Raw genomic sequence first — 117,873 nt, 5'->3', positions numbered from 1 at the left:
TTGACCCTTGACCGTGATATTTTATTCGAGACAGTGGAAACCATACTTAACAAAGCTTTCGCTTGTATAACTAGGTTCAAACCACGTTGAACCCCAGCCCCCGGATTGCGCCGGAGCACCCTCCGGGGGGTGCACGTCAGGAACCTAGAATCTTCTATGTACTATCGCTTCACTAAAGTCCCGGGTAGAGGCCGTATAACGGCTTTCGCCGTAAAATCCAGGCGTTCATATTGCTGTGCTAATAGCGACATACAGCTGACAGCCAGCACGGCAATACTAAAACGATCAACGACAGCAAGCGCAATCGAAGTGAATATCGTGTTACATAGTGAATCTCGTGTTACATAGTCGTAACCATCGTGTGACTTTTTTCTTGACATTTTATTTATTTACATATGCGATAAATCCTCCAGTACACGGCTAAACAGCCGCAAATCGGCTTACTTGAAGACGTTTGGCTGAGGTTGTGTTACAAATGCAAGAACACGCAGTATTGGGTGCATCTTTGTCGGTCGCTGTACCTGCTACACTCCAAACAGAAAAGACTAAAACGGGATTAAGTTATCCTCCTTCGAACACCCTTTCATAAAAGGGTGTGTGCTAGAGGACAGCTCACTCTCTTTTCACTCCCATTTAGGTGTTTTCGAGTCTAGCGTAAGCGCCAGCTGCTTCATTTCATGCCAACGGCAACCAAAAAATAAAATGTGAAACTTTTGGCTTATGTATGCAATCTCCCACAATGTGCTGCTGTCGTAGTTACGACTGCCATAAGAAACCAATGGGGAACATTTTTGGCGGGAGCAAAAACATGAATAGGAAAAAAAATTAAGCGTGCAGAGGGGAGATCTGCGGATATGTTGATTGTTATATTGAAATCGTACACTATATAAAACGTTTGCGTTCATAAACTCTTTCTCTTCTAAGAATGCTTCTATCTTTAATTGCTGGGCATCAATACAACGTTTACACTCCGTTTCATACATCAGGTGCAACGCTGAGAAAGGTACAGAAGTAGCCCGCGTGCAAAAATAAAGGGAGGCGTGTTACTCCGCGCTTATTCTGTCGCCGATTGGTCTATGGCACGAGAAAGCGACAGCGTGTTGTCAGCAATAAGAGTGCATTTAATTAAGATCATGGCAAATGTGTCATGTAGTAAGGCTGCAGGCAAAGCATTCACCACGTTTCGCTCACCACAATGAATGCACTACTTTTTGGTCACGGATGCAGGCAGCGTAAACAAGAGCGCTAGCTTTGACAGCGTTGCACGTGATGTATGAAACGGAGTATAGGATTGTGTGCGTGACCGGGGAAGTTTCTGTGACTGCTTTGGCTGCATATAAGCTGCCTCATGTTTGCTTAATTTTGCTTCCACATCGGCTCCATTGGCTGAAGAATGACGCTAAATTTATTGCGTAGAACTTTTTTTACATTCGCATACCAAGCGTAGAAATAGAAAGCCAGGCTGCGCCTCGACTCTGTGCGTTAAATTTGAAAACAAATTATAAGAACATTTATGAGCAGCGGAGCTACAGCATACGAGTTCACGGGAACTGAGACAAGAAGGTTAATCGCGCTGAATATAGTTGAGAACACGACCGGAATTCGACGGTATGTTTCAGCGCAGAAAAACTCACAGGACGGTTACCTCTGCGTGACGCGCTATTATGCGACAGCTTTTGAACATTTTCATTTCACGCCATACCCTCTTCCTTCCACAGCAACCGCCCTCTTGTTGGGCATTCTTACGCTCTAACCATACCCACCTCCTTCCACAGTGACCCTACCTCTGGGTTGTTCCCGTGGAATCCAGCCTCCGGTAGCGCTCTCCTCACAATGTCCGGACCCCGTAGAGTATCTGTTGCGGGTCCAATTGGACTCATTTTTGGAAATGTGGCGGAGAGTTTGAAGGATGGTTCACTCCCGCCACCGGTTGGCCCGGTATTGCACTATCTCCGGGAACGGCCTTGTCTTTAGCGCGTCTTTACTATCCTGTCTTTCTATCCCATCTTTCAACTCTCCTACTATCTGCACATGGTAGCGATTGTGGCCCGGCTTGAGCCAGTGAGCAGGCCTGTGCAGTTTCCTCATCCTTCTTCCTTGCAACCACAGACAGACAGACGCCTCACAATGTCCTCCTCAAACAGTTTCCACATGAACCTTTAGCGGTGGCTCAGGGGTTAGGGCGCTCGACTACTGATCCGGAGCTCCCGGGTTCGAACCCGACCGCGGCGGCTGCGTTTTTATGGAGGAAAAACGCTAAGGCGCCCGTGTGCTGTGGGATGTCAGTGCACGTTAAAGATCCCCAGGTGGTCGAAATTATTCCGGAGCCCTCCACTACGGCACCTAATTCTTCCTTTCTTCTTTCACTCCCTCTCTTATCCCTTCCCTTACGGCGCGGTTCAGGTGTCCAACGATATTTGAGACAGATACTGTGCCATTTCCTTTCCCCAAAAAACCAATTATTATTATATTCCTTTCTTCTTTCACTCCCTCCTTTATCCCTACCCTTACGGCGCGGTGCAGATGTCCAACCATATATGAGATAGATACTGCGTCATTTTCTTTAATAAAAAAACAATTTTTATTAGGCACTTTTCACATCCCGAGCAGTCGGTCAATAAATATTTTAAGCGGGACCCTTTTCGTGAACCTCCACATTTCTGCCCTGTAGGTGAGCGCGAGTAATATACGGCTGTTATACAATTTTCTTATGAGGGATATTGGTAAACTGAAAATTGGTTTTTGGGGAAAGGAGACGACGCAGAACCTGCCTCACATTACGGAGGACACCTGAACCACGCGGTAAGAGAAGGGATAAAGGAGGGACTAAGAAGAGAGGATGAAGTATATTCCGTAGTGGAGGGGTCTGGAATAATTTCGACCACCTGGGGTTCTTTAATGTGCACTGACATCACACAGCACATGGGCGCCTCAGCGTTTTCCCTCCATCGAAACGCGGCCGCCGCGGTCGGGTTCGATACCGGGTACTCCGGATCAGTAGCCGAGCGCTCTAACCACTGAGACATCGCGGCGGGTTTTGGTCAACTGCCATTCTTGATCTGAGAGAACCGGCCAAGTGAAATTGAAAATTGGTTTTTGGGGAGAGGACACCCCGCCGCGGTGGCTCAGTGGTTAGGGCGCTCGACTACTGATCCGGAGTTCCCGGGTTCGAACCCGACCGCGGCGGCTGCGTTTTTATGGAGGAAAAACGCTGAGGCGCCCGTGTGCTGTGCGATGTCAGTGCACGTTAAAGATCCCCAGGTGGTCGATATTATTCCGGAGCCCTCCACTACGGCACCTATTCTTCCTTTCTTTCACTCCCTCCTTTATCCCTTCCCTTACGGCGCGGTTCAAATGTCCAAAGATATATGAGACAGATACTGCGCCATTTCCTTTCCCCAAAAACCAATTATTATTATTATTGGGGAGAGGACATGGCGCAGTAGGTATGTCACATATCGGCGGAAACCTGAACCGCGCCGTAGGGAAAGGGATGAAGGACGCAGTGAAAAAAGAAAAGAATAAAGAGGTGCCTTAGTATAGGGCTCCGGCAAAATTTCAATCACCTGGGCATCTTTAACCTCCACTAACAAGGCACAACACACGGGCGCCTTTTTGCGTTTCGCCTCCATCGAAACACGGCCGCGTTCGAGCCCGGGTGCATTTTGCGTTAAGGAAGTTTGCGCAAGGCACCGGCAGAGTGCATGGGTGTTGGCGCCTCTCACCTTGCATCTCGTGGATTCCAGAGAGCTTCGGTGGTGGTGGCGAAAAACCGCTATAAACCATTAACTGGTTGCGGGGAGGAGATTGGGTTTATGCCCTATTGGCCCCTTCCCCTCACAATACTAGGTGGTGTCTCAACTCTGGGGCCCCATTGACAAGCAACGCCGCCCGCGTCCGTTATACCAAGGCCCTTGGGGTGTTGAGGTCTTAACAGCTGAGCAGGACCACCTCCCAATCCTTTCTGGTGGGGTTGTGGTTGGGGGTAGATGGGTTTGTTTGGAACGCCCAAACCATGTGGAAGGTGTCAGCCACCCCCATAGAACAGGCGCGCGCCATCAAAGGATGGGTTGAATTGCTTATGCACTGCTGGGCACAGTGCAGTGTTGGGGAGAATTTTTATGAGAAGGCGCTCGTCAGCGCGATCCAGTCACGTACAAAGGGCGCGGTAGCGCCGGTGCTCCTCCTTGTAGTAATCGATGATGTGTTTGAATGTAAGGGCCAGATTGTCTGATTGGGAGTGGGCTTCCAAGAACAGAGATAGCCCGGGGAGAGAGTGCGAGGGCTGCCCGATCGGCCTGTTCATTTTCCTGGACTCCCTGGTTACAGGTGGCCCAAATCAGGTGGCTCGCTGTGCAAGGGTGTGCTCCAAATATTTGGCAGTGGTGTGAAAAAGAACGTGAAAAAGTACTAAGTGGGGTTTTGTCTCTTATACAGCTACGCTTGTAAATTGAGCAAAATTAACACAAAAGGCGCCCGTGTACTGAGGTATCTCAGTGCACTTTAAATATCCTCTTAATCCTTAGCCCTCCACTACGGCCTCCCTTAAAGCTCATGTCACTCTTCACGCCACAATTTACTTTGCATTTTCTTATATATTGAATAAACGGAGACAAGAAGGTGTCTTTAGAAGAGCTCTGGATTTCGGTTATCTTGGGTTCGTAACGCATCAGAGAGCATCGGCGTTTATCCATGGCGCCTCTATCAAAAGTCCGCCATCAAAGCCAGAATTTGTTTACGCTATCACGTGCCCTGAGGCCGGATGCTGTACAAGTTCATTAAAGCCTAGGCAGGGATGCCTCTAGTAGTTCGTTTATTGTGTTATTGATGAAGCCTTTACTTTTAGCAATCACAGTAGAAATGATTGCGAATCAAACGGCTTGGAGTCCTTGAGTCCGACGGCGTCCGCGGCACAGGCGACTCTACCACCGCTTGAACGGCAGGGCTGGAGCTGCGCATCATTGCGTCTCTCTGCTCCCTGGCGCAGATAATAAATCATGGGGCTGATATTTGCGGACACACCCGCACAATGCCGGTTTGGTTTCTTGGTTCGTTGCTAAGTTTTCACGCATTGTATAAACGGTCAGCACAGATGTGGGCGTAGAGAGTACCAGGTAGGTGGGCATGTGTTGGTCTACAGGCAGCGCCAGGATCACTCTCGAGCCTTGGAAAAGCGTCTTGAGAGTTAAAGGAACGCCTCCTTGGGCGAGTTGGCCACAATTCATCTTAGGTACTAGGCGCGAACACACAGACACACGGACTATTGGTCCCGTACCTTTCCTTGTGTGTGTATGTGTTCGCGCCTAGTACCTAAGATATCTTGAGAGTCAACCAACCCTCCGCACTGGCTCAGTGGTTAAGGCGCTCGTCTACTGAGCTGGGGTACCCGGGTTCGAACCCAACCGCGGCGGCCGCGTTTCGATGAAGGCGAAACGCAAAAGGCACCTGTGTCCTGTGCGATGTCAGCCCCCGTAAAAAATCCCCGGGTGGACGAAATTATTCCGGAGACCTCCACTACGGCTCCTCTTTCTTCATTTCTTCTTTCACTGTCTCTCTTTCTCCTTTTCCTCACGGCGCTGTCCGGATGTCCCACGAGATATGTGAGACAGTTACTGCGTCGTCATTTCCTTTCCTCAAAAAACAAATTTTGGTCTCAACCTTCGTTTTGTGGCGCAAAGCTTAGTTTGCCTAGGCATTTCGAGCTCGAGCAAGGTCGAAGGATCTTTACTGGTAAGGTGAACAATAAGAGTGGTTTGTAATCAGAGCAAGTAAATTAAATTCCGCCCAATACACTGCTGCTGCACGCTGGAAGAACGATTAAATTGAATAAGTTTACATACTTCCGCGGTGCAACTTCGAGTGTTTCTGAAGGCAACGATGTGGACAACGTGATGCCTTGGTGGTTTCTTCAGCGTTACCAGAGTACAGAGTTCTGCATAAACTCCAACCAAGAAAAAGAACGGTTTTCGGACATGTTATTCGCACTGTATAAATCGAATATTGCTTTTGAGGAAAACTAATGGCGGAGTAACTCATCTTTCTTCTTAGTGGGGGTGTATTCGTCACCCACCCCCACCAGAATTCCTCAATATTATTTGAAAAAAGCAGTGGGAGGCCCCTACCCAGCCCAGCGAATGGATACGCGCGACGTGCTTCTCACGTACCATGATATTGCCTTGCACTACCGCCTCTCTCTTGGCTCACTTTCCACTTCTACACAAATCTCTTTCCCAACACCACCAACACTTGTGGCGCCACCTTCAGGCTACTCTTTTCTTACTGCCGCACGTCTTGCCCTCCTCCACTACTCGCCGGCCTGCCGCTTATGTGACAGCCCCAAGAGCCGGCTACGCTGATATCCTATTTACGCGAAAGCGTTAAGGAGCTTGTGTCAGAAAAGCCTGTGTCGCCGGCGTCTTTCGCCGTGAGTGATAAATGGCGCATCTCGGTGGACACCTGAACCGCGCCTTAAGGGAAGGGATTTTTCTTCCTTACGGCGCGGTACGGATGTCCACCGAGATATGTGAGACAGGCGTCTTTTTCTTTAAAAGTTTTTTTTTCATTTTCCTTGCCTTACGGCGCGGCTCGGGTGCCCACAAAGATGCGTTTCATTTCCTTAGATTTCATATCACACCGAAGGACGATGGCGTTCTGTGGATTCCTTGGAAATGCTGCAACACGCTGTTGCGTCCTGCTCTCAAGAGGCGAACCCTAAGCTTCCTCCAAGTTTTTTGGGGGAAAGGAAATGGCGCCCTAAGTCACATCTCGGCGGACACCTGAACCGCGCCGTAAGGAAACGGTTGAAGGAGTGACTGACAGAAGAAAGGAGGAAATAGGTGCGGTAGTGGAGGGCTCCGGAATAATTCCGACCATCTTTGGATCTTTAACGTGCACTGACATCACACAGCACACGGGCGCCTTTGAGTATCGCCTCCATTGAAACGCGGCCGGCGCGGTCGGGTTCGAACGTGGGTACTCGATGAGGTATACCGGAGACCTCCACCCCGGCACCTCTTTCTTCCTTTCTCCTTCCACTCCCTCCTTTATTCCTTCCCTTACGACGTGGTTCGGGTGTCTACCGAGATAAGTCAGACAGTTACTGCATCATTTCCTTTCCTCAAAACCAATTTTCAATTTTTTTTTTCGCAAAGGGTTGCACATACGCTCCCAGCTGCTGGGGAGAAACCATCGTGTTATCACAACGCTCCACGTTCGGACCAATTGATGTCTTCGAAAGTTTCGTCTGCCGGTCCTGCAAATTCAGATCCATAACCCCTGTGCGATGTCAGTGCACGTTAAAGAATCTCAGGTCGCCGAAATTACTGAAGCCCTCCACTACGGCGTCCCTAACAGCCTCAGTCGCTTTGGTACATAGAACTCTATAAATCGAAACTCAAACCGAACACGGTCATAACACCACCTATCATACCTCAGCGCAAGCTATTAGCATTAACCTTCATCTCTACACTATAGTTGGCGCGGCATTGCCGCAGCTCATGACAGTGAATTGAAATGCTTTATAGAGTAGAAAGCGATTGATATCGTGTCCCGTTTCAGAATTCGCATACTTACTCATGTACGCATCAGTACACAAAAACATTTCATGAAGTCGCCGGCGCGGTGGCTCAGTGGTTATGGCGCTCGGCTGTTGATCCCGAAAGACACGTGCGAGTTCGATGCTGAACGCGGCGGTCGAATTTCAATAGAGGCGAAATTCTTGAGGCCCGTGTACTGTGCAATGTCAGTGCACGTTAAAGAACCCCAGGTGGTCGAAATTTCCGCAGCCCTCCAATACGGCGTCCATAATAGCCTGTGTCGCATTGGTACGTTAGGCCCCCATTAACCACAAACCAAACCACTTCGCGAACTGAAAGACCACCATGTATTCACTAGGTCCACTTTTATTCAGTTCGAACCAACGAGCCTTCGTAGCATGTTCTGCGCGCGCTCGCCTCACAGTCTGAAAAACCTGGGTCTCACTCTGCATATCTCCAATAGATCTTCCCGTCCTCCAGAGCAGAGTAGCAGGCCAGATATTTATTTTTCAGGCCAACCTCTCTGCCTTTCCTATCAATAAACCCTCTCTCTCTCTTGTTTGTCCCCGCAGGGGGGCGTCTGCAGCTTGCAGGCGTTGATGAGTGGCTACGCCACGGGTTTCCGAGCATCCGCAGGGACGTCCCCGCAAAGGGATGACGGTGAACAGTGGATCATCACGGACCCGACCGAGCACCCGCGCCTAGCCAAGTCAAGTTTATTTCAGCTTTTGTCGTTCAAAAACCGTGGGTTACGAAAAAAAGCGGTTCGCAATGAGCGCTTGACAAGCTTCGTCACCCGTGCGTGGCATCGCCGTGTCCGGGGAAAAGGGGGTCCTGGTGGTTGAGCTTATGCCGAGCGTTTGGACCTTTAAGGCCTCTCGGCGGAGGCAACACACCACTTTGGCCCCAGCTTCCGGTAGACGGCACCTCCGGCCTGACCCGACCGGGGGAAATCGGCAGTCGCCTTTTCCTATTCTCCCCTCTATCTTTCATTTCCCTACCCCTTTCTCACTACTCTCCTGTTCCCTACTCACTTCTAGTTTCTTTTTTTCCTGCCGGCGAAGGTTAACCTTATGCGGCCAACCACCCTGAGTTGCGTCATATTAGGTTATATTTGGGGTGTGCAGCTGGCGTGGGCAGGACTTGCTTCCCCAAGATGGGCTCCATGGTGGTTGGCTGGCACCGTAGCCGAAAAACACACATACCTAATGGCTAACCTTCTCTTAGCAAATGATCGCCATCATAAACGAGGGCGGACCGAGGTCACTACGCAGCTTCTGCAAAAAAAAAAGAAATCTTACCCATATACCACGTCGTACACAGTGAGGTACCTGAAAAGCAAGCCAGAATCATCGCCCCTTTCTAGTTTCAGAATCTCTCACGGAATCATTAGGCCTTGGCTACAAGGTAAGGAAGTTGGCCAGTGGCGATCTACTCCTCCAGATCATAGACAAAGCACAGCACTCTAAGCTCTCAAACATAGCAACCTTTAGAGAAATACCTGTTTCTATTAGGGCACATAGATCCCTCAACACTGTCAAATGGGTGATTTCAGAACAAGACTTCCTCACTCTGACAGAGGCAGAAATGCTAGACGGTCTCTAGGACCAGAATGTAACTGGAGCACAGCGCATAAAAATCAGTAAAGAAGACAAGGAAATTCCAACAAAGCACTTATTTCTGACTTTTGCCTGCAGCCAATTCCCTGATACCATAGAAGTAGGTTACAAGAAAATCTCAGTCCGGGCATACATTCCTAATCCTCGCCGGTGTTTCAAGTGCCAAAGGTTTGGCCATCGATCGCAGAGTTGTCGTGGCCGCCAAGCCTGTGCCAAATGTGCATCTAATGAACACGAATCCGATGTCTGCAACGCAGCGCCAAAGTGCGCTAACTGTCAAGGGGACCACTCCGCATATTCTAGGTCTTGCCCATCCTGGAAGAAAGAAAAGGAAATTATTACTATTCTCACAAATAGGTTGCAGAACCAAAAGGGCTAGGCACAGGCCGCAAGCAGTCAATCAGCGTTGTTGTTGCTGCTGTCGTCGTTGTCGTTGTCGTTCTTGTTGTCGTTGTCGTCGTATTCGTCGTTTGTTGTTGTTGTTGTTGTTGTTGTTGTTGTTGTTACAACAGCGTACATTACAGCAGCGAGGTTCCGGCGACAAAATTTGTTAATGACTGAAGAGAAAGCTGGCTCTAGTTTGCGAAGAGCAAGCACCACCGCCAGACTCCGCTTGGAAAATTGGGATGTAGTCGGGCAGCCGCAAAGAAAAAATCTAGAAGCGGGCAATATATTCCCGCCCCTGCCTTTTCATCACATTGGGAGGCGTCAGTAGCTATCGTTAAGCTAATAGTGTTCCCTCTTGATGTACGTACCAAAAATTCGGAATTCTTTCGACATTCCTCAATGGCCAAGCATATGCCTTTTTCTGTATGTTTTTCAGCAGAATTAACCGCTGAAGCAAGAGTGCAGCGTAAAGAGGACTGAAACTGGTCATAGTTTATATATGACCTCAGCTGAGAGCACGCCGGAGTTAAGCGGCAATTAACATAAAAATACTATAGGTATGTGATCGCTAGATGTTCCACAATCCACAGTCGACCAATTGAGCACAGGAACACTAGGGCTGGTGTGTGAAATCTAACACAGATTGAATTTGGGCGCGGAGAATTGTGGCCGAACCTTAATTCATACACGAAAGGTTGTTATCAGTAACCCAATCCCAAAGGCGCTTACCACAGAAATCTGTCCTAAAGCTCCCGACACATGATGAGAATTAAAGTCACCGGTCAAGAGAATTGACTTCTGGCAATTAAGGAGCAGGAGATCTAGCAGCCTGGTATCCTCCACACCGCAAGGAAAATAAACATTTACTAATGAAAACGGATGGCATCCTGGAATTTCAGTCTAAAGCCAATAGCTCACAGTCCATAGTAGAGGACTGAAAAGTAATCTTAGCCCTGTGACCAAATTTAGAAGAAACTAGTATGAGTAAGCCTGCTCCTCTTGACTGATGATCTTGTTGAAATGAAGAATAATTTTGCAAATGGAAGTGTTTTGCCGATGTAAGCCAAGTTTCTTGTAAAAGAATTGTGTCTGGATTATGTTGAGGTATAAGGTACAGCAAGTCTGTTGAAGCTGAAAGAAGTGACCGACAGTTCCGCTGGAGAGAAAGAGAGAGAGAGGGTTTATTGATAAGAAAGGCAGAGAGGTTGGCCTGAAAAATAAATATCTGGCCTGCTACTCTGCTCTGGGGGACGGGAAGAGGAGATAAAAGAAGGTCACGATGGGGGATGATGATGATGGGAGGAGGCAGATGAAAAACTACTTTAAAAATAAAATATATATATATATATATATATATATATATATATATATATATATATATATATATATATATATATAATATATATATATATATATATATATAAAGAAGAAAAAGAAAAAAGGCACACTTTCTGACATCACAAACGCGAGACAAGGTCCGTGTCGATCAAAAAGCGTGAGAGCACTCGCGTTGCCTTTAAGTTCTAAAACTACCTGGCCAAGCGCCGAGGATCAAATCCTCACAGAGGAGCGATGTGTCCATAGGCTTCAGAGCAGATGCGAGTATGAGTCTTTCACATGCATATGCTGGACACGCCACTAAAACATGTTCTATAGTCTCTAGCACGCCACATGTGGTACATTCCGGGGAGTCCGCTTGCCCTATTAAGTGCAAGTATTTGCGCGTGAATGCCACATTTAAACGTAGTAAACACCCCTATGGTTGAGAAATCCGGGCAGCAGCAACTGCCTGCCCTAAAATAGTTTCTTTCGGCTTATAGCCAATCTGTTGCTTCTTTGATTTCGGCTGAGGATGTGAAGAAGCAGGGTTAGACATGGGGGATCCGCTGCGTTTGAGGATTTGCGTTTCCGAATCCACCATCTCTGCACCATGAATAATTTGAGCATTATCTGAATTAGTGGACCGAGGAAGTGGAGAAACAGCATTAACTTGTTCTTGGGGCTGAGACTGCTCAGGCAAGGAGTGTTGGGTCATTAACGAAGGCATGGCTGACATGGCCGAAGTCATCCCAATTTGCATGGCCTGGGTAATCTGCGTTGCCAGAGCATTAGATATGCACTCTGTGACAGTGGACACTATCCTGTCAACCATCTTAGCCATAGAGGCTTCCACAGCAGTCACTACTGCCTGAGAGATTGACGAATCTAGTGTCACTCCTGAACGGGATGGCACACCTGCTTAGCTGTGAGCTCTCTCTTTAATTTCTGATATTTCCTCGCGTCGCGAACAGCGTTTGCAGTCGGTTATGTCTAGAATTTGCAATTCATGATCCCGAGAAGGACAATTCACGGAATTTGCAGCGCGAGAGCCTCCACAAAGGCAACACTTCTCGTTTTGATCAGAGCATAAATTTGCTGGAGGGGGTCATTGCCACGTTTGCAACAGCGCAAGGTGGACTTGCAGCCACGAGCCCTATGCCCATATCGCCAGAAATTGCAGCACTGCAGTGGCTTAGACAGAAGGGGATCTACACGGAAGATTAGGGGCTATGCTTTTCTTTCTGAGAGGCAGGCAGTACCCGCAAAAGTGGCAATAACCGTTTCCGTTCGCACCCGTTCATAGTTCACCTCCCGGCTACAGCGATACACAGCAAAACACCCGCTGCAGAGAGAAGGTCGAGGGTCTCAACTGGAGACAAGCAAGAGTCCACACTGCGAACCAAACCTTTTGTGCAGGCCAGATGAGACGGAATGAAGCTGTTTACCGAAAGAGACCCAAAAGATGAGCGGTTTAGAAGATCCTTTACGCACGACAGGTCTGGTGAACGGCACAGAATCCCGCCACGTCCAAACTGCCTTACCTCGGTGATTGCCCCATAAACGGAAGTGGCCGCCTGGAGAGCAGCTCGAACAGGCCCTGGATTATTAAGTTTGATAGAACCACCATCCTTTGGCACCAGCGCCACAGGAATGCTGCGGACGCCGGAGCGTTGAAAAGCTTCTAGAGGCATCTCATGAGGTGGTAGGAAAGCCGACCAAGGGGACCTACCCTGGCCGGGAGACTGCGTAGACATTACCTGTGATTTAGAAACTCACCGCGTGCGTTATCCACACAAGAAAAAAGGTGCAAAGGCACAGGGGGAAAGTAAGAAAAGGACCAGCCGCCCAATACTAAGCCAATCCCCCGTCTTCCTCAATTGGTCGACTGTGGATTGTGGAACATCTAGCGATTGTGGAACAGAATGCAGCGGCTCCGGTCGAAAGCTCCTTCTTCTTCACTGTACGCGTCTCTTATTATTTCAAGTGGCATGAAATTCCTGGCTGAATAAAATACCAATTGAGCGTTTTTTTTACAGAGCCACAAACTAACAACGACCAGCAGGCAAAGTGAAGTTTAAAAAATTTCTTAAGCTGCTTTCTCGATTTCGCCTCTTCACCATCGCTTTCGTCGTAGTTTTCAGCAAGAAATTCGTCAGTCACCTTCCAGATATCCTCTGTTTACGCAAGTTTGTTCCCGCTGCGAGATGTCATTTTCAGTAAAACGTAAATAATGACACGACGGCGATGCGTTGACGCGTAGGCTGCTCCATTCTACGTAGGTTAAATGAATTAAGAAGTGAGATAAAGTTACGCGTGCACTGAGAGTGCAAGGAATTGTAGATTAAATTACTGTTAAACATGAGAAATATGGAGTTCAGGGAGGCAGAATTCGAAGGCAATTTTCCCCGCAATGTATTAAAGCATATCACGGGAGAAATACATATATACCGTATTTACTGGATTCTCACGCGCACCTTTTATTTCCAGAAAAGGTCTCCAAAAAATTACATCATCAGAGCCAGACTACGCCTCCTGCTGGGCAAAGGCCCCTCCCATGTCTCTCCAATTAACCCTGTCCATTGCCATGTGCGGCCACCGTATCCCCGCAAACTTCTTAATCTGACCCGCCCACTTAACTTTCTGTCGCTCCCTGCTACGCTTGCCTTCTCTTGGAAAAATTACATGAGCATTGAAATAGAGTACGAAAATTTAACTACGCCAGCAACACCGTATACTGTCACCGGCATCGCCAAAATAGCGGTTTGGTAATACTTGCGAATCGCCGTTCCATAATAGTCCATAAAAATAGATATGTTAAAGCTGGTCGAAGACCTACCTTGGTATAGAGTTCCGCCCTTACACATCACAAGGTCAACTGGTCAACTGTGGCCAGGAGCATGCAGGGACTCGGGCGTATTTATAGATTGAGCTAGTCTGCCGGAACAGTGTAGGCGTGACTAGCAAAATAACTTAAAAACTGAAAAGAGGAAATAGCCTTTGTTATGCATTGCGCTTAAACTATTTCTCAATAGTAAGAATGATCATGGTGCCTACAGATATTTATTGCCATGTCCTGCGGTACAAAAGGCTACCTCAGAAATACCCACTGTTATCAGCGGGACGCGTCCATAAACCTTTAATATCTTTATTGACTTGTTTGCGCCCAATATACCACTCCGAAGTAAGAGATCAATATATCAGTCCTGCATAGTAGTAGTGCTGTTATACAACCGGCAGATGCTAAAGCAGCCAGGTTATTAAACCGCGAGCACTACATATGTTGAACACATGTCACGGGAAAGAAAAAGAAAGTACACAGAAGCAATCAGTGATATTAATAAGCACTGTCAAGGTCTACATCGTGACAAGCAAAATGAAGTTAATGCTATAAGATACAAAACATCGAGTATAGTGACGGAAATAAACTGCACATACCGCAAAAACACTGCGCGTTGTGCATGCATCATGACATTTTGAATATTACGTGACCACCCCCAATGGGCAATGAAACTCCTTTGGACGTCCCATGGACATCCTAACCCATGGACATCCTAAACGTCCACAAGACGTCCAAAGAATTTATATGCCCATTGGGCCCTCTCACCATTATGCCTACACACCGCGAGGCTACCAGAAGTCGCACTTTTGCGCTGGGTTCATTGTGTCCCCGCGTTGGCAGGCGAACGCCTCTGCAAACTCAGGCATGTTTTGCAGGGGCACTATGCAACGGGAGCGGCTGTGCCAGTACCGGTCGTTCTGCGATCGGCTCTTTCTAGCCTTTTCCGATTCGCACCACTTAATGCAGTGCGCCACAAAGAAAGTCTGGTCGTTGGTGAGCCCCACGAATGGCACGGTTCTTGCGCGCCGTCCTTCCGGAAGCTGTTGGTAGGCGTGGTGCGCTAGCGCGATTCCTGCGAAGTCGGCAAAGCCTTCCGAGTCCGTAGCGTCGTTCAATATTCTTGCCCGGTCTTCCGATTCCGCCTGCACGCACAAATGAGATTGTGCTCGCATTCACAGTTGGGGCATTTTAAAGTAACGCGGCAAACAACTGCAAAAAAACTGATGGTTTGCCTTTTTGTAGCTACAGTGATTGCTGGTACAGTTTTATAGCTATATTGCACATCGATATGGAGTGTCGATGCAGTCAGCATTAACCTTTTCATTATTAAAGGTACACTGAGGATCACTCCATCCAAATCTTGTTATTGAAGAACACAATCGTTTTAAGAGCTCCCTCTGGCTATGTTGATGTCCGCTCGGCAGGAAAAGACGCATTTATTTCGGAAAAAAATGTGTGTCAAGACCTTCCTGCCATGCGAACTTCGATTAAGTTTTAAATGTGATGATCACTGCTGAATAATTTTCACTATACAAGTATGAATTCGAAAACTTGGATTTCACTACTTGTAATGTGATGAAATTCTTTATTTTCGCGGCTAATAGTTATTGCTATGAAATATTTTAAAACATGAAATGCTTTCAGCTCCCTTTGTCGGGGCGTCGCGGGTGGCCTAGCGAGTATTTATTTATTTGTTAAGATATTTACGGCTTCCGGAAACGGGCATTATTGTAGGGGGAAAACTGAAAATAGAAAATTGGTTTTTAGGGAAAGGAAATGGCGCAGTATCTGTCTTACATATCGGCGGACACCTGAACCGCGCCGTAAGGGAAGGGATGAAGGAGGAACTGGGAGAAGAAAGGAAGAAAGAGGTGCCATAGTAGAGAGCTCCGGAATAATTTCGACCACCTGGGGATATTTGACGTGCACTGACATCGCACAGCCCACGGGCGCCTTAGCGTTTCGCCTCCATGGAAACGCAGCCACCGCGGTCGAGTTCGAACCCGGGAACTCCGGATCAGTAGCCGAGCGCCCTAACCACTGAGCCACCGCGACGGGTATTAAAACTGAATTGTGCTACCTGTGCCATTTTTCTATGTATTATAGGTGGGAAAACAGAAAAATGGCACAGGTAGCACAATTCAGCAACAAAAAATTCAACGCTAGGCTCAAAAGATAACGCAAGATACCAAACGTATTCAAAGAAAGTGGATGCAAATGCTAAAAAAAAGAAAAAACACGATGTTCAAAACAACGTATATACAAGAACTGGAAACAAAAACTGCAGCTGTGTATACAAAGCACACAAAGAAAATGTTACATGATACCTATATAAATAAAAATTCGGCAAGAGCACCGTCAACACGGCGCATCACAAAAGGGAGAACATGGAGACGAACCTAAGCGAACTTTGGCGAAACGTTTCACCCCCTGGCACCCACTGGCTGCGTTGACTTGTAAACAATGGCGTTTCTAGAATGTGCTACGGCACTATTTCTGCGTATGCGCGGGCAGCGCTGCTCGTGGCAGCAACCACATGCGCCCAGAGAATTCCTGCAGCAACATGCACCCCAAATTTTGCCTGTATAAAAAAACAACTGATATTGAACGGGTCATGGACTTGAGGATGCACATCTTTGTCGCGGGAAAAATTGCTGCGAACTTCTATTAAATTACAGACCTACACCGAAGAGTTAGAAGCCTGGCACCTGCGCCTCGCGAACTTCGCTGTGCCATTCAAATCTGGCGCACAGGATGCGAGGTCACGGGGCAGAACGGAGCTCCATTCCCCATAGATTTACTGCGTAGATTTCCCTGTATATTTATACCACCCCAGACCTTTCGGCCTATAATTCAGATCAGCTACAGAGGATTAAGTTTCGCTGCGGTTCTTTACCTCTCATTTGTTCACTGTGCTGCGAGAAACTGGTTTTGAGCAAAAGAAAGCCGCCGCATGCAGCTATCTTCGTTTTCGGTGGACACCTCAACACCGCCGTGAGAGAGATGAGCATGTATCTAAGAAAAGGAGGAGATGGCGCCAGCACGCGCTGCTAAGCTGAGAAGAAGGTCCTAGAGCTCTGGTCCGAGGCAAAGGTCCTGTATTTCTGGTCCGAGGCGAAGGTCCTAGAGTTCTGGAGTGAGGCGAAGGTCCGAAAGTTATGGTCCGAGGTGAAGGTCCTGGAGTTCTGGTCCAAGGCGAAGCTCCTAGAGTCCCGGCGTTAAAAAACCTAACGGGCAAATGAGGCCGAGCGCGTTGTTGAACTAGGAAAAGCGGCTGGAAGGCTCATATGAATGGCTGGACCTCAGCTATGAGCCGCCTTGAAACGCGGCAAGACATTCCTGCAATACATTTCATGTTTACGCCTAATGTCAAGGACGAGATCGGAAAAAAGTTGCTTTTGGTAAATGTATGAGAATTATTTGGTGCATAACTCCTTTAACACCCCTCCCTTCATAAATAAATATAAAAACATGCTGGATTACAGGAGATAGCACATAAAACATTGGACGGAACTTGCGCAGCTACTCCGTTCGCTGTCTGTGGAGATTGCTCACCTTCTGATACGACGCACGAAGGCAGAGCACCTTCTTTGCATAAGTTTGCATCGTTTCCGTAGCCATGTAGTAGACCGGACGTTCAAGGTAGTCCACCTCGATGCCTTTGACGTCGAAACCGTGCATTATTTCGTGGCCGACAATCTGCAAACATCGTGGAGAAGGGCAAGTTGGCCTTGTCAGGAAAGGGAAATATTTTTACACGGCTGAAATAGGTCGCACTCTTTGCAATCTGTAATTGAAATAGAGACGTTGTGAAATAGGACTAACATCAAAAAGAAAATGCACTTCTGTAGTCTGCAAAATGAAGAGACATTCTCTAATAAGGCTGACGACTCAATCGCACAATATTGCCAAGCAAGGAGCCATCATCCTTCGATCCGATACTGCAAATTTCGAGTATCTTAGTGCTCTGATCTCTATGGTTTAATGTTGCCTCGATGGTTAGATCAACCGGTCCTCGAGAGCTCAGCCGAAAGTGCATGATACACAGTAAGAACAACTGCACACCTTTTTTTTAATTTTTGAAAAAGTTGCTATGATTACGTCACCGCAGTTAGCGCACCAGTGAACACTTGAGGGCGCACAGGGGCACAGCTTTCTAAAGGTGTACGAGTGCGCTTAGACCTTGTGAACAACGGTGCGATTGTTTATAACGCGTGCATCTTATGATATTTGATCTTAAGGCAAATAATTATTATAGGTTTGATGCCGGCTTCTATGATTGCGATTTTCGCCGGCGCAATATGACACCTAACACAAGTTTCCTAATTGAACTGCCAAGCGCTACTCTCTCCAATTAAGGGTTTGATCAAATGGGGTATGTAGGCCTCTGGGGTAAAGTACACACGTCATGAAAAGGTGCGTGGCGCACTGCAATGATTTGCTTTTGCGTTGAACCCTATAATTTCAGTGCCATTTAACGACTCAATCCAACTGCTCACTAGTGTGTTAGTTCCTCTGGTCTATGCGGCACATGGTAGCATCTTGATAGTGTGTTAGGAGGTTTTCTTGAAAGTTGGTCGCTTTGGGTTGCCTCGTTTTTGTGTGACCCCACTGCAAAAAAGTGCAGCCTCGTCGGCAAAGACACATCTCTGAAGGATAATACCAGTCAGGGATATCGCATTTTCATTGTGCGTTGATTTTTGTAGGGGTAGTCCACTGTGTCCTTATCGTTCTTGCCTATTTCTAGCCTCTCCGACGAGATAAAGTGTGAGTTCCGCTGGTAGTTTTGGGGTCTAACACCGCACCAATGCTGTCTCTCTTGATCTATGAAGCAGAGGCGGATCTAGCCAAAACTCCCAAGAGTGCTGTGTCTTTACTTCCGGAACAGCCACGTAGAGTTTTCTTTTTTGAACGAGGTTTGAGGCATCGCCGGTCGTATGGAAAATTAGTTTGAGACCCTTGCCCTAACATCATGCTATTCTACAGCACAATAATATTGGTGTGTCTTGACGAACGGCCATTTTACAATGCTAGAGAAACAACCTTCTATGCTGAATGACAAACAGTAAGACAAGAACAATGATCTGAAGTACAGTATGATAGTGCGTTATTAAGTAGACCGTAGCCTATTAGTAATCCTTGGAGGTCATTCTTCAACAAGGTAACCATGTGGGCTAGTTGGTGTATTTCAGACATAACTTCACCAGCGAAAGCACGACACACCAGGGGAAGAAGAACACAGGACAACGCTGGGCGTTGTCCTGTGTTCTTCTTCCCCTGGTGTGTCGTGCTTTCGCTGGTGAAGTTAGGTCATTCTTCCCCTAGCTGCAGAATTCGTTTTCCCAGAAATGTTTGGGTTTGTTGACAACACCCATCCAACAGCAGCAATACTTGATATTGTCTCTAGTTCCTTGCGGTTCCGACATCATCCGAGGTCACAAAGATTCAAGCCTGACTCGTACCTGGCCGAGACCTCCGTAGTTGAAAACATCCGGAGCTCCGCTGATGAAGACCGGTGGCTGCAGAATTCCGGCCCGTATGACAGCAGTGTTCGACTGGGAATTGAAGTAAGCGTTGGCAGCAACGGCCATGAAGTTCCCAGCGGACTTTCCCCTAATGGCGCGATGCGTCTGGAGGCGCAGCGACGCCATATACGGATAGAAGAAATCCTTGCCAACTTCCGGGAAGTCCGCTGCATGAACGTCAAAGACAAGAGAAAAAAAAAACGTTCTCCTGTACATTCGACTGGATTTTGGTAGAGATGGTTAACCCAGTTTTCCAAAGCAGGACGAAGCTATGGTATGGTAATAAGGGATTTTAAATCCTAAGCGACAGTTGCTATCCGGGACACCGTAGTCGGTATAATTTCGACCGGCATAATTTTGGTATAATTTCAACCGACTTCGGCACACTTTCGACCACGAGTGCTTCTCTAACGGGAACTGAAATCGCATATTACATGGGCCCCTTTCAAATGGCCTCCATCAAAACACGGCCCCGGCAGCTGGGATCGAACCCGCGCCCTTGGGCTCACATAGCTAGGGCCCCACCAGCGATCCAGCGCGGCTGGACAAAAGTAGGACAAAGGTATCTCCCATGCAATATTTTCATTTTTTATCGTAATTTACACCTTTTCACCCGGCCTGGGGATACTAACAGAGAGGACTTGCTTTCTTTCTCTCATTTGGAGCAGGCGCAGGCATTCCTCTGCTGAGCTCATATTTTTTTCTAAGTAGTCTTATCCAAGATATTTGACCACAAACAGCATCCACAGCTCCATGTAAACAAGGCAACAGTGATCTACGTAGAAGAAGAATAGCAACCATTCATCATCCTCATCACCATATACCTGACTACGTGCGCCTACTGCAGGGCAAAGGCCTCTAGCATATATCTCTAATTAAACCTGCCCTGTCCCCCTGCGGCCACCCTATCCACGCAAACTTCTAAATCTCGTCCGCCCATTTAATTTTCTGCCGCCCCCTGCTACACTTCGCTTCTTTTGGAATCCAGTCCGTTACTCTTAAGGACCGCCGGCTATCTTGCCTTTGTATTACATGCCCTGCCCAAGCACCTTTCTTTTCTTGATATCGACCAGGATGTCAATAACCCGCGTTTGTTCCCTCACCCACTCTGCCCTTTTCCTATCTCTTAACGTTACACCCATCAACTCCCTTTTGCGTAGCACGCCGCGTTGTCCTAACTTAGGTACAGCCCTTTCCTTATTCTCCATATTTCTACCCCACAGCTGAGCACCGGTAAGATACAGCTGTTCTACGCTTTTTTCTTGAGGGATATTGGTAAACTGCCATTCATGACCTGAGAGAATCTGGCAATTGCGCTCCACCCCATTCTTATTCTTTTAGTTATTTTCCCCTCATGATCTGGATATGCGGCCGCTACATGCCCTAAGTATTACTTTAGCACTTCCAGCACCTGGCTTCCAATTGTAAACTGCTGTTTCCTTCCCAGGTTGTCGAAATTACTTTGGTTTCCTGCATATTAACTTTTGACCCACAGTTCAGCTCGTCCTGCCTAACCCATTGATCATGATTTGCAGTTCATCTCCTGAGTAACTTAGCACGGCAACGCATCAGTGAATCGCAGATCACTAAGGTATTCACCATTAATTCTTATCCCCAACTGTTCTCAATCTAGGCCTCTGAATACCTCCTGCAAGCAGGCGCTGAATATAATTGACGAGATCGTGTCTCTCTGCCTGACGCCCTTCCTTATTAATATAGCATAGTACGTCGGTCGCAATATGGCTCAAACCACACAACCGATTCAGCAGCGAATGTACAGTAGTCAGTTTTTTTTAGAGCCCTGGAGCGGCCCTCTGCGAGGCGAACCAATTGAAATGTTTTGCCAGGAGCTTGGCTTGAGAGGCTTTACTCAAGCGAAGGCGCAAAGATATACCAGCGATAAGGGCCGCGGACGCACCGCTAAGGACGCAGCTGCAATGATATTTCACTCTAATAGTGCGCTAGCACTCAAACCCTAAATCTCAAATTTTGCCGATGTTTGTCTGTCCGAAGCCTCTCTCCGTGACCTAGAGGTTACTCGATAAGAGATACCTGGGTCTCACAAGCCCCACCAAGTGGCAGCATCCGCCATCGCGGCAGCTGAGCCAGGACTCCCAGCGATATATGAATTTCAAATAGAGAATGGCCAATTCCGCACATATGGTAATCAACTCATGAACGCTATCGTGCCATACCCTAACGGAAAGCCTAAGCCCGATTTCGCCAATATTGGTCTAAACCCTGCTTGATCTTGAAAACCGATCCTGAAACCGAAAGTGATGTGAAAACCGAAGTGCTAGCTCACATAATTTGCCTTTGGACGACCCACGACAAATCACCCGCCATTTTGTTGCTTCGTTCCAGACAGCTCCATCTCTCTAGACAAGCTCGCTTACGTCTTGTACGCGAAGAAGCAAGCAGCGTACAAGAAGTCGACATCACGGCTCGATGCTCACCGAACGCAGCATCCAACGCCGACTGGTCGGAATATTCCACCGGGAAGCCCACGACGAGGCCCATGATTTCTGCCTTGGACAAGACCAGACTTCGCACGGGGTCCCGAATCCAGAACGTCGTGTTTAGCTTCTGGACTAGGGCTCGCATCACGTCCATCGCCAGTCTAGCGGCGGCATCCATCGTTGCCGGCGGGATGACTAACAAACGATGCACGTATGTACAATCTGCTCATTTAATAAGCAATGTCAATGCTGCAGCCTTGCCGTTTTGCGCACAAACACATCACTTCATGCATAGTTTTTTTCCGATGTAACCAGGCAATGGGGACCTGCTTCTGAGCCGCATAGCTGAGCGCCCGTAAAAACAAAAAGTTGGGAGTGGCTTCACTTGGCTAACCCTGGAATTAAGCGAAAAGCAAGGACGCTTGCTAAGCGTCCGAGGCTCGTCTACGACAGCGCCGCTACACGCTCGCGATAGCCGTTCTGTATATACCGACACGACCACGTGGCTATCAGGTGGTATCACATAGTCTTACGACACCCCGTTGGATGTCATCGCGTGGCTTTACATCACCCCGTCGAATGTTCTTAAAGTCAAATGCCAAAGGTCAAGCCAAATTTTACCTAGTATCAAAGGTCACAGGTCAAATAAAGGCCATGGGTCAAGGTCAGGGATCAAGAGTTCAACACCGTAACTGTACCACATATGGTCATAAACGGCTAACGTGGTTGTCCTGGCGGTCGTTCAAGGTCTTTCTCCGCCTACGCGACGAATGCTTCACTTAGCGTAGCGAAGCTTTTCGCTTCAAAAGCTCTTGTAGCAGCTGCGGTGACTCAGTGGTTATGGTGCTGGGCTACTGACCCGAAATACGCGGAGGCGAAATACTAGAGGCACGTGTACTGTGCCATGTCAGTGCTCGTTAAAGAACCTCAGGTGGTTGATATGATTCGGAGCCCTCCACTACGGCGCCCCCTCATAGCCTGAGTCAATTACTGACGTTAAACACCATAAAACAGAACTTGAAATGCTTTGAAAGGTAAGGGCAAGGGCTCCTTGCCTTACAAGGGTGCCAGAAATGCTCCGCTACACAGCTGAGATACAAGCACCACTGCCTGGATACTTTTGGGAAACACAGTACACAAATAGCTTTCATGACAAGTAACTCGTACTACAGGAGCGCTGACTTCTGGACGGTACGGGTCCCACATACTCTCGTACGACCGATACGAGAAATACATCCGGGAATACGCAGGTTGTTTCAGAGAAGCCCGGCACTAATATTTCAATGTAGACTTTTAGGGGTGTAAAAAGGGCATCTGCTGCCCAGTAATGACAGTGTACGCGGATGTCATAAAACACAAAAATCATGGCATCCAGTCAGGTGGCTAACTAATTTTTACTACTCAATTCCTAAGCACCAGGCGCCTATAGTTTTAATTATATATGTATGAAGCTCGCCATTATAACAGCCATACCAGTTTTTTAGGATATTAAAAACACGATTGACATTGACCCTATGGATCAAGCAGGTTTTGCCTTCTCACGCACATCAAAAAAAAAAATCGCGTGCCCTTCGCGCGTGCACTGCAATGCTCACTAGTACACGTCACATTCTGAGGCACGTGTCCTCCACTATCAAGTCCCCTCTAGAGCAAAGGCGAACGCCGCGACACAGACGGAACAAAGAAGGTCACGTGCCACGTGCAGGTAGAGCGACATGTACAGGCTAGTGTCACTGGGCGTGTATATAGGCACGCGGTTTTCGAGAGGCGCCGGAGAGAGAGCCAAAATTTTCTGAGCCAGAGTGGAGAGGAAAACAGTTAACATTTTAAAGTTGATATGGCTTTAACTAACGGCCAGCTAGACATTATTTGCATCTAGGCGCTTATGTTTAACAGCTAAAACATTTGGCAGTAGCTTAACCTGGCTACCACTGGAATTCAGCGAAAAGCAAGTACGCTTGCTAAGCGTCTGAGGCTCGTCCACTGCAGCTCCGCTACACGCTCGCGACAGCCATTCTATATAGGTATAGCCACACGATCACGTGGCTATGACATGGTATCCCATGGTCTTGCGACACCTCCATTGATTGTTATCACGTGGCTTTATACAACACCATCGGATGTTCTTGAGGTCATCTAATGTCAAAGGTCAACTAAAGGTTGTGGGTCAAATTAGGAGTCAAGGATTCGGTACCATAACTGCACCACATATGGTCATACATGGCTATGCTTGGTTGGGCCCGGCTGAAGGTAGCTCAAGGTCGTTGTACTGCCTACCCGAAGACTGCTTTACCTAGCATAGGGAAGGTTCTCGCTTCAAAAAGTTAACTAGGCGAAATACAGAGACGGCTCCGTAAAGCAACAGATACGACAGACACCGCTAGAGCAAGCGCAAACAGCAATAAACGCTCTCCTCGTCTTTCAAGGAGAGGAGCCAGTATGTGCCTCACTGCAACGTGCACGTCCAGGATGATCTACTGCCTACATAATCTCACGTACGAGCTGATCGCAATGTGTGAGAAGTACGGTGGTTCTAGAAAAAACCGGTGTGCACTTTTTTTCTTCTTCTTGGGCTCCTCTTTTGAGCTGCAACAAGCGAATTGGGCGTGGGTGCACTGTTAAACACCGCGCCCCGTTTGTACCCTGCAGCATGGGTGTTGTGCACAAACTGCCGTTGTCCTGCGGGGTTGTGTATATAGGTCGAACGGGGCGATGCCTCAACCTTAGGCTGGTGTGAACACCGTGATTACCCAAAAGGTCATTACGGGAATCTTCCTGAGCATTGTCGCGAATGCACAGGAAAAGAGGAGCAAAAAAAGAAGAAAATGGCGGTGGTTTAGCTCTGGTTAAACCTGGAGTGACGCGATAGCTACAGCTGGCCGAGTGGAACTTGGTCACGTGACGAACCACGTGATCAGCCACGGCGCCGTGCCGCCGGCAGCTGCTCCGCACCACGTGACCAACCACGTGACCGTGGCGCGCCGCTATAGAGCGGCGACGCCGCCACCCTGTGGCGGTGCCGCCACGCTGAAGGTTCGAAATGCTACCTTAATGTAGCTATCGCTACAAAAGAAAAAGTGCACTATGGTTTTTTCTAGAGCCACCGTACTTTTCAGACATTGCGATCAGGTCGCACGTGAGATTATAGAGCCATATCATATAAGGAAATGTCAAAATCTGTGTGTCAGTGAGCCCTCTGTTACCATATCAGACTGTGAAATTGGTTTTTTAATCTCCGCTTTGCACTGATATCCTTTTCGATAACGGGTCTTTTTTGCTGAATTGATTCTTTCCAAGAGATGAGTGGCGCGTTCTGCTTAGAATTCCTTTTTGCCCTTTGACTTGGGCTTCCGAGAATGGAGGCTGCTTGTTTTGTGTGTGTGTTTTTTTTTCAATTGGCGTGTATAAATTGCATGTTTCAGCAATAAACGCCAGTTGCTTGTCTGTGTTGTTCCTTTTCTGTTCCACGTGTTCTTTTTGCGCTATTTTTCATCATGATTGTTTACACAACACAGAGTTTAAGTATAGCGTACGCAGACATACGCAAAGGCATAGTGTACGCTATAAAATAGCGTGCTTGGTACTGTGCATGCGCTAAACGCTATTCCAAACCGAAGTTTAGCGTGCGTGCGCGTTACGTACGCTATTTCTCTAATTTAGCGTGCGTGCTTTTGCGTACGCTAGGAAAAATAGCGTTTTCAAGATGGCGGCGCCACGTCACCCGCTTCGGAGAGAATTTGTCAATGTTATTGGGTTTTTAGGCATAATAATTGCCTTTAAATGGCACACGTGATATTCGCTTTGCCTCTCCTCGCAACAGCATAACGAATGAGAGATAAACTTGCCCAATTTTCGATTCAGTGTAAGGATTCCGCCGTTCCTAACCGTAACAAGACACCGCCGATTGTGGATTGGTTTATTTGGGTTTTTACCACAAGGTAGTCATAGCCTTGCCAAACGCAATCGTTTCGGTGGTAGGCAGAAGGGTCCGAAAGACCTCAACATGACGTTTTTAAAACCTTCCTTGGTTCAATTAACTAAAAGAAATTGGGCCCTGACTAGACTGGGCTGGTGATGAACTGGCTATCTGCGCGCTACGACTTGTATAACCTTGGCTAAGCGCGACAATTGTCACAAAATGTTTTCACATTTCAACACCAGATGGCGCCACTGCGGCCAGCGCTATCCTTGCGTTTGGTGTGGCATACGATAAACTAAAAGTGCTCATGCGATTTTCACAGTAACCTCCCGCTAAATGCTTGCGTATAACGTACGTAAGCGCTCATACGCGCTCATACGCTATACTAAAGGTCTCTAATGTTACCTGCACGCTTCCAAGCCCAATACTGCATCCGAAATAAAAGAACGATGAAGCGACACTCACCGGAGTTGAAGTATTTCTTCGAGACAGCCAGTCCCATGACTCCGGCGACCTTTTCGTAGCAGAACTCTTCGATGGAGGCGCCCTTATTTGGCGAGGCGCTCTTAGTTCGTCTCATCTCCTGACCATGGGCTAAGGGCAGGAGCCGGTGGAGGAGGCTCCAAGCCACCAGGAGTCGGGAGTCGTCACGTGCCAGAATGGAGTCCACAGTGAGCAGTGCGAGGACTGTCGTCGCGTTGTCCAACAGCTGGATCGAGTCCTTGGGCCGGAACGTGTGGTTCGTGTGACCCGTGATCAACCTCTCCCATTGGGCTGAAGTAGACGCATGGCAGCAAAGAATAATAATAATAATAATTGGTTTTGGGGGAAAGGAAATGGCGCAGTATCTGTCTTATATATCGTTGGACACCTGAACCGCGCCGTAAGGGAAGGGATAGGGAAGGGAGTGAAACAGGAAAGGAAGAGAGAGGTGCCGTAGTGAAGGGCTCCGGAATAATTTCGACCACCTGGAGATCTTTAACGTGCACTGACATCGCACAGCACACAGGAAAGAAGTTTTTTTTCTGGTCTCGTAGTCTTGAAGTGGCAACTAAGGGATCGCGTTCGAATGCGCATGACATATTAAGGCGCGTTCTCTTGGTCAAAAAAATGGCCAGGCTTAGCTTGGTTAAGCCAAGAATGCGTTGCATATCTCGATGGAGTTCCGTGCTGCTCCGTTGACTCGATAGGATATTGACTCGATCGCCATTGATACTGCCCGTGTAGCAGCGCTTGATCGCCTTTGAGTCGATAGACTATCGGTTCGAGTGCCCTCGAAATGCCCGTGTGACAGGGGTATAAGGCTGTCCCGGCGAAGGAGCGCAGCTCTTTTATACATATGCCGTGACGTCAATCATAGCGCAGCGCCCCTAGCGGGAGGAGCGGGAGTCAGGTGGTGGCTGCGGCCGCGCGCGACCGCGCCAGTTGGGGCCCAGCTTTTCCACCGTGACGTCACGCGCCGGCGCAGCGCCCCTAGCGGGAGGAGCGGGAGTCAGGTGGTGGCTGCGGCCGCGCGCGCCCGCGCGAGTTGGGACCCAGCTTTTCCTCCGGCTGTCGTGACGTCACGGCACGTGGTTGCGCTAAAGGTCAATGGTGGCTGCCCGGCCGCGCCCAAGGGCTGAACTGAGTGATTGCAATATGCGACGCATAAAAAAAGGGGGATGGGGGAAGGGCGCCATAACCACTGAGCCCCGGTGGCTCAGTGGTTATGGCGCTCGGCTGTTGACCGAAAGACGCGGGTTCGATCCCGGCCGCGGCGGTCGAATTTCGATGGAGGCGAAATTCTAGAAGCCCGTGTACTGTGCGATGTCAGTGCACGTTGAAGAACGCCAGGTGGCCGAAATTTCTGGGGCCCTTCACTACGGCGTCCCTCATAACCTGAGTCGCTTTGAGACGTTGAACACCCATAAACCATAAACCAAACCTTGGCCCAAAAAACACCGCATCGCGCTAGTTGCGTAGTAGTTGCCACAGCCTTAAAGGTAAAAGGATGGCAGGTAAAAATAACCAGAAATGTTTTTTTTGAAAACTTGAATTCTTGAAGATCATGTCCTCCGTAAAGTGTGCTCATGTGAATATCGTAATAGGTTTAAAAAAGCTCAAGCGGTGCCAGAGCACGCTTTACATGTCCAATGTTCGGGAAGAAAAATTTTGAATATTGCAAAATTGTAAGGTATTGCTATAGAAAATATTGAAGATAGTGGGCCATTCTTCCTGTGTGGAGCAATAACTTTGTTTTAGAGTGTTTCCATCGGTCGCATCGAGCAATTAAGTCTATCTTAGAAAACCGGCGGGAAACGCTTTTGACGATAGCAAAGGTGTTAATAGCAAAAAAAAAAAATGGAAGCCTGCCGACGGGAGATCTGGGGATATATAAATTGATATAGCGAAATTTTGCAATATATGAGAAAATTGCGTTCATAAACTCTTTTCCATTGAAAGATACTTTTGTCCTGAATTGTTAGGTATGAATGAGGCATGAATTCAGATTCATTTTTTGCATGGCTACTTTTAGCTAGAAAACAAACAAGTAGCGATTAAAACGTGCTATTTCACAAAATTTCACAAAATGCTGCATACTCACATCAGAATGTGACGCACCTGTGCAACCACTTTACTTTTATAGAGTTAGTAATCCTTCTTTTGTGCTCCCTCGAATACCACTACCTTCTTCCAGATGTTTCTTTTCCATTCTTTTTTTTCTTTTGCGTTGTTTTAGTATTATTAACCACAGCTGTTAGATTTTTTAGGCTTTCTATTTGCGCTATAGTGTTGTTGTTATTGTTTATTACTGTACTTCAAAATGATGTCTATTTTTTTCTCTCTCTCTCTTTTCTGTTTCGAGGAAAGTGTGTGAAAGTGCTTCTTGTGCCCCCCCTACGTAATACCCTCTCCGGAGGGCCTTTAAGATATTTGAATAAATAAATATATTTGACAGAAAACTTCCCACGAGCATTTTTCTTATTGAATGTGTCTCTTATGAGCAGCCTAGACCTGCTTTTGACCCCTGAAGTGCAATGAATTTTTTTTTCTCTAAGCGCATTCTGGCTTTAGGAGTTTTACAAAATTTCCTTCCCAGGGATTGGAGCATGTGGCACACTGTAAAGGCATAACAAGGAACGCACAGGTGACAACTCTAACTCCTTGTTTGTTCGCGGCCCAGTCGCCACATCAGGTGCCATGCACAGTTTTAGTTGTCGCGCTGCAACGTGCAGTCTTTGCCAAAAGTAACCAGGCTAGTCAGTTTGCTTCTCACTCGTATATTGCAACTATTATGCCAGCCCTCAAGCTCTAACTCTGTATGGTAAGGAGAAGAACCCTTGTCCTGACGTTCAGATATTTTTTTTTGTCTTTATGGAAGCGTAAGGGCTATACTATTCGAATGAGAACAAAACCCATGCAGCTTGATTACTTTTGGCAAATGCTGTACAACTTTTCTCTTCTGCCAGTTAGATTTCAGGACGGCTTCTTGTTTGATAGTCCTGACGTGTTACGGCTTACTTCATCTTCCCTGGTCAACTGTGGTGACAGGAAGGTGGCCGTAGCACTGCACAATCTCAGCGCTTGCCAGCTGGCATAGGACGTAGGGCATACAACTAACTATGGTGACAAACCCCAGTCCCTGAAAGAGTAGCCATTACGACCTTAGATACTAACTCTAAGCTGACGCCGGTCACAGTGAGTGTGTTAGTTCTTTGCAGGCTAATTGCAGTGCCGCAGCTCTCAGTTTCTCAAAGTTCACTATTTGTCCCCTGTGGAATAACTTTAAGAGAACATGGGCCGCAGTGACCGTGCTATAGTCATTTGAGGGCTCACGGCATTTCCCGAACTGTCAGCCCCTCAAACAGCAACCACTTCTGTTTTAGGGCTAACATTAATTTCGCGTAGGTCACAAGCACATGCCATCGCGTCGTCCAAATTTCGTCTAAACGACCAGATGTGCAGGATATTTCACTCAAGAACGAATGAGTGCGCTGTTATTGTCTACATAAAATGCATTACTCTATAAAAAATGCATTACTTGGTACAAAAAGGATGCCGGTACTGGATAATATTTATTGAAGAATGCAGTTTTGAAACATCTTTGTAGGATGTTGGTATGGCCAAGTCTCAAGGGAGGAAGTCAATGAAGAATTCCTAACTCTGTTTGGAGTGAACTTTTACCGATCGATAATTGAATAATGATTCCAACGCACCTGCTGTGACGTAGTTCTTTACGAAGAATCCAAGTCTTTCCACCGTTGTGTGCCTTTTCAAGGGTGATCCTCGCCGGGCTGCCTCTATGCTTCCTCGCACTGCAGAAAAAAAAAAGTCAAATGCGTAAAACCTTTATGCACTGCGTCATCAACAGAGCCGTGGTTAAATCATTTGAAATTGTTAGATACGAAGGAACAGCAGATAAATATTAATAAAATAAGAGGCGCAAGTTCTCATACATATAGCAAACTGCTTAGTGGACAGGACAAAAATAATTAATATTGGTGGGTTGCCAGTAGGCAGTAATGAAAAGTGATTGATGAAACATATTGTAGCGACTGCCCCGGAAAACATGAAGTGAATATTTGGCCTAACTTTGAAGGTTATAGTAATCATAATTTTATTTAAAAATTAAACACATATTACTCAGCAGCCTCCGGAGCTCGGGTGTGAATCAAGCGGGAAAGTTAGTTTGGCAGTTTTCTTTCATTCTGCTGCCAGTCTACCAAGCAACGACAAAGCCTCTGTACACTGTCTAGAAAGGACCAAATGCATGACAGGAGTTAACTATTGACAACCAACAGTCCCTGAAAGAGGAGTCATTACTACCCTAGATACTAACAGAAAGATGGCGTGGGTCACAGTGAGTCTCTTATTTCTTGTGGGGTGAACTCTGCCGCCGCAGCCATCAGTACCTAAACGAACGCCTATTATTCTCCTGTGGAATAACTGCAAAAGAACACGAGTTGCAGTGGGCCTGTTAGTCATTTAGGGACTCACTGCATTTCCATAAGTATGACTCACTTAAAAAGCAACAATTTCTATTTTAGAGCCTAACTTTAAGGTGACGTAGGCAACGCTGACTGCTTGCACTTTCGGGACTAACTGCGTTGACAAATGCCATCAGTCCTTTAGAGTGCTATCATTCTCCTGTGGAAAAAATGCAATAGAGTGCAAACCACAGTTAGTCTGTTGCCATAGTCATCAATTCCTCAAAGAGTAACTGTGAATTTTATAAGGAATAACTCTAAATGAATATAGGCCACAGGGAGCCTGCTATTCATTTGGAGGCTTACTGCATTGCCATAGCCACTAGTTCCTCAAAGAGTATCTATTCTGCCTTCAGAAATAACTGCAACAGATCACTGGCCACAGTGGTTCTCGAAGTTCATTGAAGACACTTAGTGTGTTTCCTTAAGTCCCTAAAATATCAATATATTAATACTCTGGAGACTAACGGTAAGATGAAATGGGTTGCATTGAGTCTGCTAATCCTTTGTCGAGCAACTGCGTTGCCAAAGCCAACAGTGCCTGAAATAGCAACTTAAATCTACTATGGAATAACTGTAGAAGAAGATAGGCCAGAGTAAATCTGCTAATCTATTATTGCTTTACTGCGTCGCAATACTGATCACTTCCTGAGACAGCAATTGTTAGTGCATTATGGAAAAAGCTGTTAAATAAACTTCAAAGCACAATGAGCGTGCTAGTCCTTTAGGGTCTTTGTGCGTAGTCAGAACGATCAGTTCGTCAAAGCGCAACCACAAATACCTCAGAGACTAACTTCAAGACAACACTGGCCGCAAATACTTTGTTATGGCGGTCTGGGAGCAGACCATCATCACACCAGGCATAAGACTGTCAACGACTAACTGTTGTTTCCCCGTGGAATGCCAGTAAAAGAACAGTTTACGCGTTCTCTGCCAGCCATAGCGAACTGATTCCGATACCGCATCAATCAGTCCCACACACAACAGCAGCAATCAGTCGCACAAACAAAACCGTTCCTACATTCAAGACTGTGACTGTATCAGGACGTAAGCCTTTTTCGGGACTAAGCGCAAAACAATCAGCCCCTCATAGAGAACAAATTTGCCACTCGCAGCCGCCGCGGTGGCTGAGTGGTTATGGCGCTCGGCTGCTGGCCCGGAAGACACGGCTTCGACCCTGGCCGTGGTGGTCGAATTTCGATGGAGGCGAAATTCTAGAGGCCCGTGTACTGTGCGATGTCAGTGCACTTTAAAGAACCCCAGGTGGTCGACATTTCCGGAACCCTTCACTACGGCGTCGCTCATGGCCCGAGGCACTTTGGGACGTTAAACCCCCTTAAACTCATAAACCCATCCCACTCGGAGAGTAAATGCAGAGTTCACATAGAAGTTAGTCTGACCACGAACCACTTTGGGACGTTAAACCCCCATAAACCCATAAACCCATCCCACTCGGAGAGTAAATGCACAGTGCAAATATAAGTTAGTCTGACCACAAACTAAGCCGAACGACTGAGCGCGTGCTCGAAGAGTTTCGCTACTTAGACGTACAGGCTTATGTCAAGCGATTGGTCAAGCCCTGCGACACATCCAAGAGAAATTTTGCAATGAACCCTGTCCCACTTAGCACCGTGCCAATTTTCGAGACGCCATTGTAACGCGTGGCCATCGAAATCATCGGACCACTGTCTTTAAAGTCGGGAAAACAAGTCGCTATGTGCTTACAAAGGACTGACCTGTCGAGCATTGAAGCACAAAGGATCGTCGAAGGTCTCCTCGGAGTTCACGTTAAAACGAGAGCAAAAAAAGATAAAAGGACGGGAACGAGCTCTTGCTTCTGGACGGGTGTCTCGACTTCGGCAAATTCTGGTTAAACTCCTGCAAGTTTGCCTCAAATGGCTGGTATCCTGAGATGGGTACAAACGAAGATCCGGCCTTGTGCTCGACCGTCCTGGATGCGCGACTTTGTAAAGGAGCTCGAGCCTTCTACCCCTACCTCTGTGAGCTTAACAACGCCATAACAAAAAAAAAACACAACTGGCCTTACCGCATGAGGCGGAATGAAGTTTCTCGACGGTTCAATGGGCTGGAGAGAGGGTACAGAAGACCTCTTCCTCAGAATTTCAGCCCAGAAGAGCAGAACACCAGGACAAGACTGAGCTTGTACCATCTAAGGTAACATGCAGGCACCCATCGACGCTGGAGATCGAACCCAACATCGCTCGCATGCGAGCTGCTGTGGCAGTATGCTTATCGTGCTCGTGTGTTTCGCTCCGAGCAGTATCAACGATTACCAACAAGCTCAAATGTGACAACCAACTCTACGAGGTGTTTTCGAGCTTCAGCCTTCCCCAAAAAATCCTAATACGCGCGGCAATGTTTAGGGAAGGCAGAGAAAATTGAATTCTCCCCATCCGTCACGTCATGCCCGACCTTCTGCGCATGTTTCTCATGCTCTGGCGAAAAGCATGAGCTTTAATATACGGTTACACCACCATTTTGAAGTGAAAGCTTCACTACGCTAGGTAGAGCCGCGCTTTGCGTGGCACTAAATTTGATCTTCACCGAGTTAGAGGTGCATGGCTATAAGTCGCACCACAGCCAGGCCTTAAGCCTAACCTTGCGGACCATCATGGTGTCGGACTACATGGTCAGTACCTTTGACCTTTCGATTCGCCGGTAGAGGGTGGTAGAATAGTCCCTTGACAATCGCGTGATGTGTGATGGAAACTGCCGTTGCGACGTCAGTCTGGGGGGAATATAAGCCGGAGCCGTGCGCTTGTCTTAGACGCCATGAAGGAGTGCGGCGAGGAGCGCATGTATAGAATTCAATGGGTGACTAACCTCTCGCGATCCCATTAACTGCCACCTGCCAGGGTGGCAGGGTGGGCGCGGTGCCTATCCTGTGTGCGGAACGCACTCAACGTTGCAGACGCCTAGCCGCGTCTACTTGCCCGATACATCACCGCTTTCGCTCTCTAACTACCTTCAGCAGTAGTTAAACCAGAGCTAATTTTTAAGTTTTCGCGGAAAAATTTTTTGCGTGTTTTACCTACTGCCCTTAGTGATTTCAACCTCCGAATATCGCAGAATTCGCAAAAAGCAGTGCAGTTGTCTTTTAAAGCAGGTAATCGGAAGAATGTGCCAGCAGAGCCCCGGGAGCCGAGACTAATAGTCGTTGAGAGAGAAAATTGGTGTAGCTAACCACACTCAGCTCTCCATGGCTAAGAGTGTATGTTGCCCGGCTATAGGAGCCGGGAAACATGCAGGTACCTACCGATGTTCTCGGCTCGTATGATGCGATCGCCGAGCGTCGAAGTGTCAAGGTTCGAATCGTAGAGGAGTAGCTTGGCCTCGTAGAATGCCTTCAAGCGCCGGACGTTGCCATAAGCGAGGAAGTTGTATTGCATCCATTCCTCGTCCTCTTTGTGGATCGCCACCTGCGACAGCGCGGCAGGGCACCATTTGGTTGCAACTTTTCATATTGCACGATGTCAGTGTAGGAGGATTTCTTGAGGGCAAAATGTCATCACTGTCGCAGTGTATCGTTGCGACGTCACCCGGTCACCAGGCAGATTCGTTCCTCCTCACGTGTCAAAACAAAGCGGAAATGAATGGCATTCCGCTGTCCCAGCAACGACCACTTTTGTAACCAATGGCTGGGGACAACGAAGTCGCCACTAAGCATTTAGCGGCGGCGTTAGACACAAGACATACGCCACCAAAATGCGCTAATACGAATAGCCAGTCCCAACTGTGCCCACTTCCTTGAGTTGCGGTGTAGATCACACAGTAAAATTTATTCTTTACCAAACTGGAGTACCATATTGCGCGCTATTTTATGAAGAAATTCACTACACTGGTAAATAGTTCTCACACTACAGATGTACCATACAATGCTACCCTTTAGCCACCAGACCAGCTCTTTCGCAGAGGTTTCTACTTCCATACCCTTTCCTCCAAATAACGATGTGTGAAAGTGAACTTTCTGGGTGAACACTTTGGACACGACCGTGGAATTCCGAAAATCATGCGCAATACCCGCCGCGGTGGCTCAGTGGTTAGGGCGCTCGACTACTGATCCGGAGTTCCCGGGTTCGAAACCGACCGCGGCGGCTGCGTTTTTATGGAGGAAAAACGCTAAGGCGCCCGTGTGCTGTGCGATGTCGGTGCACGTTAAAGATCCCCAGGTGGTCGAAATTATTCCGGAGCCCTCCACTACGGCACCTCTCTCTTCCTTTCTTCTTTCACTCCCTCCTTTACCCTTCCCTTACGGCGCGGTTCGGGTGTCCAGCGATATATGAGACAGATACTGCGCCTTTTCCTTTCCCCCAAAACCAATTATTATTATTAAAGCCGAAGTTACACAGTATACAGCAAAGCCGAATTTTTTATTGCTTTTTGATATTTTCTTGTAGTGCTCTATACATAAATAAACTTCACTATCTCAACAACCCTGTCCTTCATGTTCCTTATAAAATGAAATGAGGAAATAAAAAGTGAAATAATTTATCACATTTTGGAAGAATAATTTCTGTGCAAAAACCTTAATCTGAACAGGATGACCAGTTCGTTACATAACGGTTACAGAATTCAGAATCAAGACTGCAGACACCACCTTCGGCTATTTCCTATAATCGGCCTAGTTTGTAATTCGTGACAGCGAGGAACACAACATAGAGCAAATTTTTGACAGCTATTTCACAGCGCGGTGGTGTCACTCATTTCTTCGTCCGTGTCAAAAAGTTGCGCTTTGTCCTGTTCTTCGCTTTCTAGAGGAGGCGGGATTGTAAGCCAATGGAGGCACTACCTTTCAGCTGCGCCGATAACGAATGGCGTCGCCCTTTTAACCCAAATCCCTTTTCTGGAAAGAGTCCCGTAGTTCATTTGAAGGGCGCGAGTGGCGCGGCAGTCTGCTAACATTCAAATGGAGGCCAATTCAGAGGGCCAGATTTCAAGGAACGCGAGCTAAGGAGAGTTTTCAAAGGAGTATCATCAACGAATTGGGGTCATGACGTGGAAATTTGCTCACGTATAAGGAATATTCAGGCGAACGCGCAGGCTTCTCGAACACGCCGAACTTGACGAAGGTTGGGAGGCCATATACCAAGGACAGCTGGGCGATCCGGTCCGCAACGTCGAAGCCAGGGTGAGATTCCATGTTAGACGGGTCGAGGCCGAGGTGGAACAGGAAAGACTTGAGCCATGGCAGCTGCGCCTGATATAGCAGGGAACACGCGCCATTCAGGCGAGTGCGAAACAAATAAACCATGTTTGACTGATAATAAACGCTGACCATCCCGAATGTGAAAGCGCAGGCGCGTAGCGTGCCCTCACTCACGCTTGTGAAAAACGTTCTTCGCCCATGAAGCGATAGTCACTGGAACCACAGAAAATGATTGTCATTGCTGAAAACGTCATGGTTCCTGCGTTATTCCAGATGACTTCTGTGATAACAAAGAAGGCCTGAAACTCAAATAATTTTGGGATATCACAAGAATACTAGTGACAGGTATCCTGGCCACAGAAATTCAAGTGACAGGTACCCTGAAAACAGGAACCATGACAAACAGGAACACTGGGATAACGCAGGGCCACAGGGCTATTCAAATATATTTAATACCAAGAGGAAGAAAGCGGGACTTCTGTTTAAACCCACCCCTGTGATTGACTTTACCAAACTGAACCCGTCTACCTGTAACGAGAAAGGCAGCAGTTGAAACAAAACTCTCCATACCATCGGCCGACACGCACACATCCACACACCGCGGCGCAGTCATGACAGAGGCTGAAAGCGAGCGAGCAACTCTCGAAAGATTCCGAGACGGCCTGTAGTGTAACTGAAATTGCTATAAGAGCGCCACTTGGTTCCTGCTCTCAACGTCAAAGACACCGAAAAGGGGCCTGTTCCAAAGAGCTAGGGCACTCAAAAAGTTGAGTGCATGGACCGCATGGACTTCTTTGCATACTGTATTTTCCGGAAAACTCCTCGTCAAGTAGTCACGTCAGAAAGTATGACATATGCTCGACTACATGTGTCTACATATTCTCGGGTATACGTATTCAGCCTCGCGGACGTGTGTTCTTCGCTGTGTGGTGTCTATGTTTCGGATGTAGTCCTGTTTGACATTCTCGACTGTCTATCATGTGCTTATTACAGACAAGAGCTTTTTTACGCAGATCACCCCCGATGGCCTCGAAAGTTGAGTCCCGGCGCATGCGTAGCTCACTCTGCCCTTCCGCGGGTCCTGAGCGTCGAACGGACAAGTGCGAACAAAAAGGGGCGGACGTAACGAGAAGGGACGAATGTCGCAGTAACCGACAAGCTTCTGTGCTAAATTAGCAAGGCCGGCATGTCTTCGCGTCTGCGTTTCAAGGACACCCCCTCCCCCCCCCCCCCACCGCGCCCCAGCGAGAGACTCGCAGGTTTTAGTGTCGTCGTTTCGGGACACTCAACATTCCTCCCCTATCAACCGCCCTCGGAAGGATGAATTAAGGAGAAAGAAACAGCCTCAGTGAGCAGGTTGCTACTGGCCCATTTGCAGTTGACTCGCCGACGTCGTTGCCGGCTGGCTTTAGATACGACGTCCCTAACACTTTCTGCCCAGGGTGATGTGCGGTGAGACACAAGAGGTGCTGACTACGATATATTGCAACTCTTCACAGGGGCACCAAAATGGCGCTGTTTTCATGTCAACCCTGTGCTATAACTAGCGATACGGCTTTAGTGTCTTGCAACCCCTCACCGTTGGTGTAATAAAAAAATTATCGTCGTTTAAACTTAACGCGCTTAATTCATTAGTGGTCACTGTCGTTAGTCAGCGCCTCTTAGAACTCCTTCCGTGCGAAGAAGGCAGCCGTGACCTGCTGTCTCTTGGAAGCTGCGGCAATTATGCAGGCGTCCGCCGCTTCCTCCTGCAGGTGGCTGTCATATCACGTGACACCTTATGTATGGTTAACGTGGACCCCAAACTGCATGCAGCAGCGTTTCGCCTGTACTGCTGGCCGACTCTGGCGCCAGCTCACCGGCCCCTCCCAGCCACTGCGTGCACAGCTCTGCAGCACAGCGCCTGCAGCTGCTCGAAACCCTCACGCACATGCAAGCACACCCACGTGCACGTAGCTGTGCTCCTGTAGCTGTCTTTAGGCCTTTGCTCTTTGCCGTCTGCCACGTGTCGGTCTGCATTCCCCCATACCACTGTGCGCCATCTTGCGGTGTCTTTGGTCAGTATGCAGAGGTTACTTATGGAAGCGCACGACAACCTGCTCCAAGATGTCGGAGCCACGGCAGACGCAATGACGTCAGCGTGACACGACGGCGCTTCATATTGCATGTGCTCAACAGCTGAATGCACCACCTTTACCATGGTGGGCGCGCAACCGTCGGACCAACTAGTCTACATCCAAGATTCAGCTTGTTAGTGAGCGTGAAAGAAAGGTTCGCGAACGGCTAAACACGCGAAGCAGAACGCGGAGTCGGCATGCTTCGGGCTCAAATTTAGCACGGGCTCAAGCCCAGGGCTGCTCAAAAACACCAAACGGAGACTTTCCGACCCAGCAGTGCCCGGACAACCGCCGCCCCGGGGCAGCATCTTTTTCCGAATGCGTCGTGTTAAACAAAAGCTTATCCTGTTCAATTTGTTATGTAGAAGAAAAATAAACGCCTGATTTACATCATTAACTAAATGACGCAGGTGCGCTAGCACAGTATGTATGGACCCTTCTCATAGGCTACTAATGACGCTGTTACAGTGTAAGCGGCCGCTGGCGTGACGCGGTGTCTGCCTTCTGACTTGGCTGCAGCTGCCGCCAAAACAGTTCACCTCCTTTCCACTCAGCTGCAGCAGGCGCGCTACTTTCCGTTCCACCTGCCTGCAGCTGACGTGCATGGGTTTCGCCCTTTCCATACGGCTGCAGCTGCCCCGAAACCGATTTTCCTCTTTCTCAAAGTCACCACCAGGCTTTAGCAGGGCATATAACGGCCCTTTCGCTTTTTTGCATAACGGCTTTTCCAGTCGCCTGTTATCATCGCTTCGTATAACCTGTCCCACCTAAAATTCTCTCCCCTCTGAAAGTGGAGGGAAGCAGCCGGCTGCCAACCATGGCAGGTGGCAGCTGACAGGTCGAGGCTTCACCAAGATGAAAATGAAAAAAAAAATGGTTTTGAGGAAAGGAAATGACGCAGTAATTGTCTCACATATCTCGGAGGGCACGCGAACTTAATGCAGATGGCTTTTGCGTAGGTTACCCATCTAGTGTGCCAACTGTGGCAGCTGGCAACTCGAGACATCATCCACAGATAGGATGACTTTAACTAACGAGGCATCTAGTGCTAGCAGATTAAAATCATCATGTAGCATAGTCACAGCACAAGCTTGTATGCAGTAAGTATAGCCGAACATGCTGTAACCAGGAATTGCACTGCAGCAGTGGCCTAGTGGTAGAGCATCCGCCTCGCATGCGGGAGGTTCGGGGCTCGATCCCCAGTGTCGCCGGGCACCCACCGGTGATACAATGGGCTCAAACTTCCCTTTCCTGGTGCTTGGCTTCTTTAGGGTGAAATGCTTGGGAAATGGGTCTTTGACCCCACCTTGAGCAAACGAAAATACCTTGTGCCATGGTGCTCTTTGGCCGCATGCAGATGCCGTTGCGCCATAATAATTCACTATCATCACTGTCATGAGTAACCAGGAATTCTACTGCAACAGGTGGTGGGGGTGCAGAGAACATTTATTAGGTAGGGACAGGAGGTATGTTTCGATCAGCCCGTAAGGGACCGATCCTTACAAGCACTAGGTGGAGGTCCCTAGTCTGGGACCCCAGTGGCGGTGGCCGCCGCCCGGGTGCACCCGACTAAGGCTTGTTGGGCTTGTAAGTCGTGCCAGCCGAGCAGCACCACCTCCCAGTCCTCCCTGGTTGGGTTGGGGATGGGGGGAATAACCGGGTTGGAGGGGCAGGCCCACACAATGTGATAGGTGTCAGAAGACACCGCTCCACAGTGCGGGCAGCTGCCGTTAAAGGAGGGGTCAAAATGGTTTAGGGTTGCCGTGCACAGCAATGTATTGGTGAGAAGGCAGAGACGAAGCCGCTCATCCGCTTTCTTGAACATTCAAAGATGCTACAACCTACTATCAAGACAGTCATCGCCTTTACTTTAAAAGCCTTGAGCGGAATGCGGTGTAGACTGATAAGTTACGAATTTCGGGGCTTCGTCAATAATGACTCCTTGACCGCAGAAATGTAAAATACGCTTAGATTCATTAAGAAAACTTCTTTACATGTTAGTTTATTTCAGATAATTTTTATAATATCTGAGTACCCAAGGTCCACAAAACCATGTGCTAACTCGCAGGCGCATGGAGGAATTCAAGTGCGAAATTCAAAACAACTGTATCATCTGTGTACGCAGATGACTGCAGAATTCAGATAGAGATGCAGATGAGCACAAAATTTTAAGCTTTTTTTGCGTTAGGACTAGCTTTTGCACAAATTAATCTTTTCGTGGTCCTCCTGCATGTCTTCCAGCTTATACTTTGGCCTTGAGTTGATAAATATCATGGAGAAAAGTGTTACTTGCAGTATGCTATCAGTTCAAGTAGATATGTGGGCAGAAAATAAAATTATTCACATTTTGGTGCAGTGTATTATATATGAAACGTCGGGCGTTAACGGGCTAGCGAGGAGAGTAAAGAACGCTTATGTCAGCGCCCTCTGGTGTCTTGAACACCATTTTGTCACGACTGGAGCACTTACACCTTGCATGACTACATGTATTCTAGAGATTGCAGATATGTCGCTGCAATCGCCCATCCTCGTCCCAATTGCCCCCCCCCCCTTCCCCCCTCTTTGATAGAGTGACCCATGCGTACCTCAGGATTTTTTTTGTCGGATCCGAGATTGACGCACGCCTGGTACATGCCTGCCGCCTTTTGCGTGGCACTTTGACCTTTGCGTGGGACGACAGTGGCGGAGAGGACTTCTCTGATCGCTCGCTTCGTGTAACTGGTCAGCTGTTGAGTGGACGACAACACAAGCAGTAGAGTATTTGCGATAGAAAATTGCTGGACTAAACGGTGAAAACTTGATCTAGTTGGCGCTGCATATTTAGAGACCTTCGTTTTCTGGTTATCCGGGTTAACACGATATTACCAGATTCTTTCACCTAGAACAAATTTCTTAAAAAGTGGGTTAAACCTGATTTCTGCCCGTAAATGCCCCGTCCAGTGTACACACAAGGGCAAGGGAATGCATTACTTGTTAAGATATTCTTATACATCAAAGAGCATAGAAACCTTACATAAACAAAGTTTAAGACACCACACGAAAACTGGCGAATATTCAGGGCTTATCCCAAAGAAATGTTCGTTCGGCTAGTAATCTCGATCCTTTCTCAGCAATTTTTATTCATGGACTTTCTTAAATTTAGAATATTTTTGAAAAGCAACTATTATTAGCTAAGCGCCAAAACACGGGCGCTGACCAGCTATTTATTCTGGATCATGTATCAGGAGCTATCCACGCTAACGGCGCACTACTCGAGGCCCCTCGACTGTAATGATAGCCTCTGTAATGATTAATCACTGTTTTTGTAGTGTGCCAGGCAGCCAGGTCTTCCATGCACGCAAAGGGCTGCGTAGGAGATTTAGAGTTTATACGACGAAATAATCGCAAAAAAGGAAAAAAAAATCTAATTTGCAGCACAGTTTTTTTCTGCATAACCTGTGATTTTCATGTTCATGTGTATCCTTCATACAAGCGAACAGTCATCTTTCTCTCGCAGAAAAAAAGGGGGGGGGGGGGGGCTCAAGAAAACCCAAATTATGAAACTTTAGCCGGCTAACCCTATTTGTACCGGAATTTGTACTAAAGCAACATCGTCCAGTTTTGCCTCCCCAATTATAGAAGAAAAAATAAGGCCCCAAAATGAAGGGCCCTATACGCATATTTCGCTTCGAGAAAAGTGAAAGTGACAAGATGCGAAAACAAGAAATACGCACACAAAAGTAAATACTGAATTTTTGCGAGCCGGATTAAGATTGTTCCACATGAAGGGGGATCCAAAATATTTCACAAGTTTTCACTAATACTTCACAATTTAATCGGTATTCACACTGGGAAGACCGGAGGGGACGTAGTCGGATGTAATCGCCGGCCAGTGTAGCCCTCTTCCTCGCTACCGCAGACGCAAGGGAGGGGGAAAGCCGAAACCTAATGGACCACGAATATCCGCCGGACATCCCATTTAGATCCAAACTGGATGTTTTGATCCCGATTTGATCCAATTTGGGTCTTGAGGGAATGTCTGCCAGATGTCTTGTGGGAAGGTTAGCAGCAGGCCGGTACAATCGTGATCTGAAATATCTTAAATACGTCGTCCCTTTTTCTTCGCTGCCGGCCAAACACGTGAGTAAACAGCGCTGATTCCTAGAGACTCCCCGCCAAGATGTTTGTACCTGCCGGCTGTGCAAAAGGTTCCGGCACCCTTGCGGAGGTCATGGCCTCAATGCGGGGTCATGGATTCTAGCCCTCGAAAGCTTAGTAAACGCAGGCCTGCTACAAGGGCCCCACAGGAATGGTTTATTGGTTAAGCCGGTAGATTTTATTAGGTTTGACCAAAAGTTCAAGTTCTTAGGACACACAGCAGTGCTCGAATACACCGATGTACCCGCTTCACAGCATAGTAGTGTAATAATAATTGGTTTTTTGGGGAAAGGAAATGGCGCAGTAACTGTCTCATATATCTTTGGACACCTGAACCGCGCCGTAAGGGAAGAGATAAAGGAGGGAGTGAAAGAAGAAAGGAAGAATAGGTGCCGTAGTGGAGGGCTCCGGAATAATTTCGACCACCTGGGGATCTTTAACGTGCACTGACATCGCACAGCACACGGGCGCCTTAGCGTTTTTAATCCATAAAAACGCAGCCGCCGCGGTCGGGTTCGAACGCGGGAAAGACGCAGAAAAAAATCAAGTATTCTTGTGAACTCTCGTGCTCTAGAAAAAAACTCCGGACATTTAGAGAATAAAAATATCGCTGAATTTTCCGTGCGTGCGGCATAGTGTTTAGGGTAGCCTGTTTCCTCACTATTCTAGAGTTATATTTCTTCCGAAGTTACTTCTACTATGGCTGCTCTGGTGTGTTACGATAGCTCGGTATAGCATCGTGCTTTAGTTTCTGGCAGTATATACTGCGCCATATATCTTCAGGTTTCGTTAGCATACGCTATAAGCTGGACTTGTTTTAATGTAAGATAGCTGCGCTTTGGTTGCGACAGTCTCGGATCAGCTGGGATCCACTCCGAGCTCTGTGTTCGGTTTACAGCTGCTCGTGAGTGCACGCGTTTCCAAGTACAGCGAGCCCAGAAACTGCTCACCTTGTACAAGGCATCAATACCACCTTCGAATCTACTGCACACGAAGCGATAAAAGTCGTCGCACGGGTTGTAGTTCCAATTAAGTGAAGCGTTGATCAACTCCGCGGCAATCAGGTCGCCGGCCGAAGGGCCCGTTGCTGTAGAACTTTCCTCCGTTTGTGAAGTTCCCGTTGTAGGGACAGCAGTCTCATGGGTAGTCGTCTTTTTGCGGGCGGTAGTTGTTCGTCCGGGGGTGTTTGTCGTGTCAGATACGGAGGACCGCGGCGAAGCTGTCTGTGTCGTGTACGCTGAAAAAGCAGAAAAAGGGCCAGCCGTTATGATCAGGATCACAAAACATGCCCGGTTCGTCGATTAGCATGCAATGCCGAATAATGCTTTTAACATGATATAATAGGACTTGGATGGTTTCCCGTTCATTTTTACTCACTGCGCACTTAAGGCGGGACGAAAGACGGAAGTGACACGAACAAGAGCTGGACAAGCGCTTTGTCTTTCGTCCAGTCTTTCGTGCCCTGTGGGCAAAACTGAACACCTGCCAACTCTCCTAAAGTCCCTCTTTACTGGATCGTTTCCCACGGACACACACATAAAAAATAAGTGGCCTCTAGAGTCCTTAAACTCAGTCGAAAAACTAATGACGCCGATGTCAATGCTCAGCACAGTTGTATACTGCGCTGTACAATATCCTGATTATTTACCTTCTTTCGGAGAGCAAAAACATACAGACACAAAAAGAAAGCATTTGGTGTGAGGGCAGCTGTAAGCACAATAGATTCACGCACAAAATATTAAGGCGAAAGTCTTTTATGGCCGATGCTCGCGTCCGTCCATCCGTTACGCTCTTCAACTCGATAAGAAAAAAAAACTGGCGGTGGTTTAGCTCTGGTTAAACCTGGAGTGACGCGATAGCTACAGCTGGCCGAATGGAACTTGGTCACGTGACCAACCACGTGACGAACCACGTGATCAGCCACGGCGCCGCGCCGCCGGAAGCTGCTCCACATCACGTGACAGCGTGGCGGCACAGCCTCAGGGTGGCAGCGCCACCACAGGGTGGCAACGCCGCCACCGACACGGCGGCGCCACGCCGAAGGCTCGGAATGCTACCGTAATGTTGCGATCGCTACAAGAAATATTTTTGCACGGTGGGATTCGAGCCACCATCCTTCCGTTCTGCAACCGAGCGTGCTAACGACTACGTTACTCCCTGCCAACACATATGCAGTTCTCCTTGTCTAGGACGCTGGAGAGTGTTTGCAGAAAGGCGTCGAATCAGACGGATGCCTCCCAAACGCCCTCCAGTGTCTCCAGCATTTAGTATTCACAAACACTTGTGTACTTAATAAACATCTTAACGCCACATCAGTGACACAAGCCGCAATATCGCGCTAAAGGCTTTCGCCTAACCGCACTTTAGGTCAACAACGTGCCCCCCCCCCCCCTTAATTTTTGTCGCTGCCAGAGCGCGAGTATCGACTTCAGCTTACCGGGGGATCGCCTCGGACCGGTGCTTGTAGGAATTGTGGGCCTTCTCCACGTAAGTGGTGCTGGATATTCACCGCTCCTCGGCTTGTCGTTTCTGCTCTCCTCGTTGCTTCCTATGGTGTGGATGTCAATGTCGCCAGTGGTGCGGTCGTCATCTGCGATGTCACACGCCGTAAAGGGAGCACATGTACCAGGCAAATGTGTGCTAGTTGGTGGTTAACAATGGAGTGCATATTGGAACCGTGCAAAATGACGAAGCGTTTTCTCCTGTGCTTTCTTCTCTTCGTCCCTCGTCATTTTACGCGGTTCCAGTATGCATTCCTTCGTAAAGGGAGATTACCTGTCTGTGTCTCAAGCCGGCTTTCGCCCGCCGAGGTGGCTCAGTGCTTAAGGCGCTCGTATACTGAGCCGGAGCACCCGGATTCGAACCCGACCGCGGCGGCTGTATTTCGATGGAGGCGAACCGCAAAGCACCCGTGTGCTGTGCGATGTCAGTGCACGTTAAAGATACCCAGGTGGTCAAAATTATTCCGGAGCCCTCCACTACGGCACCTCTTTCTTCTATCACTCCCTCATTTATCCGCCTTTCCCTTTCGGCGGGGTTCGGGTGTCCACTGAGATATGTGAGACCGTTACTGCGCCATTTCTTTTCCTGAAAAACCCGGTTCCTCCCCCCCCCCTCTTTGCCATTGTTGCCATTCTAATTGAACCTGTTGCGGCCAAAGGTTCTGTTTTTTGAGCTATGGGGGCCGTGGACGATAGTTCTTTGTGGTGTATACATAGGGGTTGGACTTCTCGGTTTTTATTAGCGCGCTAGTACTTATAGTGGTCATTACCCGCATTTGCGCTTTGTGTTTTTGATAATAATAATAATAACAATAATAATTGGTTTTTGTGCAAAGGAAATGGCGCAGTATCTGTCTCATATATCGTTGGACACCTGAGCCGCGCCGTAAGGGAAGGGTTAAGGAGGGAGTGAAAGAAGAAAGGAAGAAAGAGGTGCCGTAGTGGAAGGCTCCGGAATAACTTCGACCACCCGGGGTTCTTTAACGTGCACTGACATCGCACAGCACGCGGGCACCTTAGCGTTTTGCCTCCGTAAAAACACAGCCGCCGCGGTCGGGTTCGAACCCGGGAACTCCGGATCAGTAGCCGAGCGCTCTAACCACTGAGCCACCGCGGCGGGTTTGTGTTTTTGTCTATTTGTCTGAATCCGGCTTTGTGGCAGGCTGCTCACCTAGCCTCCAAGAGGTGGGCAACCTGCCTACTGTGCCAGGCAGCAGCCCCTTTTATTGAGAGGCTGCTTGAGAAGAGCAACCTGGGTCGTAACCCAATCCAAGTCCCACCGATGGCGACACCTGCCATAGGGGATCCCCTCAGCCAATGCGCCACTGCTCACCTGCCCATCGGGTGGCTTACTTGTCAAGCAGTAGCCGGGGGCAATCAGGCGAGAACCTGGGCTGCTAATTAGGCGCCACCGCCCATAAGCGCACCGAGCTAAGCGTAATGAGCAGAACCGTTTATGAGGAGAACGTGATTCGAATCATGCTTGCAGAGTAGCTAAGCGGAAGAAAAAGTTGGGGTGTTAATTAGGGGGTAGCCTGGTACCACCTACTAGGTCGTAGGTCCAACCGACAACTGACATTATGCTGCGCACATATCCGCGTTTGGCCTAACGACCCAAATCGAATGACATTTTTCTTTTAATTCGGCGAACTTTCAGTTTATTATTTCAGAACGCAAGTTTCGATTTTTTTCAACGGTTATTATTTGCGGCAAATGAAATACTGATTTTTTTTTCGCAGAGGTAATGTAGCAATTCTGTGTGGCCAAAAGCTACTTAAAGCTTATCTCGGTGCTTTTGTCATCCTGAACATCTTTTTCCCAACAATTAACGTGAAAATGGTTGTACTTGGTGCTGTGCTTGTAAAAATTGCTGTCGTCACTAAAAAGAGTAGCTCATAACTCAGCCGGCAGACAAAAAGCGGAAGTATAAGTCGACTTCAAAGAACAGGTTGTGAAATTGTCGTTAGGATGTCGTGCTGGGTGAAACCGAGGATGGTAACATCACGTGGTCTGCCACTCAATCGTCGCAGTTGCCAGAACACTTTTTCGTGATGCCCAAACGCGGTTTCGTGTGATGTTCTAATTTTAGTTGGTTGATTAACTTACTTAACCGATTGACTGTTCTAAGCCGGTAATGATACACCGTGCTTAGTTTACGCAGTGCTAAACTTAAACAGTGCTTAGCTAGAAGGCGGAGAAGAGGTGGCGCTTCTGGTCTGCAGAGGAGTGTCAACAATAGCGGAGCAATACCTATTGTCGGTGGCTATCCAACAATAACATTGCAGCAGGGTTGTGCCCCCTGCTTCCCTACTAGATAATTGTTAACTTTGGGTGCGTTTAACTAGAATTTAGCAACCAGCTGGTTATGCTTTGCATCCTAAGAGTACTCACCTTTTCCGCTTAAAACCGAACTTCGAAAACTGAATTCGGCGTACTTTTATCGGCTTTTTTTTATTTAAACCGAAAAGCGCCCTCCCCCCACCCTACGTATAAGAAACACTGTAGCTTTCTTGTTGTAAACTGCACAACGAGAACAAGGTTGCGCAGTAAAGGCATTCTGGACCTCACCGGTGCATTAAGGGAATCGCTCTGAAAACCGAGACGCCATAGTTTTTTGGTAGCTGCTGTTCTTACCGCCGGTATCATTCATATGGCACTTTTCTTGTCCCTGAGGCGTCGATCTACAGGGTGAACTAAGCTTTTCGGAAACTGTTAGGCGCGTGGTTTAGCGGCTTGCAGAGCTTCACTGGTGAGTGTATTCCGCAGCTGAGGCCCTCTGTCGGCGCCCTGTTAGACTATGTTCACGACATCCACGAAACACCCTCATGTGGCACTGAGCGAGTGACATAGCATCACACTCGAAACTCCCATTCAGTGTTGCCGTACGCAGTGCGCGACATACTAAACAAAGTGATTAAACGCAGGCTGTTCTAATTAAAGCCAGTGCACTGTCCCATCGGCAGATAGTCCATGGTGGACAAATCAACCATTTAAATGACCCTTTGACGATTCGCTTAGAAAAGAGGCTAGTTTAAAATAAGGCTAGTTTAAGCATGGCTTGAACCTTTTTATACGAGCGAAAGCTCTGTTAAGCATGGTTAGTCTGGCACGTGCAGCGAATAGGTGACGCGCTCGGCCCGGCACGCGCTCCATCCATGGCGAGACTCGGCGACCAGCGCCGACGAAGCAGCTGTTAAATTTCCGCTCGTCACGTGCTACCAAATCGGCGAGGCTCCGAGCGAGCGCAGTTACGACGTCTCTCCGCAGCGACTCATGTGGCACACCTCCACTCCGCCGGGTGAAGGTCAAACGTGTGCCACGTTTGACCTTGGGAGTTTGCCTCGAGAAGTAGAGCTTTCGCTCTAAAAGTCACCACGTTTGGCTGGTCAGGGAGCGGACTTGTGTTTCGTGCTCTTAGCTCGAAGTATGGCGAGCAAGGCGACTTTGCTTCTAGGACGCGTGAGAGGGACAGCTGGCTTGCACTTGCGAGTTGGCTATGCGGCTCATGCACACGCTCTTACCGCTCCTTATTATTTCAAGAGTGATGAAGGTGGCCATCCCGACAACTCCCACGGCAATCAGGCAGAAAACGATGCTTGTGGCTGATGTCGTGAAGTCAGTCTCTCCGTCCCTGCATCGGTAGTTTTGAATTACGTTCGCTTGCGCATTCCAAAACATGGCTCAGAATGGCGACCACAGAATGGCATAACAGACGTGTGGCAAAACAATAATGACAAGAAAGCTGCTGCTGCAGCATGTCGAGTCATCCCCGTCGGCACTACAGAGCTGCAAATGCAGGTCATTTGGAGGTTGTTGAATTGTTGCTTGGCTGCATACGCGCTGGAAAAGCAATTGAAGTAATTTTCCCATCGAAGACGCACCCCTCGTCTAGACTCAGTCTGGTCACTCACACTATGCAGACATTAAAACTAAAAGGCCACAACTAGTGCTCGCCCTGAACAGGGCTCGCCTTCAGTTCATTCTCTAAAAGATCTAAACACTTTGGCCCAAAAATCTTACTCGACAGTAAGAGGGAGTATTATCATTATATGCGACTATCACCGCTTAAAGAACTTAATTCAGCTTATGGTCATCGTTTGAAAGGAATTTATTCACAGAACGAAGGTCCAAGTCATTAGCTTCATTCTCACGCACACACTATTATGAACTGACCATTCTGTCACTTACATTTCTATCAAACAGATTAATCTTGGTTTTCTGTGTAAACTGATATTGTATGTTTCTAACTGCACAGGCAAGCTCAGCACTTAGCATATGCCGCACTTGTTGGTGCCGTAAACTTACTGACCACCCCGGGTCGTTCCTATTATTCTGCGTACTTGTGAACAATTGGTGGGCGAAATTGCCCTCCAGTACAGACGAACTCTGCAGAGCTCGCAAAGAATCTGAGCCAGAAAAGTGCTCATGTCCTTTGTTCTAGTCTATCAGAACATTTTGTCTGACATCTTAATGTGCTCAAAGACTATCACTGGAAAGCCACGTCACCTTCATGCCACTTTCATTTGTTCCAAAACAGCGAAGGTTTTGGGAACACGTCCAAAACTCGGACGCGTGCCTATTCTAGGCAATGTCGAGCAACATAGAAGGAAAGAGCTGACGAATGATGATGATGATCACCATTAATTCTAATGGTGCAAGGGAATATGCAGCCACAGGCCGCCATTGCACAAGGTGTTTTCGTCTACTCGAGGTGAACTCAAAGACTATTTTTCAAGCATTTCACCCCAAAGAAGCAGGGCACCAGGCCAGGGGAAAACTTGTAGCCATTTTATCGCCGGTGGATACCCAGCGGCACTGGGGATTTAATCCCGCACTTCCCGCATGCGAGGCGTATGCCCAGATAGGGAAAAGAAATATGATATGTGTAACGTTAAGAGACAGGAAGAGGGGAGAGTGGGTCAGAATCAAACACGGGGTAATGGCATCCTAGTCGAAATCAAGAGGAAGAAATGTACCACTACGTCACCGCTGCGCTATAGCTGGGTAAAGTAAAAACAAAGAATGCCTTTTGCTTCATGTAGCAGACGTACGAGTCACATAACAAGGACGAGGGAATGTTTAGCAAGGAATGTTTCACAGCAGAAGCAGCACTGAACACTGTTGTCCTCCTGCAAACACACCGTGCGTTTCCCTGCGTCTACAGTGTTGAAGGCCAGTTCATTGAATGGTAATAAATGTGCCGTTAGCAGCCGGGAAGGAAACAGTACTCGCTTCACCACCTTCCGAGTATATCAACGCATGGCGTATGAAGTGACTTCTGATACACTTTGATGGGCGTCACAACACCTGGTAAAGGCCCTAGCCGACCGACACGGTCAGCTGACGTGTTAAACTGCATGATAGCAGGATTTGTGAAGCGATGAAATTACGAGAACGTGCTTGCGGCTGTGCGATCTGTCGTTGCCTTCGGAAATATGTGTTTAGTTCGCGTGGAGGTGTCAGGGAATGAGGGAATACTTGCCCGTGTTTGGAGGCTGAAAGGCGACAGAAACAACCGCGTGAGCCTTCGACACATATCGAACTATCGACAGTCATAGAGGCTGTCACGGAGTCGGTTGCGAATGCAACCAATGCGGTTGAAGACTTCGAATAATATCGTTCGGAATATAGCCGGAACGGTATTTCATATGCGCGCATCCGGAACACCGTTATAACTTTTTATTTAAGTAAAAAATTGTCCACATAATTATTGCATTTAATATCCAGAAGACAATCCCATTGCTTGAGTGGAACATGTGCAATACAATACAATACAATGTTTATTCAACATCTCAGGGATGTTTGGAGCACGGGAAAAAAGCCAGAAGAAGGCTTGACTAAGGCCCGTACCCCAATACATGGCAAGCAGTGTGCAGCTACATGCTGCAGTGGTTAAAAATAAAGAATAAAAAAATGGGTGCAATACGAGAATACAAACACAAGTCAAACATGAGCACACATGAAAATAAAGTGCATTGCAATGAAGTTGCATTTAAGTTCCAGCAGCAAGTGAAAGCCTGTAGAATACGGTTAAGAGTGTGCTACAACTTGCACGCAAGCCATGAAATAATGGCTGCTACCGGCCCATATGCAATGTGAATCACCGAGCCCTTGCCGTTTTGTACAGTTAAACATCCCTAATTTAACGCAGTAGTGACGGAGGTGGCACAAAGACTTGCCGTCTGGAGTGCTCTGGAACCGTTTACTTACATACCTCTTCAAACTATCAGATAGCATTATAGGTTTTGACGTATTGCACCAAGTACTAGTGATAAATCTTCTGCATTCCGCTATGACTAAGCATTAAATGCCGCTTAGGCGGGCCGCACCACTGAACAGTGTCTATCGGGGACTACAGCCTTCTAAGCGGCCAGCACTGTTAACATATGCATGCCAACCTGTGAGAAAACGAAATTATCGTCTGTTTTGTCTGAGAAGATCTGTAAATGTTCTGAAAACGCAAAATGGCCGCCTAAATTTGCCATACCGAGCAATTCTGGACAAAAGCATTTTTGAGCGGGAAACCGTTTATGATCGCAATTTTCTCATAAATGTAAGATTTCACTAACACTCAGTACATTCGCAGATCACCCGACGGCAGTCCTGTATTTTTTATTTTCTATTCACGTTTTTTCTACCGTCAAAAGCGTTTCCTATTGGTTTTCTATGGCAGTCTTAAATGTTCGATGCGATCGATGGAAACAACTTTAAAAGAAAGATTTTGCTGCATATCAGAATAATGGACCATTACCTGCAATATTTCCATAACAGTGTGGTAAAGGTTTCTATTTTTTAAAAATTTTTGCCCGAGAACGCTAGACGAGTTTCTTTCTGTGCCATAAAAATTGCTGTGTACCACATAGCTGTATTGCACTGTGTTATTGTTGTATTAAGCTACGTTTTATGCCGGCCGGCGCCAATGGAATAGTGATTAGTTGTCGAGAACGGAGCGACAAGTGCCACACAAAGGAGGCGGTCGTTTAAAGGCTGCTTGTATGTTGTCGCGGCGTGGCGGTCAATCGACTCGCACCTGTTAGCTTGGGTAGCAACGCAGGTGGCTGGATAGTGAAAGCCTCTTGACCGGCTTGTCATACTAGTAGACTCAGCGGCAGGGCCTCCAGAAGGAAATTTATAGCTTCGTTCTTCATTTGTATTCGACTACGACCGCAGGCGGGGCCCTATATCTCCTTAACTTCAGAGTAATTTGGGGCAGTTGAAAAAATGCTTTTCAAGAATCCTGAAATTACCCAAAAAACACACGCGACAGCCGACTGTATTCAGTGGCGAAAAAGTAATAGCCAAGAAAAAAATGTTAATGTGTAACTGGAGTCTATTTTCGAAGCCATTTTCTGTTTACGATGAAGCGCTTCTCATGACGGGACTTCACACCTACGCAAATGTTCATCTGTACGCAGAACATCAAACCCTCGCGACTGAACGAGATGTCCAAGCTACACACAGGGTCGACTCTGAAGTTATTCGTCTTTGCCTAAAACATTTGTCTTCCACGCTTACCCGGCGTTAAACGTAAAATGTGTTGGTGGGGGTGGCGAACGATTAGCGGTGCACTGGACTGGACCTGTAGCGCCTCTTCTGCAACAGGAACAGACACAGTAGAAGCAGTAAGCAGGAAATAAATAAATTGTCATGAATCAAAACAACAATGAATTTAAAACATGATTTATATTGGCCAAACTTTGCACCCAAGGAAAAATTTTTCATCACTCCAGAAAAAAATATAAGACTGAAGCGAACCGCCAAATTTCATCATCACCTTCGTCAGCTTGACTACGCCTCCTGCAGGGCAATGGCCGCTCCAATGTCTCTCCAATTAACCCTGTCTTTTGCCAGCTGCACCCACTGCATGCACGCAAACTTCTTAATCTCATCCGCCCACCTAACTTTCTGCCATCCCCTGCTATGCTTGCCTTCTCTTGAAATCCACTCCATTGAGCACTAAGAACTTACTCGCTCATTATGCAGCAGCTCTAATAAATTCCTCCCTGGATATGAACTTTTCAATGAAACGCTTTTAGAGGAAGAGCCAGTGGTACACGCGAAGTGACTTAGACAGCAAGTCTGGCAACACCTCTGCAGAAAATGGGAAAAAAGAAAATAATTCCCCCCAATAATTACCCCCCAGGTAATGCTGGGATGCAGTATAATTTACGTAAAGTTGAGGTATTATACCTTCAGTGCACCTACAGCCTACAAGCTACCATAATTAATGCTATTGTAGAGTTCCGATAAAGCAACAGAATACCGCGAAACCACCTGGCCGACATAAGAGCTTCAAATGACGACAAAAATTCTTCTCAATGCGCCCTTTAAGAACTTTTGCAACATTTATTCTGCGCTTACATACTTGAATGCTTTTTTAGCCCCAGAAAAGTTAGGGCACTTTTCATCGATGATCATTTTGCTTAGCTTACATTTCTTGAAACTGTCGTGTGCAACCTGAGGAGTGGGCTTGTGCGCCCTAAATTTGGGTAAAAATATAAGCTAGGTCGGTGTGGAGAGCTGCGGGTCCACTAAAGCGAGTTAAATAAAAATTATACAGCTACAAAAAAGAGGCACGTTAAGTGAGCATTCGCCTCTCTTCTTGCAGGCGCTCACCTACCTGAGGGGGACGCAGTGAAATGACGTGACGTTGAAGGAACGGCCATGAAATGACCAGCGTCCGGAATTCAGAGTGAAGACGCTCTGGAACTGCGGCGGGATCTGGAAGGCGAAGCGACGGCAGCGAATGGTGGCGATTACCTGCGATCGACACGATGGCCTGTCTCCCCCGCTTCCTCCTTGCGCCCACTGCCTCGTGTACTGATGCACGTGGACCCCTGCCGTCTGCACGTGGACCCCTGCCGTCTGCGTACCTCCGAAGGCTTCTACGACCTCAATGGCTGCAGTGCATCATAGATCAACGCCACCGCTTCGGGACGAGACCACGGAAGAGACAAGACTCGCTCGAAATATTCCTTCTTCTGCTTTCTCTTCACGTATGACACGCGAACAGTGACGTCATCTGGAAAGAAGCCAGGGTAAAAAAAAAGTGACATTTTTATATTGCGTATATTTCTACATAGTGACAGCATCCGCGACTTAAAAGTGAAGGCAAAAATGGACTTGCAATGTTCGGCTTATCAATGTTCATTCCGTGTAAACGTGTGGGCTTTGTAAGTAATGTCATCGTCATCATGTTCGTAGTTGTTACTACCCTCAAGACATTATGGCGAATACCCACAACGACTGGCAATAAGTCACACGGGGAATTACACATTTTTCACTAGGGACATCAATCAGAGCGAAACTAGCAAAAGTGGAAAGCTTTGCTACTTTTCACAGCTCTTCTCTGGTCTCGATACCACACCCCACGTCATCAAGTTTGTGAGCCCAGAATATATCTCGCAAAAGTTACTAAAGAGCTCATTAAGAAGAAGAATGCTTTGAAATTGTAGGACGCAGCTTGAAAAGCAGCAGTTGACACTGGACCACCGTCCGCGGCGTGTTGGATTACTCCGCTAGCCAATCGCAACAGTACATGAAGTCAGCTTTTTAGTTGGGGACTTTGTTAAACGAGTCAATTATGAAAAATTCTAGACGTTGTAATTTTTTCTTGTGATTGACTTCGAGTGTAGGTAACAAAAAAAGTTTTAACAACGGTCTGCTTTTTTGTCGTGGAGGAATTCTGTATGGCGGCCCTGAACGTGCGCGGAGCTTCACTGCAGACCTAATTTGTATGCAGAAATAATTGCAGAACCGGAAAAAAAAAAGAATTAAATTGGATTCTGTGGTGGAGATGGTTGAACGCGGGTAATGAGCTTGGTGAGAAAATTTTCAGAATGAGGAAAAAGAATAGTAAATCAAAATGCAAGACGTTTTGACTCCATAAGAAAATTTTGAATGGCGGAGCATACATCTTCCTTAGCTGTGTCCAAATATAGAAGAGAAGCACAGAACCTTAGAAGCCCAGAAGAGCATTTAGAATTTCAAGCAGTCGTTTCTTTATACAAGTGGAGCGACGACATAGAAGAAGAAATGGACATACTGTTTCAGACTCAGCAGAGTATGGACACAAAGGGAAGATTGCCAGACCTGTCATAATCGGCTTCAAGAGTACCACAAATTTACGAATCTTCCGTTCTTTTCTAGATCGATTTCGCTAATGTAAACGTCTTTCTTCTGCATAGCCGCTCCGTGGCACTGGTGGCTGCAGAAAGCCCTTAAAGCCTTGGTGCCGAGAACGGCTTCCACGTTTACGTTTCAGGTGAATTCGATGTCGCTTATAAAATGTCTGACAAAAACACCCGGACACCTAATTTCATTACGTGTTCGCAGCGCTATAGCATTCGAAGCTGATGATGCTTTTGCCAGATGTGATTGGTGGAGCCTGTGACACCCAGGCTGTTCTTCCCGAGCTATTCCCGTACACCATCTGCCAAGGTTGGAAGGTAGGTGCGCCCCACAGATGAAGCTTATCTCGTGGCGTCGCTTCTTTGCAGCCAATGAGCATTCTCCGGTCTGATGACGTCACTTCCTGTCTGGCTACGTCCCGTTCCTCCAACCTAGGATAGTCATGGAACTTCTAGTAAAACATAGTAGCTGAGGCTAAACAACAGCCAAAAGATGAGAGAAGGAGCAGTGCCGAAACAGTGCCGACGTGCCCTACAGATCTGTGCGGTATACGCCACAGAAGCAAAGAGAGCAAAGCCAGCTCAGCACAGTTCACCCAACACAATGAGGACAAAAGCGCTCTCCTCTGCACGAACACATGCATGGAGCGCTACGGAAACAGACAATAGTGGCTTTATTGCACTGCACTGGTGTGCTGAAAACGAAAGCATAGCTTTGCACTTAACCAGGCCCCGGCTGTGAATTTCAATCCCTGCAGCACTTGACGTATTAAATGCTAGAAACCTTTGTCTGCCGTGCTTTTTTTTAAAGAGAAAACTGCGTCCGAAAGTGGACCTGCGAATGGCCCACAGTGGCGGCGGAGTGGCACATATATGTGCGGCCCATGCTTTCATTCTATTGTTTTCCGGTTGTGCGAGAACTGTTCATATTTAAAGGGAAGGTCTGCACATTACAATCGCGCTGACAGGTGCCACTGGATAATAAGCTAGGCACGTGCGAAGCCACTGAAACGGTTGGTTCGGTCTGCCCTTACGGCCACAATTCCGCTATGGACAGGAAATTTTGCTAAGAAGCTCCGGATATGGATACAACCGAATTCATTATCCACAGCATCACGAGACCATCGGACGATATCGCGAACTCCTACGGACAATGAACGTGCCGTTACTGGTAAAGTCCCGAGCGAGAAGGATCAGGAAGACAATGGACGATTGTGGTCAGAGCTCCTCGTGAGCCTGCGGAACGAGCAGTAAGCCTAAATCGAGGGGATGGCCCTTCACGCGGTCCCCAGTTGCTATGCATCTCCAAGAGCTTCGCTTCCCAAAACGCTCACAATACCTTGTTCGGAAAGAGTGTGAGAGCACCGGCAGAAAACCCGTCGGGCCTGCCGCCCCGACAGCGTGCTACGGTGATCGATGCGCAGCCATTGTCCGTAGCACTGGACTTTTCGATCCGCCCTGCGCAGCTCTTTTACTATTTACTTCAAACAGCTTGAAAAGTAGTCGCCTAGAGACACTCATCGGGTTAGTGAGGGCGTCTTTCGCTTAAGTCTGAACCTAACTGTGCCTTTGTATTCTCTCTGTATGGGCAGTAGCGCATACAGAACGAAGAACAGAGTATTGGCCCACTGAATGTGAGAGTATTTTTTCTCGATGCGCCCAGCCTAAGGCATCGTTCTATAAGCAGCTGCTCTTTTTAGCGCCAGCAGCTTAACCTTTATTCAGGACTCAACCTTGTTCGAGCCTTCCGTTCCTAAAGGACTCGTCATCCACAACAGAAGGCTGACGAAGATTGCTGCCGAAAATGACCATGGGCCGGAGGACGTTCGCAGTGCTTACTGTGCTCGTCGTTGTGCTTTCGGTTCTACTTGAGGAAACTGGTGAGTTTGTCCTTTTGATGCGATAGCATTTATGTTGTCATGCAGTTTAACGATTCCTCCGTAACGAAGTTCCTCGAATGGTTGGGAGAGGTCACATGACTTGTGACGGCATCGCAACTTGCCTTGATGAACCGTCCTCATTGGTCGACAGACTCTCAGTCACCTGGTTTTGTGACGTCATCACAAACTGCCCAACATTTCCCGCCATAGGAGCTAGCAGACGGACCCCTAAAATTAGGAGGTTGGCCCACCCTCAGGATTACAGAGGAAAAAACTTAAAATTGTTTTTTGGGGAAAGGCAATGACGCCGTAACTGTCTCACATATCTCGGCGGACACCTGAACCGCGCCGTAGGGGAAGGGACCAAGGAGGGAGTGAAAGAACAAAGGAAGAACGAGGTGCCGTAGTCGAGAGGTCCGGAATAATTTCGACCACCTGGGGATCGTTAACGTGCACTGACATCGCACAGCACACAGGCCGCTTTAGCGTTTCGCCTCCATCTAAATGCGGCCACCGCGGTCGGGTTCGAACTCCGGCTCAAAAGCCGAGCGCCCTAACTACTGAGCCACCGCGGCGGGTCTACAAATCGGTCCAAAGGACCCCCAAAATTTGGAACTTGGCCCACCACCAAAATTTCAAAAGCCCGATACTTTGCAAGCAGGCCCACCTAAAAAAAAATTGGTTTAGATTTTTTAGTAGGTGTATTAAGGGGTTGGATTAGTATATTCCAATATGATAACCTATTGAGAGGCACCTGAACATTCTACTAGTTGATAACTCATGCATACCACATAAGGTAAATGGAAACGGCTTCCAACCAGAATTTTGGCGGGAAAATCGCAAAAAGAAACGACACTCGTTGCGACACCGCCGCCGGCAACCTAATGGCTACCACATTTTCTTCAATAAGAGTGTGCTTAAGACTGCCCCCAAGTTTTTTGCAACTCAGTCGGCTGCCTCTTGAACTGTTGGTCAGATTTTTTTTAGGCTTCGTGGCAGAAAATTTATTCGAGGTCTACTTTTTAAACGCATAAACAGCTCTTGTGATCAATATTACTAGGTGCCAGGTGCTGGGTGAAAGCGCGATCGAGGTGTCCACTGACCCAGGGAGCCAGTTATGCGCCTTCGCTTTCCTTAAAATTAATGGTCTACAACGTTGCCAGCACCAATGAACGCGATGAACGCCGGCGGCCTATCGCTCCAGTGTCGCGTATGTCACGTGGCTGCCACACCCTTTATAAAATTTTCTTCTGGCAGTCTGTAGACTGGCCATAGACTTCTTTCCATAAAGTCTATAGACTCACTATAGACCAACCCTAAAGAACAGTCTGTAGGCAATACAAATCCCATAGAAAGTCTATAGATAATCTATATATTTATGGCCATTCACTTTCAGTAGACTTTTGTCTATAGACTATGAATAGACAAAAATAAATATCTATAGGAAGGCAATAGAGTCTATAAGAAGTCTACAAACTATCTATAGACCATTTTTTACAAGGTACCTCCACCGCTCCTCCAATTGAAGGCCAAATTGCTGCACCGACAGCCTTGGCTTGAGTAGGCCGGTCAAGCTTTCACTTTGAAATCATAAAATCGCGTGACGTCAATAATGTCTGTAATGGTCGTGTGCGCATGTGCGCGTGTATGCGCTTAAGCAATGCTAGAAGCTATGTAGTTTTCCCTCCATTACGCGCGGCGCCTAGGTGGTGGCTCAAGCTCACGAGCACATGACAAAGCGTCTACGTGTGCAACTTCACTGGCATGATATGGCCCGGGCTTTCCGCGAATCGCGCCAGCTTTTGAGGCGCCAGAAAGGGGACACGAGAGACCAAAGCTTCGCCGACACAATGAGCAGTGGTTCGTTTTTTTATAAAAGTAGTTTCGAAAATAACTAATTTATTTTTGTGTCCGACATTGCTCTCAAATTGGTTCAGTACATTACGACACTAATAAACCACTAAACTAATTCATTGCATTACGATCGGCTGATGAAATTACAATTTACTGTATCTTCACTTCGGTAATTCAATAACTGCCATGTTTGATTGCAACCGAAAACGACTTCCACCGAGCCGGTACTCTCAGCGACCGGGGAAAAGGGTCAAGCCGTGCCGGTCATCAAAGCTGATTTTCGTCAAAAAGAAAGCACTTACTTTGTTTCAGATCATGGTCTACGGACACACTGTTTCTACTGTTTACAAATTACTGCTTTGCTTTTTTCTTTGCATTATTGAATTACTGTAAATAACTGCCCCGAACCTTGCTCGTTGCGATGGCTCTGGAGCCACGGTATTCTGTTTTAGGGAATGAAGTCCAGAGTTCGATTTCCGTCTTCTCAAACTTTTCTTCGGCGGAGGCACTGTGCGAAAGCCTTGCTGTGCAGAGTGAAATTTTTACAGCACTCAAACCTATTCTGATGTCTTCTAAAATGACCTGTGCCTTAATGCAGAAATCGCGGACTCGTCACTAACTTTGACCATTTAAAGTTACGTCTAAATGAAAGTTCATTTTTCTATGGAACAAATCAGTTTTCTGCATTAAAATTATGCATGCATAGCCGAAGAAATAGGACGACTGTGGACATCACAAACGGCCCACTGAATTGGCCTTATGCAAAGCGCGTACGCTTCCCACGTTCCTTCATCTTGGGGAAACAGGCTGAAGTACACTGGCATGGGGAGTGTGAAGCAAGGTGCGTGCGATGGAACCCTAGGTGCCTTGAGTTTTAACCGACGGCGTGCAGTGAATAATCTACTGGTGGCGCAATCGCACCGACGTCAATAAGACCATGCTTAAAAGTTCAGAGGACTACTACTGGGTCTAGCTGGAAATACATCCTTGCGGGCATTGGGGAGCGGTAGCAAAATTCGTGTTCATCCCTTCCCGTATTTTGCTAGCGCTCGCCAGTACCCTCAGAGGACTCCTATACGCTTTGCTATCAATTTAAAAGAGTGCAAGGCATACACTGTGTGGTGCCCTGGACCGCCTCGATCCTCGCCCATTAACAGAGCAAAAGATCCTCGGTCCGTGGCCACAGCAGTCGACTGCCCTCAAGGCATACAAGGCACTCTTTGCCTACTTGAGAGCGACTGGATTGAGTGACAAATTGTGACAGCGTTGTGCTTGTGTGTGTGTGTGTGTTATGCCTTTTTCCCTTCTCTCTTCCTCCTTTTAGTCCCCTAATTCCTCTTCCCCAGTGCAGGGTAGCCAACCGGGACCCCTCTCTGGTTAAAATCCCTGCCTTTCCCTCCTCCTCTTTATCTATCTATCTATCTATCTATCTATCTATCTATCTATCTATCTATCTATCTATCTATCTATCTATCTATCTATCTATCTATCTATCTATCTATCTATCTATCTATCTATCTATCTATCTATCTATCTATCTATCTATCTATCTATCTATCTATCTATCTATCTATCTATCTATCTATCTATCTATCTATCTATCTATCTATCTATCTATCTATCTATCTATCTATCTATCTATCTATCTATCTATCTATCTATCTATCTATCTATCTATCTATCTATCTATCTATCTATCTATCTATCTATCTATCTATCTATCTATCTATCTATCTATCTATCTATCTATCTATCTATCTATCTATCTATCTATCTATCTATCTATCTATCTATCTATCTATCTATCTATCTATCTATCTATCTATCTATCTATCTATCTATCTATCTATCTATCTATCTATCTATCTATCTATCTATCTATCTATCTATCTATCTATCTATCTATCTATCTATCTATCTATCTATCTATCTATCTATCTATCTATCTATCTATCTATCTATCTATCTATCTATCTATCTATCTATCTATCTATCTATCTATCTATCTATCTATCTATCTATCTGTCTGTCTGTCTGTCTGTCTGTCTGTCTGTCTGTCTGTCTATCTATCTATCTATCTATCTATCTATCTATCTGTCTGTCTGTCTGTCTGTCTGTCTGTCTGTCTGTCTGTCTATCTATCTATCTATCTATCTATCTATCTATCTATCTATCTATCTAAAATGTCCAGATTTACTGCTTTGTGACCTCTTAAATACTTTAACAATGCAAAGCTTCTCAAGCGGAGTGCGGATGTTTTGGGGTTTTTTGGGAGTAATGTAGTGAAGGGGGCGGGGTGAAGGCAAGAGGCGTAAGTTATCGCGTTTCTTGTAAAGCTCCCGACTCATCGCGGGATTCAGTTCGGTAAAACTCTGTCTATAAAACAAGCGAAAGATGTCTCACGACGACCGACCTTCGAGCCACGAGTCGCAACTGCGGTACGTCTTTCTGACCACCAAAGATCTGTGACTTCACTACGCCACGTCGGCGCTTACATTTTGCATTCTTGCAGGCCTGCATGCCTGCCCGCGTTTATCTGTAGCCTACACTCTTTCACGGTGCCAACATCGCGCATGCGCAGACGCACAGTGTCCCGGGGTGGTATCCCGACGCAAGTGGGGGGCCCGCCGGCCTCGGTCCCGGAGTTCCATGCGGCCCAAGCAGGCGCAACGCGTGTTCATCCACCACACAACGGGTGGCGGTTGCCACAACCTGGCAACCTGCAGCCGATTGATGAGGAGTCATCAGAACTACCACATGAACAACAACAGTGAGTGCGAACCTTACTGAGTGTCTTGACACAAAGAAGCCGCGTGTAGTAGAGCTCTAAAGTACTTAAATCGACTTCCGGTAATTCACACTCGAAGAGGAAGAGTTGTTTTAATTTAGCGCTCAAATAATGGCACACCTTTTTACTGTATAGGCTCGGTTTTTACTTTAATATCTGGCGAGACGTAAGCTTAAGTTCGAATAAACTAGAAGTTCTTATTAACGAGATTCCACTGTAAACAGTAGTCAGCGGGGTGGAGACGTAATTTCGAAGCACAGGAGCTTCTGCACACGACATAGGAAATTACATTTTGCTCTCAGGCATATCAGCACCAAAGCGGCGCCCTTTTTTTATGCCATGAAAAAAAAAAGAGAATAGGTATTCATGGCATATAGCAGGAGATCCTGAAACGAAGATAGGGCTCTAAACATGTACGAGAAAATTCAAGTTAGGAGCCAGTAAACGTGCTACGATGTGTTGACTTCAATGCTCTACAAATGAACTTCAATCAATCAGAGGTGTTGACATGGTTAGCTTGTTATTACTCTGGAGAAAAGGAAAAAATCTTAACAAGCTGCAGGTTTGGTTGATACGATTACGTTATGAATGCCAATAGTGAAAAAACATACCACGCGACAGAACGTTGCGCAAGTTGTTGGTTTTCTGCACGCATTGAGTAGTATGTGTCTAGCGAAGTTGTACTCCAAACTAAATCTAGTTTTCAGTAGCGAGAGGTCTAAGGGAAGATATGATCTGTTTATAGCGATGGCTCTGGAGCTGCAACAAAGCTACGCTACGAAAAGGTTGTAAACAGCGTCGAGCCTTAATTGTGAGGTGTGATGGCGCCGACAATGACGTTGCTGTCCCTAACCCGTAAGCATACTCCCATACCAAATGGCAAGCAGTGTTTTCGAACCCTCGCAATACCAACCGTTTTTGCAGGGTGGCCCGACATTGGCTACAGCTTCTTGATCGGCGGTGACGGTCGTGTCTACGAAGGTCGTGGGTTCGGCGTTGAAGGGGCGCATACGATAGGCTACAATAAAAACGCAATCGCCATCTCCTTCATCGGCGACTTCTCGAGGAAGAAGCCCAACGCCAAAATGCTGGCCGCCGCCAAGAATTTGATCGCCTGCGGCGTGAAAAAGGTAAGCTCATTTGAACTTCACTGGTAATGCCTCCCTCACACACGCCTGCTTTTTTCTCTTACTACTACTTTACTAGTACTACTACTACTGCTACTACTACTACTACTACCACTACTACTACTACTACTACTACTACTACTACTGCTGCTGCTGCTGCTACTACTACTACTACTACTACTACTACTACTACTACTGCTACTACTACTACGACTACTTTCTACTACTTACTACTGCTACTCTTGCTACTACTACTACTACTACTACTACTACTACTGCTACTATTTCTACTACTTGTGCTACTACTACTACTACTACTACTACTACTACTACTACTACTACTACTACTACTACTACTACTGCTACTATTTCTACTACTTGTGCTACTACTACTACTACTACTACTACTGCTGCTGCTGCTGCTGCTACTACTACTACTACTACTACTACTACTACTACTACTACTACTACTACTACTACTACTGCTACTACTACGACTACTTTCTACTACTTACTACTGCTACTCTTGCTACTACTACTACCACTACTACCACTACTATTTCTACTACTTGTACTACTACTACTACACTACTACTAGTACTATTACTACTACTACTTTTTCCTATTAACATAGCTGACTGTCGAAAACCAGATTTCAAAACAGAACGTCGTGGTATTAAATGCGCAAATATTTTCACTCTTGTAAATGTTTATTCTTTTCACAGGGAGTAGTGAGTTATGAAATACGTTGCTAGATGCCTGCTTTGTGCGCGATGTCAGTGCACGCTGAAGAACCCCACGTGGTCGAAATTTTGCGCAGCCCTGCACTACGGCTTATACCTGATAGCCTCAGCCGTTTTGGGATGTTAAACCCTATAATCCAGAGCAAGCCAAAATATTGTACGTAAATTATGTTGCGTAGACAACTATACCAGAATAAAACCAAACAGCTAAGCAATAAGTGCATAAACAATAGGTATTAGAGAGAGGTCTGTAACATCATCGGCTGATCCGGTGCAATGCCTCGTGCAAATTTGCGTCATAATCAGAACTTCTTTTCGCATTTCTGATCTGTTCTGGTCCAAACCAGGATCATTTACGTGCTGCCTAACAGTCCTTTTTATACCCGTCAGTGTGCGCTTCGAGGTGATGCAAAAAATTAATGCTAATTTTTAAGCGTTCTGTCATGAATACTTGTGCCCAAAAGTTCTTCGAAGCAGAATAGTGCGAACGCGTAGAAAATTGAAGATTGCAAACTGTTTGGTTTAACTCCCCGAAGTGAGACATGGGATTTGATGGACGCCGTGGTAGAGAGCTCCGGTATTAATTTCCACCACCTGGGGATCTTTGACGTACGTGCACCGACAACGCACAGTACACGGGCGCCTTTTGCACTTCTCCTTCATCGAAACGCGTCCACCGCGGCTGGAATTGAACCCAAGTCCTCCGGCTCAGTACCTGAGTGCCCAAATCCCTGAGCCACCGTGGCGGGTTAAACACGTAGAAAAGTAGGTCGTGGCATTCCCACATTTGTACCTAAACAAAAAACTACGTCGAACTATCATGATTCATGAAATATGTCTAAGTCAAATTACAGTTCATAAATATACAGGTTGCATCGAAAGTTTCCAGGACATAGGGAATACTTTTGAGCAGTGTAGTGGGGCATTTGTGGTGCCCCTGAGCCCCAAAATCTCCGTACAGGGTAGGAGAAGCATCATTGTTGCCTTACCGAACTTTAGTATCTTCATTTGCGTTTTAAGTTCCAGAATATGCTGCTGAAAAGCAGACCCTGTGACATTGGAGATTCTTGGAGCACCGTGTACATTCAATTCCGCATGTGTGCAAGCTACGCGTTCTGTGAAAAGTCGGTCGTAAGCTTCCTTTGTATGTATTTGTCTTTAAACCGTCGCCAGGAACAAACGCTGAAAGTTTAAATAAAACTTGGCAGCATAACTGATGACGAGACTGGGATTTCACATAGAATATTCAGATGACTCCGAACTCATTAAACTGTCCAGGAGGGATCAGCTAGAAATAATTAGATGGCAACAACTGTACATACCCTGGAACGCTCATAGCGAGTGCAATGCACGGGAAGCCATATTCTATTGCAGCAGCCTTGGACATGCAAAAAAAAAAAGGAAACGTGCAAACACTGTTGTGTTGAACGCTCAGTGAACGCAAATTCTGCGCCTGAAACTTGGAACTAAAAGAATACGATATGAATAGCGCTGCCTTCGGAGGCATTAACGTTCGGCAGGAGGTTTCTGGAGGGCCTTGAGCGCTGTACGCATCTAGGAACTCCGTCGTACCGTGATGCTTAGCGATTCTATCTCAACATGCCAGTGCATTCAGAACGAGCAACAGTGTGAGCCAAATTGCGGCACTGAGGTAGGAATAACTGGAGCTTTGGCGACTGGTCCATCTTTTTTTTATTATTTTCTTCCGGACGCAAGGGCTGAAATTGAGGACGGCAGTGGAACAGTAAGAAAACAACAGCCCGACATTACTGCCTGATTACGATGGTGCTTCTTGGCCTATGTAGTCGGATACAACTCATGAAAGCAGCGGTTTTCCCTGTCAAAGGACCCCCTTCCAGCCAATGGCGTCGACTGATTCTGATGACCTTGAAAGTGTGACAAAACAGGGATCGGCAGCTCAATGGAGAGAGGGGCATATCTCCGACCATAGACAGAAGGGATTATCCGCTTTCACCTACCACTCCCTATTTTGTCACACCAGCAGGGTGATGAGAATAGGCGACGCCATTGGCTGGAAGAGGGTCCTTTGACAGGGAAAAGCCGCTGCGTTCTTAAGTTGTAACCAACTATAGTTGCTTCGACTGGTTTGAAACAGATTGTGGTGGTATCTTCCAACATCCTGTGCTCTGAATTTTACGCAGCTGTTCATTCTGCACGCAAGAAACGTTTGTTCTTAAAAGACACACACAAAAAGGTTCTGTGCTTAAATGACAATTATTTCACGACCTAATAGCAAAGAGATCTCGCTGAACTGCATTGTCTCTTTCCGACAGGGCCTCATCAAAAAAGGATACAGACTCCATGGTCACCGGGACGCCAATTGCACGTCGTGTCCGGGCAACGCCCTCTACGCGATCATCAGGAAGTGGCGTCACTACGGTGGAAAAGCTCCGAAGTTCTTTTGCAGAGGACGCTGAGTGTGATGCGGTGTAGCGTACCCAGTTTTTCTGTTCGAAAAAAAAATCTCTACGAATACGCTTTCACATTAACCCATTTGACCAGCCAGCAATTGCATGTGCTGCTATATCCCAGTGACCGTTGCGCCCAGTGAGCTTCTTTTCACATATTCGGGCATCCTCATTCTTCTTCCTTGAACTTTCCTCCTCAATCTCTTACAGGAGAGGACAAGGCCTTATCTCCTCATCATCTTAGAGGGAGCACTCGTTGCGCCCCATGATCATTGCTTCTTCAGCAAAAAGCAAGTAGAAGACAGAACAGGACTTATTAATCCTTTATGTTCTGCCTCATAATAAAAGGCGATTGTTAGGTGGCGATTACATCGAATAATGTGCTGTGCAGAAAACAGCAATTATCAGTATGTCTGCTTCGACATCATGCGGTATACGAGACGACCTTTCTGGTAAAAGTACCTCAAACTTTCTTGGACAATTTGGTTGTCTTTCAGCTACAACTAGAAAACAAGACTCCTGTGGTGAGGTATTGCATACCTTTTGGGTACGTGCACTAACAGCCAAGCGGATAGTTAACACTATCACATCATCTTTCGGGGCACGTTTTGGTGTTTCTGCTGTCCGTTCTTCTGGAGGCAAAGAATGTCAATCTTTGTTTTGTTTTTTCACGTCCAGTACCGCTACAATGTAACCAGAAGCACGTTCGCTTAGCTGTCGAGCTCTGAAATACTCCGCGGAAACTTTTTCTGGGTCTAGAGCGGAAGCTATGAAGCAGAAGCACGCCCTCTCCAAACCCTGTCTTTCTGCGCAGCGGAATTTAATCCTAATTTGCGTATAATACATTTGTCTTAAGTCTGTACTATATGCATATATAGTGCATTGTCGACTTCCCTTATTTAAGGCATATTTATAACACAACTCTCAACTATCAACACTGAGGGTCACGAAAAAAAACAGTTCTTGATAACAACAAATTTGTTAGGCTCGTCTGGTTACAAAAACCTTCCACAGGTGGCGCCAGCTACACCAATTGCCGCGGCAATGGTGGCGAACAAATTTTGTCTCAGCCCCTAGCCCGGGCCAGTTTACGCCGAGGGTACAATGCGCCAGGGGACCAGGCGCACTGTAGTGGGGTTAAACTATGTGGCGGGATGACACTGTTACTGACGCTTCGCCCCTGTAGCCTTCCTTTCATTGCCAATGAAAGCTGTCAGGATATACCCAGTACTGGGCCATTTTACGCCAAACGACCGTCGTTTTGTGCTCGGCTATCTGCGATTTCTTTCTAAGAATTTAGACTATATGGTGTTGCAGTGGCAAACATTCACCAAGCTTGATTTTTGGTAATAAAAAAATTTCCGCCGTGGCCGCCTTTTCCACTTAGCAAATATAGCGAGACATGATTGACACACATTTGTTTGTGAAAAAAAATTCACATACGACTATGAAATGTTTCTTAGGTGAATAAAAGACCATGTGCTTTTACATTAATGACTTCAAATTTCTTTTATTTTTCCAAACCTGATGCACAGAAAATAATATAGAACCAAAGAAATTATGATTTCTATAAATAATATTTTTTTTTCTTCGCAGTAGTCTCTTGAAATTTTTGTAACCTTCTGAGGAAGTCAAAGAATCTGAAAAATAAAATGTCTGGGAATGCAAGGAACGTACACAACATCAGGAAAAAATTCTGTAACTTGGAAGCCGCCAAGGTGGATCAGTACGTGGTTATGGCGCTCGGCTGCTGACCCGAAAGACGCGGGTTTGATCCCGGCCGCGGTGGTCGAATTTCGATGGAGGCGAAATTCTAGAGGCCCGTGTGCTGTGCGATGTCAGTGCACGTTAAAGAACCCCAGGTGGTCGAAATATCTGGAGCTCTTCACTACGGCGTCTCTCATAGCCTGAATGGCTTTGGGACATTGAACCACCTTATGAACCATAAACCCATAATTTGGAACACACCCAGAAGTTCTGCACAAGCACTCATTTCAACGAGCAGTTTATTATGAACGGAGATTTTTTCATATTCCGCAAGCTTTCACAATAAAAATCAACATGTCCGCAAATCTCCCTTCGATGGGCTTTCATTTTTATGCGATTAACGTTTTTTTATGTCGGAGAACACGTTCCCCATTGGTTATATATGGCGAAATTAACTATGGAATGCGAGCAATGGACAAATATTGAAAGAGACTTTTCTACGCACGGCAGTGCACACAGAAGCCGGAGCCAAAGAGACAGAGAGACTGCCATCTGGTGACAAGTCAATCATCATTGGCTGAAAAAAGAGACAGAGGAACAGCGCTCCCCTGATAGTATGCGATGGTGCGCTGCACCCGGACAATCTGCTCAAGGGTCCGATCGGGAAAAATAAAGACCCAATTTATAAAACTGCGTAAGTCAAATTTTCTGCACAGTAAACACGTCTTTACCCTGGCGACGCGGACCGTCCAATGGGGAGAAGTTGGTGCAGCGCTAAAGGCTTTTACTCCACGAGCAGTATTGTGACACAGCTGACTTTCACCCTTCCTTTGTGACTAGAGCAGGAGGATGAATTGCGCCTGCAATGCAACAGCTTGGGAACTCAGTGCGTTTATCGCGACAACAATAGACAGATAAACGTAGGAAATGGGTGCGGCCTTAATCTGACCGGTTTGGTCGCCATACTGAAGGGTTTTACGCTATGCAGAGAAGCTGACTTCTAGTGTTTTTCAAACGGTCCATGGAAGGGGCATCATGACACACCACCTGGTATACCTGGGGAGGCGGGCCGAAAATTCCAAGTGCGCCGGCGCTTCGAGAGTTCGGATAAGCAATTACACAAAGTCGCAGCGATAAAATGCAGTGCTAGCTGACATCAATTATAATAATCTTGGTATAATTGAATAAGAGTGTAACACCCTGAAACCGGAGTCTTTGAGGTGTTAAACCTTGTTCAAATGGATTGTTATGTAAATAGTGTATTTATCACCTCTCCCTCTATCCTTTCTTACTGTCCCCTCAACTCTTTCATTTCACTTCTTCAAACTGCCTGCTATCCTTTAATTCCGCTGCCTCAGCTCAGGCGCCGCTGCCGTAGTGATGGCAGATGCCGGGGTTACCAAAATATTTTACCTTATTTTATTTTTATTTTACATTAAACACCTTACTACTACTACTACTGCTAAGATGTTGAAGTGAAGTAAGTTGTTGCATAAAATAACCAAGGAAATGATCATTGCTACCTCCAAAATCTCACAGGCATTTATTACATTACAATTTTATTCCATTCTAACTGCGTCTTTCTCAGAGCAATCATTTATCGAATGCAAGCATGCGTCTCATTTTCGCATAACCTTTATATGTAATCACCCCATCCGATTGCTTTCTTTAAGACGCAGTAATTCACTGTAACGCCGTGTTACATCAGCACGCAACTGGTCGTCCTTTCCGCAGTCTGGGCGGACATCGGCTACCGCTTCCTTGTGGGTGGGGACGGTCGCGTGTACGAGGGCCGTGGCTGGGGCCGAGTGGGTGCCCACACTAAAGGCTACAACAGCAACGGCGTCGCCATCTTCTTCGTGGGAGACTTCACCAGGCCGAAGCCCAGCAACAGCATGCTTAACGCGGCCAAGAACCTCATAGACTGTGCCGTATCTAGGGTTTGGGGCGCCATTCATCGCCAGTCTGAATACTTACCACACAGGGCGCCCCTTGCGAAACAAATGGTTTTCCTTGCCCCAGAATGGAAAGTATCTCCGGCTAGAGCTTAAAAAATTGGCGGTGGTTTAGCTCTGGTTAAACCTGGAATGACGCGATAGCTACAGCTGGCTGAGTGGAACTTGGTCACGTGACCAACGACGTAGCGAACCACGTGATCAGCCACGGCGCCGCGCCACCGGCAGCTGCTCGGCACCACGTGACCAACCACGTGACAGCGTGGCGGCGCCGCCACCCTGAAGGCTCGAAATGCTACCGTAATGTACCTATCGCTAAAAAACGACGTCAACATGACCGTTATTATTATTAATTGGTTTTAATTATTAATACTGGTCATGTTGATGTCGTTTTTAAGCTCTAAACGTTATCCGCCTCATCCCAATTCTCCGCTCTATTTGCGTGGCGCCTTATACCAGGCCGGTGTTTCAGGGAAGACTTTAAAAAATTAACAAAAATAGGTGTTTTTAGTTAAATATAGGAGGAGGAGGAGAAGGAGGAAAGGCAGGGAGGTTAACAGGAAGAATAACCGGTTTGCGACCCTGCACGGAGTGAAAGGGGCAAGGGGATAAAAATGACTCTTCAGCATTGTATTACCAGTGTTGGCGGATATAGAATACCGGTAAATTGTCTTAAGAAGTAAGCTGGCTAATTATTTTTTAATAATTAACATTTCCAGTAGTAGAGTTAGGCGCCTAGTGTCCATTATAGATTTGTAGGCGGTGGATAGTAATACCCATTTCAGTTTCTAGACTTTGGAAAACACGATTACCCTTGGCGCGGTGGCTCGATGAAATTTGGCTTTTTTTACTATAGTTACGCGCCCTACAAAGGTTGCTTTGCCTGCGTGGTTTTCGAAAGTGCAAGTATTATGGCACAAGGTAGCCGAAGTTTGTCGAGCCCCAGCGCCGAGGAAAATCGCGTTTTCAAAATTCTAAAAACTCGCATGGCTATTACTAATGACTGGCTACAAATCTGTAATTGCAACCAGTTGCCTATCGGTAATAGTGAAATGTAAACCATTCTAATTTAGTTAATCAGTTTACTAGCTGAAATGGTTCGCCTGTTTTTTTGACGACCGCCAACAGTAGTATTACTACGCCGCAAAAGCCTATTTTTTAAATTCACTGATATTCTTCTCAAACACCTGGTATTTTCCTATTCAACGCCTTCTGACACATAACCAGACTATGAATGCTTATACTTGTTACAAATGCAACTTTTATGATGGCCACAGTCGCTAGAGGGACTGAAAAATTGAGATGGGTTATGGTATAGGAAGGTTTAATGTCCCAAAGCGGCTCAGGCTATGAGGGACGCCGTAATGAAGGACTACGGAAATTTAGACCACCTGGTGTTCTTTAACGTGCACTGACATCGCCTCAGTGCAATGTCAATGCACAGGAATTTCGCCTCCATCGAAATGCGACCGCTACGGCCGGGATCGAATCCATGTATTTTGGGCCGGCAGACGAGCGGCGTAAAAACTGAGCCACCGCGGCGGCTTGAAAAATAGAGATATACTTTCTTTCATCAAGAATGCGTTTGCTTCTTTTCCGGTGATTTGTTAATTGTCCGCTGGAATGACTGAACGTAATGGCGGTGAAGCTCCTGAGTGGTAGATGGAGTGGTTCTTAACTAGTATTTCAGTGTACACAGTGTAGACCAAGTGACTTTTCATTTACCGTGACAACAGTATTGCATGGGTTGTTTATCACAATTTCACTCTTGACAATATTTCCTGCTTTAATTGGACATATCGCATTTGCCGGTTCACGGTAGTACCAGCCTGCTGCATAAGAGTTAAAGAACTCATTGCTTCCGTGGCTTGTAAGTCGGTCCCAACATTGGAGATATGAGCAAGACAGAAAAACTTCAGATAATGTTTATTGCCTTCGAGTCACTGCGAAATAACGGATTTGTGTTACGTGGAATCCGACAAAGCTCGGGCAGTGTCGCCGGGCGGAGCAGATGGAAGTTGTTAAAGACGACGCTCTGCAATGCACAGCGTGAGAGCGTGGTGTAGTGTGTAGTTGGATGCAACTTAAGTCTGCAGTGAAGTTCCGCCCACATTCAGGACCGCAGCACAGAATTCCTCCACGACATAAAAGTAGACCGTTGTTAATACTTTCCTCGTCATCTAAACAAGCAGCCAATCACAAGTAAAAAGTTTAAAGGTCTAGAAATTGTGATACTTGGCTTGCTTAATAAAGTTAAAGATTAAAAAGCTGATTTCGTTTAGTTTTGTGACTGGCTAGCGGAGTAATACAGTACGCCGCGGACTATGGCGCACTGTTGTTGTTGTTGTTGTTGTTGTTGTTGTTGTCGTCGTCGTCGTCGTCGTCGTTGTTGTTGTCGTCGTCGTCGTTGTTGTTGTTGTTGTTGGTGGTGGTGTTGTCGTCGTCGTCGTCGTCGTCGTCGTCGTTGTTGTTGTTGTTGTTGTTGTCGTCGTTGTTGTTGTTGTTGTTTTTGTCGTCGTCGCCGTCGTCGTCGTCGTCGTCGTCGTCGTCGTCGTCGTCGTTGTTGTTGTTGTTGTTGTTGTTGTTGTTGTTGTTGTTGTTGTTGTTGTTGTTAGTGGCTACATATTAATAGAATAACAATGGACGGAAAAGATGTTGCGAGGCGCGGCATCTGCAATCTAAACCAGAAGCACCTGAGCTGCGGGTAGCGGGAATAAAAGGACAGGGAGAGGAGAGAAAAGGGGTGGGGGGAGCGATAGCAAGGAAGAAACATCTGTCCTTAAAGTTGTAACCTACTGCAACACAAAATGTCCGGCTGTACATGGCTCATATACATGGAACATTGCTTCACTGTAGTAAATACCGTGTTTAGAAAGAAAAAAAGTAGCGGCGACAACCTAGTGGTCTCGCGCAGAGGCCTTTGAAGCAGATCTGTTCGTGCTGCCCTTGGTTCGAGTCCCTGTCATGGATGTTGATGTAATTTCTTCCGCATCTTTTTTTTTCTATGCTCCCTAGGTGCACATATAAGGAACTATTTTGCTAGGCTCTGAACCTCCAGATTAATGCTTTCGAACTAATAACTGCGCGGTAAAGGTCATTGGTGCCAGTCTTAAAACAGAATTATTAATTAGTTGGTTTTTCTGGGGGCAAACGAAATGGCACGGTATCTGTCTCATATATCGTTGGACACCTGAACCGCGCCGTAATGGAAGGGATAAAGGAGGGAGTGAAAGAAGAAAGGAAGAAAGAGGTGCCGTAGTGGAGGGCTCCGGAATAATTTCGACCACCTGGAGATCTTTAACGTGCACTGACATCGCGCAGCACACGGGCGCCTTAGCGTTTTACCTCCATAAAAACGCAGCCGCCGCGGTCGGGTTCGAACCCGGGAGCTCCGGATCAGTAGCCGAGCACTCTAACCATTGAGCCACCGCGGCGGGTGAAAACAGAAGACGAATACAAAACAAAAGCTATTTCCACCATGTGCGTCGTCGATTGGGGTAGAGCAGACTACGAACAGCGATGTCATTTGGCAGTGAATTCCAGATGTGATATCGCGTCGGGAAAGAATGAGTTGTTGTAAGCAGAGTTTATCTGAGTTTCTCGGCTTGCGCATCGCATCAACAGCGTAGTCAATGTTTTGGCACTTACGTATAGCCCCTTATTGAAATCTCAAAATGACGCAGATATAGCCTTGAAATTTCATTGACCGGCACCAGTCGATCATTCACAAAAGCAGGCAGTTAAGCTACAGTCATATCTGCATTGTCGCGTGTTAACAGTAGTAGTAGTGTAGATGACAACAGATGTATGCGAAAGTAAGCTGTCTACTTGGTGCATTTGCCTGCCATATAGACACATAAAAAAAAAGATTTTACCGGTAATGAAACCGCTTCCCAACGTTGCATACGAATCGCAAGCCAGTTACGTAGGTTCCACTACAAAGGAAGAAAGACGCCGGCCAAGCACGCTAAAGGCCAAGATTTTGCGGCTTCTGAACGGGAGCATTATTTCATATGAAAGCCAAAACGGCTTTGAACCAAGCCTACAGTCAAACGGCCTGTGTCATAACATGACAAGAGTACGTCCAACCATTCATCGACATCACGACAGTGTTGGCTTCAGCGGACATCTGCTGCGTCTGACTGACAGAGACTGTGCTCTCTTTTCCTTCGCTACAGCTGCGGATTCTACGGCTCCTCTAATCAACACGCTTTTATTCATGTCCCTCTCATTGGTCCAGGGAATCATCTCGAAGGGCGCCAAAACACACGGCCACAGGGACGCCACCTCCACCGATTGCACAACCCTCTACGACATCACAAGAAATGTGCCAGTTCCGCGGCCAGCTGAAAAAGCTCTGATAGTGTGCCAATTGTGTTGTAGTGCGGCGGGTTTGAACGAAAAAAAAATTGGCGGTGGTTTAGCCTTGGTGAGTGACGCGATGGCTACAGCTGGCCGAGCGGAACTTGGCCACGTGACCAACCACGTGATCAGCAACGGCGCCGCGCCGCCAGCAGCTGCTCCGCACCACGTGACCAACCACGCGACAGCGTGGCGGCGCAGCCACGGCGGGGCGGCGCAGCCACAGGGTGGCAGCTCATGCCGCCACGCTGAACGCTGAAGGCTCTTAATGCTACTGTAATGTCGCTATCGCTACAAAAATCCGCGTGACGATGGAATTGCATATCCAGGCCTGGGGTGCGGCCTAATCTCGGTGACCAGAACCGACAACGCACTCCCTCACCAGAACAGGATTTGGCCACCCTGGTGTAGTACTTGGCCACAATCTTCTATGAACAAACCAATTAACCATCGGCTCTCAATTTCCAGCGCCTGCGGAGGAACTGACCACGGCGGTGGTCAGACCTGTGACGCAGCGGAGGGTGCTGAGAATGTATGGCTCCGGACAGGCCGCCATCAGAATCTGAACCTGGCAACGTTTAACGCTAGAACTTTTCCTAATGAGGCTAGCCTAGCAGTGCTGTTCGAGGAACTAGCGGACATCAAATGGGATGTCATAAGGCTTAGTGAAGTTATGACGACCGGTGAGGCGTATACAGTACTAAAAAACGCGCACACACAGTGCTATCGCGGATTAGCGGATTAGACGAGAACTAGGTGTGGGATTCCTCATTAATCAGGATATAGCTGGCAACATAGAGGAGTTCATAGTATCAACTAGAGGGCGGCAGCCATCGTAATTAAGCTCAATAGGAGGTACAAGCTGAAGGTGGTGCAGGCCTATGCACCTACATCCAGCCATGATGACCAGATCGTTGACAGCTTCTATGAATATGTGGAATCTGCAATGAACGAAGTAAAATCACAGTACGCTGTACTGATGGGCGACTTCAATGCGAAGATGGGAAAGAAGCAGGCTGGCAAGCTTTTTGTTTGAGGCCAAACACAAAAGGCGCAGTTTCCAGTGAGATGTCAGCGCCCTTCAAAGATACCCAGGTGGTGGAAATTGTTCCGGAGACCTCCGCTACGGCACCCCTTTTTTTCTTCTTTCACTCCCACTTTCCTCTCTTCCCACACGGCGCGGTTCAAGTGTCCGCCGAGATGTTACTGCGCTCCTTCCTTCCCCAAAACCTCCAGACCTCCGCTGCTAGTGCCTGACAGCTTTTGCTAGTTGATGCGCTAAACTTACCAGCTTAGCACATTAAGGTAAGGAAAAGCGCATAACTTCCTCGCTGTGAAGGTGCATGGACACCACCACAACCTCACAGAGCGAATGAGGTTTCCACTGACCCATTAAGCCAGTTATGCGTCTTTCCTCAAAACCACAGGAGTTTAACGCTCCGTTGGTTTTGAGTTGACAAAGCGACGGCCTTCTGCATTTAATGGAACAGGGTAATGCAGTCTTAGCATAGACTATCCTGCAAGCTTTTTTTATTTGAGGCAGAAATTAGGAAACAAAGCGGCACAATGCCAAGTCAGGCGTGCCGAGGCTTTGGCAATTGCGCCATGTTTGACCTCTACAGAAGAAAGAAGTGTCCGCCTCTCTCGCTTTGAGCCTAGCCTCTGCGGCGATCCAGCCACTGTCCAGTTTCTTCATGTGCCGGCGGTAGCGGCGGCGCTGGTATTTGCGGGACCATTGGCGCCTCCATATTCCTGGTTCTGTATATCTTCGTGGCGCTGAGGATGCTGACCAGGAGCACGGGACCGTACCAGAAGACCCACGTCCACAGCGCTGCTGAAGCACCTCCGCGAATGCTCGAGTCCAATGATGAACTGCGCCTCCGGTGGTACTGCGAGGAGGTGGAGTGTGTTAACTAATGTCATGCACCACCACCAGATGGATCCACCAGATGGCTTTTGTGTGGTAGATAGTGTGCTGTCTTACCACCAGGATCATGGAGACCCCGATAACTGTTTTTGTTTGTATCTGTTTCTTTTTGAAGTTTGGCATTCCTTCCCGAAAAACTCTGAAACGACATGGAGGCTTCCTCTCATCCCTCCTCGCCAGACAAGTCACTTTAGCCGTATTTTAGGCCTCGGCAATGCGTGTTACTTAACTAATAACTAGAGGTTGCGCACCATGAGGGAGTGCATTCTAATCGAAAATCGTGTAAGGTCGTACTAATACCAATTGTAGCACTTAAACCTCGCGACGAACGGCTAGTCCATGCTAAGACGCGTGCATTTGCGATTAGTCCCTGCTATGTTCTAATAGTAGTTTTTTTAAAGGGCTAATGGCAGTGGTGTTCGGTATGGTATGGTATGGTATGGTGTGGTATGGTACGGTATATATGTGGGCTTTAACATCCCGAATAAACAAAGGCTATGAGGAACGCCGTATAGTCAAGGGCTACAGAATAACTTTCGGTTGCTCCCAAAGGAGTAATACCTGTGGTAATTTTTATCCCATCTGACTTGTTTCTTTGAATTTGAATAGCTTCATGCATCATTTTTTCGTCTAGTGCAAATGCGCAGTTGTATTTGTAAAAGGTAAGGTCGTTGCGTCCTTGCTACTGTTGAAACGAAAATAGCGCTAGAAAATGAATTCAATTATAAATCATTTAGCCGGCTCGGCGAATTCCACGTTGCGATCCATCTGCTCTAATATCTTACGCTCCTTTCCAAAGAAAACATGCATCGAAATTATAGCATTCATGCTCTTGTAAGGGGTAGAACGTTTTCCATGCCCGAAGGTTCTCAACTAGCACGTTTCAGCTGGTCTGAGGAATTGTGTCGTCGATGCCCACCAGCTTTTTTGGGGTGCCCGGACCGGAACAGGGCGGCATAGGCAGGAGAGCGGGCAGAAGGATGAGGGGTGTCACCAGGACCGCGTAGACGACGAGCAGGAGAGCATTCTGCTTCAGGGAGCCAAGGATCTCGGGAAAAGCCAGGAAGAGGACGGGCATGAGGACAGCGAACAGCCGGACCTGCAGCTGAGAGACCAGGAGCGCGGGAAACGCATCCCAGCTGCCGTTCCACGTGTCCACAGACGCCTCCTGGTCAGGCGACGGCTGTGCGGAGGCAAAAATTCAGACTTCAAGGGGTCGACCTGGCAGATTGACAAGAAGGGCGCAGACTCGTTGTCAGGCATCCATTTGCCTTTTGGTCTACGCCCTAGGCAACTGTACCATACGTTGTCTAAATAAACTCTTTGACTCTTTAGGTTTATCACAACCAAGTGGGGAGGTGGGCATCCTGCCACAAATCAGGCTTCAGGCTAACAACGGCTAAATGCCGAAAATCGCCACTAGAATTGCTAACGCACCGAATGCATGCTCCTCTTCACCCCCGTCAACACATGCGCGGCGGCTCACAAAAAAAAAGAAAAGACAGGTCTCGACTGATTCCCTCCACGCTCCATTTAGCCACAGTCCTCCCACACTACCTGTGCATACCCAAAGAGAAGGCTCGCCCAGACTGCCTACATGACGTTATCGGGGTAGGGGATGCGCGGTGAGGTGTCGACCTAATCTGTTGCGAGCTACAGCAAGCCGTGATTTTTTTAAAAAATGCACATTATAGGTTCCACGCAGAGATTCTAAATTTGTCTAGAATATTGACAAAGACCTCCTCTGCAGATGTGTCGCACTAGAATATGGCCGTGGAAGATCATTTAAGGGCCGCCTTAAGATACTGAACTTAAAACTGGAACTTATATATAGGCCAGTTCACAAATAAAGAGCACGCAATATTCAAAATACAAGTTGCTTTGGAGTATGAGTTGAAGATAAACGCTCTGAGCCTACCTCAAATATTTGGCATGTGATGTAAAGCAGAGCAGCGTAAAAGACAAAGACTAGCGTCAGAGGATGTCCTGAAAAAAATTGTGACCCAGAACTGCGGCTGCAATGAGTGCCAAAACGAGCTAACCAGAGCTCCTACTGCTACCGATCGCATTTTTCTTTTTGGAACTCACTGCCGTTCACGCTACTCCCTGGAATCGATCCGGTTGTGTAACAGTCGTTTGCAAGCTAGTCTGGTTACAATGGGCTGGAGTCGAGTAGTGACAAACGTCCTCCCGTCTACTGATACACATTACAAAGGAAACAGCCCTCACGCATCACACGGGAACGGAACGCATTGGAGGCTTCTAAGTCGCTGTAGTGTATCCTGCGCTTACTACGAGCTACAGTGGTATAGTCATGAGACTATATGAGCTTCCGGGTCTATATGAAATTCAAACTACTTAGCTTTCGTGTTTCCATGACACTCACTATACATTTTCCAGTAAGAAAGCTTGTGTGGGCACTGGTGTTGATACAGTGGTCCATGGTGCAATTGGAGACATTCAATATAAAGCACATCAAGCAGCTTATCAACGCTGCGTCCCTCGAGGAGAAAACGTAAGAACGAATAAAGTGTGCCTCTATTTTTTTTTGTATCCGCTACCGAACCTCCCTCCTCCCCTGCCGTCGTAATCTGCCCTTGCAACTACTTGGTAAAATATTATCACATATGGCCCAGCGTTCATACCACAACGCCCCCCCACAAGCAATAGGAATGGCCATAAGAGCAGCCCCAAAACGCACTCACCACGCCGTATACAGCGCGTGTGCAGGAGATGCTGATGACCAGAGTCCCGATGACCTGGAAGATCTGGTAGCGGAATGGCTTGGGCGCCCGACCACCACGCATCTCATTCACAGCATCGACCTGGAGCCCATCATCTTCCTCGCCTTCCTCATCTTCGTCCCATTCCTCCTCTTCACTCAGGTCATGCTCCGGGTTCACGTCAGCAGGTTCCCCAACAGCCGGCTCAGCCACCTCCATGTCGGCACCCTCTTCGGGGCGGCAAGTCAGTCCCAGGTGTCACCGCTGAACTCAGTCCTATATCTGGTCGTTCTCTGAAGTCCGCCTTTGCCCACAGAGACGTTGCAAATCAAGTGAAGTTGACAGAGTGAGGGTCACGAAAGGTCACGAAATACATTGATACCCATGCATCTCGGCGTCCATAACATGCCCGGTTTACTATCTGAGCACAAAGATTTTCTAGAAGGTTGGCCTGAAAGAATACGAAATGAAGTATTATCAAGGTGGGCTTACATGACGGTGATGAAGAAGTTAAAGAAGTAGTCGACAGTGAGAGAGTATGAAACTCAATGTTATCCGGATGGGCTTGGAAGAAGATGATGACGAAGTGAAAGAAGTCGACGATGAAGAAGATATCCTGGATTCCTCCGCTATGTGAACAACTTCCGTGAATGTGTATGCGTGGGCGAAAAACATGTCATGAGCACAGTAAATCGAGGTTAGTTGGGTATGCTCTCATTCCAGGAGCTCATTAGCTTTCGTCTGCGCTGTCTAACACTTGGAAGACCACCTTTGGCTGGTGTACCTCCGTGAACTCGCGATGGTCAGCCGAATGTCACAGTCACTATGGCACAGCGGCGAGCCATGAAGGGGGGAGGAAGTTCTCCCTAGAAGAATGCGCATGCATTGCTGCCGTAAGCTTGTTCAGCATTTGCGTATTTGACTCCAAATATTTAATTTTTATCTATAACTGAAAAGTCATTAACGGTCATCACACATGCTAAACTTATGCACTTATGCTTGAGGTAAAGAAACAGCTCCAAAGAGGCGCAAGTCACAAGAAAAAAAAACTTCTACAGCAGGCGTGCTTGCAGGAAGCTGAAGAATTTTAATCAGGTTCGAAACACGTGAACATCTCGAAGCTCATGAAATCATCAGACAAGAGAAAACCACATCAGCCACTCCTTGCAATCAAGTGAGGCAGGTGGGCCATCTACCACGAGTCGACTTCGGACAAACATGTGCGAGATCTTAGATTAGGGGTTTTAGTGCAATCCAACTATTCTAGAAGGCTTCGGCATCGTTCAATGTTTTCTGGTTGCCGCTGTCTCTTTGTTGTTCTGTGTAGATATTAAGGCGATAGCCTTTAATGGCTCATATTCGCGGTGACCGTCCGTCCGTTACATCGCCACCTAGGTCATGTGACCTTGTGATGTCACGTGGTTTCAAGGTCACGTGACCTTAAGATCACCCAAAGATCTATAATTTGGGTAATTATTGCAAACGGCTTTCACCTTCCCGAAGTTAAGAGATATCTAAGTGCCTCCAAAGAATTTTTTAATACATTTCCATCCACGTAACATTGCTTATGTATATACATGAATTACACAATGACATGAGAATGCGCGTTTGGGCATAAGTGACAGTTTTGGTGATGATGGTAATCACCTGAATTCTGGACATGGATTTTCGGACTAAACGCTAGCAGAGGCAGTTAAATCTAAGCCAAGAGTGGCCAGCTAACAGGTATTAGATTTAGGCAAATTAAATGATTAAGATTTATGGCGTCGCCCGCACCACTGCTGCATCGCGGGTAAGGCCTCTGACAGTTTGAACTCTGAAATATGTGAAATCACCTTAGGATAGAAGAAAATTTCCTTGCGCCAAATGGATCAACCCTATCAGATCAAAGAGCGCAGTTCTTTAAAGGGACACTGAGGAGAACTCTATCATTTTTTTTTTGTTAGCAAAATCTGATAGTTCAGCATTTCATGGATTTGTTGCCGCTTGTCCGAGCGCGAAATATGCATTTATTTCAAATAAATTTGGATTCGAAGATGAAAAAGTTTTTCCCGCCGCTCTGATTCAAACTCAGGGAACTATAATGACGGCACGGCAACTCTTATGACGTCTCAGAACGGAGTGACGTGATACGTGACGTAAACGCAGACTCCGTGATTTCTGACGGCTAGCGGTGCGATGCGCAACCTTCCTTTGCCAGCCTCAGAGATTCGTAGTGTCTTGAAGTAAGGAAAATTCCTCCAAGGTGGCGCCTCTTGTCCTAGGAAGTCATCACGCTTGTACTTGCGAGATTGGCCTGTGGCGGCGACACCTGTATTTTGGTTCTTGCTATTTTCTACATTACAAGAGCTTTGTTTTCAGTAAGAGTGGCTTTTTGTGATCAGGAGCTGCTATTCTATCGATACAAGCCAACTTCAATTTCTCCTCAGTGTCCCTTTAAGGAATTTAGAGTCAAGGGGGTAAAACATCAAAGTTAAAAAAATTCGAGAAGACGTAAGCTCCGCTGTAAAGGTAAGACGCGATAGCTAATGTTAAAATGCCCATATATGGAGAATTGTTCATTTTCACCTTAACATTACTAGATCCCTGGAAGTCCTTATACCACTCCTGGCGCATTGGTGCCGCGGTTAAGTGATCTGTCACTGCCCTGCGATGACAGCTGCTGCCACCGGTGGGAATTCTGCGTCCCAGGTTGCTCTTCCCAGCAACCCCTCACGACCAGCTGTTTATTTAACTGCCACCTGCCACGGTGCGCAGTTTGTCACAATTCGGTGCTCAGGCTGTGATGACGCCACCGGGTCAAGTGACCTAATTGGCCCACCTACAATTCCTAGCTCTCTTATCTGGGGATTATTAGAGGATTTTTCACTCACGGTCAACGACACTGACGTACGGTGCCTCAATGCCAACGCCGCCGGGGTAGAGACAACTTCAGCGGCGCCGCCATATTGAATCACACGGGATCAGAGGCGCTTGCGTTTGCAACGGCGCCGTTCATGCTCTCGGCGCGCTTCAAAGTGCTTTAACTTGAACGGCGTTTTGCAGCGAGAGCTACACTGGGCTACCAGTCGAGCACATCGCGGTACATGGGAGAGGCCAGTTGTGATTCAATATGGCGGCGTCGCTTAAGTTGTCCCCACCGGGCACTGGAATCGAGGCACCCTACACTGACGCAAACTACAACGCCGGATTTTTTTTGTGACGCGAACTCCTTAACACTATCACGTTAGAAAAAGGCAACTACATCACTTAACAGTTACCTTCAAGAGGTCAGTGGCTTCACCGCTCGCACTGACTTTTGCTTTTTCTATTCCTAAACTTTTGTACATTGAACTGCACCACTTCCACCGCTCAATTTCTTTTCTTTTCACCGCTGATATTCCTGTTTTTCCACTGACTCGGTAGTACAAACGGGGAGTGGCAAAATCAAGGCAGGACACAAAAGTATTGCCTAAGGTATTGTATGGCATAGTATGTGCGGTATAACGCCCCGAGGCTCTGGCAGACGCTCTAGTGGAGAGCTCTGGATTAATTTGACTACCAGGAATTCCTTTTTACGCGTTCCAGCTTTGCCTTGTCTAGACTTCGCGAAGATGAGTGGCACTGCCATTGACGACCACGAAGTGTAGCTGCAGTGCAGGTGACGTTGGAGTTTATTTGGGGTAGAAATAAGAACTCCCAAGCTCTCAGTGCACGTGCCTCCACGTCTTCCGCGACGATTCTGCCACAGACGTCCAGGGAAACCACGCCTGGCACCCCCTTTTTGGCATTCAGCCCCTGAAACGGTCCCGCCCCAGTTCGGCTTCATCAAGTGCCAACAGATCCAGCTCATTTGGCCCCTCCGGCACCATCGGAGCTGCTACCGGAGCCGGCATTGGAGGCTCTATAGGAGCTGCTATCGGAGCCGGCATTGGAGGCTCTATAGGAGCTGCTAGCGGAGCCACTGCAGGAGCCGCTAGCGGCGCTGCCACTGGTCCCAACTTCTTCCTGGCTCTGTAAAGCTTCGCAGCGCAGATGATAACAACCAGGACCACGGGTCCGCAGCAGGACAGCCATGTCCGGAGCGCTGATGCTCGTTGACCTGGTACCGAGTATGCTGAGGAACGGCGCGCCATGTGGTGCTGTAAAGAGGCGGCAGACTCGACATCCATAATGTCGGGAACGGCTCTACAACTGACATCACCTCAAAACGTGGAACATTTAATTCGCTGAAGTGCCAAGGCACCTGTGTGTATACTGACGATGCTGTGCATTTTTGTAAGATTCCTGCATTGTTACGATCAAGACCACCTTCACGCTACGTCCACTGCGGGGCAAAAACCGGTCCCGATAACTTCCCGCTAAGTCCCGTGCCAACTGTGACTATTCATGCCCGCAAACTTACTATTCTTATTTGCCCTACTCTACCATGCACCAATCTAAGTACGGTAGAGTACAACCCAATGACGAAGCGCCTAATCTCCTTTCAGGAGGTTCTCCAACCAAAACCATTGGCCTACTCTCACGCCTGTCCCGATAAACTGCCTAGCACCTGCCACAATCGCTAGCAGGGTGGCTGGCAGGTGCAAGGCAATGAACTGTGACGTCATGACCACAGTCCAATGTCATTGCTTGGAAGACCTCCTTTGGGGAATTTGACGCTTTATTGTTGGGTTGTGTACGACTGTAATGCGAGATAAGATAGAGGAATGAAGCAAGTACCAGTGCAAACACAATATAAGCTGTAAACACAATGTAACCATGATGGCTATGATGACAAGCTACTCATGAGAATGCCGCTGTGATTGCTATTACAGGATCTGGGCAGGTCATGAAGTGGGAGGGAATGGTGCTAAGTGAGGCGTGGTGTACAGTAAATGTGCCAGATTTATCCCTAGAGTTCCCTAGGTGGCCATTTCCTCTTCGGGAAACATGCCCAATTGGTCGATGGGAGAGCAGCTCGCTCCACAACGCATTTCCCTTCTTTTTCTGCCTGTGCGAGGCGCAAACAATACAAGTGGTATGCCAAGGTTTTTCTGAGTCGCATGCCAAAACGCGTCCGCGATAAAGGGGACCCCTTTAGAGCCTGGTTTCCCACTTCCTACGATCCTCAGTCAAATGGCATTGTACGGCGTGCAAGGCTACACCTCTGGATTCACCCAAGAGGATACGCGATATGCTACATGGCCACTCTATTGGACATACTTCCCGTTTTCATTCATGAGACGCAACTGGAGGGCTACTACAAGAGGACAGCCTCATTTCCAATCTCTTCTGTCGTTCCTTCTCCATATTCTGTTTTCTTCTGTTTTTCCTTCCTTTGCATTGAATAATGTCAACCCATGGTGCACAACACTACTTCCGTACTATTGTCAGGTTATACTACAAATATATCTCTTTCTCAGTCTCCATATGACAACGGCGAAGCAGAACTTTGTCCCCAATGCTCACCTGCTTGTTGGAGAGGCCCGGAGAGTAGCATCGCTCGGGCAGGAGAAAGGGCAAGAGAAAGTAAGGTGCTCCCAGGAGAGAGCACACAGCGAGATGGTACGCACTTCGCCGCAGGGGATGAGTGCCTTGGGAGCTCAGGGGCCCGGAGAATGCAAGGAAGAGCACGGGGACGACGATCGCAGGAACTCGCAGCTTCAGCAGGGATATCAGAAGCGCGATCAGGGGATTCTGGATGTCGTTCCTCGAGTCCAGGAACTCCTCCTGCGCGGGCAACGGCAGTGCACACAGAAGGCCTCCGATTTCCCCCAAAAGACATCATCGCAAGCTGAGAGAACGCTACTTCCCTGGAACCTTAATTGGCGAACGAGGCATGTGCTTGCAAAGAAAATTCACAGGGACATCTAATTACCTTAGGTACTGTCAAGAAGTTGAAGGAAGATGGCATTAGAAGCTGTTGACGCCTCTACTGAAGGTTACGTCAGTTTAGATCTGGTGACGTCAGTTCTCTTCAGCCAATAAAATTGTGACGGACGGACGCCGCTTTTCCCCGGTCGGGTTTTTCATGCTATCGCTTTAAGATATGTCTACTCAGTCTCCTCAACGAGTGTATGTGTGGGGATGGATTCGCATTTGCCTGTTAAATGTCAAATGCCGGGAATGGTGGCTGGCTCATATGTTATCCGCGACAACCGGACACACTGACTGCAGTTGGTTCCATGAAAGGGAAAGAAAAGAATGTCGCCCGCAAAATCCATGGTAAACCCGTGCGGTGGACTATACTCACCACGCCGTAAATGGCGTGTGTCCAGGACAGGCTGAGCATCACGGTGCTGGCAAACTGTAACTGCTGAGAGCGGAACGGCACGACCTCCGCATTCCGCACTTCCACTGCCACGATGTCCTGCTGCTCATCTTTCTGGTGTCCCTCATCCTCTTTCTTCCTCTGGTCCCCTTCACCTTGACCGAGCTCCTGGTCCGCTACGTTCACCGCTGCTTCGAAAGCCGGCTCAGCCGCATCCATGTCGCGGCTTCCTTCGCGGTGGTCAAATCAATTCCAAGTCTAAGCGTTGGCCTCTGCAGCTCTCTTCGGTGGCCCCCGGATGTTCGGTCTTGCCTGGAGGCAGACTGGGGATGAAGCGAGATCGAGAGATTGAGATCTTGAAGGCTTGACTGGCTACGAGGACCGTTGTTGTTGTTAGCCTATCAAAAGAAGGACCGATGTTGCAGCTTGATCTTTGTTTTCTTCTACGAATGGTAGCGTCCTTTTTCTAGCTTGTTTTTCTTTTAATACATGAATGAGTTTAGTCTGTGCATTCACGCACCATGGCGTGCGTTGCAGTGGCTATTTTTATGTCCGAGCATATAGTTTGTTTTTTTCCAGCCTGAGCTAGGTCTCGAAGAACACAGGACACAGTGTTACTGAGACGGGTTTGAAAAAATGAGAAAAAGGGAGGAAGAAATCGAAGCCGACGAAGAGCAAGAGAGATTCCTTCCGTTTTTTTTTTCCTTTTTTTGAAGGAAACAAATAGATGAAGATGTCTCGTGAAGGACGGCCTCCTAATCCTGCAGCTCTCTGAAGGCAGCATCGGACCGAGAGTGCAAGACCAGGGTGATCCCGCTCTCGAGGTCCGCGGCCAGCGGGGCCTCCTTTCATGAGGATGGGCTAGCAACGAATATGTCTGTCCTCGGTGCCTGAAGAAGAAGATCGTCTCTATATACTGAATTTTTTTTTAACAGGAGAGAGCGGCAGAAAACATTCTTAGTGTGTTGCCACCGAGGGCGGATCTCTTAATTCAGAATTCCAGCGGTGGCTACGATGTCGCGCGCTGAAGAAGCACCCACAGTCTCCACAACAAAGGCTTTCTTACCCACGCTCCCTTTTTCGTATAGTCCGCATAAAAATTTCTATCATGCCCACAATTTCATCCATATCCATTTTCTTTGGAGTAACAAGTTCGTTATCACAATTAACATCGTCAATGTCTGATGCACTACCTAGACCCATAACTGGTTTACCTAGATGCATTACCTAAACTCATAACTAGGCCCATAAACCGCAGACCATAACCACAGTTTCACGAAATCGACGCCACTCTGCGGCGGCGCTGCGAACTAGTCGAAGATAGTGTTCCTGTATATGCTCCTCCCTGCGGGAGCATATACAGGAACACTTCAAGCAGGATCAGCAGTGCGCGAAAGCATTTGTTTGCTCCTTTACGACTGTTTGTCGGCGCATTCAGGCGTTGTTTTCATACTTCCCCTATAAAATATTAGCGATTTTCACAACACATAAGCTACAGACTGCGGCCGCGCCGCCAACCAGTCTACGGAGAGCTCGCCCGACAGATTCGCGCTGCGCGCTCCTGGTGCTGCGTAGCAAGCACTTTCGGATGTCGTCCCCGCAACGGCAAAAAGAAGGCTCGTAAGCACTGCTGCGCGCCTTTTTCTACGTCAACGGGATGTAAAAGCCAGGGAATGTCATGTCATTGCTTCATCACAGCCAGCAGCCCGAACAGAAGGCAGCTTTGGGTGCAGAAAGTGTCGATGGGGCAAGCCTGTCACAGCGTCCATCGTCGTGTGTTCCGGAATTTTCAGGGAGACGACTTCTTCCTTCTAAGCAAGGACTTGCTCGCATTATATTCCCGCGGATACAACACAAGACAACGACACGATTTTACAGTAACAATATTACGCGATAGCGTTTTAGAGCTCGTTCGGTCAAAAAGCCGTCGGCGTAATGGTAATCGGAGCCGCGTGTTGGAAATAATCGGGGGCTGCGTAAAAAAAAAATGTATCATGGTACTTTTTGATTTTTATTACTTATTCGTGTGTGATAGGGGATGACGAGTTAATGAAATCATCGTAATTGATTGTTTAATTAACAAACTGAAATGAGAAAATTGGAACAAGGGGTTTCATTGGTGCCAAATTTCTCAGAAATAGAAGACAATGCTTGATGATGCTAATCAAGAAAATATAAAGTGTAATTTATCAATTGGGCGAAACAATCGAAAAAAATTAAAAATGCCTTCATGGTATCAAACTGCTCAGAATGGAACGCCTAACCCACTACGATATATCGCGTCATACCCTCAAGGAGGAGCTTAACTGTCCTCTCCAATTTTAAACGCACAAATTAACTCCTGTATGTATTCTTATTTCCCCAGAACAATTGCAGACAGGAATAATCTCACTTACGATGCATTAACTGAGACTTCACTAAAAATGTTTGAAACCAACCTTTAATATCCCTTTGAACTCTATGATATCTTCGTGTTTAATTTGTAATTTTTTTTATTTTGCGCACTCACATTCCAGATTTTGATAATATATTTTTTAAATATCCTGTGATTGTGCTATTTTCAGCATTTGTTTACTTGTATGCCCACCAAGGTCTCGTAAAAGACAGAACAAACAATGAATAAAAAACTAAAACAAGCTTTCTTTGGTTTTGATTGAATGGCTATGGTGATAATCGTGGCTGGCCGCTGCAGTTGCTGCCGCGATGCAACCGCAATGCTCGCAAAATCGTACCCCACCGTAACCCAAGCTGCAATTAAAGAGACGCCATTTTATTTTTCCTCTCTGCGTTTCATATTTTCGTATTAGTGCCTGGTCATTCTAAACGTTTGTGTTTCAAAATGCGCAAAACAAAACCTAAAAGCGAAAAGGTCCAGGTTACCCTCGCCGTCACGCCTCCGAGAGAAAGCCCCGGTTCGATGGTATCGAGTTCAAGCCGCAACGCGAAGACGTTAGCAGGCTTATATCTTAGCGCTCGAGCGGTCCTCTGCAGAACAAACTAAGCGTAATTTTGCAGCATGTACTGCGTTTCACGGCCAGTGCTCGCGCTGAAGCGAAGCTTAATAGATATAAAAGCAAGGAGAGAGCACACTGCCCTTAACACTGCACTTGCGCGCTGATTTGTTCAGCAGTACCCTTATGAAAGTGGTTATAGACTGTGTATAGACTTTTTATAGACTCTATAGACGCCCTTTAGACTGGTTTTTTCAATAGACAGTCTATAGAGAAATTATAGACTAAAGTCTATAACCGCCCTAATTTCCTTTTGTCTATAGATGGTCCATAGACTACCTATAGACTGAAGTCTATGACCGCATCAATTTCCTTCTGTCTATAGATGGTCCATAGACTATCTATAGACTAAAGTCTATAACAGACATAATTTTCCTTTGTCTAGAGATGGTCAATAGATTATCTATAGACTAAAGTATATAACCGCCTTATTTCCTTTTGTCCATAGACTGTCTATAGATCATCTATAAACTAAAGTCCACAACAGACATAATTTTCCTTTCTCTAAATTCAGTCAATAGATTATATATAGACTAAAGTCTATAACAGCCTTAATTTCCTTCCGTCTATAGGTGGTCCATAGACTATCTATAGACTAAAGTCTATAACCGCCTTAATTTTCTTCTGTCGATAGGAGACTTGTTAAGAGCACTGGAGCGGTGTATACACCGCTCCAGTGCTCTTAACAAGTCTCCTCATGAATGCGCAGCCCTTGTCAAAAACATACAGCCCAATGTGTTTGCTTCCAAGAAGTGTAGTGGGGCTATTTCGCACATTTGACAGTCCTAAGCTTGGGAGGGTTGAGGACTGAAGTTCCTCCCGTAAGTCCCTAAGTATTCAAGAGGAACCGTGCTGCAGGGCTTAGAAGCAGACCCCTTGGCCTCTCTACTTTTGCCAAAGACTGTATACATGCAAGGATGATGTTTGCTCGACTGAACTGATGGCCACACCAAAATGCAACTGGGGTTCAGCTTGCTTACCCGCCGCGGTGGCTCCGTGGTTGGGGCGCTCGGCTACTGATCCGGACTTCCCGGGTTCGAACCCGACCGCGGCGGCTACGTTTTATGGAGGCAAAATGCTAAGGCGCCCGTGTGCTGTGCGATGTCAGTGCACGTTAAGGATCCCCAGGTGGTCGAAATTATTCCGGAGCCCTCCACTACGGCATCTCTTTCTTCCTTCCCTCTATCACTCCCTCCTTTATCCCTTACCTTACGGCGCGGTTCAGGTGTCCAACGATATATGAGACCGATACTGCGCCATTTCCTTCCCCCAAAAACCAATTATTATTATTATTATTATTATTATTATTATTATTATTATTATTATTATTATTATTATTATTATTATTATTATTATTATTATTATTATTCAGCTTGCTGAATTGAAATCCAAGCACAGGGCGGTCGAATGCGAAACCATCGCGAACCATTTTACCTTTCAGCGTTGTGCAATGATTTCGCAAATCCCTGCTTGCCTTTACAATGCAGCAGTAAACCCGAGGCATGCCTGCGTTTTTCTGGCTTTCCCGCCATGTAGGAACACTCGGCGCTGGTGATCGTGACATCGATTGTAACATCGTGACATCGATGGTAACGATTGTGTGCGGTCGACGATCACTAGTTTGTCATCGGCATCACAGACAGTTTGTCACAGATTATCGGAAAACTAAACATCAGGCGTATATGTTGTTGCTCAACAGTTGTAGGCAAGTCCGTTGGCATCCGACAATGTCAGCCAAGGAAGGCTAGGGCTGTAACCAATGGCTAGCGGGGCCCCTTCGACTTCGTTGTAACGATGTTCTACTGCAATAGTGTACCGTCGGATACAACCTAAGAATGCAGTGAAGCTCCGCCCACATTTAGCACCACCGGACGGAATTCTTCCACGACCGCTCTAAGACCTTTTCCTGTTAGCAAATCAAGAGAAGTTAAGCACGAGACAAAATTGTAAGGTCAAGAATTTTGACGAACCTGGCTTGTTTGATACAGTGAAACCTTAAAAATGTGATTTTGTTCACAAATGGCCAGCGGAGTCATACACGACGCCGGGGCCGCGGCCAGTGTTAGCAAATGCTCTATTATTAACTTGTATCCTACTGCAGCAGAAATATATGCACAGCATAGTCGGAAATTATACAGACATTTTAAATAACTAACCTCGTTGTTGAACCCCCCCGACTATTTGTGGTCGCAATCAGTTGCATCTCTCTAGTGGCTAAGCACTCGAAAAGGATGTGATCAAATATGGCCAAAGATTGCAGCTAAAAACAATGTCACGCCCCTCTTCGCTACCACTGCATTTGCAACGTCACGATGAACTGCAGTAGCATAAATTAATCACGAACAGGAATATTGTCAGAAAGAAAGTCACTGAGCACTTCGGTAGAAAAACTGCCGCCCCCTGGACCGAGTATTTGAAACTAGCCGGCACGCTTCTACTAGCCTATGAAAGATGGCGCTGCTATCGCGCAGTCAGCTCAAAACGGGTTGTGTCGCTCTTCGGTTGGTCTTAGAGAAATGGAAGGAGGCAGATGCTAGGTTTGATTCTCAGATTCACAATCCGGACTTCGAATCCACTAGACCGGGATACAAAGTGGCGTGGACATGCTTTTCTCGGAAGGGCTATGAGTTGTTCATGCCATCGGTAAAAGGGGCGAGGAAAAAGAGGAATCTCTGCTGTTCACATAGCGAGGGGACTGCATATCAGGGGCGGGAAGGGCTCGCGGCTTCAGCACTCACTGCATCTAATTATACAGAAAAGTAGATGCGTGGGGCACTAACACAGCACGAGGAATATATTTATAGCGCCCTTCTTTTTCGAGTTTCATTTTTTCCCGAATTCTGGCGCAAAAAAATCGGGCGATATCTTTGCAATTCGAATACGAGTACAATCGGGGTTTTCAGTGGAAATCTGAAAATTGAAAAATTGGTTTTGAGTAAAGGAAATAGCGCAGTAACTGTCTCACATATCTCGGTCGACACCCGAACCGCGCCATAAGGGAAGGGATAAAGGGGGGAGTGGAAGAAGATAGGAAGAAAGAGGTACCGTAGTGCAAGGCTCGGGAATAATTTCGACCGCCTGAGGATCTTTAACGTGCACTGACATCGCGCAGCACACGGGCGCCTTTTGCGTTTCGCCTCCATCGAAACGCGGCCGCCGCGGTCGGGTTCGAACCCGGGTACCCCGGCTCAGTAGACGAGCGCCTTAGCCACTGAGCCGCCGCGGCGGGTAAATTTCCGTAATTCGGATTTCTGGGTTCTTCTGTTCAGGAGAATACAAGAAGACAATTTTCTATTAGCGCTTGTTTTTGTATGGCGTATAGAATTTCCCCTTTTATGCTCAGTTTCCCAAACAGCATTAGAATGGTAGAATACCTTGAAAAACAGCTTACGGAATCAGATTTTTTTTCCTCCAGTATTACAATTACTTCTTCGCCTACAATAACAATCTCCTACGCAGCACAAATGCGTGGGTGGTAGACATGCCTGTTTTGCACACTACGCAGTCACTCAATATCATAGCGACCGTTTTAAATCCGCAAAAGTAGCCCATCGATTTTTGAATCTGTATCAGTATTTGAATAAAAACGCCCCTTTCGCAATAAGCTCAGGATTTTCATGCGGTGTCTTCAGTTCTGTGCACTGGAAAACGTACATTCTTTAGGTGCTTCCACGTATGCACATAATTAGCCCCTAATTTCCTGCTTCTGCGTGCTGTCTGCAAGGAACATCTTCGGGCAGAAATCGGGTTTTTACCCGACTTTTAATAAATCTCTTCGGGATGAAAGAATCGGGTAAAGTCGAGTTGGACCCGAAAACGAAGCGCCTCAGGTATGTAAAGTTACATCGCAGAGGTGAAGTGCGTCCGTACTGAAACTTGCGCCCGCGGGCGCGTTTAAAGGTAAATATACAGTGTAGATTTTTAAGCAGGAAACAAATTTATAGAGACGATAAATGCTGCAAGCCGAAATTCAACCAAACACCCGAACGTTTGCAGCTGCACTCAAAACTTTATGATGCTTCATATATACGCCCTGTTGCCATGAACTGCAGAGCAGAATCTGCCATCGAGCAATAAAATTTCGGAGTGAGATTGCTATATGTAAGTTTAGTAGTTAACGAGGCGATCAGGTGTATTTCAATCGGCTGCATGATGACGTCACAAAGCAAATGTCGAGGCTATGTATAAACGCAGCAAACTAGTTGCTACAAGCACGAAAGGAGACTGCGGTCTTCTTATAGCTATGTGATTTCATTACTGTATAAAAAAAATAGGCAAAGAAAGTTAAACTTTTAACGTCGGTTTAAGGTCAGATTGTTTTTAACATTACGTTGATGCAAGAAAACATTTTTAACATAGTCCGCGACGGGGCTAATGAAGCATTATGGCAGAACACGACTCAATGGATTGTTCAAAATTACTGCAACCGGTACTCCCTCAGGTGTCCTGACATGCCATTTTGCGTTTTTCGTAAGTTGATAGTGTCGTTTCGAAACCGCATATTAAGTTAAACGAAACTTGCTTAACTCTAAAAGCCGGTTTAGTCGAACAAATACCTTCATCCCGCCAACATTTATGCTTTCAATAGGGACATCGTTAATACGAACTCACCCCGATTCGGTCAAACATTTTACTCCATTTGAGTTTGCATCACCGGGAGTCGATGGCATTGACGTACACACGTGAAATGAAGTGAGTAGAGTTTCTGCGACATCAGTTCATGCCATTCGGTGGTCCTTTAATAAAGGCTCTTCGAGCACTCGCACAGCATATCACCTTACTCCTCTCCGTAGTATCTTCTTCCACTCAAATGCTTTGAATCTAAAGCTAAATACACATGATCAATGGAGGCGCGCTGAAAACACCCGTACTTACGCTCTACGTAGAGCTTTCATCATTTACTGGTGGCATTTAAACACTTTTCTGGACATTTCAGAATAATAATAATAATAATTGGTTTTGGGGGAAAGGAAATGGCACAGTATCTGTCTCATATGTCGTTGGACACCTGAACCGCGCCGTAAGGGAAGGGATAAAGGAGGGAGTGAAAGTCGAAAGGAAGAAGAGGTGCCGTAGTGGAGGGCTCCGGAATAATTTCGACCACCTGGGGATCTTTAGACAGTTTTAGCTGTGCGTACGCAAGTGCTTGCGTACGCGAAGAGCTACAGCGCTGCGTGCGTTACGCTGTCCGCTCCGAAGTATAGTTTTAGCCACGTGGTTTTAGCTGACCGTGCCGTAGCGTCCCTCAGGCGCACGTGGCGCCATCTAGTGACAAGAAGTCAAACCACATCAACGCTCGGTTGAAGAAAATTTCATCCGTGATTACTGATAACTACTGTGAGTGCATTGGGAGCCTTTTTTTTTCCAAGAAGAAAAACTATGCAAACCGAAGAAAATGCAAGATCTGGCTAAAAGTTAGAAAACTGCTTCGCCAGGTGTCGTTGCTACGAGGAAAACACACTGAATATAGTTAGGCCTAGGAGCTTGAAGATCGCCAAATTATCTGAAAAACAGGGGCTAGTTATCGCTTATACCGCTACGTGTGGGCAAGATTAGGCGAAATAAAAGCGAACCGCTACCATTTTAGCGAGCTATTGCGTCGGAGAATCCAGCGGCGACATGTATTTATTCCGAAGCGGGCGAGCAGGGCGCCGCCATCTTGTCAAAGTTAGCGTACGCAAGCCACGCAAGCGCCGCAACGCAAACTCCGCTGGCTAGCGTACGCAAGGCTACCGTACGCAAGACGCAAGGCTTGCGCTTGCGTTCTGCGCATGCGCACTACCGTCCCCGCAAACTCCTCACGTACGCTAACTCTTAGCGTACGCACAGCTAAAACTGTCTTTTAACGTGCACTGACATCGCACAGCACACAGGCGCCTTAGCGTTTCGCCTCCATAAAAACGCAGCCGCCGCGGTCGGGTTCGAGCCCGGGAACTCCGGATCAGTAGCCGAGCGCCCTAACCACTGAGCCACCGCGGTGGGTGGACATTTCAGAAAAATTCCAGAATGTCATAAAGCAGTACCACTTGTATTCCGGCCAAGGTGCCTCGTGGCTTGAATGGCACCATGGACGCACCCAGGTATTTTGCACCCCGTTCGTTTCGAAAAAGCGTCTGGTACCACCTCTTTATTTGTACTAACACCTCTTTTGGGGCTAGTTGGTGCATACTTGAATTAGAGAAAACTGAGAAGATCATTTCAGGACACATAAGCCGCTAGTTGTGCCTTATGTACACAAGACCTCGCACAACTTGAGGAAAGTGGCCAACAGGTATGGCGTGAGTGTCGTTTTTTCGGCTCCTAACAAGCTGGAAAAGTTGTGCCCCCGAATCTGCAACTCTAGGAAGCGGGGTTGCCTGATAAAGTACGACACTCTGTTTATCAAGTGTTCCGTAGGAGTGGTCTACGCTATCCCCTTAACTTGTGGGAAGTTTTATGTCGGTCAGACTGGCCGCTGCATCAACGACCGTTTGGGGGACCATGCCCGAAATTTGTCTGACTTAAAAGATAAGTACGCACATGTGCACGTAATGAGCTGCGACGGGTGCGAGGCGCGTTTGAATGAGACGAAAATTCTTGGCAAGAGCTTAGATAAGACTGCACGTGTTAGCCTGGAGGCTTTCTACATAAAGAAATTTCGCTGTGGGTGCATCAGTACTCCTTAATAATAATAATAATAATAATAATAATAATAATAATAATAATAATAATAATAATAATAATAATAATAATAATAATAATAATAATAATAATATTAATAATAATTGATTTTTGGGGAAAAGGAAATGGCGCAGTATCTGTCTCATATATCGTTGGACAGGAAGAAAGAGGTGCCGTAGTGGAGGGCTCCGGAATAATTTCCAGTACTCCTTCTTTATCTCTTTTTGCCTCAGAGTTTAACTTTTTAGATTCAGTTATCATGTAATTTTTTCTTTTTCTTGTGTGATTTTTGGCTGCCTGCCCGTTTCTGCGAAGCGATGTTGCCGTTGTTCCCCTTCTCCCCCTTGTCACCCTTCTCTCCCCTTGAATCTTCACCCTATATAAGCTGCATCCTGGCTTCAATAAAAATTCAGTTGGGAGTATAGCCCTTGAGTCTCGTCGTCGTTCGTCCTTGTGGTTTGCATGGTTTTGGAGCTGGGTTTTCTCTACTTCTTTATTTGTAACACAGGAGGAAGTGTTCGAACGGTGCGGCACTATATAGGAAAGCCCTCTAAATAGTAGCACGTAAATGTTCTTTCGCCGGTTTTTCCACCAAATGTTTTCGATGGGTCATGCGACCACTGCACCACTGTTCCTGAGGTACAGAGGTTGTTTAGTGCGGCCCGATTTCGCCCGTAATGGACCCCATAATCCAAGGCCGTGCGGCGTGCTTCTCCCGTGCCAGCGGCTCTTAGATGTGAAAATATGCCTTCGCACATTATGCTTTCTCATTAATGCATTTTACCAGCACACCTGTTTCTGCATTTGCAACTCAAGCTTTTGCTATTTCCGATGAAATCAAGAAACTGCAGCAAAAGCTGTGCGCATCGCGCTCGGACGAATCGTTTCCGCCGATGACGTCACCACCCGTCAGTGGCGTCGTCGTCACGTCAAAGGACGCCAGTGGACCAATCACTTCCCAGTGGGGTCGTGGTGACGTCATTTCACATAAAACCTCGGGACCGATCACCTCACTGTGACGTCACGGTCACGTGCTGTCACCTGACCACTAGATGATCACGTGGTGAGTGTCGCCAAAGGCGGTGACGCTCACACGTCAAGGGACACTCACACGTCACTAATTCTGTAAAATGCTTCCAGTTTTTGACATGCAGAGAACGTTGTTATGTATTGATGGGGGCAACTCCGCTCGGTGTCAGAACTTTAATGCGATAGAGTTAGAACTTATACGGAAGAAAAATGCGTCGTCAGTCACATAATTCAGGATCGGAAGTGACTTCGATTGACCGGAAGTGACAATCATATATTTCGATCTATCTTGATTGCGTCCCTGTCGCCACCTTAGGCATCTTAGAGGTAACATCTCACCCCCATACTCATTCTATGGCGTCCCATTCGCCGATTTTCGGCGTGAGGTGAGTGTCGCTTCCGGGAGGGGTGGGCCGGGACACATTTTTATCGTTTCTTTTTCTAGTCCCAATATAATATATGTCCCTTCTGGGAAAGAGCGGGAATCGCCCAGTCCGAAACGTCATGATTGAGTGCCTTGTTATCTATCTCATAGGTGGCTGAAATATTCGCACAGGTGCGGGCAGTGTGAGCAAGAACACGTAGTTCACAACTAGGAGTTAACTTTGATTTCACTTCTGAACTAAAGTTAAAAAGGCATCAAAATAATAGCAGGTCTTTATGTGAGAATACTCATGTAAGTCTACACGAGTAAAGGGCCATTGAGACTAATTGGGAGGGTCGTTTCTCTTGCACGGGTCATAGCTAGGCCCGTGCTGATGTCATCCCTTACAAAAAGATTTTAGACACTCTTTAGGCTCTTCATAAACGGTTTTCTATGATGTCTAAAGACTTTCTATAGACAAATCCTAAATACCCCTCTACACACAACACAAATCCCATAGACAGTGTATAGGCAATCTGTAGATTTATGGCCATACATTTTTGGTAGACTTTTGTCTATAGAAACTTTTTAACCTTGAATAGACAACGGTAAGTATATCTGTGGGAAGGAAATAAAGCGTATAAAAAGTATATAGACCGTTTTGTAAGGGATGTCAAAACTGATTCTAAAAATTAAAAGGTATATGTTTCACGTAAATAATGAAATATGTGTTTTCCTTTTTATTGTTTACACCTGTACAGTATACACAATAATTTCCGAAGTAGCATTGTACCCTATAGCCTAAAAACTAAATTTGTGGGTAATCAATCCAATACTATAGTTTTCTTAGTATTCGATTAAGCCGTCGTTTTGGCTACACCGTATAGCTTAGTAACGGCGTTATATCATATACTGCAGGTGACTGTGCGTGGAGCGCCCTGTCTGCGAGCTGCCACACATGTGCACCCCGTAACACTTGTCGATGCTCAACTGAGCAATTTCAGAGCATGACTAGGCATACATTTGTCAATGCCTTCAAGAAAAAACAACAAATAGCAAACTATCTGTGTTGAATGGGTTTTCTCATCTCACACCTTTGAATATCTGAACAAAACAACTCGGATCGTGTGTAATAACATATACCATTTTTTACGCTGTACAGTCCGCCGGTTGCATAGCCGCAGCTTGGGCATATTGAAAAGAAACGCTTTATAGTCCGTACCTACGGAAGTCAGCAAAGGCCAAAATTTTAGCTTTTAAAATTGTTTAGCCGGCGGGCTGTATACTGGACTTTGCGATAAACCAAAATTATCCCATACCCGAGGGCAAATGCTCATGGCAATGGTGTGAAAAAAATCGGCCTGCCACTGTATATGCATGTGTTCGCAGTCCGGACAAGAAGTTGTTGGCGTTATGCCTCACAGGCAGTCTGGTCAAAGCAGCCCCGTGGCCAAGGTGTTTGGCTGCACGAGACTGGGTCAAGGATTTATTTTCTAAACCATTTCAACCCCAGAGAAGCCGAGCACAAGGCCAGGAGAAAGCTTGTACCCATTGGAAAACCAGTGAGCGCCCGGCGATGAGTTCGTCTTCAAATTGTGAGCGTCAAGATAGCCCTCAATGGTTAGAGCGCCCGGCTACTAATCCGGAGTTCCCGGGTTCGAACCCGATCGCGGCGGCTGCGTGTTTTATGAAGGAAAAACGCTAAGGCGCCCGTGTGCTGTGCGATGTCAGTGCACGTTAAAGATCCCCAGGTGGTCTAAATTATTCTGGAGCCCTCCACTACGGCCCCTCCTTCTTCCTTTCTTCTTTCACTCCCTCATTTATACCTTCCCTTACGGCGCGGTTCAGGTGTCCAAAGATATATGCATGAGGCAGATACTGCGCCATTTCCTTTCCCGAAAACGTATTATTATTATTATTATTATTATTATTATTATTATTATTATTATTATTATTATTATTATTATTATTATTATTATTATTATTATTATTATTATCAAGATAGCACTCTGTCGGTGTCCCTCGTGTGGGCTGTACTCTCAGATCACCGTTAATGGTCCTTACCTCCTTGCTAAGAATAAGACAAGCTTTTACGTATTTTCTTTCTAAACATAAGCACAACTGACCGGTCTAGTTTTTCATCCTGTCGCTTTGTCTCCGTGCGGGTTTCAAGGACTGTTGTCTTCTAACCGGCTGCCTGTCCCCACAGCGAGCACTAAAAACCACAGCGACGTGCCACTTCCGTACTCTTCTCCAATTTCTGGCTGTCGAAGCAGCCACGGCCAGTTGTCGAAACCGTCGCACTGTGCGCAGGAGGAACCTCCCACGCACCAACGTCCCCTCTTCGTCCGCGCGAGCCGTCTGCAGAACGCTCTTGAAACGCCTTTCGACGACGGAACTCCGCGCGCGCTATTTTCCGACAGTCGTTTGTCTCTAGCGTCGCCACATGCGCTCTCACCAAAAACTGTGCAGCGTATTGGAGGTTAGAACCAAACAGAAGAAGCCAGTCCGAGCCACGATCCGAAAAATTTTTTTCACACGTGAGCGTGATTCCTTACTGGCTGAAACATTAGCTGGATTCCGGTAGCAGAAACCAGTCACAAACTACTTCACTTGCGTACAGCTTTTGGCTTGGTTCAAAGCAACTCAAGCTATGAGCAACGCCGTAGTGGAAGGCTCCGGATGATTTCGACCACATGGGGTTCTTCAACGTGCACTGACATCGCACAATTAATACACAGGTCTCTGTAGCATTTCACCTACATCGAAGTGCGACCGCCGCTAAAGGGATTTAACCCACGTATTTCGTGTCAGCAGTCGAGTGGTATAACTACTGAGCCATCGCTGCAGCTAACACACCATTTTCAGGTTTATACGGCCGTTATAACGCAATTATCGTCTTTCATTCGATTCTAATTCCTCCTTTTCGTCCGCCATTCAGTGCGAGGAGATGTCAGTAGTAACAGCTGCTTGCCTTAAACCGTGAGCCCATGAGGATCATCGTCATCATCATCAGCCTGACTGCGCCCAATGCAGGGCAAAGGTCTCTCCAATTAACCCTCTCCTTTGCCATCTGCGCCCACCGTATGCCCGCAAACTTCATAGTCACACCCACCCACCTAACTTTGGATCGAGAATAGAATTGATGTCGCCATCTGAGCCAGCTTCCGATTAGCCGTCGCTAAATATCTCTGGCATCTCAGTTCTTCAACGCTGCATGGTACTGGTCGGAGAAGGCATAAATTCCGGCTTCATTTTTTTCCTTTTTTTTTTCTCTTCCGTCGTTCTCTTGTTGCTTTTACGAGTGCAGCCTTGCTTGCCCCAAGGACAAGAGCGTCGTGCAAGTGACACGAACAAGAAGAAGAAAGACGCGCAGGCCGAGCGAAGAAAAAAGGGGGTCGACAGGACTAGGAAGCAATTGAGGAAACCGCTGAGGGGGCGGAAAGAGAAGAAATATGAGCGTCGTTGGTTTTTGAGAGGTGCGTAGAATAGGCGGCGCTTCAACAATCGCGCTGCAATAGTAAAAAAGAAAGGAAGAAATAAAGAAAGAAAGAATGGAAGGAAGAAATACAGAGAAAGAAAGAGAGAGAGAGAGAAAGAGCGAAAGAGGGAAAGAAAGGAAGGAAAAAGGAGAGAAAGAAGAGAAGAAAAAAGGAAAGAAAGAAAGAAGGAAAGAAAGAAAGAAAGGTGGGAGGGAAGGAAGAAAGAAAGAGAGAGAGAGAGAGAAAGCAAGAAAGAAAGGAAGAAAGAAAGAACGAAAGGAAGAAATAAAGTGAGAGAAAGAAAGAAAGATAGAGAGAAAGGAAGAAAGAGATGGAGGGAAATAAGGAAACAGGAGAAAAAGAAGAGAAGGAAGAAAGAAAGAGCGAAAGAAAGGAAGAGAAGGAAAGAAAGAAAAGAAGAAAGAAGGAAAGAAATAAGCAAAAAAGAAAGGAAGAAAGAAAGGAAGGAAGAAGGAAAGAAATAAGGAAAGAAAGAAATAAAATGAGAAAGAAAGAAAGAGAGAGACAGAAAGGAATGAATAATAATAATAATAATAATAATTGGTTTTTTGGGGAAAGGAAATGGCGCAGTATCTGTCTCATATATCGTTGGACACCTGAACCGCGCCGTAAGGGAAGGGATAAAGGAGGCACTGAAAGAAGGAAGAAAGAAAGAGGTGCCGTAGTGGAGGGCTCCGGAATAATTTCGACCACCTGGGGATCTTTAACGTGCACTGACATCGCACAGCACACGGGCGCCTTAGCGTTTTTCCTCCATAAAAACGCAGCCGCCGCGAACGCAGCCGCCGCGAACCCGACCGCGGCGGCTGCGTTTTTATGGAGGAAAAACGCTAAGGCGCCCGTGTGCTGTGCGATGTCAGTGCACGTTAAAGATCCCCAGGTGGTATAAAGAGAAGGAGGGAAAGAAAGAGGAGAAAAGAAGAGAAGGAAGAAAGAAAGGAAGGAAGAGAAGGAGGGAAAGAGAAGAAAGAAAGAAAAAAAGAAAGAAGGCAAGAAAGAAAAAAAGAAACAAAGAAGAAAAAGAAAGAAAGAAAGAAAGAAAGAAAGAAAGAAAGAAAGAAAGAAAGAAAGAAAGGGTAGACTTCCAGGCAAGTTACCGCGCTGCTGTAACAGCGGTACCAATAACACCGCGCTGTCTATGCTTACATATCGATAAGCTTCTTTTGCTGACGCACTACCTAACCACAATAAATCAGCATTTAAATCATAATCCAAGGGCTATGCCAACGAGAATCTCGACACGATCTACCTTGCTTGCTTATTGCTGCCTGGAGGCTGGAGCTGCATTGCAGCCTTGCTGTTCCACTGACTTCTCGTAAAATTTACATCGTCCTATCTCGTTTGTGGTGCAAAAACTTCGCATACTTCTCTTCTTTATACATGCTTGCGCAGCGCTTAGGAGTTTCGAACGTTTATTCCTCTTGTGCCCGCTGTTACGGGTTTTGCATGAGGGGTGTTAAGTGAAGGATGGCTTGTTCAGTCACAGTGTTGACAAGCGTAGCGTTAACTGGGGCGGTGCGACCATTCGAGTCCACACGTGTTCGAACAAGAGACGCTCAGTAATTACGCGACAATGTATGCGAATCACGAGCTCTACAAACTATCCGCAACTGTAAGTCCAATGGTTACTCCGTATTGTAAATATGCTTCCTGCAAGTGACCTAACACTAAATGGGCGTTCGTATGCGTGGCATATTGGGCGCTGCGGACCGTTTCTGTCGAAGAGAGCTATGCCGTATTTGAAAGTGAGTTAATAGTTAGAGAACGTTTCACTTCGTCACGTCACCAGCGCCGGAAGGATTTAGTAACCATTTCAGCTGTTGTGTCAAGCTAAGTACGCGTGCAAGCGCATGTTGTCGTGATGACTCTGGTTGTCCCAGCGTTAATCAAGCAACCTCTGGAAACCGATGCCAAAAAGGCTGGAGAGTGGTGGCCTTGACATCATTGTAGCTGGCTGTATACTACTTCCTAATCGTCAAAAACAGCAAGACGCCGAAGACGCTTTTAGCTGCGAACAGGTTCATTAATTCTTATTGACGTCGGCTCCTCTACTAGTCAGGAGTCAGCCATATCCCTTCTAAATATAGGCTACTTGCAGTTGTGTATGCGCTCTACAGTGTATTGAGGCAGAGTATGCAGTTTCAAACCATTCACGCAGGAGGCTTTCAAGCGCTGTAGTGTGTCATCATTGGGTACATTTTTGATCCAGACTGCCCGGTATCAAGCGGCGTCCTTTGCCCCGCGTAGTTGGAGCTGAGCGCGCCTCGATTCACTCACTGGAACCCATTTTGGAACACCGAGACTCGTGTCACTCTATTCGCCCTCATACACGTCCAGATACCCGTGCGTGTGACGTAACAGTAAAGAACGTGTACTGAAGGCGGTCCGCAACCCCAGTCCCACCCCCCAGCGTTAAAACACACCCGCCCCTGCTTTGTTCCCCTCTCGTTCCGTCACGCATCCCGGCTGGAGCGCAGGCAGCCGTCGCGTTTTAAAATGTGGGCGGAGCTTTCCACGCCGACAGTGATGTGCGCGGCAGAACGAAACGACCTCGTAACTCCCCTCGTCCTATTTATTACGCTCCCACGCCGCACCTGCGCAGCTTGACGCTCTAGCTGCGACAGGTTGCAGATAGGAGAAGAGAGAGAGTTTGACGAACGCGACGGTACACTGTAAACATTCGACACGCAAACGCTAATGAGCGAATAACGCGCAGAAAATTAAAAAAAAAAGGCTAAAGAGGTACGCAGTGAAGGTCCAAAGGGAGAGACACATGCCGCCCGTTTCGTGACAAGCTTTGCGCTACGTTAAACAAAACAGAAAGGTAAAGAAAAGCAAAAATTAAAATTAGACGAAAGAAGCAAACACGCGCGCTGCGCCTTCGTTAGTGTCGTCCTCGTATATTATACAGACACATACGCGACCGGAAAAACCGGCCGTGCGGAACAACTCTGTCGGTTGACGACGAGAGAGGGCGCTGTCGGCGGTCTCGTCAAAAGAACGACAGCGCGCGGCCGCTGTGTCGATGCTTGCGGGGAAAAGAAGCAACAACGCAGTCGTTAGCCGAGCTCAACGCGCTCGTCTGGAGAGCCGTGACGGGGCACGTATGCGCGTATGTATATTCAGTCGAGGACGACGCACGAAACGGGCGCTGCTGTCGCTCAAGACATCGCCGGTGTATACGGTGCACCGTTGAAAAAGAACTGCGGGTTTCCCGTCTGTTCCGTGCACGTATATACACGCTACACGTCTCAATGTAGAACGGTGCAGTGCGGTGGGAGGTATGTGTAGAAGCAGTTTCAGGAATTCCCAGTTTGCACATGACGGATCTAATAACGGACACGACAGAGGTTGTAATGGCAGCGACGCGAGAGAGAGGACAGATACGGGAAAGAGGTTAGAGATACGTAGTTCAAACTTGCTAAACAAGTTAGGTGCACAAACACACGTGGGCTCGCGCTTAACGCACTTCTAAACCTCGTTAGCTGACCTAGAGGGGCAGTAAGCGGTATTCATTACTACTGCTGCGTTCAATCTGTTCGTTTATCCTTTACCATTTCTTCCTTTTAACGACGCTGCAGACATACACGCACGCGGAGTTGAAGTTCGTTACAACGAAGTCATACTGAAGCAAATAATCCTTAATTGCTACCACTGGTGAGTTATATTAATCTTACTATAATTTATACTGTTATAGCAAAACTGTTATAACTTATAACATTTCGTTATAGCGTGGTTGCACGCGTAAATACATGTACACGTACAGTTGGAGTTCGTTATATAACATTAAGGTGAAGGCGCTCACGTTGCGTATACTTACTCTCTCCGTTGTTCCGTAATATTCGTTGCTTAGTTGTAGACAATCGGCACTTCGTTATAACGAGTTTTAGTTGCCCTTACTCTTTATTAAAGGAGGTGAAGATGCTTCATACGAGTTACTTGCTCCCAATTCGTTTACTTAGCTCAGTCGGGCTGCTACAGGCACGGTCGTTGTCAGATTGCTTCATTCTGTGTGGATGATAGTGGTGAAGATAACACCAGCCCCGATGGTAGATAAACAACGCTTCATCAAGTTGCCTCCAAAACACCTCTGGGTAGTTTATAACACGCAAGGGAACACCTTTGAAAGGCAAAGCTTTCCTATCAAAAACTAGCTGATAGCCGTGCCCGCTGGGACTACATACTTGGATGTGGCTTCCACGATGGTGCACGGAACTTTCCTTCACTGAGACGGGGTAAATAGGATGCGTCTCCTCTAAAATATTCTTAGATAAGCGCCGTTTGCTGTGGCTTCTCAAAACCATGCTGCTTCGTTAACGCCTTCCGTTTTATCTCGCATCTTGAGAAGCCGTCAGTGGCGACCTCCTTCGAGCAGATAGCGCACGCGTTGACAGCACGTGTCAGGGAGCCCTCGTCACACGTGAAAGCGCGTCGGAGGTTGTGGAGCAAGCGCGTTCTCTGTTGCTCTAAGGGAAAAACTGTCGCAGCCGCCAAAAATAGAGCAAAACTAAAGCAAGAGCTGTCGTTAATCGTCACTTTAGAAAATTCAACAGAGGTGGAAGCTGTCGTTGCTTCAAGGAATTCGCTCCGTTTGGGAGCTCCTGGAGGGGAGGCTGTGGGGCAGGCATACATGAGTTGACGCGTTTCGCGCATTATTTATTGTCGGCTTTTAAAGCAGATCTGAGGACGAGTGGATGACACGGAGGAATGTGCATCTACCGATGAAAATCTAAGTGAAGACCACTTGTGATTTTGTTTGTTCTATACAGGCGGCGTGTTGTGTAATTTTTTTTTTTCAGATTAAAACGTTTATATTCTTTGATGGAAATAAATCTTCTGGAGGAGGAGGAGGAGGAGAAGAAGCAAATTTATTTTAAAAGAACAAAAGGTCCTCAAGGGTCGGCTCCTACTTGTCCATGAGTCCAGGGGCCTGGGCATCACGGAGACCTCCGTCCACTAGCCATGCTTGGCCAGCTGGTTGACCTGCCCGCAGAGTGACCTCTGATGAGGAGAGGGATTGGTTGGGTATTAGGGGAACTGCCATGGGTCGGGGGCACTCCAACAGGTGGTGCATAAGGGTGGCCTCTGCCCTCCCACATGTTGAGTAGAGTGGCAGCGTCAAGGTAGGGTGGTAACGATGAAGGAGGTACGGTGAGACGTAGCAGTTTGTGTGCAGGTGCCGCCAGCTGCACTGTATTTTGAATCTAGTGTACTGTGAGGTGTTGGGAGGAGTGGGGTGAGCTGAGAGGTACAGTACCGGGACAGTCGAGGACCATCCAGAGAGACCTCCGTGTTGTAGTGAACGCCGCTGGTAGAGACTATATCCTAAAGTGAAATGCTTCTAGGAAGGAAGACATCGTTGCAATGTACTATATTTAAATTCCGTCTTTGAAAATAAACATATAGCCCAGTATGAAAAAAAAACGGATGGTATACTCATTCCTGCTTAAGGTTATGACTCGATAGCGTTAGCGAGTTAATGCATATATGCAGAATCGCGGATTCTTTACTCACTAGATTCATAGATCAGTGGGAGTACTCATACCGCTCATGGCGAAGTGGTGCAGCGCTTAATAAGCGATGCGCCATCTACCACATAGGTGGACCACGAAGCCCTATATGTTGTATTTCTGGGGATTTTGTTTCGCTCACGTCGACGACGACAGCGCAGCCGGGTTTTTTGGCTTAACGTGACCCTCAACGCCTTCGAGTTAAAACTTGAATAACGTGGTAACACAAATTCATACGCATAACTCGTTTCTAACATGTGTGATGTTGTGTGATACCATGCACCGCTCCCAAGCCTTATGTACTTCCCAACTTTAATAAATATCCGTCATAGATTACAGCGAACTTCTCGTTCTGGTAGACATCTTGAAGGATTACTATGAGATCTGTTGAAGGGATCACAGCTAACTGACATTTGCACATGGTATGCACCGGTCTGACGCTCCAGTTTAGTTTATTATTAATGGCATAATTACTATTAGTCTTTGGTGAACGGGCGTGCTTCAGTGAAACACGTATGCGGACATAGCAGACGATCTAGTATATGCTACATGTCACTGTGGAGAGATTTCGCTTCTCACATCAATTCGCGTATCTTAGAATTCTTAAAGTGGTGTGAATAATTATACATCAACAGTAGGAGACACAAAAAAGCGGTTCGGTTAACTTATTATTCAAGTTTTATTCCGGCAATACTGAAGTACAAGCTATGCCGTGCAAAAGACGAGCCCAGCCGCTAAGAATAAAAACTTAGATTGTGGGAAATAGTGGCATACCATGCACAGGACCAGGCAGGAGAGAGAACTGGTGTCCTCCTGCAGTAATTTGCAACTCTTGAACTTTAATCACGCGCCGGGCCCTCTGAACCTTGGCAATCAATATACGAGGGCGCTATTTCCTTGCGTTCCATTCATGTTCGCTTTCGACCTCTTATGTCTTTTCTACTTGACTGACTTCGATCACGCAGAATTCCTTATCTAGGCACCGCGAGCAAAACCAATTAAGCACGGGATTTAATTGCGCTGTCTTTCTGTATCCCAGCGCGGTATTCTAATTAAGGTCGTGGCTTGGGGCATTCAGTTCGTCTATTCCACGTCCCCGAGGTCCTGGAAAAGGTTCAGAAACAGAAGCCCCGCCCACCCTTTCCTCATAGCCCTGCTTTTGAAATGAATCGGATCGAATTTACCCGCCATATTTTCAAGCCCCCCCCCCCCCCCTCTCCTCCCCCCTGCCACGATAGAACTGTCGGGCGTAATTAAATGAACGGCACGTGTCGATGCGGCTTTAAGAACTTTTCATCCTCGTGGATAACGTCTTTTGGGCGTCGATTTTTATTCCAAAATAATTCGACACTCGAAGGAAAATGAAGCAAGGGTAGGCTGCTTTTTGTGGCTGCGTATTTTTGTGTGACAATAGAACACCTCATCCTAAAATGCGATGGTATCCATCCAGATGTCGATGCAGGCACAGTCACTCTTCCTGAGGCTTTAGGGTTTAGAGATAACAATAGTCATGTAAATAAATCTGCGGTGGAAATTAGCAAAAAGCGATTGGAGGATTGGTGGTGCAAAAGCAGAGAGGTGACATAAGTTTAAAAGTGTAGGAAGACGTTTTTTTAAAGGAAATGGCGAATTGTATTAACAACTTACAGCAGAGTAAACAAAAATAAAGGAAAAAACTGAGCATAGTGGCAACAACCACTGCCCCGTTTCAAAGGGGATGCTCCTACCTTCCATCCATCCATTTAGTGGTTTACGGGGGCTTAACGTCCCAAAGCGACTGAGGGACGCCTTAGTGAAGGGCTCCGGAAACTTCGACCCCTGGGGTTCTTTTACGTGCACTGACATCACACAGCACACGGGCCTCTAGAATTTCGCCTCCATCGAAATTCGACCGCCGCGGCCGGGATCGAACTCGTGTCTTTCGTGCCAGCAGCCGGGCGCCATAACAACTCAGCCACTGCGGCGGCTTATTACTTGAGGGGTGGGCTCACATATTCTTTCACTGATGACTTCAAGCGGTCAGGGGTGGTAAGTGCAACAATTTCCATGGGCAAGTTGTTCCGCTCTCTGACAGTCTGGCTGAAGAACGACTTGAGATGGGCAGAGCTGGACGCTCGAGGAGGATGCACGTGCTTTCAGGTGGTCAGCAGAGCTCTGCTGACCAACTTAAAGCACGTGCATCAGTAGAGCATTTTGTGCAATTCTTTCTGGGATAAAAGAATTAAAGCTTCATCGAGAACTGCACGGAGCAGTCATTCACGTCCGATTTCACTGCGGGCAGTGTCCGGCGGGCAGTGTATGTGCGTGTTACCTACCTCTTTAGAGCGAAAATTCGTGGAAACGTTATGTCGTTTAAAAAATCATGTCCACATTTCTCAGATGGTCACAGTCACTATCTTCCTATCGATTCATATCAACAGGCCTCCCGTCATCCGTGCGCTGTTCCTGGAAAGTATGATCTGCGGTCTTGGTATCGGCTTCCTTTCTGTCATCGATCTGCCTTTCACCACCCACCGTCGCAACTCCCGCTTCGGCGAATTGTCTAGTTGGCAAAATCCACCGGCCGGCCAACGTTTCTCATCGGACAGGCACACAAGGAGAGGCGCGTTTGCTTACGCAGCCTCAGGTTTGTGTTCGAGTCTATACCCATTCAGTATGAAATTGTCTCAGTGGAACGCTTGCTTTCCAGAGCCTATACATGTGTACTTTGTGCTTACATGTTTACTCCATGCTTATCAAGGTTCTGTTGTTGCCTTTTTTTCTCTTCGCATGATTTTTAATATAACGTAATATCATAGACTTAGGGCTTGGGCTTTATGGTTATTATTTTTTGAAAACTCAGCGGAATTTTTGCGCCGTTCATTTCAAAGCTCAGTTTTCGGGGGGGTTTTTTTGCGAGTATAATTTCAAAGAGTTAGATGTTGGGCTAGTTGCATTTCTGACAAAGTATGCATATTTTTAGCGCGAACAGGACAGGACACTTAGCGCCCGTGTTTGTCTTTTCGTTCTTTATGTGTCCTCTCCTGTTTGCGCTAAAAATAAGCATTCTTAATATAATTTCTTAAGGATAATGTATCGTTTGTTTTTTTTTTCGCGGATGAAAGGCTGTTTTTATGCGCGATTTTGAGAAAAAATACTCATGTACACTTTATGTTCCCCTTTTTTTCAGCCTGAGCATTCGATTTACCAGTAATTTAAGCACGTAATTTTTTGGTTTTTTTATTTTTATTTATTTATTTGTACACACTGCAGCCCCAACAGGGGCTATCGCAGGAGTGAAGATATACATTCAAAAACTAACGACATGGTAGCAAAAAAGGTAAAACATCAAAGTTGAATACATAGAGAAAATTGCACAAATTGTTAGCATGGGTACAATGAATAGACAGATTACGATATATTCCAGTGTTCGATGGTGCGCGGAAACTGTATTTAAACACATTAGTGCGAGCAAAGTAAGGTCAAAAATTAAGATTATGATAGCATCTTGTTGACGATGGTATCGCACTCGTGATGTACCTGTCACTTGAGAGTCGATAGTGCGAATTAACGACACAGCGCAGAAATTTTAACGATTCTAGGTAGGGGCGTCTATGTTGTGCGTGTTGACGACAGCTAAGGGACTGCCGCTTAACCCTTTGCAGTAGCAAGAACATGGCATTTTTGTGACGCTTAGACATCCTTTCGAGTGTCTTTACAAGCACTGCAAAAACCTGCTTAAATAAGTGCTCAATGAAGTGATTCACGGCGCTACGCTAGCAGACGACTTTTCGCGACGATTTGGAGCCTCCCAGTCCGCAGAAACGCATAAGTTAGTGGCTTCCCGTTTTGTTAATTCTCTTCTTTCACTAAGTATACCTCCTATTCGGAAGCCAGCCAGCTCCGTCGTGCATACTAAGGATACTGACCTTTTTCGGTGAAAACAGAATTATGAATTATGGCTTCGGCATACTCTTATCGCTTTCCTTATCGGTTGAAGCCAAAATGACCAACCCCTGATATCAGAATACGCCGATTTTTTCGACCTTTTCTTGATATCCTCCCTATTTTGTATACATTTCCGTCCCGCCAGTCTATTTCATAGCCAGCCCCGTGGCCGCTTTTGAAGCCAAGAAGTTCGTCGACCTACAGCAGCTTGCATATTTTTCAGATGGTTATTGAATTACGATGCAATGAACTCCTGTCAGTCATCCTAAGCTACACCTTTTATACGGTGCTATGTCGCCTCGGTTTTTGTGTTCACGCCATGTACATTTCATTATTTGGTATTTTCTTTTCACAAGCAGCTAATGGAATGATATCATTGGTATGACGCGAAAGGGCGCTGAAAATTGTCCGGAAATGCGGTCTATATCTTGTTTCACACTGTTTCTCGTGCTTCGAATTGGTGAATGTAAAAGTTGTCGGTAAAGTTTCCATTAAACGTCTTCCTTTAAATTTAACGCGGTAGCACAAATAGACGCATTTTACAATTCCGGGCATACGTACATAAGTTCGTACGGTATTTGCCAAAAATTACCGGGCAATTGTTGCCTGTTTCTAAGCCTCATAACGAAGCACTTATGGCAGCCCTTATGCTCTGAATCTGTGTAAGGTAAGGCGAACACATTTCCTCACGTTTTGACACCTTTCGGTTATTAGGGGTGGCATAAAGATTCGGTTATACAGCTGAGAAGCAAAAACCTGTTGCTCGGATACTTTTGGCAAAGGGGGTGCGTTCCTGGTGCCTGCTTTGTGGCAGGCGCGCCACCTTCCCACCAAGTTACGGACAACCTGCCAGATGTGAACAGCTGGCAGGCCTTTACTCAGGTTTTTACCCGAAGGTCTTTAGGGCAAAGGCCTCTAATGCCCCTGTCAGACCGGCACCGCAAATGCCTTTGAGAATCATGTCCTTATATCCAAAGGTGTAAGGTGTGTAATGTTGCACCTTTGCCGCTAAGGACCTTGGAGGAGAAGGCGCCCGTCAGAGACCCTTGAAGACCAAAGGCGCGGTCTTCAAGAACCTGCGATCGTAGTGCCATCCAGCGTCAAAAAGTAAGAGCAATGGAAAAAAAAATAGAAGCAGCCAACAATGTTTGAAACATATTTAAAAAATACGAAAGGTTCGTCTGGCTTTGCTTTTTGTACGGGTGTTTATATTTTATGCCCACATTTGAAGATAGTAAAAGTGTTGCAGCAACAGCGAGTGCCCCTGGTGGCCAAGGCAATACGCAAAACCTGCCGCTGCTGATGAGAGCAGCTGTTGCAGCTCTTACAAGGAAGCAATAAGAATAAAAGAATTGTCTGAGGTCAACGAATGAACAGAATTCCCCACTTTAATTTCAAAACGCTCACTTCAGCCGCCTCGAGCACAGCAGCGGGTGCTAAGCCTGAACGACTGTTTCACCTTTGGGCTGCACCGTGCAGCAGCGTCGCTGCTCCTTTAAGCTTTCGCTCCTTTGCTGGAAAGGCCTTCGAGGAATGCCGTGTGACAGGGGTATTAGGTGAATGCCTTGACGGTAAATGCCTTTACCCAGGTTTTCGGTCAAATGCTCTAAGGGTAAAAGATTTGTTTATGGCCTTTAGGTTGAACGTCTTCATGGTAAATGCTTTCAAGGCAAATGCCTTTACGTAGAATGCCGTTAGGCCAAATGGCTTTATGGTAAAGGTCTTAAGGTCATATTCTTTTGACACGTAAGGACCGTAAGTGCCCATCGTAACTAGTGCTGCACGATATTCCGCGCTTAGCCATGCTAAACCGTCTGCTGTTTTTTTTTCTTCATATGATACAAGCGCAACAGGACTTCTTTATTCTCGGTAACTTACGGCAGGAAAGATATATTTTAGTATAAGCACACCCTCGGCTCCTGAGCACGAAAACGTGGAACTGTGTGGTTGAAATTAATCCCCGTGTGGTTGAAACTAATCCGAAACCATCCACTGTATCTTCTCTTATAGACTATAGGCAGCTGTGGGAAATTAAAGCCCACATACCGCAAAGGAATTTTGCGGTCACTTCACGTGGAAAATTCGCCAGCCACATGATTCTGGGAAGCAGAGCAAAGTCTCAGAATTCTCTATACGCCGTGGCACTGAAATTCCCTGCATGTTCTCGAAGAGAAAATCCGGCGTTTTTTCTACCTTATCGGATCTTGCAGAAATTTTCGCGATACATTTTCCGCAGTTTTGTTGTCTTTTCTGGAAAGTTTCGCAGCGTGGCAGGGTTTTGTTGCATCGCAAGGAGTCTCAGTAGTTCCAATTTCGTGGCCGCAATCGGGGAGACTTCTAAGGGCAACTTTGTGAATGTGACGTCACAATTTCCACGTTCGTTGATGTTCGCTCTTCGCTGGCTCAATGCTCAGGTTTCGAGCTGTTTTTTTTTTTGTACTTTCAGACAAATAATCCCTCAAGCCGTCACAAAGGCGCCGTTTTGGCTACCTCCACGCGCACCCGATAGGTTCTGTGACAAAATCCGTGACGTCATAGGTAGGTCTGTCGTGACTTCATAGTTTGGCCGAAATGCAGCTTCCGTTTCCTGCTTTTTTTTTTGCTCTTTTGAAGTACTTGTACTCGGGTTTTGGAAATAATAATAATAATAATTGGTTTTTGGGCGGGAAAGGAAATGGCGCAGTATCTGTCTCATATATCGTTGGACACCTGAACCGCGCCGTAAGGGAAGGGATAAAGGAGGGAGTGAAAGAAGAAAGGAAGATAGAGGTGCCGTAGTGGAGGGCTCCGGAATAATTTCGACCACCTGGGTATCTTTAACGTGCACTGACATCGCACAGCACACGGGCGCCTTAGCGTTTTTCCTCCATAAAAACGCAGCCGCCGCGGTGAGATTCGAACCCGGGAACTACGGGTCAGTAGCCGAGCGCCCTAACCACTGAGCCACCGCGGCGGGTAGGTTTTAGAAAAGCAGCTTTTTTTTTTTTTGAGACAGGGGAGTCTAACGAGTGCGATTTTATTTTCAGTTCAGGCTGGAAAAAGAAATCCGGAAGATTCCTTTAAGTACCACGAAGCCTATAAACCACAACTTCATCTCTTACGTGCGGCTCCCAGACCATTTTCTTCTATGTTTTTAATTAGGTAGTTCTGGGTTATGAAGGAAAGAAAGACATGGTAACTATCTCACTTTGCGCCAACATATAAACGTATCTGTAAGCGATGGAATGAAGTCTTATGAAGAAAAAAAACTTGTTTTCTGTCCGTTTTGCACATAGCGTAAACAAAATGAAAACATTTGCAACCAACGCAATAGCGTATGGTATCAATCGTCGACCGTATATTTTTAGATTTAAATGACACTCAAAGTCAAATAAGCTCGAAAACCTCATGAGTAGCATTTCGGTCTGGAACTGAATTCTTTCTTTCCATCCCAAGCCAGCTATGAAAACAAGCGATTTGCAATTATAAGCGCGACACTATTGAAAGTAAAATAGTGTTATTTCTTGCTATTTTTGGCATTCCTGATAACAGTAGCGGCCGCTAGGTATAATTCGACGCACTTTGAAAGTCTACAGAGTCGTCTTTTAATTAGAGCAGAGAGCATTCCGTTTTTAATGCTACTCTTCAGCCACCAGTTTTGCTGTATCTCTTCGCCATATTATTTCTTCACATTTGTCAGATTTATGCTGCCTGTCAGCAAGTATTACTTCCCCTAATACAAGGGTTGCGTTGAAATGGTACTATAATACTGATATGTACTAAATTAGCGCACCATTTATTAAACGGCGTAAATAAATCTTTGTCTACGCTATCGACGAAGGAAACCTATTTCTGCAGGCTTACACGGACAGTGTTCGACTCTGATAAACACATTGCTTGTTTCAAAGAGTATCATTTCATTATTGGCGCAGCCGGTGTTTTTTTTTTTAACCACTTGACTCAAAAAGGAAATGAAGATAATACACAGCCAACGTACCGAACGTCATTAGTTTCGAATAACTTTAAATCTTTTTGTGTCAGGGCACTGAGCGCCCTCTGCTTTAGTTCTTGTTCTGTCTTATCTGATGTTCCTTCACAACTTTCCTTAATTTTTATTTCCTTTCCTTAATAATTTCAAGCTACAGAAATGTGCCTCTAGCCTAAAAAGGGCCCCGCCGCGGTGGCTCAGTGGTTAGGGCGCTCGACTACTGATCCGGAGTTCCCGGGTTCGAACCCGACCGCGGCGGCTGCTTTTTTATGGAGGAAAAATGCTAAGGCGCCCGTGTGCTGTGCGATGTCAGTGCACGTTAAAGATCCCCAGGTGGTCGAAATTATTCCGGAGCCCTCCACTACGGCACCTATTCTTCCTTTCTTCTTTCACTCCCCCCTTTATCCCTTCCCTTACGGCGCGGTTCAGGTGTCCAAAGATATGAGACAGATACTGCGCCATTTCCTTTCCCCCAAAACCAATTATTATTATTATTATTATTAGCCAAAAAAGGCCCATCTTATCAGTGGAATCATGCAGGGTCATCAGTCATTCTTTTTATCATCAGTGATGACCACTATAACCAACATCACTGCAGCTCCCATAAGGGCGGCGACCTGCGTCAGGCATTGAAAAACGTAATTGATCATAAGACTTTATCCCGGGACTGAATAAAATCATCCGACCCTCGCTTCGTACCTATAAATAAAGATTTTAAGGGTGAATAGAATGTCGTCTAGTTAATGATTATTATTAATATTACCTGAGCCAGCAGTTGCACGGAACAAGGCGGATGCACTGGGGAATGTTTCGTTGACTCTATATATCTTTTATGTGAGCAGTGGGCTCTACTAGGACCTTACTAGGACCTAGAAGAGACGTTAATTGCATGGGCGAATATTTCTTGTTCGCTCAGCGATGAAATATAAGTGCAGCAGATACGGTAAGTATGACTGAACTCGCTCGCTCGTTAAATTTCTTCCAGAGCGTTCGTTCTGCGATCCATGCTTGGTAGAGTTTCTATTGCCTTACGTGTTCTTACTCTTTCTTGCTTGTTGGTTTCTTTTTTTCTGTGGCGCAACTGTATGTAGCACGAGAACTAATAAAAGAACCGCAGTCGCATGGGTACAGCTCCCATTGCTAACCTAACCCCACCTTTACTAGCCTCGCAGCCAACTAACTGGAAGGGCCTTGCTTCAACTTGTTCCGTAGGCTCATAATCAGCCTTTTAAGGACAATTTCTGTGCATGAGCTGAATGAGAGAAGGAAGATTGTTCGCTCAGGTCTCCCAGTGTAAGAGCTTTTTTGATCGTAATAGAGGTCGAGGTTCATAGACGGTGGCGCCGCCTATGAACTAGGTCGCCATCTGTGGGTAGCATCGTGCAAGCTCAGCTTTCTCCTCCGTGCTCGTATTTCGAGCAGCCTTGCGCAGTTAATCTGAGCACCGCAGGTGGCGCGACAGTCTGTTAATCACCGCATTTTGACTCAATCGGAGCGCCACGTTTTAGTACAAGGGTTCTACGAGGATTTTCGCAAACGGTCGAATCCAAGATCTCTAACCGGTAGTATGTGCTATATATACCGCAGACCAACGGAGAACCCTGAGGCGCTTCTCCGTCTATGCGAAAAAAAAATAATAAAAAAAAACGAAAATAACACGCATTGCGCTTTCCAAAACGTGCTTTCTCTTCGGTCGCGGCTTCGATTTCCACAACAGACTGCGCTAAGCACGCGCTCGCTCATCGGCGCTCCCAGAACACACGTATGCACGCGTCACGATTCCTCGCGAGGCGCACGCAGCAGAGGCTTCGGGAAAAAAATAAAAGAAAGAAAAAAGAGAAAACAAGGGGAGGCGTCGAAACATGGGCCCCTGCGAGAAACGAAACGCATCGCGAAGCCCTAATCACGCGGCCACTCCAAAGGGGGAGGATCCGTTTTCAAAGAGCGATCGCCCCACACTCGGAACGGAAACCCAAGAAAACACCGCGCCAGCACAGAAGACAGACGGACGCACTTTTCTTCTTTGTTTTTGTTTTTTCAGCTGCGAGTGTATGTACTATTGGTACACGCAGTACATTCGAGATGGAATGGGCTGCGGTGGAGATGGGCGGTGGGGTGGTAACTAAAGCGAACCGCGTCCCCTCCTTGTGTTAATCATTTCTCCTCAGGTCAGGCCTCGGCTTCGACGAACAGGGGTCAGCGTTCCGAGGCCACGCGGAGATAATGTAACGAAGGCGCCTTCAAGCGACCGGCGGAGGCAACAAGAAACGGAGAAGACGCGAAGAGGGGGAGACGCGAGGGAGAGGAGGGAGGTATATAGACAGGGCATCGCATAATGCGAAGCGCTTTCATGCCTTCCTCGCTTCTGCATTACTGTATTTGTTTATTGCTGCTTTCGAGTTTAAGAGAGATCGAAATGGTTACACGGGAGTTGCTGTCCGGCCACCGCCGACCGCTTCTCGCGAACGAACAGTGCAGTGACGGCAGCTTCGCTGAAAAGCGAGATGGCGAAAAAAAAACAGTAATAACAGAGGCACACAACAACCTTATCCACGGGCCAAGCGAGAAGAAACACAGGAGCACCCCGACAGAAGAGAGAACGGGGGAGGGGGGGGGGGGGGTGATCCGAGAAGCCGTGCCACGCACGTAAGAGGCGAGCGAGGCTGTATCCAGTTGCGACGCCTTCTTGTAGATGAAACGAAGAGCAGAGAACACTCGGATACGCGCGCGCGCACGCTCGCTTCGCTTTGCTCAAAGAAGCTCCGCGGCACGGTCGCGCAGCAGAACTTCATTAGGAACGGGCACGAAATTCTCATCCATTTCAGTCGCTGCAACTCCTCCCCCCCCCCCCCCCCTTTCTCTTTACGACTTTCTTCTTACTTTTTTTTTTTTCCACTGAAGAGGCGAACAGAGCGGAGGGCCGAACAAGTTCATTTGCAGCAGAAGCGCGCTCGCGCAAACTGTATCGGCTAGGCTCGGCAGCCCGAAGAGCGAGCGTCGGTTTCGAGGTCCCTTTTGACCGCTGTTGTTGTTGCTGCTGCTGCGGCTGATGCTTCTGCGGTTGCCGCTTCGAAAATGGTCGTCGGGTGTTCGTTGCGAAGAACGCCGCCAAAGAAACCGTAGATGCGGAGAGGGAGAGCGGGGAACGATGGGAGGGGGTGTGAAGGGGGGTGCAAAAGGGAGTCGAGAAGGGACGCCACCAAACGAGATTGTTCTCTTATTGCGTGAGATCACCCCGGCAGATCCGTGAGAAGAGACTATACGTGATAGCGGCAGCAGTGCGGGTTTGTTAAGACACCATTGCGTGAGAGAGAGAGAGAGAGAGAGAGAGAGAGAGAGAGAGAGAGAGAGAGAGAGAGATAGAGAGAGAGAGAGAGAGGGGGGGGGGGGAGAAGGAGGATACAGGGCTGGCCACGGGTTATTTTTCGGCGCCGCAGGAATGACCTTTGGTGAAAGATTGCTTTTGTTCCGCACCACGGAGGTCAGCAAGAGTGGATAGCGCTGTACACTGAACGCCTGTAAAGGTGGAGCTCGTGTGCCGCTTAAACTTTTCTTCGATGTCTCGTCCAGAGGGAAAGCGTCCAGAGTGCTTTCCCAATGTTTAAAATATGCATCGGCTCTTAACAGGTTAGAAATACATATATCATATTTATTTATTTATTTATTTATTTATTTATTTATTTATTTATTTATTTGAGTACCCTAAGGGCCCATTAGGGCATTACATAGGGGGGGACGAAAAAGTTCAAGCATGAGTGAAATCTGTACAATGTAAATATATGAAGGCATTAGGAACCATAAAAAACATCTAGCAGAAGCAAACAAAGAAAGAAAGAAAGCAAGGAAAGAGTAACGAAGTTTATACAATGTTTAGTAGCGTGAAACACACATAAGAACCTAAAATGTGAAGCAAACAATTAGTACCCATCGGAACACGAGTTTAAGGATACAATCAAATAAACATTTAGATAAACAGCCTACACAGATACATATCAGATGAAGCGGAATGAATTTTACACAATGCCGAGCACTTGAAAACACTGTTTAAGTAAATAATCAAGGAAATGTGGTTTCGGACAGGTTGACACACTCTAAAAAGGTTAGCAGTGCTGCATGAAATGATGATGATTCCGTAAGCGAGACAATGTTTGCAGGTAGCGAGCTCCATTCGGCAACAGATAAAACTAGAGGCGAATTTTGATAAGCGTTAGTCCTGGCAAATATAGGTTTTACTTTATGAACATGGTCTTTGCGGGTACACGATGCTGTAAATTAATGTTCAGTATTAAACAGATTCTCGTGAAAAGCAGTGCTGTGCTGCTGTGTTACCATCTGCAGTGGAAGAATATCACCTGTTTAAAGGGGGAAGAAGAGCTCACCGAGAAACATACTTGTAAATTGTTGTAAAAAAAACATAGTAAACAAAAGAAAAAACACTGGGAAAAAAGGAGGTATTGACGGACACTGTTTTCTTCTCGGTGCCGTGAATTCCGCTGTTTTTTTTTTTTTTGCATAGCGGTAAATCGCTGCCAAGTTTATTTATTTATTTATTTATTTATTTATTTATTTATTTATTTATTTATTTATTTATTTACGTACTTATTTATTTATTCATTATGTCAGCGTGCGCCAATACAGGAGTTGCAGGATATATACAATAACAGTTATTACACACTATGTCTGAGCAGCAGCAAATTCCAAATCATCAAGGCAGTGCTCGGAAAAGTGTCGCTCATTAAAGCCTAAACTAAACCCGTAAAGTTCAATCAGATTTTCGGTTGAGGCGCGATCCCAAGCGCCAAGTCATTTGATTAAAGCCAATCAAGTTTGTCATTATGAATGATCTTTCTTCTTTATTTAGTTTAGCGTTTACGGCTGAACTAAATAAAAACGAACGATCATTCATAACGACAAACTTTATTGGCTTTAATCGAACAACTTGGCGCTGGGGATCGCGCCTCAACCGCAAATCTGATTGAATTTTACATATTGTTCGCCATTAGTTCCTCAGGAAACGCTGCTATAGGTTCGTATGCGCCGTCGCGTTCAAAACCACGCCTCGTGCACAGTACCGAATAAGGAATTCCCCCAACATAGCATGCACCCGCGAGCGAACCCAGGCCTCGACGGCAAAACATGCATCACGAATCCACTCAGCGAATCTAGTATAGGGGCGCTGAACAAGGCACAAAATATTTTCTTTTCTGTTTATTGCATGCGAGTTAGAGCCCTAAGTCTTCTTTATTCAATCCAGAAACGCACCAAGCTCACGAATGAGAGATCAGGCGGGGCCACGGGCTTCATCACTCATATCCCTTCCACGTCCCACGCATCGCGCGTATCGTCCCTAGCCTGCGTAGCAAAGAACGCTGCCGGAGTTGGGCCCCCTCCGTGATGCGTCGGGAATTGTGTAAGCGCAGGGTGGGGAAAAAGAAGTTTGTACAACTATGCATCGCAATTTCAGGAAAAATGGTGTCTGCCCCTCGTTCGCCGCGGAATTCAGTTGCGTGCAGTAGATTTGCGCAGTTGCTTCGGTAGGCATAAACCACGGAC

The 117,873-nt window shown here is 46.8% G+C and overlaps 5 protein-coding genes across 5 annotated transcripts; 1 reads left to right on the top strand and 4 right to left on the bottom strand.

Moving 5' to 3' along the window:
• Nucleotides 1–14,180: 14,180 nt before the first annotated feature.
• On the bottom strand, nucleotides 14,181–19,386 carry LOC144135250 (neprilysin-1-like). The gene is made up of 3 exons (XM_077667982.1): nucleotides 19,163–19,386; nucleotides 17,256–17,399; nucleotides 14,181–14,842 (listed from the first exon to the last, which is right to left on the bottom strand). Exons 1-3 carry the CDS (start codon nucleotides 19,349–19,351, stop codon nucleotides 14,489–14,491), a joined length of 687 nt encoding a protein of 228 aa, XP_077524108.1. The 5' UTR covers nucleotides 19,352–19,386; the 3' UTR covers nucleotides 14,181–14,488.
• A 2,140-nt stretch (nucleotides 19,387–21,526) lies between these two features.
• LOC144134325 (uncharacterized) lies at nucleotides 21,527–48,108 on the bottom strand. Its single transcript, XM_077667263.1, has 9 exons — nucleotides 48,014–48,108; nucleotides 44,429–44,581; nucleotides 42,942–43,228; nucleotides 40,440–40,580; nucleotides 35,603–35,788; nucleotides 33,848–34,010; nucleotides 29,800–29,898; nucleotides 26,069–26,377; nucleotides 21,527–21,879 (listed from the first exon to the last, which is right to left on the bottom strand). The coding sequence occupies exons 1-9, from the start codon at nucleotides 48,048–48,050 to the stop codon at nucleotides 21,527–21,529; spliced, it is 1,728 nt and encodes a 575-aa protein (XP_077523389.1). The 5' UTR covers nucleotides 48,051–48,108.
• A 5,314-nt stretch (nucleotides 48,109–53,422) lies between these two features.
• On the top strand, nucleotides 53,423–66,931 carry LOC144133008 (peptidoglycan-recognition protein SC2-like). The gene is made up of 5 exons (XM_077665792.1): nucleotides 53,423–53,530; nucleotides 56,366–56,502; nucleotides 60,938–61,126; nucleotides 62,069–62,274; nucleotides 65,309–66,931. Exons 2-5 carry the CDS (start codon nucleotides 56,427–56,429, stop codon nucleotides 65,450–65,452), a joined length of 615 nt encoding a protein of 204 aa, XP_077521918.1. The 5' UTR covers nucleotides 53,423–53,530; nucleotides 56,366–56,426; the 3' UTR covers nucleotides 65,453–66,931.
• Nucleotides 66,932–75,046: 8,115 nt separating this feature from the next.
• Nucleotides 75,047–78,420, bottom strand: LOC144135249 (uncharacterized). Its single transcript, XM_077667981.1, has 3 exons — nucleotides 78,100–78,420; nucleotides 76,314–76,577; nucleotides 75,047–75,356 (listed from the first exon to the last, which is right to left on the bottom strand). Exons 1-3 carry the CDS (start codon nucleotides 78,334–78,336, stop codon nucleotides 75,123–75,125), a joined length of 735 nt encoding a protein of 244 aa, XP_077524107.1. The 5' UTR covers nucleotides 78,337–78,420; the 3' UTR covers nucleotides 75,047–75,122.
• Nucleotides 78,421–81,810: 3,390 nt separating this feature from the next.
• LOC144135248 (uncharacterized) lies at nucleotides 81,811–84,772 on the bottom strand. Its single transcript, XM_077667980.1, has 3 exons — nucleotides 84,332–84,772; nucleotides 83,548–83,808; nucleotides 81,811–82,238 (listed from the first exon to the last, which is right to left on the bottom strand). The coding sequence occupies exons 1-3, from the start codon at nucleotides 84,566–84,568 to the stop codon at nucleotides 81,888–81,890; spliced, it is 849 nt and encodes a 282-aa protein (XP_077524106.1). The 5' UTR covers nucleotides 84,569–84,772; the 3' UTR covers nucleotides 81,811–81,887.
• Nucleotides 84,773–117,873: the final 33,101 nt, after the last annotated feature.

Source organism: Amblyomma americanum, chromosome 5, assembly GCF_052857255.1.
Source record: "Amblyomma americanum isolate KBUSLIRL-KWMA chromosome 5, ASM5285725v1, whole genome shotgun sequence".
Lineage (NCBI taxonomy): Eukaryota > Metazoa > Arthropoda > Arachnida > Ixodida > Ixodidae > Amblyomma > Amblyomma americanum.
This window is presented reverse-complemented; position numbering and strand designations above follow the sequence as displayed.

What these genes read in the sequence shown, in the direction of transcription:
- LOC144135249 (XM_077667981.1), bottom strand. Translation starts at nt 78,336, where the DNA reads ATGGAGGTGGCTGAGCCGGCTGTTGGGGAACCTGCTGACGTGAACCCG. An exon ending in CACGCGCTGTATACGGCGTG is followed by an intron (nt 76,578 to 78,099) that starts GTGAGTGCGTTT and finishes GCCTCCGCACAG; the next exon opens with CCGTCGCCTGACCAGGAGGC. An exon ending in CGGGCACCCCAAAAAAGCTG is followed by an intron (nt 75,357 to 76,313) that starts GTGGGCATCGAC and finishes ACCTCCTCGCAG; the next exon opens with TACCACCGGAGGCGCAGTTC.
- LOC144135248 (XM_077667980.1), bottom strand. Translation starts at nt 84,568, where the DNA reads ATGGATGCGGCTGAGCCGGCTTTCGAAGCAGCGGTGAACGTAGCGGAC. An exon ending in CACACGCCATTTACGGCGTG is followed by an intron (nt 83,809 to 84,331) that starts GTGAGTATAGTC and finishes TTGCCCGCGCAG; the next exon opens with GAGGAGTTCCTGGACTCGAG. An exon ending in CGGGCCTCTCCAACAAGCAG is followed by an intron (nt 82,239 to 83,547) that starts GTGAGCATTGGG and finishes GCCTCTTTACAG; the next exon opens with CACCACATGGCGCGCCGTTC.
- LOC144134325 (XM_077667263.1), bottom strand. Translation starts at nt 48,050, where the DNA reads ATGGCCACCTTCATCACTCTTGAAATAATAAGGAGCG. An exon ending in CGGTCCGAGGCGATCCCCCG is followed by an intron (nt 43,229 to 44,428) that starts GTAAGCTGAAGT and finishes CTGCTTTTTCAG; the next exon opens with CGTACACGACACAGACAGCT. An exon ending in GAAGAAATACTTCAACTCCG is followed by an intron (nt 21,880 to 26,068) that starts GTGAGTGTCGCT and finishes ATCGTTTGTTAG; the next exon opens with TCATCCCGCCGGCAACGATG.
- LOC144133008 (XM_077665792.1), top strand. Translation starts at nt 56,427, where the DNA reads ATGACCATGGGCCGGAGGACGTTCGCAGTGCTTACTGTGCTCGTCGTT. An exon ending in GGTTCTACTTGAGGAAACTG is followed by an intron (nt 56,503 to 60,937) that starts GTGAGTTTGTCC and finishes GCGCATGCGCAG; the next exon opens with ACGCACAGTGTCCCGGGGTG. An exon ending in CTACCACATGAACAACAACA is followed by an intron (nt 61,127 to 62,068) that starts GTGAGTGCGAAC and finishes CCGTTTTTGCAG; the next exon opens with GGTGGCCCGACATTGGCTAC.
- LOC144135250 (XM_077667982.1), bottom strand. Translation starts at nt 19,351, where the DNA reads ATGGCGTCGCTGCGCCTCCAGACGCATCGCGCCATTAGGGGAAAGTCC. An exon ending in ACTACGGAGGTCTCGGCCAG is followed by an intron (nt 17,400 to 19,162) that starts GTACGAGTCAGG and finishes CGATGTTTGCAG; the next exon opens with ATTGTCGGCCACGAAATAAT. An exon ending in TTCGTGCGTCGTATCAGAAG is followed by an intron (nt 14,843 to 17,255) that starts GTGAGCAATCTC and finishes TTGTGCGTGCAG; the next exon opens with GCGGAATCGGAAGACCGGGC.